The 144179-nt window shown below is 41.8% G+C and overlaps 2 non-coding genes and 1 pseudogene across 2 annotated transcripts; 2 read left to right on the forward strand and 1 right to left on the reverse strand.

The window, feature by feature from the left end:
- Positions 1-20492: 20492 nt before the first annotated feature.
- On the forward strand, positions 20493-112299 carry LOC125097306 (myomegalin-like; annotated as a pseudogene).
- Positions 112300-117700: 5401 nt separating this feature from the next.
- On the forward strand, positions 117701-117864 carry LOC125099335 (U1 spliceosomal RNA). Its single transcript, XR_007127113.1, has one exon. It is a non-coding gene; the product is annotated as a U1 spliceosomal RNA (small nuclear RNA).
- Positions 117865-142304: 24440 nt separating this feature from the next.
- On the reverse strand, positions 142305-142529 carry LOC125099383 (small nucleolar RNA U3). Its single transcript, XR_007127145.1, has one exon. It is a non-coding gene; the product is annotated as a small nucleolar RNA U3 (small nucleolar RNA).
- Positions 142530-144179: the final 1650 nt, after the last annotated feature.

The following is a 144179-nucleotide window of genomic DNA, read 5'->3' on the forward strand; positions in this document are numbered from 1 at the left end:
TGTCCATTGTGAACATGTCAGCCTCCTGGCACCATTATCCTTACGGGAGTATGAGAGAGATGAACACAACAGGGAAAAATTGAAGTGTGTCCTTTGGCGTCCCCTCACCTGTGAACTGTCAGATGGACTGTCTCATTCTGCCCACTGTCCTTCTTTGACATCAATGTAGGTGGAGGCTCAGAAAGATCATAACACATCCTGTTGTCCTTTTCTTTTCAGAGCTGGCTTTGGTTGCTTCCATCTGCATGAAGAACCCTCCCAAGCCTGAGTGTGATGCTGGTGAAGGCTCAAGGGACAGCCAGTATGTGTGTCTAATCTTCGGCCACATGAAAGCCCTTGGTGTCATGAAACAGAAGATTCCCAAAAGAAAACTGTAGTTTGACGAGTGGAGATGGGCATGTAGATTCCGTGGCCTTCAAGCTTAGGGTGCAGAGGTAATCACGTCTTTGGCTCTTGGGGCATGGATTCCTATTGCTCTCCTTCTAATTATAGCTCCACCCTTCCCCTCAAACACACACATTGTCTGTTCTCTTCCTCCTATGGTCATTCCCATAGCTGGTGCTACCTCTGTTTCACACGGGGGCTGCCACCCTGCCGGTCCTTCCATCTCCCTCACCTGGTTGCATCTGAACTCTGCTGTGTTCCTGCAGGGGCTGTCCTGAGATTCCCTCTCCCCTCTCCTCGAGGCCATGGGGAAGCAGGCCTTATGGCCTTCCTCAGAAAAGCAGCATTGTTTACACCCATCAAACACTTAGAACTTGGCCTGAAATTACACTCTTTCTTGGCTTCTTTGCCTTCCTTCCCTGCTTCTTCAATTGCAAGGCCTCATTCTCCCAGAACCATTGTCTTAATGAGTCACTTGCACAAGCATTCTCCTCCTGGGATGCTCAGGGAATCTGAACTAGGAGGACACAGAACCCTCAACTTCTCCATGTGAATAAGATGTGTTAAAAATGACAAGAAAGAGCCCCCAAGGCAAAATCTAATGAGAACCCAAGTCTCAGCTGGGAGTGCCACACAAGACCAGCTGGAGTCAAGTTTCCTCTCAACCCCTATATATATATAAAGCTAATATAATTTTTTTCTTTTTTATGGTTGTCTATAATTTTAATGTCACTGAAAATATGAAGTTATTAAGTAGTAAATATGTATGCACCATTGGCCAATAGTTCCTGTTATCTTTCTTTTTCTTTTTTGTAATTTACCACTATCTTTAAGAAAAAAAAATATTGTTTTATGTTTGAATCTGTTGCATTTCAGTATTTTTTTTATTAATTTCTTTTATTTTTTTATCAACATATAATGTATTTTTATCCCCAGGGGTACAGGTCTGTGAATCGCCAGGTCAGTATTCAGTTTTAATAAAATAAATAAAACATCTTGGAAATTATCAAACTGAATAGCTTTCCTTTTCAGTGTGTATGTTGAGGACAATGTTTTCACCAAATTTGTGGAAGTTAGAGAATTTAGTAGTAGGCAATCCTGAGCTACACTGATGCTATTGCTACTGATTGCATTGTGTCTGTGTTGAGGAGTCCCCACACCCAGGTTTGGAGGTTCCTATTGAGATATTCTCAAGTGCAGAGATTTTTTTCCTCAGCTGTGTCCAGTCTACTAACAAGCCCATCCAAGGTGTTCTTCATTTCTGTCAAAGTGTGTTCTGTGTCTAACATTTCTTTTGGGTTCTTAGGATTTCCATTTCTCTGCTCACATGGCCCATGTGTTATTGCATGCTCTCTGCTCCATGCATTATAACCCTCAGAATATTAATTACAGTTGTTTGAAATTCCTGGCCTGATAATTCCAATATCCTTACCATGTCTGTTTCCGATGCTTGCTCTGTCTCTTCAAATTGTGTTCTTTGCCCTTTTGGTATGCTTTGTTTTTTCCTGATAGCCAGACATGATGTACTGAGTAAATGGACCAGCTATAAATAGACTTTTGCAGGATGCCTGGGTGGCTCAGTTGATTAAGCGGCTGCCTTCAGCTCAGTCATGATACCATGGGTCTCCCTGCTCTATGAGGAGCCTTCTTCTCCCTGACTCTCTGCTTGCTGCTCTGCCTGCTTGTATTCTCTCCCTGTGTGTCAAATAAATACATAAAATCTTAAGAAAAAATAGACCTTTGGTGTTACAGTATGAGTATGAGGAGAAGGGTAGCATTCTATACTCCTATGATTAAGCCTCATGATATTTTAGTGAGTCTTTTTTTTTATTTGACAGACAGAGATCACAAGTAGGCAGAGAGGCAAGCAGAGAGAGAGAGAGAGAGAGACAGGAGGAAGCAGGCTCCCCGCTGAGCAGAGAGCCCGATGCGGGGCTCGATCCCAGGACCCTGGGATCATGACCTGAGCCGAAGGCAGAAGCTTTAACCCACTGAGCCACCCAGGTGTCCCGATTTTAGTGAGTCTTTAGTTAATGGATGTCTCTTGTGAACTGAACTTCAGAAGCATTTCTCAGTTTTGTTTTGTTTGCTTTTTTCCTTTCCTTTAGGTGGTACAGGATGGCTAGAATGGTCTATACTTGGCTATTTCCCTTCTTTCCCATAGAAAATTAGACTGGTTGGACTTGGCTATTTTTCTTTCAGCAGGTGACCTGGATCTCCTAACACCCCAGCAGATTAGACTGTGGTTAAATAGTTTCCCTTGAGGGCAGGCTTTCTTGAGGGAAAAGCAGGTTGCTCTGGTTAGTTCTATTTCCTCTTAATTTTTTTTAAGCTTTCTATCATTGTTTTTATTACTGTGGAAAATTTCAAACATTCACTAAAGTAGAAGAAATAGTATAAATTCCAAAATACTGAGCATTTCATCCTGAATATTTATCTACATTTACCAACTTCAAATTTTCCCTGGCCCTGCCCAAAACACAAGTGGGGGAGGTTTTTTCCATTACTTATTGAGGAAACCTGGTCAAGCTCCTGGAGGAGTATCTGGTGAGGGGCATTTTAGGTCTTTTCTCCCGAGGAGTTTTTTTTTTTTAATCATTTTTTAAATTTATTTTCAGCATAACAGTATTCATTGTTTTTGTACCACACCCAGTGCTCCATGCAGTCCATGCCCTCTCTAATACCCAACACCTGGTTCCCCCAACCTCCCACCCCCCACACCTCTTCAAACCCTTCAGATTGTTTTTCAGAGTCCATAGTCTCTCATTGTTCACCTCCCCTTCCAATTTCCCCCAACTGCCTTTTCCTAACTCCCCATGTCCTCCATGCTATTTGTTATGCTCCACAAATAAGTGAAACCATATGATTATTGACTCTATCTGCTTGACTTATTTCACTCAGCATAATCTCTTCCAGTCCCGTCCATGTTGCTACAAAAGTTGGATATTCATCCTTCCTGATGGAGGCATAATACTCCATAGTGTATATGGACCACATCTTCCTTATCCATTTGTCTGTTGAAGGGCATCTTGGTTCTTTCCACAGTTTGGTGACCGTGGCCATTGCTGTTATAAACATTGGGGTACAGATGGCCCTTCTTTTCACTACATCTGTATCTTTGGGGTAAATACCCAGTAGTGCAATTGCAGGGTCATAGGGAAGCTCTATTTTTAATTTCTTAAGGAATCTCCACACTGTTCTCCAAAGAGGCTGCACCAACTTGCATTCCCACCAACAGTGGAAGAGGGTTCCCCTTTCTCCACATCCCCTCCAACACATGTTGTTTCCTGTCTTGCTAATTTTGGCCATTCTAAGTGGTGTAAGGTGGTATCTCAATTGGTTTTAATTTGAATCTCCCTGATGGCTAGTGATGATGAACATTTTTTCATGTGTCTGATAGCCATTTGTATGTCTTCATTGGAGAAGTGTCTGTTCATATCTTCTGCCCATTTTTTGATATGATTATCTGTTTTGTGTGTGTTGAGTTTGAGGAGTTCTTTATAGATCCTAGATATCAATCTTTTGTCTGTACTGTCATTTGCAAATATCTTCTCCCGTTCCATGTGTTGCCTCTTTTTCTTCTTGACTGTTTCCTTTGCTATGCAGAAGCTTTTGATTTTGATGAAGCCCCAAAAGTTTATTTTGGCTTTTGTTTCCTTTGCCTTTGGAGACATATCTTGAAAGAAGTTGCTGTGGCTGATATCGAAGAGATTACTGCCTATGTTCTCCTCTAGGACTCTGATGGATTCCTGTCTCACGTTGAGGGTTGTGTTGAGCCTGTAGGAAGTGAGTGAGTACACTTCGGGGTTTCCTACCCTAGTTCTCCTTCAGTGGTGATTTCTGCTAGAGTCTGTACTGCAGTAAGTCATAACTCCCGTGTCTTCCTGTGTTTGTCTCTCCAGTGTAGGAGGCAGTTGATTTTTTGCTCTGTGTCCTGTCTTCTCTTAGAGAGCCCTGAAGAGTTACTGCTTTTTCAGTCTATTTAGTGTTTTCATTTGCTATAACACTTGGCAAGAAATGCCATGTGGAACTGGAACTGGAAATTAGGTTTTTTTTTAACTTAATAAGTTACATTTTAGAGTAGTTTTGGGTTATAGAAAAATGAAGCAGGAACTGCGAATTTGATATATATCATTTCCCCCCACATAGAGTTTCCTTTAGTTTCCATGTTAGTAATTTACTGCATTAGTGTGATATCTTTGTTAAAACTGAATCTTTATTGATGAATATGCTATCATTTCCTGAGGTTCATAGTTTACGTTAGAGTTCACTCTTTGTGTTGTATATTCTGGAAGTTTTGATAAATGCATGGTATCATGTATATAGTTCATTACAATGTGCTACAGAATATTTCACTGCCCTGTAATTTCCTGTGCTCTGTCTACTTATCTTTCACTCTTATCCCTAATCCCCAGCAACCACTTATCGTTTTACTATCTCCATGTATTTGTCTTTTCAGAATGTCATTTAGTTGGAAGGATACTGTATGTAGTCTTTATGGACAGTCTTCTCTATAGTAAATATTGAGGGTTTCTCCCTGTTTTTTCAAAACTTGATAGTTTGTTTCTTTTTATTGCTGAATAATTTTCTGTTCTTAGGATGTACCAATTTATCTGTTCACCTATTGTATGACATTTTCATTGTTTCCCATATTTTACAATAATGAAGGAAGTGATAGAAACTTTTTTTTAAAGATTTTTTTTTATTTATTTGACAGAGAGAGATCACAAGCAGACGGAGAGGCAGGCAGAGAGAGAGAGAGAGGGAAGCAGGCTTCTTGCTGAGCAGAGAGCCCGATGTGGGACTCGATCCCAGGACCCTGAGATCATGACCTGAGCCGAAGGCAGCGGCTTAACCCACTGAGCCACCCAGGCGCCCGGAAGTGATAGAAACTTTATGTGCAGCTTTTGTGCGAGCATAAGTTTTCAACTCATGTGAGTAAATATTTAGAAGAGTAACTGTTGGATCATGGGAGAAGACTGTGACAAAAAAAAAAAAAAATTCCAAACTATTCTACATGTAAGCGGTCAGACCATTCTCTTTCGTGCAAGCAAAGAATGAGGATTTCTGTTGGTCCACATTCTCATCAGTATTTCGGTCTTGTCAGTGTTTTGGGTTTTAATCATTCTAGATGTGCATTGATATCTTGTTGTTTTAATTTGCAATTCCCTAATGCCCTAAGACACTGAGTAGCTTCTTCTGGGCTTGCATTTGCCCTTTATTTTTTCTTCTCATCTTGTGTACCTTTTATGTACTTTTTTTTTCTTACTATGTTAAATATTTAGAAGAGTAACTGTTGGATCATGGGAGAAGACTGTGACAAAAAAAAAAAAATTCCAAACTATTCTACATGTAAGCAGTCAGACCATTCTCTTTCGTGCAAGCAAAGAATGAGGATTTCTGTTGGTCCACATTCTCATCAGTATTTCGGTCTTGTCAGTGTTTTGGGTTTTAATCATTCTAGATGTGCATTGATATCTTGTTGTTTTAATTTGCAATTCCCTAATGCCCTAAGACACTGAGTAGCTTCTTCTGGGCTTGCATTTGCCCTTTATTTTTTCTTCTCATCTTGTGTACCTTTTATGTACTTTTTTTTTTCTTACTATGTTAGTAAGGACTTCCAACACAATGCTTAGTAAGGGTAGTGAAAGGAGATAGCCTTGTCTTGTTAATTATCTTAGGGGCAAAGTATCTGGTTTCTCACCACTAAATAGGACATTAGTTTTTTTTTTTTTTTAAGATTTTATTTGTTTATTTGACAGACAGAGATCACAAGCAGGCAGAGAGGCAGGCAGAGAGAGAGGAGGAAGCAGGCTCCTTGCTGAGCAGAGAGCCCAATGCGGGGCTCGATCCCAGGACCCCGAGATCATGACCTGAGCCGAAGGCAGCGGCTTAACCCACTGAGCCACCCAGGCACCCCGGACATTAGTTTTAATTTAGATCAACTTGATTACTTTTCCCTCTATGTCTAGTTGGTAGTTTTGTTTTTTAAATCATTATTGGTATTGCATTTTTCAAGTAATTATTCTGTATCAATGCAATTTTTCATGTCTAACATATTGTGATGGATTATAATAATTAATTTTAAAATGTTAATACAGCCTTATATATCTGGAATCCATTCCACTTGTTCAAGGTGTATAGTTGTTTTCATACAGGGTTGAGTTTTATTCACTAATTACTTGTAGGTTTTATATCTGTTTTCGTGAAACATCTTGGTTTGTAACTTATTTATTTATTTATTTATTTTTTCATGTTGCCATCCAGTTTTGTTATTGGAGTAATACTGATCTTACAGAATGACTTAGGAGGAGTTTGCTTGCTATTTTGGGGATAGATTGTAGCGAACTGGTATCATTATTGAAATGTTTCTGTCAGAATTCACTAGTGAAATGACCTGCAACAGGTAATTTCATTTAGGAAGGTTGTCAGTCACTGAAGTGGTGGTTTTAATAGAGATGTATTCAGATTATATATCTTCTTGTGGTAGTTTCTTTAGATGATGACTTTGAGGGAATGTTCTATTTCAACAAGTTATCAAATTTGTGGGCATCGGGTTGTTAATAATATTTATTTACTAATTTTGCAATGTTTGTTCATGGGATCAATAGTGATGGACACTTTCAAACTTCTGATATTTGTAATCTTTGTCTTCTCTTGTAATTTTTTTTCCTTTGGTAACCTGACTAGAGGCTTATAAATTTTACTGTTAAGGAAAACGGAAAAAGTAGTGGTCCATAATTTGTTTTGGCAAAGTTAAAATGTGTAACCTTGGTTAAAGCAGGAGGTAGAAAATACACCTAGTGAAGTTGCTTTAGGAGAACAAGTTTGAGACAGAATGTTAATACTGCAAGTGAGAGGTTACTAATTTCATCTTATTAATGACTATAAAAAGTTGAATTCAAAAAGGAGTGTAACTGTTGGCAATCAGGGACTCACTGAAAGAAACAGATTTTTCTAGAATAATCAGCATGAAATTTGGGACTGATTCTTTATAAAATTGTAACAGATTAGTTTGAGCAGGGCAATGAATAACATTTTGCTCCTTACAGTGCTTTATTGGGCAAAGAGAACATAAAAGGAAGCATGTTTATAAAATTCATTCCTAATATACATGCATTAATTTTGTTCTTAGGTAGTATTGTCATATGGACATCCCATTTTGTATTTCCTATAAACCGGTCAAATTAACAGAGCCTAGAAAAACTGAACCAACTATCTGAGCTACAACCATCCAGCTAACTTCACATAAAATGAAATAAAAATACATGTTATTTTTATAATTCATGGAGAATGTGGCTGATATCTATAGCAGAAAAATGTTGTGTAGTACAGCATGAGGGACAAAGAACCATTAAAACTATTATTTGTCTCCAGAAATTCTACCCTTTCCAATATTTTTTGTATACTCTGCATTTTTTTGTCATTAAAAATACTATCACACTGGGCACAGCTGATCTTCATAATGTTGTGAGTTAGACCAAATTTCTAGACTCAAAATTTTAGAGTCTAGAAAACTTATAGAGGTAATTTTCTAGCTCCTAGGAAAGTTGAGGGAAAACCTAGGTCTTTTGATAACACAACTAAGATTTTTAATTACACTAACTTTTTAAAAATGTGTTAATGCATTAACTATGTAATTTTACCTGGTTTATACATATATTAGTCACTTAAATAGCAATACAAGAAATAAAAACGTTCTTCAAAGAAACACTGTTGTTATTAACTTCTTCATTGGTTTGAGAAGACCATAAATTATTTAGAAACCAGACTATGGTATAAAAAGCACATAGATCACCTTGATTTTTAGAAAATATCACTGCATCTGGCTTCCTGATCTGTGTCATAAATGACGTTAAGATTAAAAGGAAATACTAGTGTTTTCTTCTGCTCTGCACCACACATTCTGACACTTGATTTTATTTTCATTTGTTTCACCTCCAAGATTTACATATACTCTGATGTCCTTATCTAGATTAAGATCTTTTAGAAGACAAAAACTTTTTTTTTTCTTTTAACACATTCACCATGACTTTAAGGACAAATGGTAGATGTGTAAAATTTTTAATTCATCAGGTGGCCAAATAAATGTAACTTTCACTTTTCTTACCAAAATTTGTGTTTAATTTTTTTTAATGGGACTTGTATATGCAGAGCCTAAACTTAAATTGTATCTATTTCTATGCATGAAAATTTTGCTTCTAATTAAGGAGTCCTAAATGAATAGCCCTTCTTGTGTTCTATATTGACTTTTTTGGAGACTATCTATTACTATAATATGTATATATCTATCAGACAAAAACAGAAACACAGTTCTGAAGTCAAAATTCTTACATTATAGAATGATTTTAGTAAAAAGTGGGTATGTGGATAGTTGGTATTATTAATAAAAACTTTTAAAGGAAATTTACAAAATTCATTAATTCTCCAGAAAGGAAATATTTTCATTCTGTTTTATATTCATGAAATTTAATTTCATGGTCATCAAAAGTTCAAACCTATTGGTGAAAAAATGTCCTCAACCTAATTAATGTCAAATTTTGGAAATGTAAAGTCTATGCTTTGAATACTGATATTTCTGGTAAAGAATAGTAAAAGTAAGACTTGGTAGAATTTAAGAGGCAATGTACTGCCTTTTAGTTACAAAGAATATTGATCCATACTTGGAACTTTTATGTAAGTCTTCAGTGCTGCACCATTGCTACTTAAATCCATTTACAAGTTACTATAGCATTGCTCCATTCTAAGAGGAGGTAATTTGTCCCTGTTCCCTATAATCCAAAATGTAATAGTTCACCTGAAGATTGTTGAGAAACCCGAGGGTTGACTCCATGCAATCTCAAAATGATTTCACTTTCAACAGCAGATGGACACATCTATATAGATACGCAAGTCAATTTTTTCCCCAAATTTTTCTTCAGAATGCACAATGGATTTATGTGTATGTAAATAGTTGTCCCATGAAAGTTTAACCTTATGTTTTAACTACTTAAATATTCCATTGTGCTGAACAAATTGCTTTTGTTTTGTTTTTTGTTTTCTGTAATTGGCTACTACAGTGTTTTTCAGAGTTTTTTTTTTTTAACACTATCATGTCCAAATCCTCCTTGTGTATTGTCTTTTCTAGTTGGTCCATGTTTTTACCTTTGATCCTACGAGTCGTGTTCTGCTCTCTCTAGGATTTAGGAATGCCTGCTTTATCCTTAAAATCCAACTTAATTAAATTCAAAACTCCTGTATTGAGTTAGGAGCTGTGTTCAGCTCTGAGGCCAAGTCGGAGAACAGTACTCTATGAATCTCCCTTGGACGTGGACAACAGAATAGGAAAGGAGGCATGGAAACAAATACTTATGATAAGTTAGAGATATAAGAGTTAGGGAAATATTTGCTTTATGTGATGAAAGGATGACAGTGCTACTACTCTAGGGAAGAAAGCTTTCAAGTTAATGTGCTACCAATAACCATCTTATTGTCTTATATTAAGCCATACTCTATAAATCTATATAATATCCCTGAACTTCATTTCATTAGGAGTTAATTACAGTTATTACAGCTTGAAATATATAATTTAATTTCTTCAAGGATTCCTAAGCATACAACATACTTTAATAAATGATTCAAAAACTACTTTTATGGTCCTCTTTGAAGCCAAGACTGTAAAATCACCTCTCTGCAGTGACTCTGAAAGTTCTGAGAAAGCACTGCAGATGACTTAGAAACCCCACATATGTCCCATAGTTTCCTGATAGTAGAGATCACACTGAAAATGGATATCAGCTGCTTTACATTTTAATTTTGGAAAACCCCAGATAATATTGATACTGACAAGAGCTGGAGATACGTGTGTGTGTGTGTGTGTGTGTGTGTGTGTGTGTGTGTATTTATCTATATATATGGAAAACATGAGAGTGAGAGCCTTAAATGATTATTCCTTATGTGGTTTATTGTGGTGGATGATTTTCGGTCTTCATAATATCTTATTTTCAAAATACCATTCTGGTTCTTATTTTCTTAGCTTTAAAATATTATTCTGAGGTATAATTTGACTTTAGGACTATTGACTTACTGACCTAGCTCTATGATCTTGGATACACTGTTTTGAATTTCCCTGGTAAGACTTAAACATGTCTTGTTCCTTGTCATGTGTCAGGTGGTCTGTATGTCAGCATTAATTAGGGTATCAACCATAGCTTTTGGCTTCACTTTTGTTTGGAGATTTGATTTAGGAGGTTGAGAAAATTTACTAGTATTCTTAATTTACTGAGCAATTTTATCATGAATGTATGTTGCATTTTCTCAAGAGCATTCACCACATCTTTTGCAGTTAGCATATAATATTTCTTCAATTTTAATGGAATAAATTAAATATGTAGAAGTTTTTTTTTATGTTGACAACTTTGACTCTGGGATTTTTTTGTTCAGCTAGCTTCTTTAAGATTTTTTGTTAATTAAGTCATCTCAATACCCAATATGGGGTTTGAACTCATGTCAGGAGTCACAGGCTCCACCCACTGAGCCAACTCAGTGTCCCTCCACCAATGTGGAAGTTTATATCCTGGGATTGGACCCCTTTTTCTTTTTTCTTTATTGCATTTAATGCTATAAATCTAAGCTCTGAATAGCTTATGAGACAACTTTTAATAAGCTGTGTTTTCCTCAATTATTTTTTGAGGTTTTTTGTTATTTTCAGACCCATGATCCATTAGAAATAGATTGTATAATCTTCAAGCATGTGGAGATTTTCTATATGTATGCTACTCAGTGACTTAGAATTGGATACTACTGTAGTACAGAACAAATTCTCTACAAATTCTCTTCTAAGAAAATGTGACCTGTTTTGTGGCTCATCATATGGCTTTTATCACTGAGTATTTCCAGAACGTTTGAGAGAAATGTGTATTTTACCAATATTCAGCGTGATGTTATATAATATCAGTTTAGTCAAAATAGGACCTCTCTTCCAATCTGCTATATATTGACTGACTTCCTTTGCCTAATTAAAGACTGGAGGAAGGATATTAATGAGGCCAACTACTGAATTATGAAGAGGTTTTTTAGTTTAGTTTTGTTTTTTTTGAAATTGTTATATTTACCATATATGTATTCTTCCAGGCATTGTTATCTATTCAGAAATAGTTTTCTATATGGCATCTTTTCTCTTCAGTCTAAAGAAATTCTTTTAACTGACTTGATTTAGCAGGTCTGTCATAGATAAATTCTTCGACATTTTCTCTGAAATGTATGTATTCATTGATCTTTACCTACTATTTACAGTTCTCTTGAAAGCCCAAAAAGATAAATATGCCTAATGTGATTTTTTTATCATAACATTTCCATTCAGTGCTTTTGAAAATTTCCATCTCTTTATTGAAAAGCATTATTTATTCCCTCATGATACTTACTTCTCTAAATTATTTAACATGTTAATTGTAATTACCTTAATCCATTTCTTTTTTTTTAATTAATTTTTTATTTTTTCAGCATAACAGTATTCGTTATTTTTGCACCACACCCAGTGCTCCATGCAATCCGTGCCCTCTACAATACCCACCACCTGGTGCCCCCAACCTCCCACCCCCCACCCCTTCAAAATTCTCAGATCGTTTTTCAGAGTCCATAGTCTCTCATGGTTCACCTCCCCTTCCAATTTCCCTCAACTCCCTTCTCCTCTCCATCTCCCCTTGTCCTCCATGCTATTTGTTATGCTCCACAAATAAGTGAAACCATATGATAATTGACTCTCTCTGCTTGACTTATTTCACTCAGCATAATCTCTTCCAGTCCCGTCCATGTTGCTACAAAACTTGGGTATTCATCTTTTTTTTTCTTTCTTTTTTTTTTTTTTAGAGCTTTATAAACATATATTTTTATCCCCAGGGGTACAGGTCTGTGAATCGCCAGGTTTACACACTTCACAGCACTCACCATAGCACATACCCTCCCCAATATCCATAACCCCATCCCCCTCTCCCAACCCCCTCCCCCCATCAACCCTCACTTTGTTTTGTGAGATTAAGAGTCACTTATGGTTTGTCTCCCTCCCAATCCCATCTTGTTTCATTTACTCTTCTCCTACCCCCTCAACCCCCCATGTTGCATCTCCTCTCCCTCATATCAGGGAGATCATATGATAGTTGTCTTTCTCTGATTGACTTATTTCGCTAAGCATGATACCCTCTAGTTCCATCCACGTCGTCGCAAATGGCAAGATTTCATTTCTTTTGATGACTGCATAGTATTCCATTGTGTATATATACCACATCTTCTTTATCCATTCGTCTGTAGATGGACATCTAGGTTCTTTCCATAGTTTGGCTATTGTAGACATTGCTGCTATAAACATTCGGGTGCACGTGCCCCTTCGGATCACTACGTTTGTATCTTTTTTTTTTTTAAAGATTTTATTTATTTATTTGACAGAGAGAGATCACAAGTAGATGGAGAGGCAGGCAGAGAGAGAGAGAGGGGGAAGCAGGCTCCCTGCTGAGCAGAGAGCCCGATGCAGGCCTCGATCCCAGGACCCTGAGACCATGACCTGAGCCGAAGGCAGCGGCCCAACCCACTGAGCCACCCAGGCGCCCACTACGTTTGTATCTTTAGGGTAAATACCCAGCAGTGCAATTGCAGGGTCATAGGGTAGTTCTATTTTCAACATTTTGAGGAACCTCCATGCTGTTTTCCAGAGTGGTTGCACCAGCTTGCACTCCCACCAACAGTGTAGGAGGGTTCCCCTTTCTCCGCATCCTCGCCAGCATCTGTCATTTCCTGACTTGTTAATTTTAGCCATTCTGACTGGTGTGAGGTGATATCTCATGGTGGTTTTGATTTGTATTTCCCTGATGCCGAGTGATATGGAGCACTTTTTCATGTGTCTGTTGGCCATCTGGATGTCTTCTTTGCAGAAATGTCTGTTCATGTCCTCTGCCCATTTCTTGATTGGATTATTTGTTCTTTGGCCAGACGGCTTCCCGGGGGAATTCTACCAAACATTTAAAGAAGAACTAATTCCTATTCTCCTGAAACTGTTCCAAAAAATAGAAATAGAAGGAAAACTTCCAAACTCATTTGATGAGGCCAGCATCACCTTGATCCCAAAACCAGACAAGGATCCCAACAAAAAAGAGAACTACAGACCCATATCCTTGATGAACACAGCTGCAAAAATTCTCGCCAAAATACTAGCCAATAGGATTCAACAGTACATTAAAAGGATTATTCACCACGACCAAGTGGGATTTATTCCAGGGCTGCAAGTTTGGTTCAACATCCACAAATCAATCAATGTGATACAACACATTAATAAAAGAAAGAACAAGAACCATATGATACTCTCCATAGATGCTGAAAAAGCATTTGACAAAGTACAGCATCCCTTCCTGATCAAAACTCTTCCAAGTGTAGGGATAGACGGCACATACCTCAATATTATCAAAGCCATCTATGAAAAACCCACCGCAAATATCATTCTCAATGGAGAAAAACTGAAAGCTTTTCCGCTAAGGTCAGGAACACGGCAGGGATGTCCGTTATCACCACTGCTATTCAACATAGTACTAGAAGTCCTAGCCTCAGCAATCAGACAACAAAAGGAAATTAAAGGCATCCAAATCGGCAAAGAAGAAGTCAAACTATCACTCTTCGCAGATGATATGATACTATATGTGGAAAACCCAAAAGACTCCACTCCAAAACTGCTAGAACTTGTACAGCAATTCAGTAAAGTGTCAGGATATAAAATCAATGCACAGAAATCAGTTGCATTTCTCTACACCAACAACAAGACAGAAGAAAGAGAAATTAAGGAGTCCATCCCATTTACAATTGCACCCAAAACTATAAGATACCTAGGAATAAACCTAACCAAAGAGACTAAGAATCTATACACAGAAAACTATAAAGTACTCATGAAAGAAATTGAGGAAGACACAAAGAAATGGAAAAATGTTCCATGCTCCTGGATTGGAAGAATAAATATTGTGAAAATGTTTATGCTACCTAAAGCAATCTACACATTTAATGCAATTCCTATCAAAGTACCATCCATTTCTTTCAAAGAAATGGAACAAATAATCCTCAAATTTATATGGAACCAGAAAAGACCTCGAATAGCTAAAGGAATATTGAAAAAGAAAGCCAAAGTTGGTGGCATCACAATTCCAGACTTCAAGCTCTATTACAAAGCTGTCATCATCAAGACAGCATGGTACTGGCACAAAAACAGACACAGAGATCAATGGAACAGAATAGAGAGCCCAGAAATGGACCCTCAACTCTATGGTCAACTCATCTTCGACAAAGCAGGAAAGAATGTCCAATGGGAAAAAGACAGCCTCTTCAATAAATGGTGTTGGGAAAATTGGACAGCCACATGCAGAAAAATGAAATTGGATCATTTCCTTACACCACACACGAAAATAGATTCAAAATGGATGAAGGATCTCAATGTGAGAAAGGAATCCATCAAAATCCTCGAGGAGAACACAGGCAGCAACCTCTTCGACGTCAGCCGCAGCAACATCTTCCTAGGAACATCACCAAAGGCAAGGGAAGCAAGGGCAAAAATGAACTTTTGGGATTTTATCAAGATCAAAAGCTTTTGCACAGCAAAGGAAACAGTTAACAAAACCAAAAGACAACTGACAGAATGGGAGAAGATATTTGCAAATGACATATCAGATAAAGGGCTAGTGTCCAAAATCTCAATCCATTTCTGATAATTCCAAAATCTGGACATTTCTGGGTCCGATATCATTTTTATGATAGTATTATGTTTTTTCATTTCTTCATATTTCATTCAATGTGAGGGACTTTGTGTAAAAAAAACTGATAAAAATTGTTTCCCATAAAAATGAAACTGTTTCATCTGCCACATTACTACTCTGGGATTGAAGGATAGAGTGCCTGATGCCTTGTGTAAGGTTCAGCCACCTGTTAACTTTCTCCTGCTCCTATACATACGTCCTTACTCTACCAGGCCCCTTGCTGTCCCTTGACAACAAGTGACCCTTATTCTTATGCCTCAACTCCAGGGAGAGACAGTCATTCACCATGTTTAAATTTCAGCTGCTTTCCTCTTAACAGCATTTAGGGAGGTTTTTTCCTCCTCTCACTTCTCTGTTAAAGGTTAAATCCACCATGGATCTCATCTAGCAGGGGACTTGTTACTTTTCTGTATTCACAGGGTTCATATTCCCATGTCTATATTCTAATGTCATAAAATAACTATGACTTTGAGTATTATTTGTCTTGAAATAACTATTGGGTCTCAAGTGGCATTCTTTAGTGATCCTTTACTAGCCTGGTACTATTTTAAAAATGGCACGTGGAGATCGGGTCTTAAATTAGATGTACTTGAAACTACTGTGAAAATGTGTATCAGTACTTGTGCTTAAATATGCACTGTGGGTATTTTCCTCACCCCTAACTGTGTCCCCAAAACTTGTAGTTTGCTTGAGAAAACTGTTGGGAATAGAAAAAGGAAAAGACAATGTAACATGTATTCTGAGAAATACAGGTTTATGTTTTCTAAGGAATCAGGCCATAAGGCTTCCCAACTGAGTCTAATAGATGCTGAAAATAGTAGAGTTGATAACTTTGGGGCCACTCCATATAAACATTCATTCCGGCTATTAGAGTAAAAATGAGAATAAGCCATCTTATAGGAGGTCATTGAGTGGACAATTCTTATATCTTGCCAAATATATATTAATCAAAACACTCTGATTATATACTATGCAAATCAAAAAAAGATGATAATCACCAAAAATAACAACAAACATAAAAGACATGGGTGTATCTGCTTGACCAGTAAAAAGACCTGTCAATCTGAAAAGAGGGAACCAGGCCATACTTTAGAAAAGATAGTTGGTTAATAATCAGAAGAAAACTTATTTTGGTGAAATCCCATTGCTTTATTTTAACTTTTGTTTCCCTTGCTCAGGAGACATATCTAGAAAGAAGTTGCTATAGCCGACATCAGAGTTTACTTCCTGAGTTCTCCTATCATACTTCCATATTCTCCTACGGTTTTATGTCTCTCATTTAGGTCTTCAACCCATTTTGAATTAATTTTGGTGTATGGTATAAGAAAATGGTCCACTTTCATTCTTTTGCCTGTTGTTATCAAGTACTTTGTCAAAATAAATCCTTCTGCACAGTGAAGGAAAAAACACACTAAAGGCAAATTACAGAATAGGATAATATATTTGCAAGTGACAAATTTGATAAAGGGTTAGTATCCAAAATGTATAAAGAACTTAAACTCAAACCCACAAAATGAATAATCGAACTTAAAAATGAGCAGGAGACATGAATAACCCTTCTTCCAAAGACATACAAATGGTCAACAGGCACATGAAAAGATAATCAACATCACTGATGATTAGAGATATACAAAACTACAGTCAACTATCAAGTCAAATGTGTCAGAATGACTAACCTCAAGAACAGATGAAATAACAGGTGTTGGCAAGGATGTGGAGAAAGGGAACCAATCTTGCATTGCTGGTGGGAGTGTAAAATGGTGAAGCCATTCTGGAAAACAGTATGGAGTTTGGACAAAAAGTTAAAAATAAAACTACCATACAATTCAGCAATTTTACTACTAAGTACCTAAAGAATCCAAAAATACCAATTCAAAGGGATATATGGAGCATTATCTACAATAGCCAAATTACACCAAATTACAGAAACAGTCCAACCATCTGTCAACTGACAAATGGATGAAAGGGTGGTGCATGTGTGTGTGTGTGTGTGTGTGTGTGTGTGTGTGTGTGTGTAATTTCATTATTTTTATGGCTGAGTAATATACAGTGGATATTATTCAGCCATTAAAAAAAAACTTGCCATTTGCAGTGACATGGATGGAGCTAGAATAAATAATGCTAAATGAAATAAACCAGTCAGAATAAGACAAATAGCATATGATTTCAGTCATGTGTAGAATTTAAAAATCAAGAGAGTTCAAGAAAAGGAGAGAGAGAAGACCAAGAGACAGACTCTTAACTATAGTGAAAAATGGATGGTTACGAGTGGGGATGGGTGAAATAGGTTACGAGGATTAAGGAGGGCACTTGATGTGATGAGGACAGGGTATCTTACAGAAGTGTTGAATCACTATATTTTATACTTGCAACTAATATTACACTGTATGTTAACTAGCTAGAATTTAAATAAAAACCTAAATCCATTTCAAGTTACTTTTTTAAGTTCATAGTAGAACACAAATTCATGTAATTAAAATGTCTATACTGCCTAGAGCCATCTATACTTTTAATGCCATTCCAATCAAAATTCCACCGGTATTCTTCAAAGAGCTGGAGCAAATAATCGAAAAATTTGTATGGAACCAGAAGAGACCCTGAATCGCTAAGGAAATGTTGAAAAACAAAAATAAAACTGGGGGCATCACATTACCTTATTTCAAGCTTTACTACAAAGCTGTGATCACCAAGACAGCATGGTACTGTCATAAAAACAGACACATAGACCAGTGGAACAGAGTAGAGAGTCCAGATATGGACCCTCAACTCTATGGTCAGTTAATCTTCGACAAAACAGGAAAAAATATACAGTGGAAAAAAGACAGTCTCTTCAATAAATGGTGCTGGGGAAACTGGGCAACTATATGTAGAAGAATGAAACTCAACCATTCTCTTACACCATACACAAAGATAATCTCAAAATGGGATAAAAGACCTCACCGTGAGACAGGAATCCATCAGAATCCCAGAGGAGAACATAGGCAGTAATCTCTTCGATATCAGCCACAGCAACTTCTTTCAAGATATGGCTCCAAAGGCAAAGGAAACAAAAGCCAAAATAAACTTTTGGGACTTCATCAAAATCAAAAGCTTCTGCACAGCAAAGGAAACAGTCAAGAAAACCAAGAGGCAACCCACGGAATGGGAGAAGATATTTGCAAATGACAGTACAGACAAAAGATTGATATCCAGGATCTATAAAGAACTCCTCAAACTCAACACACACAAAAGAGATAATCATATCAAAAAATGAGCAGAAGATATGAACAGACACTTCTCCAATGAAGACATACAAATGGCTATCAGACACATGAAAAAATGTTCATCATCACTAGCCATCAGGGAGATTCAAATTAAAACCACATTGAAATATCACCTTACACTAGTTAGAATGGCCAAAATTAGCAAGACAGGAAACAACATGTGTTGGAGGGGATGTGGAGAAAGGGGAACCCTCTTCCACTGTTGGTGGGGAATGCAAGTTGGTGCAGCCACTTTGGAAAACAGTGTGGAGATTCCTCAAGAAATTAAAAATAGAACTTCCCTATGACCCTGCAATTGCACTACTGGGTATTTACCCCAAAGATACAGATGTAGTGAAAAGAAGGGCCATCTGTACCCCAATGTTTATAGCAGCAATGGCCATGGTCACCTAACTGTGGAAAGAACCAAGATGCCCTTCAACAGACAAATGGATAAGGAAGGTGTGGTCCATATACACTATGGAGTATTATGCCTCCATCAGAAAGGATGAATACCCAACTTTTGTAGCAACATGGACGGGACTGGAAGAGATTATGCTGAGTGAAATAAGTCAAGCAGAGAGAGTCAATAATCATATGGTTTCACTTATTTGTAGAGCATAACAAATAGCATGGAGGACATGGGGAGTTAGGAGAAGGCAGTTGGGGGAAATTGGAAGGGGAGGTGAACAATAAGGGACTATGGACTCTGAAAAACAATCTGAAGGGTTTGAAGAGGTGTGGGGGTGGGAGGTTGGGGGAACCAGGTGTTGGGTATTAGAGAGGGCATGGACTGCATGGAGCACTGGGTGTGGTGCAAAAACAATACTGTTATGCTGAGAATAAATAAAAAATGATTAAATAAAATAAAAAAAAATTCATAAGGGGAGAAAGGAATGTAAGAAAAAAGGAAGTGAGTGAATAATGCAGAATTCAAATTATTTAGCAATAAAATGATGTATTACATTGTTATTGTAAATGAGGCAGAAATTGGGCTTTAAAAAAATCAAAAAGACACTCACCACTGAAAATAGTGAGGAAGAAAAACATGGCTGTCAAGGTGGTCATATTTCCAGAATAAGGTTTCAATGATAGATGATAGAACAATTCAAACAGACAAATGTAAGCCATAATTCTGAGATTGATGTAATGTTTTAAGACAGTTTTTGATTTTTTGTAATAATGGTCTTACTATATTTTACAACATTTTAACAACCACGGAAAGAATAAAGTTTTTATCATGCAGAAATCATCATGGTTTTCAAGTACAAAATTTTATAAAATTGTCACCATATCAAATTTATATTTTCAAATAGAAATTACTCTAATTTTAAATCAGCATAATAAAGACTAATGTGTTCACTATTCAGAACCTAAAACAATAGCTTTGATATAGTAGTTGTTACTAAAATTTATAAACAAATAGTTTTTGTTTAAAGGACTATCATTTCTAAAAGCAAAAAAGGAAAACACATCTGTAATCACACTGCAGCTATACTGTTAACTTTTTATCTAAAGCTTCCCAGACTTTTATCATAAATGTGTATGTATATTTAGAATCCTACTATATCTACACTAAAATGCATATTTAATAGGATTTGAATATACTTCTCAATCCTTCCTAGCACAATATTTCAGAGATTCTCAAAGCCCAAGCTGGGTTGAAAGAGCGGATGTTTAGCTCCAAACTCTGCTGGAGTCCAAGTATTTGAGGAGCTAAACAAAAACCATTGACGGGGCTTCCCCATCTTCCTCTGATCTTGCGCACTCTTGAAAATGAAATCTGTTGTTTCACTAATATCAAATCTTTTTCCCCCTAAGGGCAAACATGAATATGGGTGTCCTCCAGCAACTCTGAGTTACATATAAAAATGTTTGTTTTCTAGTTCCAGCAGAGAGCGAGGTGAGAAAAGCAGCGCGCCCATGGATCCCAGAGACCTCCAGGCCCTGCAGCGTGAGGCCAGAGGGTGAAAGTCGGGGCCTGGGGACAGGTCGTGGGTTGTGACCTGCAGAGACCCAGCGCCCTCGCCATGGCCGCCCACCGGCCAGGCCCAGACTGAAGCAGCTGTGAGCTTCTCTGCACCCCGACCCCACCTTGGCACGGATGGCGGTGGCCTCTAGGGGGCCCAGACCTCGCCTGCTGCCTACGCCTCCGGCGCAACTCTGCAGGGCCTCCGCAAAGCCCCTGCCCAAGCCCCCGGGCGTGCGGTGCCTTTGGACGTCGGGTGTAGAGGAGCAAGAAGAATGGAGGCCAGGAGAATGCCGCCCACTGGGCTATCAAGAGTCTGAGAAGGTGGGTCTGTGGGGACGCTAGCTCTGCCACCTTTGGGCCTTGCAGCCCCATAAGTCCGGCCCTGGGAAGACCGCTCCGTCCCCACTGGACAAAACCTCACCTTCCATGGAGAATGGTGGACAGAGGCCCTAACGGGCCCAGAAGGATGGGTGGAATGGTTAATGGGCCACAGACAGTTGGTCTTCATTCCACCAAACATTGATGTTGGAAGATCGACATGGGAGAATTACCTACAGCGTTTGGCCAATGGGAAGACTACCCTTTGGGAAGATTTACTGGCCGTTTTTAGAAGGCCTGTGTACATAATATGAAAAAGCTGCGCTCAGCTCCCCACTGCCCAACCTTTCAAAGGAAAACTTTTGCCACATCTAGGCCTTCTAGATGTAAAGAGGTTGCGACATATGATAAAGTAGAGTTAGAAAAATCACACATCTTGTAAATGCTTATTTTTTTTTAAATCATAGAAAATAAATGTCTTTTGAAAATGACTTTGAAATGGAATTGCTAGACCACCTCTTGAAGGGACATCAGGAGCAACACACATCCACATTTGTTCAGTGGTTAAGAGGACATGAGGTAGACGACCTTGAGGAGGAAGAAAAGAAGGTTCTGTGCCAGACTGCTCATATTTAGAAGATATTTTCATATTACAATCATTGTTTTGTGTCTGCATTTTATCCCTCAACTATTGTATATATAGATGACAATGCTAAGTACATTTTTGAAATATCTACTCTTTCCAGATACTCTGAAGTGCCTGATAGGTGTTGAAAATAGAGGTAGTAAAAAGACATTCTAATAAATATCTTTTCGTTAACATTCATATGGAATGCTCTTTAATTTCGGGGGAATGGCCAAAACACCTTTTTGAATAGTACACGTTCTGTTTGTGCACTGGTTCAAAGGAGGAGGGAGGAGAGCTCTGCCAGTGTGTTTATAGTGAGGGAAGATTAACCATTGTCCTTTATGTTCCAGCATTTTGGTTTACTTAGGTGTGTATATAGTGTATATACTAGACAAATGAGTCCTAATTTTCATCATCTAGTCTTTCTAGATCTTAAAGAGGTTGGCAGTGTATGACAAATTAGTAAAATTAGCACATGCTAATTGACATGCATCATTGACATTCAAAGGAAAGCATTTCTTCTATAAATGACTTGGATATGAATTTGTTCAACCACCTTTAAACATTACAATTGCCTGTACTTGTCTACTGGATTTGTGGTGGAGAGAAGAAAGTGAGGGAGAGAATAATTTAGTCCAAAATAATGGTCGTATTTAGAAGATACCTCCGATTATATCCATTGTTAGGTGTGTACAATTTTATTTAACAGTGCTGTTGTGTACATAGTGGACAAGTACCTATATGAAATATCTAGTCTTTCTAGTTATTTAGAAATACTTGATGTATTTAAAAGTAGGGTAATGCTTCCTATAAATAGCTTTTAAGAACGGATGGGAAATATTATCTTTGGAAGTGGAATTTCTAAACCACCTCTCTGAACAGTGTACTTGTTCCTTGGTTTGAGGGAAGTGGGAGGGAAGAAATTGCAAAAGATGCTTGGCTAGTGTGTACTAGGAAATTTCAGCTTATCCATTGCCTTATATGTCATGTGCATTTAACTTGGCTGTATAATTTCTATATATACTAGACAAGTAGGTCCTAATTTTATAATATCTAGTCTCTAGATATGAAAGAGGTAGCCAATGTATGACAAAAGTAGAGTTAGTAAACTAACACATTTTGCACACTTTGTGTTAAAATTCATTGAAAGGCTGCCTTCTGAAAAGGACTTGAAGAGATGACATTGTAGTCACATCTAAGTGGCATGTGCCTATTTGCACTCACCCGCTGGGTTGGCAGTAGAGAGAAGTGAGAAATGAAGTGTTCTAGAATAGAATGTTCCCATGCAGAAGGTTTGCTTTCTATTTAGCCCATCTGGTGTCATGAGAAAACTCACTTTTGGGGCTTCTGGGTGGCTTAGTGGGTTAAGCCTCTGCCTTCGGCTCAGGTCATGATCTCAGGGTCCTGAGATTGTGCCCCGCATCAAACTCGATGCTCAGCAGAGCGTCTGCTAACATTATTAATTTCATAATTAAAATTTAAAAACAGATATGTATACGGTATATTGATTTGTTTTTTCATATTTAATATACAACAATGGGTATATACATGGCACAAAATAGTGGGGGATCATAATTGAAAGCTGGAGTCCTAGCCCAGTCCCATACTACTTCACACAAATCTGTTACCTTCTTATCACTGAGTAACATGGTCTGTGTTCTTTATTTATCTTTAGAAATTTTCTCATGACTTACAGCTAGGATGGCTAAGAGTGCAGATCCAATTCACCATCCTGTCACTACTCGTATCATTTAAAATTTTTTACTTCTGGTATATTTAAAAGATATGTTGCAACTTCTATTTTTTTTTCCTAACTGGCTAACATGCTGCCTCTTGATTTGCCTCTCAGATGAAGACAATTCCTCCATCTGCAATTCTTTCTCCTTCCCATCAATCCTCTTCGGGCAGTTATAATCTTTATTTTCATGTTGCCTAGGTTGACTAAAATTTACGCTGCTGAATATTGACATTTCCAGCCAAGATGAAAAACAATAAATGTTAAAATTCTATGACTTAGAACCATGGTACTTTCATAGGCAGCAGTGTCCCGATCTATGGGTCAGTGTCCTAGCTCTGAGCTAATCAAGAATGGAACTCATATGTTCTTGAAATGGATTCTTTCTTCTTACTCATCATCAAGGTCTCAAAGGTGTGATTTGTTACAGTTAGTTTATATTCAAATCAGGATTGTATTTTTTCCAGATTTTCTATTTCACCTTTATGCCATCCTTATGACTGAAGTAAAAGGCTTTCTTTAGTGTGGACTATTTGTTCCATACATACTTTTTGGTATCTAATTGGTTCCTTTTCTTCAAGACTATTTTTCCTTTAGATGTCACACAACTTATGTTCTTATTTTAATGTTGTATTTCAGGGTCTCCTTAGTGCACATACCAAGTTACCATTTCTATTTTGCTGGAACTCTAGTTGAACTTCACTGTCGTGGGTATAGCCTTCCTTTATTTTACCTTTCATATATTTCATATATTGTTCTTATTAATATGTTCAGACAACATCCTTAAAAAGAAACGAGTATGAGGAGTTCTTTATAGATCCTGGATATCAACCTTTTGTCTGTACCATCATTTGCAAATATCTTCTCCCATTCCGTGGGTTGCCTCTTTGTTTTCTTGACTGTTTCCTTTGCTGTGCAGAAGCTTTTGATCTTGATGAAGTCCCAAAAGTTCATTTTCGCTTTTGTTTCCTTTGCTTTTGGAGACCTATCTTAAAAGAAGTTGCTGTGGGGGCACCTGGGTGGCTCAGTGGGTTAAGCCTCTGCCTTCAGCTCAGGTCATGATCTCAGGGTCCTGAGATTGAGCCCCGCATCAGACTCTCTGCTCGGCAGGGAGCCTGCTTCCCCCTCTCTCTCTGCCTGACTCTCTGCCTACTTGTGATAAGAAAAAAATCTCTCCACCTTCTTTAAAAAAAAAAAAAGTTGCTGTGGCTGATATCGAAGAGGTTACTCCCTATATTCTTCTCTAGGATTCCGACAGATTCCTGTCTCATGTTCAGGTCTTTTATTCATTTTGAGTTTATCTTTGTGTTTGGTGTAAGAGAATGGTCGAGTTTCATTCTTCTACATATAGCTACCCAGTTTTCCCAGCACCATTTATTGAAGAGAATTTCTTTTTTCACTGTATATTTTTTCCAGTTTTGTTGAAGATTATTTGCCCATAGAGTTGAGGGCCCATATCTGGGCTCTCTACTCTGTTCCACTGGTTTATGTTTCTGTTTTTATGCCAGTACCATGCTGTCTTGGTGATCACAGCTTTGTAGTAAAGCTTGAAATCAGGCAACGTGATGCCCCAGTTTTATTTTTGTTTTTCAACATTTCCTTAACGATTCGGGTTCTCTTCTGATTCCATACAAATTTTTGTATTATTTGCTCTAGCTCTTTGAAAAATACTGGTGGAATTTTGATCGGAATGGCATTAAAAGTGTAGATTGCTCTAGGTAGTATGGACATTTTAACAATGTTTATTCTTCCAATCCAAGAGCATGGAATGGACTTCCATCTTTTTGTGTCTTCTTCAATTTCTTTCATGAGTTTTCTGTAATTACTCGAGTACAGATCCTTTACCTCTTTGGTTAGGTTGATTCCCAGGTATCTTATGGTTCTTGGTGCTATAGTAAATGGAATTGATTCTCTAATTTCCCTTTCTGTATTTTCATTGTTAGTGTATAAGAAAGCCACTGATAGTCTATGGACTCTGAAAAACAATCTGAAGTGTTTGAAGAGGTGGGGGGGTGGGAGGTTGGGGGAACCAGGCGGTGGGTATTAGAGAGGGCATGGATTGCATGGAGCACTGGGTGTGGTACAAATACAATGAATACTGTTATGCTGAAAATAAATTTAAAAAATGATATATATATATATATATATATATATGTATATATATATATATATATACATATATATATATATATATATAAGATTCAGACGCTTACCGACGGAGCCACCCAGGCTTCCCTCTTTGGTGTATTTGTTTAAAAAAATTAAATTTATTTGCTCTCCCTTGCACCCCAAAAAAGAGAGCAAGGACCAGCCAGCCCTTTAAAAAAACATTTCTGTAACTGTGGGAAGACAGCTTAACCATCAATTTATTGGATAACTTTACATAAGTCACTTGCCTTTTTTTGTATCTATTTTCCCTTTCTTTCTAGTGGAAATGATAACATATGTCTTACCCACTGCACAATGTTAATGTTAGGTAACCTTTGTTAAAAGGCTCTGATTAATATAAAGTATTATGAAAAAAAAAAGAAAGCCACTGATATCTGTACATTGACTTTGTATTCTGCCACATTGCTGAATTGTTATATGAGTTCTAGTAGTTTGGGGGTGGAGTCTTTTGGGTTTTCCATATAAAGAATCATGTCATCTGCGAAGAGAGAGAGTTTGACTTCTTCATGGCCAATTTGGATACCTTTTATTTCTCTTTGTTGTCTGATTGCTGTTGCTAGGACTTCTAATACTATGTTGAACAAGAGTGGTGAGAGTGGGCATCCTTGTCGTGTTCCTGATCTCAACGGGAAGGCTGCAAGCTTTTTCTCATTGAGGATGATATTTACTGTGGGTCTTTCATAGATAGATTTTATGAACTTCAGGAATGTTCACTCTATCCCTATACTTTGAAGTGTTTTAATCAGGAATGGATGCTGGATTTTGTCAAATGCTTTTTCTGCATCAATTGAGAGGACCATGTGGTTCTTTTTCTTTTCTTATTAATTTGTTCTATCACACTGATTGATTTGTGAATGTTGAACCATCCTTGTAGCCCAGGAATGGATCCCACCTGGTCATGTTGATAATCTTTTAAATGTGCTGTTGGATCCTGTTTGCTAGGATCTTGCCGAGAATCTTAGCATCCATGTTCATCAGGGATATTGGTCTGAAATTCTCCTTTTTGGTAGGGTCTTTGCCTGGTTTGGGGATCAGGGTAATGCTGTCTTCATAGAAAGAGTCTGGAAATTTTCCTTCCAGTTCAATTGTTTGAAACAGCTTCAGGAGAATAGGTGTTATTTGTTCTTTGAAAGTTTTGTAGAATTCCCCAGGGAATCCATCAGGTCCTGGGCTCTTGTTTATTGGGAGGTTTTTGATCACGGCTTCAATCTCATTACTAGATATTGGTCTATTCATGTTGTCAATTTCCTCTTGGTTCAATTTTGGGAGATTATGGTTTTCGAGGAATGCATCCATTCCATCTAGGTTGCTTAGCTTATTGGCATATAACTGTTGATAATAACTTCTGATGATTGTTTCTACTTCCTTAGTGTTAGTTGTGATCTCTCCCTTTTAAGTCAGAATTTTATGAATTTGGGCTTTCTCTCTTTTCTTTTGGATTAGTGTGGCCAATGGTTTATCGATCTTATTGATTCTTTCAAAAAACCAGCTTCTAGTTTCATTGATACGTCCTACTGTATATCTGGTTTCTACCTCATTGATCTCAGCTCTAATCTTGATTATTTCCCTTCTTATGTGTGGAGTTGGTTTGATTTGTTGCTGATTCTCCAGTTCTTTAAGGTATAGAGACAGCTAATGTGTTCTGGATTTTTCAATTTTTTTGAGGGAGGCTTGGATGGCTATGTATTCCCCTCTTAGGACCGCCTTTGCTTTATCCCATAGGTTTTGGACAAAAGTGTCTTCATTCTCATTGGTTTCCATGAATTGTTTCAGTTCTTCTTTGATCTCCTGGTTGATCCAAGCATTCTTAAGCAAGGTGGTCTTTAGCTTCCAGGTGTTTGAGTTCCTTTGGAACTTTTCCTTGTGATTGAGCTCCAGTTTCAAAGCATTGTGATCTGAATATATGCAGGGAATAATCTCAGTCTTTTCGTATCAGTTGAGTCCTGATTTGTGACCCAGTATGTGGTCTATTCTTGAGAAGGTTCCATGTGCACTTGAGAAGAATGAGTATTCTGTTGTTTGAAGGTGGAATGTTCTGTATCTATCTATGAGGTCCATCTGGTCCAATGTGTCATTCAATGCTCTTGTTTCTTTATTGGTTTTCTGCTTCGATGATCTGTCTATTTCTGAGAGAGGCATGTTAAGATCTCCTACTATTAATGTATTCATATCAATATGACTCTTAATCTCAATTAATAGTTTTCTTATGTAGTTGGCTGCTCCCATATTGGGGCATAGATATTTACAATTGTTAGATCATCTTGGTGGATAGTCCCTTTTAGAATGATGTAGTGTCATTCTGTATCTCTGACTACAGTCTTTAGTTTAAATTCTAATTTGTCTGATATGAGAATCACTACCCCAGCCTTCTTTTGAGGCCCATTGGCATGAAAGATGCTTCTCCATCCCTTCACTTTCAGTCTGGCTGTATCCTTAGGCTCAAAATGGGTCTCTTGTAGACAACATATGGATGGGTCCTTTCGTTTTATCCAATCTGCAACCCTCTGTCATTTTATGGGCGCATTTAGGCCATTCACATTGAGAGTGATTATTGATAGATCGTTTTTATTGACATCGTGTTAACTTTGAAGTCTTTCTTTCTGTAGATTGTCTCTATATTTCTGTTCAATGATATTCTTAGGATTTTTCCTCTTTTATAGAACTCCTCTTAATATTTCCTGCAGTGTCAGCTTGGTGGTTGCATAGTCTTTTAAGCCTTGCCAGTCTTGGGAACTCTTTATTTCTCCATCTATTTTGATTGTCAGTCTTGCTGAATAAAGTATCCTTGGCTGCATGTTCTTCTCATTTACTGCCCTGAATATATCTCGCTAGCCCTTTATGGCTTGCCAGGTCTCTGTGGACTGGTATGACGTTATTCTGATGGGCTTTCCTCTGTAAGTTAGGAGCCTCTTTGTCCTAGCATCTTTCAAGAGATTATATCTACAATTATGATTCGTCAATTTGAGTAACAGGTGCCTTGATGTTTTTATGGAATCTATAATCTTGGGTGGAGACCGTTTGGCCTCTAGTACATGAACGCTGTTTCCATTTACGAGATTGGGAAAATTTTCATGAAGAACTTCTTCCACTATATCTTCTAGACTTATTTCTTTCTCCTCCCCTTCAGGAATTCCAATAATTCTGATGTTGGAACGTTTCATGGCATCATTTGTTTCCCTGATTTTGTTTTCATGGCTTCTAAGCTGTTTTTTCCAGGCTTCCTCCTGATCCTTTCTATCTGTTTGTCCTCCACATCACTAATGCTATCTTCTGTAAATTACCCTAGGTTTTAGAGAATTTAGATTAGATTGGAACTCATTGAGAGCTTTGTGAACCTCATCCCTGGTAGCTTTCAGCTCTGCCCTAACATTGTGAACATCATCCCTGGTTGCTTTTAGTTCGGCCCTAATCAATTCCGTTTGGTCATCCATGGCTTTCTCCAACCTAGCTATTGCCTGGATAATTGTTAGCTTGAATTCTCTTTACGACATATTGTCTATGTTGATAGCTGTTAGCTCTGTTGCAGAAGGCCCATCCTCTGTATTTTTCTTCTGTTGGGCATTCCTCCTTGCCACGGCCAGTGCAACAAATCGACCAGGGAACGTGAGGGTGAGAGGATGGTGAACAGAAATTAAGAGACAAAGAGATGGTGGTAGGAGGGACACTGAGGAGGATGTCCAACAGTGCCGATTTTATTCCACATCTTACAATCATTTATAAGGCAGACCACAATAGGAGGAGTAATACATCAGTACCTAGTCAGATGACTGCAAGTTTCTATAACAACCTTACATTAACTGCAAGCAAACCTCATGATGCCAGGTAGTTTCGGCTAAATCCATTAGCAAGACAATCAACCAGGAGTGGGTTATGGGAGCTACAGAACAACAAGGACCAACTAAGAATTCATGACACTGACCATATTGTTCCCTTCTATAGGGAGAGCATGTGGGAAGTCACGTAGGCGAGTGCACAACACATAGCACAGACCCTTTCTCAGTGTTACTCAACTTTCCCATCCTTAACCTTGTCAAGGTATCCAGACTTTGAAGGAGACAAAAGTCAGGGCCTGGTTTGATCCTTGACTCCAACCATGCCATAGCCTCCAATACTCCTCCTAGTCATTTTGGAGAGAGATGGCTGATCAGATATAGCTGGATGTATTGACCGTGGTGCAGTCAAGGTGCACCCTGGAACGCTTCTGAGCAATCAGGATTACCCACCCAAAAGAGAGAAAAAAGAAAAGAAAAAGAAAAAAAAAGAGAGAGAGAGAGACAGGAAAGAAAGGGAAGATAAAAGAGAAGATTCAGCCCAAATGGGCCCCAAGGGAAGATTGATGAAGTATACAAACAAAAACAGACAAACAAAAAGACTGATAAAAGTATATGACAAGAGAAAAAAAATATATGCAAATAAAGGAAGAACCTCGTCTAAAAGATCCCCCAGTGTAAGATTTATATACTATCAGGACAAACACAAAAACACAGAAACATTGGTGGAAGAAAAAGATGGCAGAATGGTTATAAATTCTCAGTGTGGGTGAGGAAGGTTTTTTGATTCTTCCTGGATGTATCTTGATATCTTTGTTAAATGACTCAACTTTCCTAAGATAAAGGGGGATTAACCCCCCTATAGGGGTAACATTGATTGGGGAAAGGGGTTTACCTTAAAGTTTAACTCTATATGAACATTAGAAAATAAAAGTAAAAAAGGAATAAACTAGACTAAACTAAACTAAAATAAATAAAAAGAAATTTAAAAAAATAGAAATGCAAAAGAAAAACACAGGTGTATGTATCAAAAAGTTCAGGTTAGAAGGTTATTTTGGAATTTGATGTACTGGACATCTCACTGTGATGGTAAATAGGTAGAAAAATTATCTATATAGAAAGAGTCTGGGAGTTTTCCTTCTGCTTCAATTTTTTGAAACAGCTTCAGAAGAATAGGTGTTATTTGTTCTTTGAAAGTTTGGTAGAATTCCCCAGGGAATCTGTCAGGTCCTGGGCTCCTGTTTTTTGGGAGGTTTTTGATCACTGCTCCAATCTCGTTACTAGATATCGGTCTATTTAGGTTACCGATTTCATCCTGGTTCAATTTTGGGAGTTTATAGTTTTCCAGGAATGCATCCATTTCATCTAGGTTGCTTAGCTTATTGGTATATAACTGTTGATAATAACTTCTGATGATTGTTTCTACTTCCTTGGTGTTAGTTGTGATCTCTCTTTTCATTCAAAAAATTGAAGCAGAAGGAAAACTTCCAGACTCTTTCTATGAAGCCAGCATTACCCTGATCCCCAAACCAGGCAAAGTACCTACCAAAAAGGAGAATTTCAGACCAATATCACTGGTGAATATGGATGCTAAGATTCTTAACAAGATACTAGCAAACAGGACCCAACAGCACATTAAAAAGATTATCAACAGGGGCGCCTGGGTGGCTCAGTGGGTTAAAGCCTCTGCCTTCGGCTCAGGTCATGATCCCAGGACCCTGGGATCAAGCCCCACATAGGGCTCTCTGCTCAGCAGGGAGCCTGCTTCCCCCTCTCTCTTGTCTCTGCCTGCCTCTCTGCCTACTTGTGATCTCTGTCTGTGAAATAAATAAATAAAAATCTTAAAAAAAAAGATTATCAACATTACCAGGTGGGATTCATTCCTGGGCTACAATGATGGCTCAACATTCGCAAATCAATCAATGTGATAGAACAAATTAATAAGAAAAGACAGAAGAACCACATGGTCCTCTCAGTTGACGCAGAAAAAGCATTTGACAAAATCCAGCATCCGTTCCTGATTAAAACACTTCAAAGTATAGGGATAGAGGTAACATTCCTGAACTTCAACAAATCTATCTATGAAAAACCCACAGCAAATATCATCCTCAATGAGAAAAAGCTTGCAGCCTTCCCGTTGAGATCAGGAACACGACAAGGGTGCCCACTCACACCACTCTTATTCAACATAGTATTAGAAGTCCTAGCAACAGCAATCAGACAACAAAGAGAAATAAAAGGTATCCAAATTGGCCATGAAGAAGTCAAACTCTCTCTCTTCACAGATTACATGATTCTTTATATGGAACACCCAAAAGACTCCACCCCCAAACTATCAGAACTCATACAGCAATTCAGTAACGTGGCAGAATACAAAGTCAATGTACAGAAATCAGTGGCTTTCTTATACAGTAACAATGAAAATACAGAAAGGGAAATTAGAGAATCAATTCCATTTACTGTAGCACCAAGAACCATAAGATACCTGGGAATAAACCTAACCAAAGAGGTAAAGGATCTGTACTCGAGGAACTATAGAACACTCATGAAAGAAATTGAAGAAGACACAAAAAGATGGAAGACCGGGACGCCTGGGTGGTTCAGTGGGTTAAGGCCTCTGCCTTCGGCTCAGGTCATGATCCCAGGGTCTTGGGATTGAGTCCCGCATCTGGCTCCTTGCTCAGCAGGGAGCCTGCCTCTCTCTCCGCCTCTGCCTGCCTCTCTGCCTGCTTGTGTGCTTTCTGTCTCTCTCTTTCTAAAAAAAAAATATATATATATATATGGAAGACTCTTCTATGCTCTTGGATCAGAAGAATAAACCTTGTTAAAATGTCTATACTGCCTAAAGCAATCTATACTTTTAATGCCATTCTGATAAAAATTCCACCGGTATTCTTCAAAGAGCTAGAGCAAATAATCAAAAATTTGTATGGAATCAGAAGAGAACCCGAATCGCTAAGGAAATGTTGAAAAACAAAAATAAAACTGGGGCATCATGTTACCTGATTTCAAGCTTTATTACAAAGCTGTGATCACCAAGACAGCATGTTACTGGCATAAAAACAGACACATAGACCAGTGGAACAGAGTAGAGAGTCCAGATTTGGACCCCCAACCCTATGGTCAAATAATCTTCGACAAAACAGGAAAAAATATACAGTGGAAAAAAGACAGTCTCTTTAATAAATGGTGCTGGGAAAACTGGACAGCTATATGTAGAAGAATAAAACTCGACCATTCTCTTACACCATGCACAAAGATAATCTCAAAATGGATAAAAGACCTCAACGTGAGACAGGAATCCATCAGAATCCTAGAGGAGAACATAGGCAGTAATCTCTTCGATATCAGCCACAGCAACTTCTTTCAAGATATGTCTCCAAAGGCAAAGGAAACAAAAGCCAAAATAAACTTTTGGGACTTCATCAAAATCAAAAGCTTCTGCACAGCAAAGGAAACAGTCAAGAAAACCAAGAGGCAACCCATGGAATGGGAGAAGATATTTGCAAATGATGGTACAGACAAAAGGTTGATATCCAGGATCTATAAAGAACTCCTCAAACTCAACGCACACAAAACAGATAATCATATCAAAAAATGAGCAGAAGATATGAACAGACACTTCTCCAATGAAGACATACAAATGGCTATCAGACACATGAAAAAATGTTCATCATCACTAGCCATCAGGGAGATTCAAATGGAGCATAACAAATAGCATGGAGGACAAGGGGAGATGGAGAGGAGAAGGGAGTTGAGGGAAATTGGAAGGGGAGGTGAACCATGAGAGACTATGGACTCTGAAAAACGATCTGAGAATTTTGAAGGGGTGGGGGGTGGGAGGTTGGGGGCACCAGGTGGTGGGTATTGTAGAGGGCACGGATTGCATGGAGCACTGGGTGTGGTGCAAAAATAATGAATACTGTTATGCTTAAAAAAAATAAAAAAATTAAAAAAAAAAAAAAACTACATTGAGATATCACCTTACACCAGTTAGAATGGCCAAAATTAGCAAGACAGGAAACAACATGTGTTGGAGGGGATGTGGAGAAAGGGGAACCCTCTTCCACTGTTGGTGGGGAATGCAAGTTGGTGCAGCCACTTTGGAGAACAGTGTGGAGATTCCCCAAGAAATTAAAAATAGAGCTTCCTTATGACCCTGCCATTGCACTACTGGGTATTTACCCCAAAGATACAGAAGTAGTGAAAAGAAGGGCCATCTGTACCCCAATGTTTATAGCAGCAATGGCCACGGTCACCAAACTGTGGAAAGAACCAAGATGCCCTTCAACGGACGAATGGATAAGGAAGGTGTGGTCCATATACACTATGGAGTATTATGCCTCCATCAGAAAGGATGAATACCCAACTTTTGTAGCAACATGGACGGGACTGGAAGAGATTATGCTGAGTGAAATAAGTCAAGCAGAGAGAGTCAATTATCCTATGGTTTCACTTATTTGCGGAGCATAACAAATAGCATGGAGGACAAGGGGAGTGAGAGAGGAGAAGGGAGTTGAGGGAAATTGGAAGGTGAGGTGAACAATGAGAGACCATGGACTCTGAAAAACAATCTGAAGGGTTTGAAGAGGTGTGGGGATGAGAGGTTGGGGGGAACCGGGTGGTGGGTATTGGAGAGGGCATGGACTGCATGGAACACGGGGTGTGGTACAAAAACAATGAATACTGTTGTGCAGAAAATAAATAAAAAAATGATTAAAAATATAATAAAATAAATAAATAAATAAATAAAAAGAAGAAAAAAGAATAGGTTACAAATAGAATTTTCTGTTTCCCCACACATAAAGATTTTTGTTCTAGATCTGGCTTTTTCTTTAAATGGCTAGATTGTAATTATTTATGGGTTTGTCCTATATCTATTCTGTAGTTATAGTATGAAAGCAGCCGTAAATAATACACAAGATAACTATTCAGACTGTATTTCCATAAACCTTCATTTATAAAATCAGCGACTGGGTTGGATTTTTCCTATAGGTCATATTTTGCTGACCTCTGGCTAAGTGAAATTTTTATTCTGATTCTCTAAACAGAAATCAGGAATATATGGTTCTTTATAAGAACATATGAATTTACAAGAGTTTTTTTTAATGTGTACAAGTCCAAATATATGCAAATGTGTATAATAGTGTCTGTGCATGAGTATATGGATATGGGTAAGAGTGTGTTGGATGGGATTATGTACATGCGCCAGTGACTTTTTTTCTTCAGATTCTCTCTGTTCCTTTCCTTTTGCCCCTCCCCCCTTAAACTTCCCCTCCCTCTCCTTAAAACAAGTGAACCTTAAAAAATACATATTTATACACGTGTATATATGGTTATCTATGTGTATGTGTGTGTGTATATATAATCAATTAGTAAATGCAACTGACCCATGTGGACAAAGACTAAACAATCACCTGCTAATGATGACGTAGTTTTGTTTATAAAGGGAAAGAACCACTATTGACCAATATTAATCCCTCATAAATTTCTTCCATTTTAGACAGCTGTGAAACATATTGATTTTCTTTCTTTTTTTATTGTGTTATGTTAGTCACCATAAAATACATGATTAGTTTTTGATACAGTGTTCCAAGATTCATTGTTTAAGTATAACACCCAGTGCTCTATGCAGTCTGCCCTCCTTAATACCCACCACCAGGTTTTCCCTTCTCCCACCCCTCTCCCCTCTGAAACCCCTGGTTTGTTTCTCAGAGTACACAGTCTCTTGTGTTTCATCTCCCTCCCCCAATTTACCCCAACTGACTTTACCTTTCCTTCTGCTAATGTCCTCCATTTTATTTCTTATGTTCCACAAGTAAGTGAAACTATATAATAATTGAGGTTCTCTGCTTGACTTATTTCACTCAGCATAATCTCCTTCAGTTTCATCCATGTTGATGCAGAAGTTGGGTATTCATCCTTTCTGATTGCCAAGCCATTTTTTTCTTTTCTTTTTTTTCCCAAATTTTATTATTTATTTGACAGAGAGCGATCACAAGTAGGCACAGACAGAGGGGGGCAGGGGAAGCAGGCTCCCCACTGAGCAGAGAGCCCAATGTGAGGCTCCATCCCAGGACCCTGGGATCATGACCTGAGCTGAAGGCAGAGGCTTTAACCCACTGACCCACGCAGGCACCCCCATTTTTTTCTTTCTATGCACTGTCACCAAGCCAATGTTGTCTGATCACCAGCTTCAAATTTATATACCTCAAATAAGGATTCTATATTTATGTTTTCCTTTTAAAGCTGGAGGTATTTTTCTATTTACATAAATTAGAAAACCTGTCATATTAGCCGTTTAAGGGTCCAGATTAAAGCCATGCTTTAAGAAGTGCGTCTGGGAGGGAAGGCTCAAAGGAAATAAAAGTCTTGAAAAAAAAATGGAAATGTTTAACCACAATCCCCCATCCTGTTCTTCTGTTCACCTACTAATTCATCCTGATAAATGTGTATTTATTACTTATGCAATGCAAGACTCTATTCCAGAAGTAAAGATTAATAAAGGGAACAGAATAGACAAAAATTTCTACCATTTTGGAGCTTATATTCTAGTGGAAGAACTCAAACAAGGAAGTCCTACAGAACATGCACAATACAGTCCTATGGTCATGAATGCTGGGGAACAATACAAATCAGGAAGGAGGATAAGGACTTTGTGTGGGGAGGGACAGGGGAGACAGGAGAACTCTATGGGTATTAGAACAAAGGCAGTGAAGAATGTTATGGGTTTGGGTTTCTTTGTGCTAACCTACAGAAAGAGGACTAAGGAGCACAACAAAATTGGGCCTGATGGTCTCAAGGCTAATAATCATGTCCAAGATATAAGGAACCCCTTTTTGTGAACAGTAGTTTGTCTGTTTATTCTCTTATCTTTTCCAGTAACTTGTGAGAGCTCATTTTTTTTCTTCTGTTCAATCCTGCTTTAGTAGAATTTTCATTCTTGGCCAGTAGAAGCCCCGTTGCACTACTTATTGGGAGCAATACTTTCTTTTTTTGACCTTTTCTGTATGATACACTGCTGTGAAGGTTGCAGAAGGGGGTGAGATTTTACACTAGACGCTAACAACTTAGCCTGCCATAATTTTATAGATGGTGGAAGAACATACAAGACCCCTGGGCCAGAGACAAAAAACTGTATTACTCCTGGCCTAGCAGGAAATACAACATGGGTAGGATGGGAGAGTGGCAAACCTGCTTTACTTCTTCCTCAAAAGGAGACATTATCTTGAATAACCTAGCAGAGAAATGTATCTGTCTCTACCCTGGAAAGAAACACTGTCTCTTTCTCCTAAGGCTGTTTTCTATATGAAACTTGGAAAAGATAATTGAGAACAAAAGCTATCAACAGCTCTTCACAAGGTGTGTAGAATCACAAAAGTCCTGTGGAGAATTGTTCCCCCACCAGCTTCTTAACTGATTGGCAACATTCCAAGTGACAAGACTTGCATACTATGCTAGAGATCTGTCATCCTGGCTATCTTCTTCATCTCTGACCACTTCCTTGATTCTGTGGATCTTCCAAATCCAGGATTCTGTACCTGTTACTTTATAAAATGTAATTAAAATTATATTAAAATACAACCAACCTGCATCTTAGAGAAATTTGATGAAGCAGAAGTTTGGTTTAAAATGAAGCTTCTCCTATAATATTTTGGAGTAGAATATGTTTTTATCTATTTTCATGCCATAAGGAAGGGTTGTGAAAAGTAATTTATTTTTGTGTGTTAATAATCGATAATGGATTGAATTAATTACCCCTGCCAGGACATTTGTGTTTTAAAAAGTCTATAGTCATAACCAAAGGAACAGTCATTATCTGTACTAGCAATAAAGGTTAATGGAAAAGTTGTTATCTTTTCCAAAAGATAGATAAGATGGATAGATAGATAGATGGATCAGACGGATAGATAGATAGATGGATCAGAAAGAGCCTTTGGGACTCCATCTAATTTAGAAAAGGACTTTATCATGTGAGTAGAGTGCATGACCTTAACTGCCAAAAGCAAGTGAACCAGACCTGCTTTATCCAGAGAAGCTCTGCTTTCTTTGTTGTGTGGTGGATCCTCACTACAGGTTTCTTTGAATTAAGAGCTTTCCAGCTCAAGAAAGGACAACAGCAGCAGCTGCAGCAACAAAAATCATGAGAAGGTGACTGGTCTAATTTGTTAATGATTTGGAGCTGTCCATACTTGAGTTCTTGCCTCCTCTTGGGAGGAGGCAGTATTTGGAACAGATTATCTCTACCTTTGTTTCCTATTAACCACAGGACTAAGTTTTTAAATCCAAACCTATCACATTAATAACTGGAAAAAATAACTAGTTTATGGTAATGCAGTAGCTCTATATTCTAGAGAACAGATGTTTGATGGAATGTGTAAAAACACTTAAAAATATTTAGATCACCTGGGGAAAACATGTCTTTCTATTTACTTAAGGGGCATTTACTGCTAATTTCTACTATCCATGTTCATAGACGACACATTTTCTTTCTGTTATATTTGGTGGGACAGAATGCAGTGTCCATGAATACTGGAAACTTGCTATGATCTAAGAATGTAACTTTGGAGTTGTAGAATCAAGCCAAGTAGGATGTGCATAATTGGAGGAAATTTGCACTATGACTTTCCAGAAAAATTGGTTCTTCCTCCTATGATTGTATTCCCAGGATATTCAATTATTTCAGCTCAACAAAGTATACCAAAGACCTCTGTTCTGGTGACGCAATCATTAAAACTCCATTACAGAAAGATAGTTGATTATAAGATCCAGTAGAATTACTATTTCTCAGATTTTAAAAAAAAATGCCATTTTCTCCTTGGGTTTTGTTTTTCTTGTCTGGAAAAAAAAATAAAAAAGCACAGGCTTTCCTTTTATTCTCCCCTCCCCCAAGTCATCATTTTTAAAGTTTAAAGCTAATTTTAATTTCAATTTGGTTATTACCCTTTAGGATAAAGGAAGTTTTAATTCCTTAAATAGCATCCATATTTTTTTAAAGATTTTATTTATTTATTTGACAGACAGAGATCACAAGTAGGCAGAGAGGCAGGCAGAGAGAGAGGAAGGGAAGCAGGCTCTCCACTGAACAGAGAGCCCGATGCAGGGCTCGATCCCAGGACCCTGGGATCATGACCTGAGCTGAAGGCAGAGGCTTTAACCCACTGAGCCACCCAGGCGCCCCAGCATCCATATTTTTAATGTATGTAGAAACAGAAGCAAAGTATTCCTAGTCTATAGTAAATTCTTCCTGGTCAGGCTCACTCTTCTGCCTCTCACCTTTCAGGTATGTTTGCCGTTAGTCTGCATGATCATTTGCTAAACATGGAGTGATCAACTGTCTACTTTGGTTGACAGCATTGAGTCCTGTCTAGGGCTAGGCTGCCTCCCTCCAGGAGTTACATAAATAAATTCCTGTCACTTCTTCTACTGCCCATTAAACCTAGGAAATCAATATGCTTCTCTGTGCATGTGGGCTCCCAAGAAGACGTCTCCTACAAATTGTCAAATAAATACTGCTTGATAACTGAGCCAGTTCCAGTTTCAAGCATGTGAACTTGCTGTTCTGGACCACACCATAAGTGCAGAATGTTACTACAGTTTTAATGTGGATGTTAAAAAAACAAAAAAACAAAAAAACTACATACTCACAGGAATTCTTATAGATGGGCTCCATTCTCCAAAAAGTAAATAGCATTTTGCTTTTGTCTCATTGAGTTTTCTGACCATTTACTCTGCATATCTCTATGACTGCTTTTCAAACCATTGTAGTGAATTTATTTTAATTTTTTATTTCCTCTTATTGCCTATATTTTAGCCTTATATAGTATTGAAGTAATCAACTTTGCAACTCTTCAGTCAGTTTTGGCATTAGTATCTATCTAAAACTGTCTTTCAAAACATCTCTACTTTCAAATTTACTAGTTTAAAATTTATATATAAAAATATGTTCATTAAAAAATTTACTTCTCAATTTATAATGTTGTTCATTTGAGTTTCGTATTTTTTATCAGCATTTTGCCAAAGAATACTGTTTTTCTTTTTTAAAAATAGATACTATGGTTGATTGCTTTTTCCTAGTTTATATGTTTCTGGGTTTTTTTTTTTTTTTGCACTAAATAATTAATTTAAAAACTTTGAAATAATCCAGATTTGGAAAAAAAATTGTAGCTTTAAATTCATATGTTAGGATAAAAAACAAAACTGAACTAATTTAGATATGTATTTTGTAGAGAGAGAAAGCAAGCTGAAAAATTAAAATTAAAGATAAAGATGGCAGTTAATGATATTGAAAACCACCAAAAAAACACACAAGTCAATTAAAAAGTAATTTTTCAAAATGACTAACGAAATTAAGAAACGCAAAAGGAAAAATCACTATTTAAAAGATATGTTACTGTAAGGGCCTACTTAGGCAGAGGGAGCCATTTTGTTGTTTATGCAGTAAACTTAGATTGACCCTATGCAGTAGACTTAGATTGACCCTGCCCCTCCCAGAGGAACTTACTTGCAAAGCCCAGATACAAGGGCTGGTCAGGCCAGGTGGAGACATCCAATCAGTGGAGCACACATACCGTCTCCCTAGCTACCAGGGAGAGTGGGCCCCACCCTTTGGATGCCAATTCTGACCAAGGTGATAGGCTAGTTCAAATATCTACTAGGGTAAATTGTAATCTCACTGGCTCAACCACATGGCCTTAGGCTCTATAAAAGTGTAGCCAGGCTCAACCACATGGCCTTTGCTCTATAAAAGTTAGTCTGTGAGACGGAGAAGGGTCTCCTCTTTGTAAGAGATGGCCATGACCGGTCAGTTTGGTTCTCGATTCTTGGCACAAAATAAAGCTTTGCTTGATCTTTGCTTTGTATCAATCTCGTTCCTTTGACCATGGACCCAAGAGTTACTACCTATCACACATACTTAAAAAATGGGAAAATATTATAAATAACTTCCTGCTGGTAATTAAAAAAAATGGGCCATGTACTGACAATTTCTAGGAAAATAGAGCTTATCAAAACTACATGAAGAAAATTTGAAATCTAATATTCCTGTAACTATGAAAGAAACATCCATAATTTCAAATTCTCCCTCAAAGGAAACTCTGGATTAAGGCAACTATTCTGAATAAGTAAATGAGTAAGTAATACCAATGTTTCATAGACTATTTCAGAGAATAAAACTTTAAGACAAACTTTTCAGGTCAACACAAACCTGCAAACTAAATACAATTCAGTACTAGAAAGATGTAAATACTCCCCAAGTTACTCTATATATTCAATGTGACAACAGCATTCCAAACTGTATTACAGTCTTATTGTAGAACTTGACAAGTGATTTTAACTTTATGTGAAACTTTGAAGGCCAAGGATAAACATGGGGAAATAGAAGATAAGGAAGATATGCTTTACTGTGTATCCAAAGTTTTGAGAAAGTCGGATTTGCGGTTCTAAAAAAGAGAAAGAAACTAGTGGAACTCAAAAGTTTAGATGAAGTTCAGGACATGATTTAAAGGGAAAAAAATAAATGGTATTACAAAACATTGGGAAAAAATTGTTCTTTTCAGTAAAAGGTGCTAGACCAATTGCATAACCCTGTGGAAGAAAATAAAGCTTGGTGTTCACCTTACATCACATAGAAAATTCAATCACAACAGAAATCAATAGGTGAAATGCTAAATAATTAAATTCAGAAGATAATAAAGGCGGATATCTATCCAGTGTTCTGGTGATAGGCCAGATTTAATCAACAGGACATTTAAAAATAAGCACTAAACATAAAGGTAAAAACTGACAAATGGATCTATATGTCAGAGATATATTCCAAACCATTTAGAACTGCATTATTAATCAAAAAGTAGAAACAACCCAAATTCCCCTTAGCAGCAGGATGCATACATAAACTGTGTTTTATTAATAGAATGGAATTCAATGCATCATTAAAAATCAACAAACCACAACTCCCTACAACAGAAATGGATCTCACAGATAAAAAATTTGAATGCAAGAAGCCAGACCCCATGTATACATCTTATATGATATCATTTACATAAAACAAAATGAAAAACTAAACAGTGATGTTAAGGAACTTAAAGCTCTAAATAAGTGCATAGGAATAAGTGTCGAAATATAGGTAACATTACATGAGAGGTTGAGAGGGATGATGGTACATGGGCTACATTCAGCCTCTTGACCTTAGTGTCTCAGTCAACTGCTCATTTACTTTGATATATGTCATTCGGCTATAGAATTCTGTGTTCTTCATACATCTTATTACATGCAACTCGTAATGAGCTAAAAAAAGAGAGCAGGAACAATGAGGAGAGAGAGTACAGAGAGGGAAGAGGGGGAGAGTCTCCAAGTTTCCTCAAGGTATCAGATAGTATTTCTGAAAAACTTCTCTGAAATACATATGGTATATTAATTTTGGTATATTTGAATTTGGGTTTCCAGGTCCTAACTAATTCTAGTCCATCTTTACCAGTATTCAGAAAAATCTAAAATCTGGATTATTAGTGTTATCTGTTAACAACTGAAGACACAAAAAGGACACAGGTCATCAACATCAAACATGATATTTGCAGTTTTGTCTGGCTAGTAGCCTTTTTCACTTCAGAGAAGTCCACATTCCCTTGTTTGTTTCCCAAGGAACTCTTTTCAAAAGAGTCCTGGAGATATGAATTAAAATGTTACCAAGAAGCACCCTGTGTACAAGAAGCACACTGTGTCATCAAAGGAAAATTCTGTCCAATCTGTTCCTGTCTCTAGACACAAATGAAATCAATTGATGACTACTTGATAGTATTTTAAGTGTTAATGTTTGACTTCATTATAATATTACACTATAGAATCCACAATAATTACCTGAGATTTGATGCTTAATGACTATTAATATATTATTCTATTTATTTTAAAGCCCATTTTAGATGAAAATCTTTCCTCAAAGGAAGTAACACTGAAATGGAAGTCTGTTATATAAATGCATAAAAATTATGCTATTCTGGCATTCATGTTGGAGGGCAAGGGCAATAGTCAGAATCTCGAGCTTGCCCTGCAGGATATGGAACACATTCTGACAATTCTATTTGTGTGTTCCCATATGTTAGTAGAAATTCCAGTATTTAAATAAAAATTTATATAATAGGGTCAATATAGGTAATAATTCCCTTGGAAATAAAAACTTACACATTTTCATACCCAATCAGTTTTCTGGTTGTGGTAAATGACTGGTTTGGCTTCACGTTTGTCAGGTGACCCTCACGGCTTTGAAAAGCCGTGATTTTTAAGAAGGCCAAGTTAGCAGCTTCATTCAAGTAGAAAAAGTGACCTTTAAAATTGGAAAACCTGAGCTTTCTAAAAATCTAATAACAAGAGAAAAGATCTTCCCTGGAAGGGGAAGTTTAATAGTTATTTGACTAAGGTGCGTCCCAAAGTAGCAAAATATACTCATTTTTATTCAGTTCTCACGTTACCACAGTAAACAGAATCTGGCGGAGAGTTTCTAAGATCATAAAAATCTTGAATTGCATTGAAAATTATTTTTTGTCTAGATTTTTAAAAGCTGTCTTCGCTCTTATTATTTGTGTTTTCTTTTTGCACTTGAGTGGCACGAGGTGTTCTGTACTACACAAAGTTTGGTCAACATTCTGGGCAGGCTACAGATGAAGATTTCCAGAACCTTTACTATGCTACTATATCCGCTCTCCCAACCCTGCTCTCCCACTTGATTTAGAGCAATACTTTCTCTAGCACCAGTGAAAAAATGTTGAAAGGTCAAGGAGAGCACGTGAAACCTAACTGTAATTTCACACTAGCATTTTGCAACATATTTAGAGATGCTTAAAAATAGCTCACCTCTTCTTTCTATATGGTGATTACAGTCTTGTCTCTTCTGACCTAATGAAACGAATTTGGCAGAAACAAGGGAGCTGGTTGATACTTTTTGTGTTCATACTGATTGAAGAGTAAACAGAGGCTGGATTTCCCTCAGAATTTCTTCATTTTTCCAACTGTGGAGGAAGAAGAAAAGAAGACGACTGTATTATTATATGAATTTGTATTAATATCTTTAATCCAAATACACAGATCAATGACTGTGAATATGTTTGTCTTTGAGAGCACATGATCATTCTGCTAATCAGCTTGTCGATTGTTCTACTAGTTAATTATAATACTTATAATTAATTTTACTAAGTAGTAATAGACTAATAGACTTATTCTACTAATTCTCCTAACCTATTAGATTGTTCTACTAATCAGCTTGCACCATTTGTGCAACACGCATGTTCCAGTGACAGGTATGAGTTTCTATATCCCATCAGTTCCATCTTCATATACTGCCTTTCACAGTCTCATAAGAATCTTCAGGAAATTTTCAAAAAAGAAATTCAGAAAGGCCTATCATCAAGTACCTTACTTTTTCCAACTAGGTAATGTACTGAAAACAGTTGTACCATGCTCAATAACTGTGAGTACTTAGTACCATTAGTTATTTTTTGAAGCTTTATTTTTCCTGCTCTTAAAGCTCAAACAAGGGAAAGCCCACTCTGTGGCATATCAAATATATTATAAAGATATAAAGATGTATTTATTTCAAAGTAATAGTTTTCTTCTTTTTCTTATAATTCTATTTCAATATTAGTTTTTTTATTTTTATTTTTTTAATTAGTTTTCAGTATACTAGAATTCATTATTTATGCACCACACCCAGTGCTCCATGTAATACATGCCCTCCACAATACCCACCACCAGGCTGGCACAACTCCCCACCCCCTGCCCCTTCAAAACCCTCAGATTGTTTTTCAGAGTCCATAGTCTCTCATGGTTCATCTCCCTCTCCAATTTCCATCAACTCCCTTCTCCTCTCCATCTCCCCATGTCCTCCATGTTGTTTCTTATGCTCCACAAATAAGTGAAACCATATGATAAGTGATTCTCTCTGCTTGACTTACTTCACTCAGCATAATCTCTTCCAGTCCTGTCCATGTTGATACAAAGTTAGGTATTAATCCTTTCTGATGGAGGCATAATACTCTATAGCATATAAGGACCACATTTTCCTGATCCATTCGTCCATTGAAGGGCATCTTTGTTCTTTCTACAGTTTGGCGGCTGTGGCCATTGCTGCTATAAACATTGGGGTACAGATGGACCTTCTTTTCACTATACCTGTATCTTTGGGGTAAATACCCATTGGTGCAATTGCAGGGTCATTGGGAAGCTCTATTTTTAATTTCTTAAGGAATCTCCACATTGTTCTCCAAAGTGGCTGCACCAACTTGCATTCCCCACCAACAGTGGAAGAGGGTTCCCCTTTCTCCACATCCTCTCCAAAACACATTGTTTCCTGTCTTGTTGATTTTGGCCACTCTAACTGGTGTAAGGTGGTATCTCAATGTGGTTTTAATTTGAATCTCTCTGATGGCTAGTGATGATGAACATTTTTTCATGTGTCTGATAGCCATTTGTATGTCTTCTTTGGAGAAGTGTCTGTTCATGTCTTCTGCCCATTTTTTGACATGATTTTCTGTTCTGTGTGTGTTGAGTTTGAGAAGTTCTTTATAGGTCCTGGATATCAGCCCTTTGCCTGTACTGTCATTTGTAAATATCTTCTCCCATTTCGTGGGTTTTGTTTTGTTGACTGTTTCTTTTGCTGTGCCGAAGCTTGTGATCTTGATGAACTCCCAAAAGTTTATTTTCACTTTTAATTCCTTTGCCTTTGGAGACATATATTGAAAGAAGTTGCTGTGACTGATATTGAAGAGGTTGTTCTCTCTGTTCTCCTCTATGATTATGAAGGATTCCTGTCTCATGTTGAGGTCTTTTATCCATTTTGAGTTTACCTTTGTGTACGGTGTAAGAGAATGGTCAAGTTTCATTCTTCTACATATAGCTGTCCAGTTTTCCCAGCACCATTTATTGAAGAGACTGTCTTTTTTCCATTGTATATTTTTTCCTATTTTGTCGAAGATTATTTGCCCATAGAGTTGGGGGTCCATATCTGGGCTCTCCACTCTGTTCCACTGGTCTATGTGTCTATTTTGATGCCAGTACCATGATGTCTTGGTGATCATAGCTTTGTACGAAAGCTTGAAATCAGGCAATATGATGCCACCAGTTTTGTTTTACTTTTCTGTATTTCCTTAGCAATTTTGGGGTCCCTTCTGATTCCATACAAATTTTAGGATTTCTTGCTTCAGCTCTTTGAAAAATGCCTGTGGAATTTTGATTGGAATGGCATTAGAAGTATAGATTGCTCTAGGCAGTATAGACATTTTAACAATGTTTATTCTTCCGATCCATGAGCATGGAAGGGTCTTCCATCTTTTTGTGTCCTCTTCGATTTCTTTCATGAGTATTCTGTATTTCCTCGAGTATAGATCCTTTACCTCTTTGGTTAGGTTTATTCCCAGGTATCTTATGGTCCTTGGTGCTATAATAAATGGAATCGATTCTCTATTTTCCCATTCTGTATTTTCATTCTTAGCATATAAGAAAGCAACGGATTTCTGCACATTGACTTTGTATCCTGCCACGTTACTGAATTGCTGTATGAATTCTAGTAGTTTGGGGGTGAAGACTTTTGGGTTTTCCATATAAAGTATCATGTCATCTGCGAAGAGAAAGAGTTTGACTTCTTCTTGCCAATTTGAATACCTTTTATTTCTCTTTGTTGTTTGATTGCTGTTGCTAGGACCTCTAATACTATGTTGAACAAGAGTGGTGAGAGTGGGCATCCTTGTCATGTACCTGACCTCAACGTGAAGGTTGTGAGCTTTTTCTCATTGAGGATGATATTTTCTGTGGGTTTTTCATAGATAGATTTTATGAAGTTGAGGAATGGTCCCTCTATCCCTATACTTTGAAGCATTTTAATCAGAAATGGATGTTGGATTTTGTCAAATGCTTTTTTTTTTTTTTTGCATCAATTGAGAAGACCATGTCATTTTTCTCTCTTCTCTTATTGATTTGTTCTATCACACTGATTGATTTATGAATGTTGAACCATCCTTGCAACCTAGGACTGAATCCCACCTGGTTATGGTGGATAATCTTTTTAATGTGCTGTTGGATCCTATTTGCTAGGATCTTGTTGGGAATCTTGGCATCCATATTCATCAGGGATATTGGCCTGAAATTCTCCTTTTTGGTGGGGTCTTTGCTTGGTTTGGGGATCAGGGTAATGCTGGTTTCATAAAAAGAGTCTGGAAGTTTGCCTTCTGCTTCAATTTTTTGAACCAGTTTCAGGAGAATAGGTGTTATTTCTTCTTTGAAAGTTTGGGACAATTCCCCAGGGAAATCGTCAGGTCCTGGGCTCTTGTTTTTTGGGAGGTTTTTGATCACTGCTTGAATCTCATTACTAGACATTGGTCTATTCGGGTTGTCGATTTCTTCCTGGTTCAATATTGGAAGTTTACAGTTTTTCAGGAATGCATCCATTTCATCTAGGTTGCTTGAATTATTATTATTATTATTTTTAAAGATTTTATTCATTTATCTGACAGAGAGAAATCACAAGTAGGCAGAGAGGCAGGCAGAGAGAGAGGAGGAAGCAGGCTCCCCACTGAGCAGAGAGCCCGATGCGGGGCTCGATCCCAGGACTCTGAGATCATGACCTGAGCCGAAGGCAGCGGCTTAACCCACTGAGCCACCCAGGTGCCCCAGTTGCTTGAATTATTGGCATGTAACTGTGGATAATAACTTCTGGTGATTGTTTCTGCTTCCTTGGTGTTAATTGTTACCTATCCCTTTTTATTCATAATTTTATTAGTTTGTGCCTTCTCTCTTTTCTTTTGGATTAGTTTGGCCAATGGTTTATTGATCTTATTGATTCTTTAAAAAAACCAGCTTCTAATTTCATTGATGTGTTCTACTCTATCTCTAGTATTTATCTCATGGATCTCTGCTCTAATCTTGATTAATTCCCTTCTTATATGTGGAGTTGGCTTAATTTGTTGTTGATTCTCCAGTTCTTTAAGGTGTAGAGACAGCTGATTGTATTCTGGATTTTTCCTTTTTTTTTTTTTTTTTTTTTTTTTTTTTTGAGGGATGCTTGGATGGGTATGCATTTCCCCCATAGGACCACCTTTGCTGTATCCCATAGATTTTGGACTGAAGTGTCTTCATTCTCATTGGTTTCCATGAATTGTTTAAGTTCTTCTTTGCTTTCCTGGTTGTTCTGAGCATTCTTAAGCAAGGTGTTTTTTAGCTTCCAGGTGTTTGAATTCCTTCCAAACTTTTCCTTGTGCTTGAGCTTCAGTTTCAAAGCATTGCAATCTGAGAATATGCAGGGAATAATCTCAATCTTTTGGTATTGGTTGAGCCCTGATTTGTGACCCAGTTTGTGTTCTATTCTGGAGAAGGTTCCATGTGGACTCGAGAAGAATGAGTATTCTGTTGTTATAGGGTGGAATGTTCTGTATATATATACGAGGTCCATCTGGTTCAACGTGTCATTCAATGCTCTTGTTTCTTTTTTGATTTTCTGCTTGGATGATCTATTACTGAAAGTGGCATGCTAAGATCTCCTACTATTAATGTATTCATATCAATATGACTCTTTATCTCAATTAACAGTTTTCTTATGTAGTTGGCTGCTCCCATATTGGGGTCATAAATATTTACACTTGTTAGATCTTCTTGGTGGATCTTCCTTTTAAGAATGATGTAGTGTCCTTCTGTATCTTTGACTACAGTCTTTAGTTTAAAACCTAATTTATGTGATATGAGAATCACTACCCTAGCCTTCTTTTGAGGCCCATTGGCATGAAAGATGCTTGTCCATCCCTTAGCTTTCAGTCTGGCTGTATTCTTAGGTTCAAAATGGGTCTCTTGTAGACAACATATGGATGGGTCCTGTCGTTTTATCCAATCTGCAACCCTGTGTCATTTTATGGGCACATTTAGGCCATTCACATTGAGAGTGATTATTGAGAGATACGTTTTTATTGACATGGTGTTACCTGTGCAATTGTTGTTTCTATAGATTGTCTCCATATATTTCTGTTCAATGATATTCTTAGGTTTTTTCCTCTTTTAAAAAATGTCCCTTAATATTTCTTGCAGTACTGGCTTGGTGGTCACATACTCTTTTAAACCTTGCCAGTCTTGGAAGCTCTTTATCTCTCCATCCATTTTGAATGTCAGTCTTGCTGGATAAAGTATTCTTGGCTGCATGTTCTTCTCATTTAGTGCCCTGAATATGTCTTGCCAGCCCTTTCTGGCTTGCCAGGTTTCTGTGGACAGGTCTAACATTATTCTGATGGGCTTTCCTCTGTATGTAAGGAATTTCTTCACCCTAGCTGCTTTCAAGAGCTCCTGTCTACAATTATCGTTCATCATTTTCAAAATCAGGTGTCTCGAGGTCTTTCTAGATTCTGTGATCTTGGAGGCAGACCTTTCTTCCTCTAGTACACAAACACTGGTTCCATTCCCTAGATTGGGAAAACTTTCATGGAGAATTTGTTCAACTATATCTTCTAGTCTTCTTTCTTTCTCCTCACCTTCAGGGATTCCAATAATTCTGACATTGGAATGTTTCATGGCATCATTTATTTCCCTAATTCTGTTTTCGTGGCTCCTAAGCTCTTTGTTCCAGGCTTCCTCCTGATCCTTTTTCTCTGTTTGTCCTCCAGATCTCTAATTCTATATTCTGCCTCAGTTACCCTAGCTTTCAGAGAATTTAGATTAGATTGGAACTCACTGAAAACATTGTGAACATCATCCCTGGTGGCTTTCACTTCTGCCCTAATCAATTCTATTTTGTCATCAAAGGCTTTCTCCAACCTAGTTATTGCTTGGATAATTATAGCCTGAATTCCCATTCTGACATACTGTTTACGTCCTGGATAATTGTTAGACAGTATGTCAGAAAGGGAATTCAGGCTATGTCCATATCCAATAGCTCTGATGGAGATGGCCTAGTCTCTGAATTCTTGTTCTGTTGGGCATTCCTCCTCCTAGTCATTTTGGTGAGAGATGGCTGAACGAATGTGTAGCTGAATGTATCAACCATGGTGCAGGCAAGGTGCACCCTAAAAAAAAAAAAAAAAAAAAGAAGAAGAAGAAGAAAAGGAGAGAAAGAGACAGGTAAAAAAAAAAAAAAACAAAAAAACAGAGATAAAATAAAATGGAAGGCCCAGCCCAAATGTGATCCAAGGAAAGATTTATGAAGTATACAAACAAAAACAGACAAATAAAGAGACCAACCAAAGTAGATGCCAAGAGATAAATAAATAAATAAATAAAAAGAACCTCGTCAAAAAGAATTCCATGTATAAGATTTATATATTACCAGGACAAAAACAAATACACAGAAACAATGACAGAAGAAAAAGATGGGAGAGTGGTTATAAATTCTCAGTGTGGACGAGGAAGGTTTTTAATTCTTCCTGGATATATCTTGATATCTTTGTTAAAGGACTTAACTTTCCTAAGATAAAGGGGGATTAAAACTGGTTTACCTATGGGGGTAGCATTGATTGGGGAAAGGGGATTACCTTGAAGCTTATCTCTATATGAATATTAAAAAATAATAATAAATTGAATCTTCCTGATGGCTAGTGATGATGAACATTGTTGGAGGGGATGTGGAGAAAGGGGAACCCTCTTCCACTGTTGGTGGGAATGCAAGTTGGTGCAGCCACTTTGGAGAACAGTGTGCAGATTCCTCAAGAAATTAAAAATAGAGCTTCCCTATGACCCTGCAATTGCACTACTGGGTATTTACCCCAAAGATACAGATGTAGTGAAAAGAAGGGCCATCTGTACCCCAATGTTTATAGCAGCAATGGACACGGTCACCAAACTGTAGAAAGAACCAAGATGCCCTTCAACGGACGAATGGATAAGGAAGATGTGGTCCATATACACTATGGAGTATTATGCCTCCATCAGAAAGGATGAAAACCCAACTTTTGTAGCAACATGGACGGGACTGGAAGAGATTATGCTGAGTGAAATAAGTCAAGCAGAGAGAGTCAATTATCCTATGGTTTCACTTATTTGTGGAGCATAACAAATAGCATGGAGGACAAGGGGAGATGGAGAGGAGAAGGGAGTTGAGGGAAATTGGAAGGGGAGATGAACCATGAGAGTCTATGGACTCTGAAAAACAATCTGAGGGGTTTGAAGTGGCGGGGGGTGGGAGGTTGGGAGAATGAGGTGGTGGGTATTGGAGAGGGCACAGATTGCATGGAGCACTGGGTGTGGTGCAAAAACAATGAATACTATTATGCTGAAAATAAAAAAAAGGAAGGGGAGGGAAGAAAAGAAAAAAAAAGAGAAGAAAAGAAAATGAAATAAGTCAAGCAGAGAAAGTCAATTATATACTTTCACTTACTTGTGGAGGATAAGGAATAACACAGAGGACATTGGGTGAAGGAGAGGAGATGGGAGTTGGGGGAAATCAGAGGGGGATACGAACCATGAACCATGAGAGGCTGTGGACTCTGAGAAACAGTCTGAGAGGTTTTGGAGGGGAGGAGGATGGAGGGGATGATTGAGCCTGGTGGTGGGTATTAAGGAGGGCACGAGTTGCATGGAACCCTGGGTGTGGTGCATAAACAACAAATCTTGGAACCCAGAAAAAATAAAATAAAATAAAATAAAAAGAAAATCTATAAATACGAAATAAAGATTGATTCATTGGAGCAAAAAAAATAATAAAATAAAATTAAATTAAAAAATACAAAAGCAAAAGAAAATCACAGTTAAGTTAATCAAAAGTTAAGGTTAAAAGGTTATTATGGAATCTGATGTACTGAACATCTTGTGATGGTAAATAGGTTAAAAAGTTACATATAAAAAAAAAAAATGAAAAGAACCAGAATAGTGGGAATGAATTAAAAATAGAAGTTGTATCTATGAAGTGGTGGGGGTTGTCCTCTTGTCTTATTTATTTTTGGGGGGGGGGGAGGCTGGCACATGGTTTTCTGGGAGTGTTACTAGAGTTAAGTCCTCCTGCCCCCTTCAAGGGGCTGGACTCTGAGGAAACTGGTTTTTCAGGCTTTTGTTCTCTGGAGGTTTTGTTTGTTTGTTTGTTTGTTTTCTCTCACCTTGGCGGCTTTTGGCAGTTTCTGGAGGTTTAGAGGAAAGCAAACTGCATCCAGACCTCCCTCTCAGAGAGAAGTCTCAGTCTCTTCCTCTCTGGGTGCTCCAGAGCACAGAAATTCCCCCTCTGCTGCAGGCAGAGCCCATTTCCAGTCATGGCCTCTGGGGTCACAGGAACTCCATGAGAAATGCTAGCCTTGGCTGCCTGGGCAGCTCCAGACTGCCAGAGAGGTCCCAACCAGAGAGAGCGCGCTGAGATTTTCCTGCTGGCCAGGGCTCACAGTGCTCAGACTCTCTGGGACTGGCACCTGCACGCACCTCTTTCAGGGGAGGGTCTAGGGTGTGGCTCAGACTCCGGTTGTGTAGCGCGCGCACCCCTGCACACCCCTACAGAGTGCAAAAGGCTGTGGTTCTGCTGTCTGGCAAGGCTCCCTCCCCCTCACCAGTGCTGCCACCCAGACACTCTCAGGGACTCCAGTGGCTCAGGGACCAAGACCAGGTTTCATCGCTGCACTATCTATGGCTTAGCGCCAGGGGTGGCTGTTCTGAATCAATGGGCTTAAGCCCCTGTCCCTAACCACCCTGATTCCCACAATTTCCCCACAATCCTTTGCTCTTTTTGAGTGCTTTCAACCAGACTCCAAGTTAATGCTGGTCTCCAATCACAGGGCACTCTCGTATTGGGGTATTACTTTGCAATGGGTCGCTTCTGGTGGCTCCCTCAGACTTTCGTTTATCTTCTGATATCTGTCCGATGTTCCCACTCCACTTTACCTGCCCACTAGTGTCTTCTGCCCCCATAGAGATCCAGAAGTGTATAATTCTAATCTCAGGCTGATTTCATGGGTGATCAGAGTTCTTTGGTAGGTAATCAGCTCACTTAAGGGGATAGGTTGAAATGGCACCTCCTCCTACTTCTCCACCATCTTATCTCCCCCACCACTTAGGATTTATTTACTTATTTTTTTAATGAGTGTTTCATAGGTTCAAGTCTTAGGTTAAGTTCTCAACCACATTTGAGATGATTTTTGTATGCGGTATAAGAGAGTATGATTTGTTTCGTGTGTGTGTGTGTGTGTGTGTGTGTGTGTGTGTGTGTTTTGTTTTGCGGTTTTTGTTGTTTTGTTTTGTTTTGCATATTGCTGTCTAGTTTCCCAAATGTCATGTATTCAAGAGACTATCCTGTCCCCATTTTATATTCTGGTCTCCTTTAACATAAGTTCTCATACATATTTGACTGTATTTCTCTTTATTCTGTTCCATTGATCTATGTGTTGGTTTTCTTGCTAACACTACTATTTTTATTTATTTTCAGCGTAACAGTATTCATTGTTTTTTCACCACACCAAGTGCTCCATGCATTCTGTGCCCTCTACAATACCCACCACTTGGTTCCCCCAACCTCCCACTCCCCGCCCCTTCAAAACACTCAGATTGTTTTTCAGAGTCCATAGTCTCTCATGGTTCACCTCCCCTTCCAATTTCCTTCAACTCCCTTCTCCTCTCCATCTCCCCTTGTCCTCCATGCCATTTGTTATGCTCCACAAATAAGTGAAACCATATGATAATTGACTCTCTCTGCTTGACTTATTTTACTCAGCATAATCTCTTCCAGTGCCGTCCATGTTGATACAAAAGTTGGGTATTCATCCTTTCTGATGGAGGCATAATACTCCATAGTGTATATGGACCACATCTTCCTTATCCATTCGTCCGTTGAAGGGCATCTTGGTTCTTTCTACAGTTTGGTGACCGTGTCCATTGCTGCTATAAACATTGGGGTACAGATGGCCCTTCTTTTCACTACATCTGTATCTTTGGGGTAAATACCCAGTAGTGCAATTGCAGGGTCATAGGGAAGCTCTATTTTTAATTTCTTGAGGAATCTGCACACTGTTCTCCAAAGTGGCTGCACCAACTTGCATTCCCACCAACAGTGGAAGAGGGTTCCCCTTTCTCCACATCCCCTTCAACACATGTTTCCTGTCTTGCTAAAACCCTGCATCCCCAGGGACTGCGACTTGGAACACTACTATTTTGATTACTGTAGGTTGGTAATATGGTTTGAAATCAGGCAGTATGATGCCTCCAGCTTTGTTCCTTCTTAAGATTGCTTTGGCTATTTAGGATCTTTGTTGTTTCAGAACAATTTTAACATTGTTTGTTCTATTTTGGTTTAAAAATGCTACTTGCTACTTGATAGGGATTTTACCTAATCTATAGATGGCTTAAGGTAATATAGACCTTTAAAAAATCTTAATTATTTCAATCTATGAACACAGAGTATCTTTCAATTTATTTCTAATTTCTTTTTTTTAATTTTTATTTACTTTTTAACTTTATTTTCAGTGTCCCAGAATTCATTTTTTATGCACCACACCCAGTGCTCCATATTTCTAATTTTTTTAATCAACTGTATACACATTTTAGGAGACAGATCTTTCACTTCCTTGGCTAAATTTAGTCCTAGATATTTTATTCCTTTGATGCAATTGTAAAAGGAATTATTTTCTAATTCCTTTGGTAGTTTGCATATAATGGAGAGAAACAAAACAGATTTTTGTGTATTGATTTTGTACTCCGATATTTTACTGAATTTGTTTATAAGTTCTCACTTTTTTGGTAAAGTCTTTAGGTTTTTCCAAATATTGAATCACAGGTTATGTTCCAAAAAGATCACTCTGCTGGTTACTAGAGAAGAATGGGCTCTGTACAGTGGAAGACAGGGAGAGCCTAACCCTAAGCCCTAACCCTAACCCCACCCTAAATCTAATCAAACATCATGCCCAATTTTGAGGACTGACAGCTGTACTCTGAAAACAGAAACAAGTCCATCATTTTGCCTTTCACTCCTTGCTCAGTATTGTACTGAAAGTTCTACCCAGAACAATGAGGCAAGAAATAAGGAATCCACATGTGAAAGGAAACAGTAGACCTAGATCTATTTAGAGACCAGAGATGGCATCATCTCATATAAAGAGCTTCCTAAAGAATCAACAAAAAATTATTACAGTCAGTTTCCTAATTCTGCAAACTGACAGGACAAAATATCAATACACACAAATCTCTCTTATTTGTATACATTAGCAATGAATCATCCAAAAAGGAATTTAAGAAAACAATTCCATTTTAGGGAATATCAACATTGACAAAAATATTTGGGAATAGAAGTAATCAAGATATATGTCTTGTACACCAAAAATTACAAAACACTGCTGAAAGAAAGTAAGGGAAACCTAAATAAATCTGAGGATACCCCATGGTGATGAAAAGACATACTACTGATAAGATGGCAACAGTACAGAAACAATGTGAAAATTCAGTGTCTTCCAAAGAAATTGCACAAAGGCCTTTGGGAAGAAATGCACATATGGAATTTTAAGGGACCACAAGATAACCAAAACCATTTTGAAATAGAAAATCAATGGTGAAAGGTCATATTTCCAACGTTCAAACCTTAATACAAAGCAACAGTAAATAAAACATTGTGATACTGTCGTAAAGGTATGCATACACCCTGAAACAAATAATACATTGTATGTTAATTAGTTGAATTTAAATAAAAAAATAAGTAAAATAGTTTTTTTAAAGTATGCATACAGATCAGTGGGATTTAACTGAGAGCCCAGAAATAAACCCCTTCATATATGGTCCACTGATTTTTGACAAGGGTGGACAACATTACACTAGGGGGACAAAATGGTCTTTTCAACAAAGGGTGCTAGATAATCGGTTATCCATGTACAGAGGAATGGAACTGGGACCTTACCTCACACCACATATAAACATTAACTCAAATTAAGTTAAAGGGTTAAATGTAAGATGGAAAATTATAAGCTTTAGAAGAAAAAATGGGGATAAATCTTCATAACTTTGGATTTAGCAATGTTTTTAGATCTGACACCAAAACATAAGAAGGGAAAGAAAATAATACATAAAATAATATCCTTAAAATTAAAAATCTGTCCCAGGCACCTGGGTGGCTCCGTTGGTTAACCATCTGACTCTTATTATTGGCTTACATCATGATCTCAGAGTCATGATAGAGCCCCATGTCATGCTCCACACTGAATGTGGGGCCTGCTTAAGATTCTCTTTCCTTCTCCCTCTGCCCCTGTCCATTTGTACACTCTCTCTCACTCACTCTTTAAAAAAAAATGTAAAAAAAATTAAAATATTTGTACATAAGAAGATACTATCCAGAAAGTGAAAAGACAGCCTCCAGAATGGAAGGAAATAGTTGTACATTATTTATCTAATAAGAGTCTTTTTCCCAGAATATGTAAAGAGCTTTTGCAACTCAACAAAAAGACAACACCAGAGAAATCATACAAATGGCGAAGAGCACATGAATAGATGTTAAACATTATTAGTCTTTATGGAAATGAAGATTTAAACCAGTTAGATGTCCTTTTACACAAGTAGAATCACTATGATTGAGAAAACTAAAAATAACAAAAGGATATTGAGAAACTGAAACCCTTATACCTTGCTTGTAAAAAATAGCACAGTCTATGTATAAAATAGTTTGACATTTACTCAAATAGACCAAAGCAGAATTAACATATGGTTCAACAATTGCATTCCTAGATATATATCCCCCAAATTGAAAACACTGGTTCAAAGAAACAACAAAAATGTGCAGGAATATTCATAGGAGCAGTGCTCACAAAAGGCAAAAGCCAGACACTGTGCAAATATCCATCCATGGGGAAAAGGATCAACAAAATGAGGTCGATCTATAAATGGCTATTTTGTTCTGCCCTAGGAAGGAATGAAGTAAAATGGCTCATCTGTGTGGGAAAAAATATGGTGGTTCCTTAAAAGATTAAACACACAATTCCACTGCAGCCTATATGCCCCACAAAACTGAAAGCAGAAGCACCCTTATTCAGAACAGCATTTCTCACAACAGCCAACAGGCGGAAGCCACCCAAGTGTCCACTGACAGATGAATGGATAAACAAGATGTGGTTTATACACCATGGAACATGACTCAGCCTTAAAAACGAAGGGAGTTCTGACACAGGCTATAACACAGATTGACCCTGGAAGTCATTATGCTGAGTGAAATCAGCCAGGCATGGAAGGAGAGATACTGTATGATTCCACTTGGATGAGGTGTCTGGGACACAAAGCTGGATGTGGTTGCAGGTGGCTGAAGGGAAAGGACAATGGGGAGTTGGTGTTTCATGCATACAGATTCCCTCGGGAGAATGTGAAAGTTCTGGAAAATGATGTCCAACTGTGGGAACTCAGCTAAAGTCAGAGAACTGTGTACTTGAAATGTTTTAAGGGGTCGATTCTCTTATGTTTAGTCACTGTGAAAAAGTGAACGAAGGATTGATGCATGTCACAACGTGGATGGACACTGAAAAGAGCCCCAGTGACATAAGCCATATAGAAATCCCATTCACTTGGGAGCTGTCTGTGCTCCTTACGCTTGTCAAGGTTATCCAAATAAGGGAAAGTCCTGAAGAAGTTCCAGAAGAAGAAAACTGTATCTGAATGGAGAGGACATTTCACACCGTTGGGCAGGTGGTGACAGCTGGAGTGGGCCTGTGGTCTGGGTTCAAATGTGGGAACCATCATGGTTTCATCACTTGGGGTTATGTGGTGGTTCTGCAGGACAGTGTCCCTGTTTGTGGTAAAATGCACTGAAGTAGTCCATGTGAAGTGGCAGACATGGTAGAGAAACAACAGCTGGGGAGTCTGAGTGTGGAGATAAAGCTCATTTGTGCTGCTGTGACACATAACTGCAGATGTGACATCACTGCAGAGGAAATGACTCTTCTGAACACCCACGTCAGCACCACATCACAGAAGCAGAGAGGACATCAGACTTTGGGGTGGAGGCCAAGACTCCACCAAGATACAGGTCACCCACAGTGGAGAGGCCACTCGCCCTTGCAGGAGGCCACATGTTTGCAAGAGACTCATGGGTGCATTGAATCAGGCGCTGCCATGTCTTGGGTGCAGTAGAAGCAGTGAGGTTTGAAATTCCAATTCTCCATAACGCTCCCCCACAACCTGCTTAGAACTGTGAAAAGGCAGGAAGGAAGCCTCAGTAGAGTGGACTGGGGACACTAGAAGGGGAGGCTGGAAGGGGGCGCCTGGTGCTGCATTACAATGGATCGCATTACAGACCCCACAGTAGTAGCCCCCACAGGATAGGCTCCTCTGTTCCAGGCCCACAGGGGAATCTGGAGGGTTCATCTTCTACAGGAAATCAGCATCCCTGCAGCTGAGCCAGTGAGAACCCTCTTCACACACATCCCCCTCCCCAAACCCCTGCCTTTCTCTAGGGGACTTTCCTTCCAAGCAGCCCTCCCAACTGCTTCCTTGCTCTCCATGAAATACTGTTCCTCTCCTTTGTTTCTTGCACTTGCCTGTGATGGGACTGGAGCTTGCTCAGTCCAGATCTCCATTCTCTGCTCTTCCCAAATAAACCCATGTTGCTGGTCAAATAAATGGCCATTTGAGTTTAAGGTGAAGGGAACTAATATACTTAAGAAATTCGCAAGGAGCAAAATCAATATACACAAATCAATTGCATTTCTATGTGCTCAGAAGGAACCATCGGAAAAAGTCCACAGAGAACAATATCATTTACTACTGCGTTCAAAAGAACAAGATACCTAGGAGTCTCCTGAACCCAGGAGGGGACAGACCTGTCCTCTGACAGTCATGCAACACTGAGGACAGACAGGGAGGGAGATACATGGATGTGGGGAGAAACTCTGTGCTCAGGGAGGAACTGAGACCAGGAAAACACCTGCTCTCCCCAAAGCCTTCTACGGATTCCATGCTGTCACTCCCAAACTTCCAAACTCAGGACCAGCCCTGGAGTCAGTGTGGATGCAGGAAGGACCCTGCAGGGCTGTGGTGGGGGGAGCATGAGTCCCAAGCGGGGCGGCTGCTCCCTGATGCAGACCATCTGAGGAGTCCCAGAAACTGAATCCACGTGTGTATGAACACAGCTGTGTTCGCCCAGAAAGGGAGACCCCACAGCCCCACGCACAGCATGGTGAGAGGCCACATCACGACACACGAAACCATGGAAGCCAAGTGTCTACAGAGTGTGCCCTTCCACTGTGGGTTCCTGACACCATGCAACCCCTCGGCAGTCCCCACTCAGGTGGCTTCTTCTCACATTCTCCTCCAGCAGCCAGTCATGAGGAGGCTGGACTGCTATCAGTGTGGACACAGCCCACATCCTCCACAATGGGCCCTGTCAGTTTGGACATGGTCCCACGTCCTCCACAGCTAGTTCTACTTGTACTACTCCTGCTTCTATCATCCTCCAAGAGTAGGAATTTCCCTTGGTATCTTGAATTGTTACTAAGTGTTAGAAATATTAAGGTGGCTGGATGAATATTGAGGAACCCATCTATTGAAAAGTGACAAAATAGATTAGTGGGAAAAAGTAAGTGAATTCTGATCCTGATTTGGATCCTGAAGAGACAGACTAACTTGTACTACAGTTACTCACCCTTAATATTGGTCCTTGGGAAACATCTTAGATAATTAAGTGATTTTTGTGGCAAAGGATAAACTATGAGGTTGATCCTGATACTGTAGATGTGACTAAAATCTACTGCTAACATCCTAGAATGAGGCTTGCCAAGAGTGCTTACCTGGAGAGAGTTTGCTAGTCTAAAAGTTTTTTTTTTTTAAAGATTTTATTTATTTATTTGACAGAGAGAGATCACAAGTAGACAGAGAGGCAGGCAGAGAGAGAGAGAGAGAGAGGGAAGCAGACTCCCTGCCGAGCAGAGAGCCCAATGCGGGACTCGATTCCAGGACCCTGAGATCATGACCTGAGCTGAAGGCAGTGGCTTAACCCACTGAGCCACCCAGGCGCCCCTAAAAGTTTTGTGTGATGATTTGGCATCTTGTTAGAGAACTCCACTCTGATGAATTTTCTTCTGTAACCCACATATAGATAATGCTGTCATTGGCCACATCATTCATGGAATTCTACTTAGCATGATACAGTATGATTCTGTTCTCTCTCCAGGAGCACAGACCCTCTCTCTTACTGGATTATTCTACCTCCAGCAGGCATTTTTCAGCCTTACAGTAATTTTAGATAAAGCATCATGGGCTTGTAGAACCTTGTGCTTGAATTAAAAAAAGAAAATCATCTTGAAATGAATGAATTCAACCCAGGTCATGATTAATTAGAAGCACAGAACTTAAATTGAGAAAAATCCATATTGATAGATTTGTTTTTACTTATATTTCCTTTTTGAATCATGGCAAATATCCAAAGCAATGGTTGTAAGAGTCAGGGGAGATGAAGTCTATAGTTCTTAGAGCTGTAGAGTTGAAAAGGACCTCCAGGAGGATTTATTTAAAGAGTGAAATGGAAGTCCTTTTGATCAACATTTCCCTTAAATGCTTTTCTGTTGCAGAAGTCTGACAATTAGTAAAAGTCAACGTTTTTCTGTTGTTTTCTTATAAGCTATTTAGCCAAGTTATTATTTTGGAAAGGAACTACTGGGCTATTTTAATACTGTCAGGCTTTTGCTTTGGTAGGTGTGCTCTTGTCCTGAATCTCACCCACCCCTGCTTCTCCATTCACTGTGGACAGCAGCATATTTTTCCTTTCTCATATTTTAAAAAGCTTGTCAGTATCATTTTATATACAGTAAGAGAGGTATAAAGATTAAGAAAATTGTGACCTATACAGGATATTAGATTCTAGCCACAAAAAGTTTCCTGGAGGGCTCTTTAGTATATTCTCCTTGCACAGTTTATATCTATATTCTCCTTGCGCCGTTTATACCTAAGTGACCTCTGCGACAGATATACCTAAAAGACCTTTCACTTTGTTGCTTATTTATGCTAATTTGGTGTGTGGGTCTGGGAAGTTTGGTTCACAGATTCAAAACAGTTCAAGAAAATTGATGTTAGTTCTGTCTCTTTTCCAGTTTTATCTAGGATTCTCTGATCAGGGGAAGGAGAAACAGATTAGACTACACCAAAAATTGCTCTTTTCATTGAGAAATTAAAGTTGCATTACCTATGGTCACCTCTCTTTAGACTATAAACCTTAAAGGGACAATACTTCAGTTCCTTTGCTTTCCTTGGGCAGCTGGTATTAGCAAACTCTAGTTCCTGTTTGTTAGGATAAGGTGTTGTTTTCTGGTTTCATGGTCTTTTATTTATTTTTTTAAATATTTTTATTTTTATTTATTTGAGAGAGAGGACAAGTCAGGGGGATGGGGGAGGGAGAAGCAGATTCCCCACTGATCAGGGAGCCTGACTCGACTTGGGGTTTGATTTCAGGACTCTGGGATCATGACCTGAACTGAAGGCAGACACCCAACTGACTGAGCTGTCCAGGCGCCCCTCATGGTCTTTTAATATAAAAAATATAAATTTGATGTCCCTGAAAAACTCAAGTGGCCTCTTCAACTAGGTCCTCAGTAATAATCCTACAGGTCTTCAGCCAATGCCCTGCAGGGAAATGTGGCAATTGGTCCCATGAAGCTAAGAAGACATGGTAGGAACCATGCCCTGACAGTCCCCTTTCCATCTTGCTTGTAGAAATGGTACTAGAAGTAGATTAAACAAAATTGGCTTTCGTTTTCAGAAACTAACATCATGTGAGACCTGAACATATAGAATATTTTCTCTCTTTTAAGGTTAAAATTTAGAGAGCTTTTCTTCTCCCTTTGGTCATGAAGAACCATTGGTACTATAAGAAAAGTAGCTAGGAATACAGAGCTTATATGAACCAACCTGGTAATAAAACTTAGAAGGAATGAGTGAATGGGACAATATATCAGAGTGATTTATGTAGGTTAATTGTTTTTATGTCTTACAACATTTTGGAATATGGATTTAAGACATCTTCTCATTAGATATTTAGAGTAATAACTTTGTTAAACCACTTTATTATAATTAGAAGACAGGCGTGTTGCTTTTAAGTAGTTTGAGTATTGACAAAAGGTAAGTCCTCAACTTCCTTATATGTAATCCCATGAGCCAGGCCAAGTTTCCCAAATAAAAAAAATTGCACTATAAGTTGCTTCCAGTAGAGGATGATAAGTGGAAGGGAAACAACATGTAAAGCTGACAATATAAATTTTACCAGATTTCAAAAAAGACTGATTAAACTTAAAAAAGGATGTACTGATTCTTTTTGCATTACTTTCCCTTTATGTTGTTTAATGTCAAATTCCAGAAATAAACGTTTTTTATTTATCATACTGTTTCCTTTTGCCAAAGCTCAAGGGTATAACTGGAAGTTTGGCAAGAAAATCTTAGATAAGGGGCGCCTGGGTGGCTCAGTGGGTTAAGCCGCTGCCTTCGGCTCAGGTCATGATCCCAGGTCCTGGGTTCGAGCCCCACATCGGGCTTTCTGCTCAGCAGGAAGCCTGCTTCCTCCTCTCTCTCTGCCTGCCTCTCTGTTTACTTGTGATTTCTCTCTGTCAAATAGATAAATAAAATCTTTAAAAAAAAAAAAAAAAAAAAAAAAAAAAAAAAAAAAAGAAAATCTTAGATAGAAAATTATACGAAGAACAGAGGTGTTAAGTAGATGAGCTAAATCAGCTTCTTTGTTCCCTTTAAAAACTCATAATTGTCTAGTGCATGCATGTAGCTTTGCTTTTAGTATATATCATACGTCTGTAGTGCTTCCTTTTGCAATTATCAAAATCGTTACTCTAAAACACCAGCCTCTCAGTCTGTAAACTCTAGAGGCATGTGTGTGTACAAGGATGTCCTAAAAGTCATGAATTTCTGTTTCCATGAAGTATTCAGTTTGATAATAAAAGGAGTTTTACTTCTATCACTTAAAATTTTGATCGTAGGGCTGTAGAGAAAAAGTGAAGTGATTTCATAACAATTTAAAATAAGAAGGAAGTGACATGTTAAATCTCCAATAACTTGGCATTAGATTTTTTATAGGACTATTTTCCCACCCAGATAAGCTATATATTTTCTTCTGGAAATTCATTTCTCTCAATGCTAAACTGTGTTAACATTTGTGCTGAAGTGGAGAGTGTTCTTTTAAACACATTAGTGTTAGAATTTCAGCTACATCAGTTGAGACACAGAAAATTGTTACTGATCCGACAAACGTATCAAAGGCCAAAGAGTAGCCATTTGGTTTCATTCTTGAAAAGATGGATGAGAAGAGAAGTAGAGAAAACTCATGTCTTTTTTGTTTGTTTCCTTATAGAAGAATCAGTACTAAAAATCCAAGTCAAATTTAAGGCTCTGGAATGAGTGGATGCTTTTGTGATTTATTTAACTAGAGGAGGGAAATGGAAGAAACCTGGATTGTTCTTATCTCAAGGAAGTGAGACTAAAGAAACAGCATTACTCTTTCCCCCCAAAATGTGAAATGAACTCCCTTACCTTAAAAACTCTTTCTTGTTCTCCTTGCTGAAGTAAGCAGGATGGAGGTGTGAGGAGTCAACTTTTAATGGTGGGTGGTGCTCTCCCCTAAATGTTCTTGGAAAGGCCTGCTGCTTGTGTTCTTTGAGGAAAAAAAAAAGAGGCCATGAGCAGGAAGAACTCCTTGACATTACAGAATTATAAGTCCCCTGGAAAACTGCTTTCTGAATAAAGTACAAGCTAGAAAGCTGCTTGAGAGGTGTTGCCATCTATAGACCAAGCTACACCATAAAGGGGCTCAGCAGACAGCAGGGGCTTGGCTGCAGACACCAGTTTTCTTTCCTAGCTACTTCTGTCCCAAGAGTAGAATCTGTCTAGTGGAAGACTTCTACTTCTCAGCAGAAGCTTATGGAGGACTATATGAAACCTTAAAGTTCTTTTTTGGTCCTGAAGAGAATGGATGCTGAGTTTGACAGGAGACCTTTTCTGTTCGATTCTGTCATACAACATCATCATACTTAAGTCAGGGACAATTAGTTGGTCCATGACATGAACATGCAAGAGTTCTCTCTCTCTCTCTTTCTCTCTCTCTCTCTTTTTTATTTCTTTTCAGCGTAACAGTATTCATTGTTTTTGCACCACACCCAGTGCTCCATGCAATCCATGCCCTCTAATACCCACCACCTGGTTCCCCCAACCTCCCACCCCCCACCCTTTCAAAACCCTCAGATTGTTTTTCAGAGTCCATAGGCTCTCAGGGTTCACCTCTCCTTCCAATTTCCCTCAAAAACAATGAGCACAGGGCAGGTGCCTAAGAGTGAAGGTGAGATGGCCCAGAGCATCTGGTATGAGAGCTTAGTTCTCAGGGCAAGACCAGCCAGGGGTTTGGCACCGCATGCTTACTCATGCTGTACAATTTTTGTTCTTTTAATCCCCTTTCAAAATTAATCAAATAGGATTTCTGCCACGTTCTGAGTAACTATGTGGGAAATACCACTTCTTTCCTGTTGGTTGAATAAAAATAGCTTAAAGGGGAAACAATAATGACTGTAGAGTAGAATTTAGAGAAAATGGTCTTGTCAAAACCTAATTTGGGCACATTACTGAAGAATTAACAGTCTATGATTTTTCCTCTAAGGCTTATTCACACATGATGGAGTTTTAAGATAGTTATAATGTAATAATGATGAATCCTATTTGTAAAACACGCGTCCAAAAGAATTCATCCTACTTTACTGACAACTCTATTTTTTCAACTGTTCTGTGAAGCAGAGAGACCAAAAAGTGTTACTTCAAGCCTCCCGTTGGGGGAAACGGAAATTCATAAGTAAGGAAGTGCAGATAAGTGCAATCAAGATCATCCAGTTATAACATTAAGTATAAAATTTATCTCTGCAGATTACACTTAGGTTCTGTGGCCACCTTTTTTCAGCCCACAGACCATGTCAGTTTACTAATGATAATAATGCTGAAAGGTAATATTTAATGCATATACACTGTATGCCAAACACTGCTCTAAGCACTTCAAACACAACAAATCCTTTGAAGTTCACTAGTGAACAACTCTATGGAGTGGATATCACTGTTTCCCCTACATAGTAAGTAATGAAACTGAGTTACAGAAAGGTTGTGGCTTGCCTAAAGTCACAGAACTAATGACAGAAGCAGAAACCAAACCCAGACAGTTGGGCTCCAGGGTCCATATTCTTAATAATTAATGCCATCCTCAATTTTAAAATCTCCACAAAACTATCCATTTCTGTTTCAATGATTAAAAGAATACATGTGTATGACACTTACATTTTCACAGAAGGATTTACAGTATTTTATTTCTGTGTACTTTATCAAGTAAGGTCGTGAAGGATAATTTTCTAAATCTAAAAGGGAGTTTGGATCTGAATGTAGAAATTTTCAAGAACCACAATTTGGGAACCACCATCAAAGCCTTAAAAAAAAAAAGTTAAATTTGAAGTGACAGACTCTTACTTCTCAGAGTATCTAAAATAATAAGCAGTAGGTACACCAATATAAAGTATAGTAGATTTAAATCAGAAATTTAGAACATCACCAGTTAGTTTGGAAGAGAGCATTTTGTTGCCTTGTAAAAACTTAGAAAAGGGTATTCCCTCAAAAAAGAGAAATTACTGTCATTGATTTAAAAAAATGGTAACAAAGGTGTCTAGTGCAAACCTACAGGGCTTTATGTGGAATAACTTACTCATTTCAATTTTTTCTATAAAACTTTTTCAACTTTATTTTAGCTCCCTACCCCCACAGCCATAAGCATTCTAATTCAAATTGGTAAAAGGCTGAGCAACTGTTGAAGTTTCCCTAAAGGAACTACACCAGACTAAACTAGCTAAAAACAAATGAGGAAAGCAAAACTCCTATGTAGTAGAACGTTGGGATGAAATGGGCATGCTTACTTTGTCTCCATTTAACTCCAGATGAAGTTAAAACCATGGTTTGGGGCTCTGAGTCAACTGCAGAGAGAACATTTTCTAAAAATGTATGCATGGCATCAGAAAGGCCAAAAGGTAAGTAGAGGGCAGAACATGTGAGATGAAAGCCTTCAAGACCAGTGACAGTCACTTTTTCCAATCGTCCCTTAACCTTACTCCTGGAACCTAGCCCAGGAATCCCCCTGGGAGGTAGGGCAGCATGGCCACACAAGCCCTCAAGATTAATAATGGAGATGAGTTCAACTCATCCAGCTGAGCTTTCTTCAACCACAGGAACATTCTCTAGTCTGAAGCTCAGAGGAGAAACAATGTGAGAACCATGTTTTCTTAATCTGTCATTGAGTGGGACATTCATTTCCTTTACAAGGAAAAAATAAAAGATTCTGATCTCTACTGTTGTACAGGGAATGATTTTCCAAAATAAGCATAGTAAGATATGGATGTCCACAAATGAATTAGCATCCTGGATTTCAGTGAGTTGCCAAAGCTTAGGGAGTCTGTTCATCCATCTCTCTGAAGCTACTATTGTGAATGAGATGGTTCTGGGGCTGGTTTGAAAGAGAAAGTATTGGAAATCCCTCTTGTACAATGTCTGCCAAGGAATCCCTAATGATGTGAGTGGTGGAGTTACCTCTTGTAGGTAGGACATTATTGAACAGGGCACAGGAACTTGGTCCAACGTTAATACAACAATCATGGGATGAGTCATAAGATTAGGTTGTTAGGGCAACATACTTACTACCTTTTAGTATTTTAATAAGATTGGCCTGGGTCATTGCAAATACTGTGGCATGAACTTGCAGATGACAAGAGATGGAATGCAGGTGTGAGATGGATCTGTTCACCTTATCTGTAGAGAGGATAGTGGATGCTCACTATTTATCCATGGATGTCTGAGCTCAGGAGCAGGTTCTTTGGTCTTGGAGGAAGAAACAAAGATAAAGATCTGATTTGTCACCAGAAGGAGCAGTGAGTTGCTCTGTCTGAAAGTCCAGAGACCTGACTTCTTGGCACAGCTCTTGTCAGGACTATCTGTGTAACCATGGACAAACCATTTAATCTCTTTCAGGCACAGGTTACTCAGTGGCCAGAAGAGGAGTTTTAATAGGTTGGTTGCTGAGGCCAGAATCCGAATGAGATCTCAGGTTTCTCTAACTTAAGCAGTTACTTTAAGACCTGTTCTGTAGACACGGGGATTGTCATGGTAGATTTTTTTGGTGTTAAAATGAATTAACCATCATAAATTCCCCCAACTTCAGAAGAAATCAGTAATGTGGGCCACAGGTCTTAATCTAAAATTGGGTGGACAGTCTTTTATTATAACGATATGGAGAGGAAGAAATGCCCCATCTCTGTTCTGTCCAATATAGTGGCCATGAGCCCTGTGTGCCTAGCTGAATTTAAATTAGAATTAAATTTAAAAAAAAATTAGTTCCTCAATCACCTTAGTCCATTTTGAGTGCTCAGTAACCACGTGTGTCTACTGTATTGGGCAGCATATGCATAGAATTACAAAAAGTTCTATTAGTCAACAGTGTCTCAGATCTTTGCCCAGACTGCAAACTGCAGCTATTGTTCCTCCCTTAGTGCAAGATGCAGACGTTTGTGTCCTCAGATGACTGTGTCCATCTTTAAGAAACAAAAGAATGTATAAAAACTCACTTGGAAGTATAGGAACTATAAGAAACCCTTCAGGCAAAAGATGCTGGGGGCATTGAACAAGAGTTTGAGAGAGAAGGGGAGGATAAAAGAAGGAATTAGGAAACACCAAAACCATTCTGTGCCTTGAGTTTTGACTAGTCCTGAGCTTCTGTAGAATACACAGCCCCTAGAGGAGTGTTCCTCAAAGATATGGCCACCCCATGACCTCAGAGATGGAAAATGATGAGAAAAGCAGGTCTCTCTTAATCAGGGACCCTCTCAGTACTCAATGGTGGAGAAAAGGTTTGTCATGTTGGGCCCATGTTTCAAAAGACAAAATTGTTATGTAGCCAGGCTGGCAGGACAGGAAATAGTTCAGGCTTTCTGGAAATAGGGGGTAACCACTCTATCCAACAGTCAGCTCCTTAAGTACAGGTCTGTGCAGTCAAAGCCAGTGAATGTTTTAAGGCTTAAGCTTAAATATTAGAAAGCATCAGTGATATAAGTCTTTTCTGCAGATTTGGTACAGTGGTTCCACCTTCAGCCCTGCTGGCTAGGGGGCCATGCATATGGGGAAAGGAAGAAATCAGAGGCAGATGGCAAAAAGTGTAATTTTAGCTGCTGTCTGAAAGCCACCTCTGATGGGAATCACCTTTCTCTTCTGGACTCACTTCCAGGTGCAGCTTCAGGGGACAATACTGAAGACGCTAACACTGAGTTCACAGACAGCATTGAGGAGGAAGCTGCACACAGTAGCCAGCAAGTAAGTCCAAGTCAGGTTCTGGGTTCCCAGGGTGGCAGGCTCATAGCCCTTTGGGGTCTGGTAGTCTTCTGCAGCCTTTGTAAGCCTAGAGTAAGAAGCTATCTTTTTATAGAAACCACTTCCCAGTCTTCTTTCTGCCCTCTCTGAGCTTCCCAGCCACGTTGCCAGCCAACCCCTATCCTCACTCCACTTTTCTTTCTGATCCACCTTTTCTCCCCTTCTCCTTCTATCTCTTGCTCCTCCTTCCCACCTTTGCCCCTATGTACCACCTATAGCTCTAGCTTCAGAAGAATGTTTACTTACAACAAGACCATGGACATTTCCCCTCTTGGGTTTTTGTATCCAAAACACACCACAGAAGACAGGAATTCATCGGAGGGCTGCTGGGGGAGGTGGGAGGCCTAAGATCCACTTCAGGAAAGTGCTGAGAATCTCCAAGGGGATCGGAAATGCTTCCAAAGCAGGGATCTCTCTTGGTGAAATCTCGTTACACAAAAGAGAAGTCTGTTGGACAACCTGACAGACCACCCAGGTTGGGACACATCAGTGACCAGCAGGTGACACTTCAAGAGCAAGTTCCTATCAAACCTCAGAACTTGGTACTCAGGGCTGAAATACTGTTCATACCAGCTGTCACTGAAGGTACAACCAGCAGTTCGCAAGCTCAAGAGTTGAATGCCTTGGACCTCAGAGATTAAGTCACTGACAGTGATCCCAGTGCACTCACTGGCACTCCTGTGTGTCTCCACCTTGCCCAGTGACATTTAGCAATCACACATCCTACATGGACTGTGCCTGTGAGTCTCTGAGTTATTAAGGAGAAAACAGATCATCTGTATCTGTCCTTCTGCAGAAGTAGCTGGGCTTTTCCAGTTTTAGCTTCCTTGGAGCTATTAGAGAAACTGCTGGAAAATGAGGTGCTCTGGGTCTGCCTCTATACCTCCTTTATAAGAAAAAGAGGAGACCAACAAAAAGAATGTACATGAGCATTCTTCAAATCTCATTGGACATGGCATAGTCTTTGGCTCTTGAGGACATGAGTAGTTGGCTGTCTGGGATACCTCACGTCCTTAACACCATTTCTTCCCGTTCTCCCAAGATCCCCTTTTTGTTGCTCTAGCCGTACCTGACCCATACTTCTCCCTTAAATTCTTGCATGAATTCCACTTCTCCTTTTGCTTGAACAGCTTCTTCTAAGTTCTCCTAACCAATGCTTGTGACTTTAATTATGTATAGTATTGCCTCTCCGGACAGATCCCTCTGCCTCCCACTCCTTAAAGTCACTGGGGGGCTCTGGGGAGAAGAGAGGGATCTGCAAGATAAGCAAATGTCCATTCTAAGATTTAGATTGGGGTATCAGCCGGTCATGTGGTTATTGCTGCTGTGGACAGGATTAGCTCAGAAAAAGTGAACAAGAGACACAGATGTGAAGACAGCCAGATTCTGATTGACATGATCTTAACTATGAGTAGTCGTGTGAGCCCTTCGCTCTAGTTCTCAGTTGTAGGCAAACTGGTTTGTAAAGTTATTCCTTCCTCAACCTTCCTTCCTATAGCCTAGCATGGGGCAAATAACCAGATCACATTTTGAAAAGGTCAGTTCAACCCTGGACTAAACACTTTGCATTAGGGCAAGTGTATTTCCCTTGCAATGGCTGCCCTATTACTTGGCAGAGATACTTAATAAATTATTTGTTAGCCTTTGGATAGGGCTCATGATAGACAAATTTATATACCTGCTGGATGGAGAATATCTTTGGTAAGTGTAATTTTCTTTCCATCACCTTTCCTTGAAAATCAATGTCTAGTTTTGGGTAGGAGGAACCTTGTGTATGAAATCATTGTAAATTCACTTCAGCTTTCCTGGAGTTTGAGGGCATGACTGTCTGGCTGCCAAATAAATAAAGCTTGTTTTGCCGTAACTGTTGTGTCCAGATTCTCAAAACTGTGTTTGCTGGTTTCTGGTGAAATAGTCTCTTACAGTTAGGCTCTGAGTTCCTCTTTGCCACATCCTTGGAAGGTAAACTTTATTCAACACCAAGCTACCTTCCTACCTCAGGTATACACAGATTTCCCCTAACAAACACATCCCGCATTGTGTTCCTTCCAAGGCAAGAGCTATCTTTTGGCCAAAACAAGTTGCTTCATCATTATTTTTAGACTCTCTCACATCTGGAAGTCTCAGGTCTGGCTATGTTGGTAATTTTCCCCAGGTATCTCCCACAAAATCCCATTCTCAAGCAAATGGAAGTTCTCTAATAAATAACTAGGACATGCCTGTGAAATGAATCAAGCATTGACTTTCTTCATTTTAATGTGTGCAACAGAAAAAAGTTATCAAGTATCAAATGCAATGAAGGAGAAAAAAAGTCAGTAGACGTCATGTGAAGAACTTGAAAAAAATCATTAATGCCTTTCACATGTGTGAGAACTGATTTACATTGTGAAACATATGTCATAGGGTAAAAACAAAACAATGAAATTCAAACAGGAGATCGGACTTCCATATGAATTTCTGTAGGGTAAAAGGAAACCCAGCACACACAAAAGAGGTTTAATTATACCATGGAAGTAATAGAACAAATGAATTAGGAACTGGCCAGTGGGGAGGATCCTGTACGAGATATAATTAACAATAGACCTAAAGGGAAAAAAAAAAAACAAAAAAACAAAACAAAACAATAGACCTAAAGGATTCATACTAACACCTCAGATACTGAAAGCCCTGGGGTTTTATTTGGGAAAACGTATAGAAATGTCAACTTTCCATAGATGAGCAAGAAAAACTGATTAAAAAGCTAGATTCTGAGTCATTTTTCATGCATTTACATTTCAATTTTAAAGATAAGTTAGCCTAAAGTAAGCTTCCTCTGACACAGAACCCAAATTAGCTGGGAAACAAATCATAGCTCTATTTTCTAATTTTAAAGTGGGAAATTAGACTAAGTGTACCTTCAGGTCCTTTCAGGTATTGACATTCCTTGGTTCTTTATTTTTTATTTTTAAAGAAAGTAGGTGTATTTAAATCAGTGAAAGATAACATGCATTCGGAAGGCAGTTTAAAAATACATAGGTATAGATGGGGCACCTGGGTGGCTCAGCTCAGTTAGTTGGACATCCAGGTCTTGATCTCAGCTGAGGTCTTATTCTCCAGGTCATGAGTTCAGGCCCCATATTGTGCTCCTCCCTGGGTATGGAGCCCACTTAAAAAAAAAAGATATCATTAAAATGAGATTTTTTAAAAAGATTTATTTATTTGAGAGAGAGAACATGAGCAGGGGGTAGGGGTAGAGGGACAATCAGACTCCCTGCTGAGCAGGAAGCCCAACGAGGAGCTCGATCCCAGGACTCTGGGATCATGAACTGAGCCAAAGGCAGACACTTGATTGACTGAAACACCCAGAAGCCCCAAAGTGAGTTGTTATTTTTAAAGAGAAACAACACTTAAGTTTTGGTGAAGAATAAAGTGCCCATATTCAAAGCTGATGGTAATGTTTATTTATTTATTTTTTAAAGGTTTTATTTATTTATTTGAGAGAGAGAGAGCACAAGCAGGGACGGGGCTGAGGGGGATGCAGACTCCCCACTGAGCAGGAAGCCCAATGTGGGACTCAGTCCCAGGACACTGAGATCAAGACCTGAGGCTGAAGGCAGATGATTAACTGACAGCCACCCAGGTGCCCTGCCAATGTTTATTTTAGTTAAGTTCGTTGAAAAGGGTTTATATAGAAAGGTAATATCTCATAGTTTAAATGAGGGGTTGAGGTCCTAAATTTTCAAAAGTGGTTTTATCCAGTCCCCCTTTATTTTGTCCCAAGTGCTTGGTGGCACATGTGGAGATAGGCCAACCTAACTGAGCCTGGTAGGAGAATGAGAGAGGCAAAAGTCAGGCTCAGAACCCGAGGAAGGCCTGGGAAATGAGCAGCTGTGTCTATGCATCTTTCTTCATTCTTTTCTTTGCAACCTCAATGGCTGTGCTACTGGAAAATTCATGCTGTGAATCAACTCCACCCATGCAGCCTAGGTCTTACTGAGCTCCATTACGAGCAGAAATCAGTGGCTTTGTGCCAGGCCAAGCAGCTCTGTCAGTCATTGTTCCATTTAAGTGGCTCTAGGCCCTGTTCTGTTCTATATATTTGTGACCTGAATGAAGGTATAAAGCATGTAATTAATTCTACAAATCATGCCCAATCGAGTGGCTACTACTTGATTTATGAAGATGCAAATAAAATATTTTGAAGACTTTGATCATTGAGAAATGATTCTGGGTAGCCAGAATGAATTTACCAGTGACAAGCACAAGCCACACTGTTAATACAGAGAAAATATACAGCATGAGCCCAAAATAGCTCTAGAACAGAGGTGGGAAATTTGGAGGTCAACATAGACCCGAAGCTAATTAGAACCCCAAAGTGCAGTCGCCGAGAAGAGAAAGAAGCAACATAGCATTGGGATGTATTAAGATTAATATTGGATGGATGGACAAGAAACCCTTGCACAAAAATACTTAGTCATACAAGGAGTGGTTTCTCATACTCAGGTTTTGGTTTCTATACTTTTAAAAGACCTCAACGTGAGACAGGAATCCATCAGAATCCTAGAGGAGAACATAGGCAGTAATCTCTTCGATATCAGCCACAGCAACTTCTTTCAAGCTATGTCTCCAAAGGCAAAAGAAGCAAAAGCCAAAATAAACTTTTAGGACTTCATCAAAATCAAAAGCTTCTGCACAGCAAAGGAAACAGTCAAGAAAACCAAGAGGCAACCCACGGAATGGGAGAAGATATTTGCAAATGACAGTACAGACAAAAGATTGATATCCAGGATCTATAAAGAACTCCTCAAACTCAACACACACAAAACAGATAATCATATCAAAAAATGGGCAGAAGATATGAACAGACACTTCTCCAATGAAGACATACAAATGGCTATCAGACACATGAAAAAATGTTCATCATCACTAGTTCATCATCACTAGAATCAGGGAGATTCAAATTAAAATCACATTGAGATATTACCTTACACCAGTTAGAATGGCCAAAATTAGCAAGACAGGAAACAATATGTGTTGGAGGGGATGTGGAGAAAGGGGAACCCTCTTCCACTGTTGGTGAGAATGCAAGTTGGTGCAGCCTCTTTGGAGAACAGTGTGGAGATTCCTCAAGAAATTAAAAATAGAACTTCCCTATGACTCTGCCATTGCACTACTGGGTATTTACCCCAAAGATACAGATGTAGTGAAAAGAAGAGCCATCTGTACCCCAATGTTTATAGCAGCAATGGCCACGGTCACCAAACTGTGGAAAGAACCAAGATGCCCTTCAACGGACGAATGGATAAGGAAGATGTGGTCCATATACACTATGGAGTATTATGCCTCCATCAGAAAGGATGAATACCCAACTTTTGTATCAACATGGATGGGACTGGAAGAGATTATGCTGAGTGAAATAAGTCAAGCAGAGAGAGTTAATTATCATATGGTTTCACTTATTTGTGGAGCATAACAAAAAGCATGGAGGACATGGGGAGTTAGGAAAAGGGAGTTGGGGGAAATAGGAAGGGGAGGTGAACCATGAGAGACTATGGACTCTGAAAAACAATCTGAAGGATTTGAAGAGGTGTGGGGATGAGAGGTTGGGGGAACCAGGTGGTGGGTATTAGAGAGGGCACAGATTGCATGGAGCACTGGGTGTGGTACAAAAAACAATGAATACTGTAATGCTGAAAATAAATTAAAAAATGATTTAAAAAAAAAGAGTGTGGGGAAACTGGAGAGGAACCCAAAATGAACAATAAGAAAGTCTTTAAAAAATTCTCGTTACAGGAAAAGCTACATGATCTGCTTGAGTTGACACACTGAAGAGTAACTTTAGGAGTATCTAGGGAACATAGAAAGGTGTTGGGAAGTTGTTTCCACCTTGTTTTCTCCTAAGGTGCTTAGATTTGTAGACAGAGTTTGCCTGTCAGCATCAGCGCAAGAGTGATAAGCAATACGTGGGCAGGTGACCTCACTTTAACTTCTCCGTAGTTATGGGGTGTGATTCTCCTGCTGCCAGTGAAATTAAGCTGCTGTTTTACCTGTGGCTGAGTGCCTCCTGTCTCGGTCTTCCTTTTTAGGGCATGAGATGCAGGCTTGGCTTTAGGCTTTGAGAGCTGGTGTCTCAAGCTGAGATCTTTATAGTCAAGGACTTGGATATTGTGGTGTCAAGGAAGTTTCCTGTCTTGTAAGAAGCCTCTCAGGAGATTCGGTTCCCCAGGGAGAGAAGAAATCAGCATCCACACTCTGGTCCTGTGTAAACCTCAATTGTTTGCATTGGGTTTTTATTTATGATGGGCTTGTGTTTTTTTCTCACCCACATCTGGATGCGGCTCTTCCTGCCCATGGCGGCAGTTCCAAACACTGGCTCTCTCATGTCCTCCCCATCCAGACCAGTCTTGAGGGCCCTTATGGCTAAGGAAGTCCTTAGGGCGAGCTCATTTTAGGGCTTTTTTGTTCCCATAATGGCTGCCTTTGCAATCTGATGTTCCTCTTGGATCGTCCCTCATGACCTAACTTCTTTAAATTATGATTTTCTTTCAGCTCATCAATGTGGCCTTGGAGAAAAGCCTGGCAGCTGTGGAGACCTAGAATGTATGTTTTCCCCCTCCTTCCTCAGCAGGAGGGGCCAATAACAGAGGTCTTCAGGAGGAAATGCTCCACCTGAGGGCTGAGATCCACCAACACTTAGAGGAGAAGAGGTGAGCTGAGGGGGAACTGAAAGAGCTAAAGGCTCAAACTGAGGAAGCAGGATTCTCCTCTGTGGCCCACAACAGGTAGGACACTGCCCAGAGCAGGAGGTCCTGCCCATCGGGAGGTCACCATAGGCAAGGGAGTTCGCCTTGCTGCAAGGAAGACACTTGTGTTGCTTTAGGGATTCCTGGTCCACATCCCAAGCTCTGTGCATTAATGGTTCAAATTCTTAAGAGAAAACTCAATAATATTGGATAATGATGATCATTCAAATTATTTAAATCTGGTCTTAATTCCATGTAATAATGCCCATTATTAGCCATAGAGTCACAAGTGAAAATCTCCTGGTGTATGACAGGTATTGCTCTTTTGCATTGACTGGAACATTTTGAAGAATGTCCTACTACCCATGATGTTTCACTGCTGCGTGTGGAACCAGAAGAGTCCCTGAGGGAAGATGATGTATACTGGGGCCCCTTTGCTTCCACTCAGCTCTCTCTTAGCGGCCTGAATCCCTACATCATGGAATAGCACTTTTAACAATCTCTGCTGTTTTGTTAACTTTACAGAAGTGGTATATAGCTGATTCATTGGTTAGACTGACCACCGTGGTTTTTTTTTTTAATATTTTATTTATTTATTTGAGAGAGACAGAGATAGTGAGAGAGAGCACGGGGGTGGGGGAGGAGAGGGAGAAGCAGACTCCCCGCTGAGCAGGGAGCCTGACAAGGGGCTTGATCCTAGCATCCTGGGATCATGACCTTAGCCTAAGGCAGACACTTTGCTGACTGAGCCACCCAGGTGCCCCTGGCCACTCTGTTTTTCATGGCATTTTTCAAAAGATGCTTGGGGAGCAGACTGATAAGGTAGGACTAATCCATTCATTCGTTCATCCCTGAGGGTCATATTCATCATGGGGCCTGTTCTTTAGAACACAGCAGTGTGACTGTACAATTTCTAGTTCATGTCCTACAGTTTCCCTGCCCATTATGTGCCACTTAAACATCCCCAAGTCATAGAATAATATTAGTGCTGAAGAGGACCTTGGCATCTAGCCTAATCCTTATTTCATAGTCAAGGAAACTCTAGTCTAAAATGATCTAGCAGCTTGCTCAAAGTTGCATATTAGTTGCAGGCTAGACCCCTGCCTCTGAATTTTTAATATCTAAGCCTTTTATTCTATGCTATACACTTTTTAGTGCAGTCTTGGAAATATTCTTGTGATCATCCTTCATGCTGGCTCTTTTACTCTGAATTGTGATATTCCTTTCTTTTTTTTAAGATTTTTATTTATTTATTTGATAGAGATATACAGAGAAAGCACAAGTAGATTGAGCAGCAGGCAGAGGGGGAGGGAGAGCAGGCTCTCTGTTGAGCAGGGAGCCCAATGCAGGGCTTGATCTGAGGACCCTGGGATCATGACCTCAGCCGAAAGGCAGACACTTAAGGGACTGAGCCACCCATGCACCCCTTTCTCTTTCTTTCTTTCTTTCTTTCTTTCTTTCTTTCTTCCTTTTGAGAGAAAGAGAGAGTGTGAGATTGTTTGCACAAGGAGGTGGAGGGTTGGAAGGAGAAGAGAGAGACAATCTTGAACAGCCTCCATGCCTGGTGCAGAGCCTAATGTGGGGCTCAGTCTCGCATCCCTGAGATCATGACCTGAGCTGAAATCAAGAGTTGGATGTTTAACCGACTGAGTCACCCAGGTTCCCCCATGATATTTCTTTCTACTGAAGTGAAATTCTACTTAAGTGAAAACATAAGTTGTTGTTTAAGTAATCTCTCTGCTCACTGTGGGGCTTGAACTCACAACCTCGAGATCAAGAGTCACATGCTCTTTTTTTTTTAAGATTTTTTATTTATTTGTCAGAGAGAGAGGGAGAGAGAGCAAGCACAGGCAGACAGAATGGCAGGCAGAGGCAGAGGGAGAAGCAGGCTCCCCGCCAAGCAAGGAGCCCGATGTGGGACTCGATCCCAGGATGCTGGGATCATGACCTGAGCCAAAGGTAGCTGCTTAGCCAACTGAGCCACCCAGGTGTCCCGTCACATGCTCTTCTGACTGAGCCAGCCAGTTCAGGATTCTAAGAAACTCAATCTAGGGGAGAGCCAACTGCTAATTCTTCAGGTGTTAATTACTAGTTTCCTGTGCCTTTTCTAGCCAGCAGTTCTCAATATAGTGTGCTTATGGATCACCTGCAGGACTTAGGTAAAATGTAGATCCACAGGCCTTAGCTCTAAAGTTGTGGGTTTTTGTTTTTGTTGTTGTTGTTGTTGTTGTTTTTTACAAGTACCTCATAGAATTCTGATGTTAGTACTTTTCAAGTCTGCAGCTGGTATAGCAGAATAAAATGACTCCTCTGTTGTAGATCCTGAACTGACTAGACCATATATGCAATTCCCCTTAAGAAACCAGTAGCTCTACTAGGTATGTTATCCTTATTTTATATAAAAGGAGACTGAGGCTCAAAGAGGTTAAGCAAACTGCCTATTTAAATGAATTGCCTTGTTAAAGCAATGTTGTTGTTGTTGTTGTTTTTAACACTTCCATCCAACCCTGGCAAAGGGTTCGGTGTGAAGAAAGGATAGAGTCTAGAACATCTTGGTGAAAATTAGTTGTTTATCCATTTTATGTCTTCTACAAGTTTGCATGTTTTATGTGGCAGGCACTGTGGAGGCTCTGGGGATACAGGGTGAACAGGATAGGAAGAGTCCCTGACCTCATGAAGACCATCTATCGAAAGAGCCAGACGTAAAGCAAATAATTACAGAAGTACATTTGATGGTAGTTCTGATTGGTATTATTTATTTCTTGTTTTCCTAGGTCCCAATTTCTTATCCAGTGGTTGAAAACTGACCAATGATAATTAATAGAATTATATAACCCATAATAAATTTGTCCCAGGAAAAGGTCTTTCTTATTCTTTTTTTTTTTCTTAACACTGTAAGTACCTTTGTTTATTCCAGAGACCAGTGAAAAGTAGAACCTGAGGCTGAGCGGGCGCCTGGGTAGCTCAGTCAGCTCAGCATTTGCTTTTGACTTGGGCCATGATCCCAAGTTGTGGGATCAAGTCCTGCATCCAGCTCCCTGCTCAGTGGGGAGCCTGTTTCTCCCTCTTCCTCTCCTTCTGCCTCTGCCTCTACTTACTACTTATGCTCTCATTCTCTATCTCAAATAAATAAAATCTTAAAAAAAATGAACATGAGGCTTGATGACCAGAGTAAACACAACTAGACCATGTGTGTTGAGTCCAAGATTTTTAGGGACTGTGTTGCCACCAAGTAGCTGTGGTAATGCGGGAGTCTCTCCTCCTGAGTCTATCCAATAAGGGAGCCCTTGTCCATCTCTGAGGTGGCTTCCTGCTTTGGGGTGTCTCTGAGTCTCTGCTGGGCTGAGATGGGGGCTACGGGAACTGAGGCTGAGAGAGGAGCCACCCCCTCATGGTGTGTGTGTGTTTCCTGCAGGAACACCATGCTGAGCCTTGAGAATGCAGAGCTGAAAGAGCAGATGGGAGAAGCAATGTCTGACGGATGGGAGATTGAGGAAGACAAGGAGAAGGGCGAGGTGGCATTGGAAACTGTGGTAGCCAGAGGGGGTCTGAATGAGAATAGCCTTCAGGTTGAATTCAGAAAGCTCCAGGGAAAACTGAAGAATGCCCACAACATCATCAGACTCCTCAAAGAACAGCTCGTGCTGAGCAGCAAGGACGGGAATAGTAATCTTAGCCCAGAGCTCCTTGCACGCCTGGCCCGGGAGATTGACAGAATGAACACAGAGCTGGTCTGTTCTCCTGAGAAGCCCCAATGCCAGGAGGAGGAGCACGTGACCATAAGGCCCTGCCCCAGACCCCAGAGTCTTGACCTTGGGGCTGCCTCGCCATGGATGGCCGCCAAGTAAGTATGGGTTTAGATGGAAATAGAGACCTGTGGAGAAGGCCTGGAGGTACAGTTTTTACCTAAAACAGTTCTGCTCTATGGGTCAGAAGGACTGAGCAAAGGGCTTCTTTGCCCCACAAGCAGCAGTAATAATATTCCTCACACATTCAGCCTTTGGAAAAGCTTTTATAACATTGTCTCACAGACATTACTTGGGTAATTAATTTTTCATAAATAGTGTTTCATTTTTCAGATGGCACACTAGGAATTGGGCAGCAGGCAGAAAGACCTGGTCTCTGCCCGTAAGTCTGCAGTGTGGTGGGGAAAGATGGCATAAAACAGCTGATTTCAATAGGATGCCATATAGGGATGCTTGGGACTTAAGGAAGCCCTGACAAGTGGTGTGTAATGACATCTCTGTATCACTGCCATTTTCATCACAGCCTATCCTAGGTGTCTATTCATGAGCCACAGGATTGGGCTGTTGGGATCCTCCTAAGGGGAGGGGCTTTGCTGACTATTGAGTAAATGGAGACTAGAGAGGATTCGAGGTGGGGGAGTGGAGGACAAGGCTGCGACAGGAGCATGAGGATAGATGAGGAGAGGTTTCTACCTCTCCTCTCTTTGACCGCTGAACCAATCTTTACTGAGAGCCCCTCAGTGGATTCTAGTGGCACTGTACTGTGTGCTGAAAATACAGAGATGAATAAAACATTATCCTAGCTCTGCAGGAGCTTGGAGCTGGAAAGCAAGCCACTACCAAAGGGCTTGAGGAATGCTGGAACATGAATATAGTCCACAAACCCATGAATATAGTCCACAGGGGGTCAGAAAGGGATGGGGCCGGGACTGCCCAGGACTGTTACTGCCTGGTCCCTATGCTGGCTCTTTTCACAGGTGGATAACCAGCCCCAGGCCCGAGACCCTGGGATTCCATCAGAATTTAGCCTTCCTGGATCCACCAAGCACCTGTGCTCCCAGCTGGCCCAGTGCAGACAGTGCTACCAGGACCTCCAGGAGAAGCTGCTGATATCAGAAGCCACAGTCTTTGCCAGGCCAACCAGCTGGAGAAATACAGAGTCATGCTTAGTAAGTCTTAGGTTCACCATCACTAAGACATCTGTCTATGTGCTTCTTGTAGACTTCCCTTTTCTTCCCCAGCCTCAAAACAAATTTAATCCCGACCAGGGTCCTAGAATTGTGGAAATGGTTATTTAACTTCAGTTTTTGCACCTGGCAGAGAAGAATAAAAAACAAAGCAAGTTTGCTGTGAGCATATAGGAAAGAAATGGGCTAACATCTAGGTTTGCTGATTTCTGCTATAGTCATCAAAGTGCTTTACATCTCTCAACATATACTGATAGTTTCTCTCCTCCTCTTGGTACCAAATCACATTCTTCGAAAATATACCATCACCGTTGGTTTAGAATCCATGCTTTCTCCTAGAACTTCCTACAGTGATTGAAATGCTTATGGAGCACATGAGATGTGTCTAGTTCAGCTTTGGAATTTTGTTTACTTTTAATTAATTTTTTAAATTTGTTTTCAGTGTAACAGAATTCATTGTTTTTGCACCGCACCCAGTGCTCCATGCAATCCGTGCCCTCCCCAATACCCCCCACCTGGTTCCCTTAACCTCCCACCCCAACCCCTTAAAAACCCTCAGGTTGTTTTTTAGGGTCCATAGTCTCTCATGGTTCACCTCCCCTTCCAATTTCCCTCAGCTTCCTTCTCCTCTCCATCTCCCCATGTCCTCCATGTTATTTGTTATGCTCCACAAATAAGTGAAACCATATGATAATTGACTCTCTCTGCTTGACTTATTTCACTCAGCATAATCTATTCCAGTCCCATCCATGTTGCTACAAAAGTTAGGCATTCTTCCTTTCTGATGGAGGCATAATACTCCATAGTGTATATGGACCACATCTTCCTTATCCATTCGTCTGTTGAAGGGCATCTTGGTTCTTTCCACAGTTTGGCAACCGTGGCCATTGCTGCTATAAACATTGGGGTACAGATGGCTCTTCTTTTCACTATATCTGTATCTTTGGGGTAAATACCCAGTAGTGCAATGGCAGGGTCATAGGGAAGCTCTATTTTTAATTTCTTAAGGAATCTCCTCAAACTCAACACACACAAAACAGATAATCATATCAAAAAATGGGCAGAAGACATGAACAGACACTTTTCCAATGAAGACATACAAATGGCTAAGAGACACATGAAAAAATGTTCATCATCACTAGCCATCAGGGAGATTCAAATTAAAACCACATTGAGATACCACCTTACGCCAGTTAGAATGGCCAAAATTTGCAAGACAGGAAACAATGTGTGTTGGAGAGGATGTGGAGAAAGGGGAACCCTCTTCCACTGTTGGTGGGAATGCAAATTGGTGCAGCCTCTTTGGAGAACAGTGTGGAGACTCCTTAAGAAATTAAAAGTAGAGCTTCCCTATGACACTGCCCACTTTTAATTAATTTAATATGAAGTAGTCATGTGTGGCTAGTAGCAATCTCTTTTTAATTTTTATTTATTTTTATTTATTTTTATTTTTTTATTTTTTAAATTTCTTTTCAGTGTACCAGAATTCATTGTTTATGTACCACACCCAGTGTTCCAGGCAACACATGCCCTCCATAAGACCTACCACCAGGCTCACCCAACTTCCCATCGCCCGCCCCTTCAAAACCCTCAGATTGTTTTTCAGAGTCCATAGTCTCTCATGGTTTGTTTTCCCCTCCAATTTCCCCCACCTCCCTTCTCCTCTCCATCTCCCCATGTCCTCCATGTTTTTCTTATGCTCCACAAATAAGTGAAACCATATGATAATTGACTCCCTCTGCTTACACTTTTTTCACTCAGCATAATCTCTTCCAGTCCCATCCATGTTGATACAAAAGTTAGGCATTCTTTCTTTCTGATGGAGGCATAATACTCCATAGTGTATATTGAGCACATCTTCCTTATCCATATTTCTGTTGAAGGACATGATGGTTCTTTCCACAGTTTGGTGACCATGGCCATTGCTGCTATGAACATTGGGGTACAGATGGCCCTTCTTTTCACTACATCTGTATCTTTGGGGTAAATACCCAGTAGTGCAATTGCAGGGTCATAGGGAAGCTCTATTTTTAATTTCCTAAGGAATCTCCACACTGTTCTCCAAAGAGGCTGCACCAACTTGCATTCCCACCAACAGTGGAAGAGGGTTCCCCTTTCTCCACATCCTCTCCAACACACATTATTTACTGTCTTGTTAATTTTGGCCATTCTGACTGGTGTAAGGTGGTATCTCAATGTGATTTTTTATTTCAATCTCCCTGATGGCTAGTGATGATGAACATTTTTTCATGTGTCTCTTAGCCATTTGTATGTCTTCATTGGAGAACTGTCTGTTCATGTCTTCTGCCCATTTTTTTTTATATGATTGTATGTTTTGTGTGTATTGAGTTTGGGAAGTTCTTTATAGATCCCGGATATCAGCCTTTTAAGTCTGTACTGTCATTTGTGAGTATCTTCTCCCATTCCATGGGTTCCCTCTTTGTTTTGTTGACTTTTTTCTTTGCTGTGAAGAAGCTTTTGATGTTAATGATGTCCCAAAAATTCATTTTCGCTTTTATTTCCTTTGCTTTGGAGACATATATTGAAAGAAGTTGCTGTGGCTGATAGAGAAGAGGTTACTGCCTAGGTTCTCCTCTATGATTATGATGGATTCCTGCCTCACATTGAGGTCTTTTATCCATCTTGAGTTTATCTTTGTGTACAGTGTAAGAGAATGGTCGAGTTTCATTCTTCTACATATAGCTGTCCAGTTTTTCCAGCACCATTTATTGAAGAGACTGTCTTTTTTCCGCTGTATATTTTTTCCTGCTTTGTCGAAGATTATTTGTCCATAGAGTTGAGGGTCCATATCTGGGCTCTCTACTCTGTTCCACTGGTCTATGTGTCTGTTTTTATGCCAGCACCATGCTGTCCTGGTGATCACAGCTTTGTAGTAAAGCTTGAAATCAGGCAATGTGATGCCCCGGTTTTGTTTTTCTTTTTCAACATTTCCTTAGCGATTCGTGGTCTCTTCTGATTCCATACAAATTTTAGGATTGTTTGCTCTAGCTCTTTGAAAAATGCTGGTGGAATTTTAATTGGAATGGCATTGAAAGTATAGATTGCTCTGGGCAGTATAGACATTTTTGCAATGTTTATTTTTCTGATCCATGAGCATGGAATAGTCTTCCATCTTTTTGTGTCTTCTTCGATTTCTTTCATGAGTGTTCTGTAGTTCCTTGAGTACACATCCTTTACCTCTTTGGTTAGGTTTATTCCCAGATATCTTATGGTTCTTGGTGCTATCATAGATGGAATCGATTCTCTAATATCCTTTTCTGTATTTTCATTGTTAGCATATAAGAAAGCAACTGATTTCTGCACATTGACTTTGTATCCTGTCACATGACTGAACTGCTATATTAGTTCTAGTAGTTTGAGGATGGAGTCTTTTGGGTTTTCCATATAAAGAATCATGTCATCTGCGAGGAGAGAGAGTTTGACTTCTTCCTTGCCAATTTGAATACCTTTTATTTCTCTTTGTTGTCTGATTGCTGTTGCTAGGACTTCTAATATTATGTTGAACAAGAGTGGTGAGAGTGGGCATCCTTGTCATGTTCCTGATCTCAACAGTAAGGCTGTGAGCCCCATTGAGGATGATACTTGCTGTGGGCTAGTAGCTATCTTATAGAACTGTATAGATCTCGATGTTTTAGGACTCTAAATTAGTTCAGCCCCATTCACATATTTACTGAGCCTCTGTGAATAAAGCACTTGCTAGTTTCATGGGGGCTTCTAGAGATGTTAATATATATAATACCTAACATAAAGATATCTGGTCCCCACAAAGCCTCAGTTGTTGTTGGTGAGATCACCAGTGGCACACAGAGCTCATCCTGGTGGAAGGAATTCCTGCCTGGAGTGAGTGGTCTCTTCTCCCACTTTGGTCCAAAGAAGCATCCATTCCACTTTGGCTGTAAACTCCCTGCCCCTTGAGGGCTAAGGCACATGTCCCTGAGGTTGAGGGGATATGTGGGACATTCCAAGAACCTCTGTGACACCCTCTGTCTCTTCCTGAGCAGGTGAATCCTTGGTAAAGCAGGACAGCAGCAGGTGCAGGTGGACCTACAGGATCTGGGCTATGAGACCTGTGGCCGAAGTGAGAATGAATCTGAGCAGGAAGAGAGCACCAGTCCCAGTAGGAACACAAGGGCAGGGCTCACCTGACCTCCCTGGAGTCGGCCTTCCCATCTGGGAGCTACTGGCCAGTCCCACACCTAATGAGGAGTAGGGCCCAGGGGTATGGTAGATGGAAGGGGACCAAGGACCAGTGAGGCACAGGAAGTTTGGCAGAGAGCTCTTGTCCAACACGAGGCTGAGTGTGAGTGGGAATGTCTCTAATTAGTTTCCAACATATTGCTATTGATTAAAAGAAGGAAAGTTCTGTCCAACTGGTGATCATCTAAGGCTTACTTTTTAATGAAGAGACCAGATGAGCTTGTGGAGACATGTAAACTCTAGCTAAAAAAATCTGTTTTTCCATCCTAGAAGAACTTTGACTGTAGGTACACCCACCAAACTGAAATTGAGAATAGAAAAAACACTCAGGGCAGTGGAAGGTGACTGTGCCTGGTTCCTGACCTGCAGGGCTATTGAATGGGTGGAAGTACCATGTCTGGATGCTGATAAAGCATGGGGCTGAATAAAGTACTGCCTCAACTTTCACTCTAGCGATTCCTAACCCCGGCACCAGAGCTGCCTCCAAGCCTCAGCAGTATGTGTAGCTTTATTCAGGAAGATGTCTTTGTCTTATCTCAGAGTGTGAGGAACATGACAGCCTCAGGGAAACAGCCCTGACGGAGCGGTTTCTGGGTTTCTTAGCAGCTAGCCCCCCAGGGAAAAAGACCTTGGAGAGCTCTCGAGGGAAACAGGAGGAATTCCGTGCATACGGAAAGTCGGAAAACATCTCTCTCCTGTAGAAGGACATCAGAGAACTGAAGGCCCAGTTGCAGAATGCCAACAAGATCATCCAGAACCTCTAGAATCAGGTCCGGTCTCTCTCAGTTACAAGTGATTATTCATCTAGTCTGGAAAGACCATGAAAGCTGAAGGCCGTTGACACCCTTGAGGGATCTTCGCCTCACAGTGTCACTGATGAGGATGATGGGTGGCTGTCTGATGGCACTGGGGCTTTCTACTCCCCGGGGCTTCAGGCTAAAAAGGATCTGGAGAGCCTGATCCAGAGAGTGTCCCAGCTAGAGGCCCAGCTCCCAAAAACTGGAGTAGAAGGGAAGCTGGCAGAGGAACTGAGATCAGCCTCCTGGCCTGTGTAAGGGGGACAATATTTGGACCCTGATAGGATTGAAAATGTCTAAGTTTGTGTTGGAGGTGGGCTAGCCCAGGCAGGTAGAAGAGAGAACCCAATAAGGTGATCAGAAGAGTGCCTACTTCAATGCTAGGCCTAGATCCAAAGAAAGGTCAGTAGGCCCTGCTTGGGAGACACCAGGTCTCTGGGATTTCCTCTCAGGAATCTATTAGTAAAGCGACTGGATATGTGGTATAGTAGGAAGGCTGGAGTCAGATCGCCTGGGTCTGAATCCTAGCTCTGGCACTTTCTAGCTGTTCAACTTACTTAGACTTTCTTGGCTCTTTCCTTACCTATTAAATGAGGAGAGTAAGAGAACCTATCTCAACAGGTGGTTACTGGGTTTAAATGAATTAGTACAAGTGATCAAAATTGCCTTACATATATTAAGCTCTCAGTATGACTTTGTGTTGGAATACAATACTCTGTGTTGGAAGACACTGGGTATCTGTCCTTGTTATCTGCACTGAGTATCAAACCATGCAAAAGCTTAGTGGCCTCAAACAATAATTTATGTGGATTTACAGGGCTCAGCAAGGTGGCTATTGCTTGGGGGTCTCTCCTAGGGCAGCCATGCAATGGCTTCACGTGTCTGGTGATATGATGCTCCTTGCCTTCTCTCTTTCCCCCCTTGGCTCCTTGTCTTCCAGGGTCTTTCTCCTTGGGGTGGGCCTCTCAAGTGGTCTTAGGTTGTTCCACTTCTGCATGGTGGCTGGCTTCCAACAGAGTGGAAGTAGAAGCTGCCAGGACATTTCAGAGCTACTCCTGGACTTATTACCTCAGTCGCAGTGCTCACAGAGCTTGCCCAGATTTAAGGAGGTGGAGAACAGCCTCTACCTGCCAATGAGAGAAGGAGCAAAGGCACATTGGCAAAATAACATGTGGAACAGGAATGTAATGGCCATCTTGGCAAAACAGTCTGCCGTAATAGATATGATCTTCCATGATCATCATGAAGGCATGAAAGATCTTATCTAGACTTAGAATTAAGTGATTCCTTCCCCCCCCCCAAGTTTATGTATTTATTTATTTATTTTACGTAATGTCTCCGCTCAACATGGGGCTTGAACTCCTGACCCCGTCATCAAGAGTCATGAGCTCTTCTTACTGAGCCAGCCAGCCAGGTATCCCAGAATTAAGTGATTCTAGTCACTGAACTTATTTTTATTTATTGTGTCTATTGAATATCTACTCAAAAAACACATTTAGTGTTTCTTGAGTATCAGCTGTGAATCTACACTCTACTAGTCCCATGAGAAATGTAAAATTGGGCACCATATTTACCTCCACAGGACCTACGATTCTCCTGGACATAAGGCTAACGTGCACAAAACATTGTAAGAACCACTAAATTGCTAAACTGACATCATGTATCATAGTGGGATTTACTCTTATATACTTCGGTTTTTGTGCCAGAATTCGGCCTGGGGAGCTCCTTTGAAATGTTCTCACAGAAATCTCTACTGAAGGCCCATAATTTCACATTCACTCCTTTTCATTCTTACTTTTTCCTCTTCTCTCCTGTATTAGGAAATGTGATTCCCTGATTCAGAATCAGGCCCAAGAGCTGTCGTACCTACGCCAGAAAATACGAGAAGGGAGAGACATCTTTTACCTTCTTACCCAGCATGCGAAAGATACAGTAAAATCTTTTGAGGACCTTCTTAGGAGCAATGACATTGACTACTACCTGGGGCAGAGCTTCCGAGAGCAACTTGCCCAGGGAAGCCAGCTGACAGAGAGGCTTACCAGCAAACTCAGCACCAGTAAGTTGGCCACAGGGCTTTGGCACACACTCGGTCACTCCCATAGCACCAGGCCCAGGTGGCCACCACTCCTCCACCACTATCTTTTTTTTTTTTAAGATTTTATTTATTTGTCAGAGAGAGAGAGGGAAAGAGAGAGCAAGCACAGGCAGACAGAATGGCAGGCAGAGGCAGAAGGAGAAGCAGGCTCCCTGCCAAGTGAGGAGCCCAATGTGGGACTCGATCCCAGGATGCTGGGATCATGACCTGAGCTGAAGGCAGCTGCTTAACCAACTGAGCCACCCAGGTGTCCCCTCCACCACAATCTTTTAACACAGGTCCTGTTCCATTTCATTTCCTGGGGCCATTACAGGATCAAGACTGGCTGGTGGGGAACACTGAGGAGAAACACAGGATTCGGAGGTCATGATTGCAATGGCAGAAACTGGAGCACTCATGCAAGTGACCTTTAGGGAAGCAGGCTGTGTCCATCCACTGCTAAGGGGGAGAAAGGGAGAAGAGATTGGAGGATGTCATCATAGTGAAAAGAGCCTGACCTGAGAATTGCAAGACCCCAGTGGTGGCCTGGATGCTGCCATTAATTTGCTTTGGGCAATGGTTTAGCCTTTCAATGTCTCTTTGTTTATCACATGGTGTCATACATGAATATAATTCCAGTATATTTAAAGTACACTTCCCTTTGGACGTGGTTTGGGCACTGAATGTCATAGTGCAAGAGTTAGGAATATGGGTTATTATTGGAGTTCTTTACTTAGAAGACCTTTCCTGAGAGTACCAAGAGATAGCGGGATCAGTCTTGGGGGCCAACCATCCCACACACTGGTGGCAGGTGCAGAGGTGGGACAGGATAGAGCAAGAGTGGGCTCTCCACGAATGCTGTGATGAGACACAGAGCGTGTATCTGGGAGTGAGTCTGTGGCAGGCTTAGAAGGTGGAATATTCCAGAGAGAAGCTGAGCAAGTGTGCTTCAAACTTCTTTGCATTGATTTAGGGTAGAGGAAGTCCTGAGGCTGATCACGAGGTCAGGGGAGGTCTGTCTGTTGAGTTCAAGAGAGCCCACAGGTCTCCCCTCTGAGGATACAATCTGCAACCTTCCCAAGTAATTCTCCTACATGACTTGGACATACATAGAGGAATCACCATTCTGTACCCAAAGATGCTCTTGAATTTATAATGTAGGAAGTGGGATCTATTTAATTTCTTACCATGTCTTTCTGAGTTTGGCTTTCAGAGGATCATAAAAGTGAGAAAGATCAAGCTGGACTTGAACCGCTGGCCCTCAGGTAACTTGAAATAGGATCTGGTAAAGGAATCAGGAACAAAGCCCAAGGGGTCCAGGGTGACTGTAACTTTACAAATTGGGGCAGGGAAATGCTGATTATAACATGATCATTTATTCATGAGACACGTTAGCCTCTCTTTTGCTATAATTCTGTTGATTTCTATTGGGTAATTATGCTCCAGGCTTGGTAACCTAGACTCAGTCTGACCCAACAGTAAACTAACCAGGTTCCAGGGGTCCTTGGCACCCCCAAGGCTCTCCTCTGCTTTCTTCCTGGGTGTTTAAAGATGAGGCTGCACTGCTGAGTTGACTTATGCTAAGCCACATTGGCAGCTCATTTGGTAGTAGTCCATTTCCTCTGGGGGGAAAAAAGAATTGAAGAACCATAATGTAGTTCCTTGGGGAGGTGGGGGAAAGGCCTGAGTGTTGCAGACTCCTGGGAGGCTACGGTCTCTCAGGAACCAGTTTTCAATGAGTCACTGCAGAGAATCTTACCATGTACAGTAAAATATGGGCTCAAAATCCATAGCTGTAGCCTCTAGTCCAAGCCCCTCTCTGTCAGAAGCCTGCTTTAGACCATGTGGTGCTGCTCTAAGTCCCTGGGGTGAAGAGCAAAGCATTTTGGTTTTGTTTTCATTGCTAATCCATCCCGGACACATAGCTGTGCTGTACCTCAATCATCCACATGATTCCACGCATCCTGTTCTCGGTTGTCAAGGGCAATGCCAGACTGCTATGTGTTTGTCACCGCTTACCTTCAGTTCCTTGGAGACTGGTAACCAGCAGTTCTTGGGGCCGCACTTGGAGCAGCTGTGCCTTACGGGGATGGCTGAGTCTCTGCTAGTTTGCTGAGTCTCTGCTAGTTTCCGGCGTCTCATGTGGCCAGTGCCCTGAGTGGTGATTGCCCCTCTTCCTCCCACTGCACCCGACCTACTCTCCACCCCCTAATCAGTGATAGGTTATTTTGATGGTTCTTCACAGGAATGGTTCCCTTGACTTAGGTGTTTTTTCCCATGTGCCTGGGTCAGGACAAGTTGGGCCGGTGCCCTTAGCTTCACCTATTGTCTCCTTCCGCCCCACTAGGCTCAGCAGAGAACTGCAGGAGAAGGAAAAAGTGATCGATGTACTGCAGGCCAAGCTGGATGCCGGGTCCCTCACTCCCTCCAGCAGCCACGCCTTGTCGGACTCCCAGTGCTCTCCCAGCAGCTCCTCCTTCCTGTCTGATGAGCTGGAAGCCTGCTCTGACATGGATGTAGCCAGTGAGTACACACATTATGAAGAGAAGAAGGCACTGCCTGGTCACTCAGGTAACCTGTTTCTCGAGCCAGGCCTTGTAGATCCTCCCTGGTGTGTGTCAGGCTAAACGTGGCCCTGGGACCAAGCACCAAGTACAGGCCCCAGTGCCTCAGGATCTTTGCTCTGCTCCTGCCTCCGGGGGGTGTTGTGGGGTCTCCACTGGATTTGCAAGCTGGTATACCCAAGGGAAAGCACAGTGGGAAGAGCGAGAACATCCAGGCAGGCTCTTCCCCATTGTCTCATGAGCACAGACTGTCTGTCTGACTTCCTTCTTCAAATGGGACATCATCTCCCTCCTGCAGAGGTCTTGCTCACTGCATGTCCTGAGCTAGTGTCCCCTGGGTATCTGCCAGCAATCATGGATGCTGTTGCTCCCATCTGGTACTTTTGGAAATGCCATTTTCACAGTATCTTGGTCTGGGCCCCACTCTCACCTCTCAGGTCGTTTGCCTCCCTCAAGAAGGGAGGCAAACAAGGAAATGAACATGACTCACAGTGTTTGTGCTTGGTGCTTTCCCAGAAAGCCAGGCCCTGCCCTGGTACCCCTGTCTCAATAGATGGCCAGATTCCAGTTCTTTGTCAACCACCGAACATTTTCTTTCATTCATGGGTTTTGTAGATTCCACCATCATTCAAGTCATTCTGCTGTACTGTCTTCTAAGCCATCAGCAACCAGTGAGCCTCGGGGGCTTAAAGCAGAACCCAGCAGCAACCCCATCAGCTTGCCAGCTCCCCAGACCCTCCCCCACCCAGGAGGCTAGCCAGACCCATCCAGGTATGCGACAGCCAACACAGCGGGAGCGCTGTTTCCTTTCCTTCAGCAGCCTGTTTGACTTTTCTTCAGGGACGAATGTTTCCACTGTCAGAGGCTTCTAGGTATCAGATCCTAGATGAAATCAAGAGGCCTTCCTTGTCCACCAATTGTGTCTGCATTTTCTTGGTTCTAAATATTTTAGGCAAATCAGAGATCTGCAGTAGACTTTGATCAGAATACCAATTTTGACCAGTAGTCAGCAAATCGTTTTAAAGTAAACATTTTCATTTCTTTCTTTCATTTCACTCTGGGGAGCAAAGAGGCAAAATGTCTCTCCCATGATTATAGTCACCACAGAACAAAAAGAAAGTCACTTCATGGCTAGCCTGGAAGCATTACCCATTTTCTCTTCAGGGCGAGCCTCTGCAACAACTAGGGATGCTTCAGGATCCTGCAAGATTCTGTTCACATTATATGGTCATTCATTCATGGATTTACGAGCAGCTGGGCAGCCCTTGATATGTACATTGTGCCTGTCCTGCAGCCAGTTGGAGGGGTACATTTCATTTAGCTACCCCAACTTAATTGCCAGGAGTGTGCTGTTCAGTTAGAGCCCCACACCAGTGATGGCAAGAAGGCAAGCCTTGTCCCTGCCTCTTACCTCTTGCCACAACCGGCTGGCTGCCCTCGGTGTGATTTGTCGTAAGGTGCCCGCAGAAGGCACATGCTGTCCTTCTGTAGCTCCCATTTCTCCTGAGAGCCCATCAGCCAAAATCTTAAGAAGGGGATGTGTCTGACCCTTTCTGAGCTGGGGCTCGAAGTTTCTGGGCCAGAGTAGGCAGCAGCTGGCCCAGGAAGTCATGGGAAATCTGTTTGCCTAGTGCTGTAGACATCCGTGCAAATGCTCTGGGGTCAAATGGAGCAGAAGGCCAGGGGTTTTAAAATTGGAACGCCTGCCTGAAGGATGCCTAACCTGTGTCACTGGGCAACGTGGGTATCCTCACAGTGTTTCTCTGACAGTGTATCAGCATCCCGGGGGGAGGGATGTGATTAGAGTGTACTCATTGTTTTCCATGGAGGCATTCTCCACAGATCATTCTTTGTTTCTGCTCCCTCTGCGGGCTTCCTGCCATATAGTTGTTTTTAGGAAAGAGGAGATAGATTCAGACATCAGAATGTCCCAGACTTGTCCATAGATGGGCTACATCATGGTCATCTGTGGAGATCTATTTTAAATGCAAATTTGCAAGCCCTCTTCCCAAAGTTTATGACTTAGTAGTGCAGAGCCTGAAGCAACTGCACGCATTAAGAATTTTTCCTAAGTGATTTGAATGCCTGGACTGGCATGCAAGCTATTGTGTCTGAGTCATTTTACCAAGACCTTGGTTTTTCTTTTGGTGAATGAGTGCATTGGTTTGAGATTTTCAGGTTTGTCTGCATAAGACTCGAATGACACGCATGAGGAATGCACATTTCCCCACAGTCCTAGCCCGCTTCTGCCCTCCTCAGGGTGAGCCCTTATATTCTCAGAGGAGTTCCAGGTGTAGGGAGCCTTGTCACAGGGGCAAGGACTGACTCACGCCCAGGGGTGACTGGGAGCATTAACGTGCAGACGTCCTGACCCCTCTGTGCCTGGGACAGCTGGGAGAGGCTCTCATAGCTGCCTGGGATACAGCTACGCTACCTTGCCTACTTTAGCTGGTTGTTTCCAAGATGAGCATAGAATATGTATGCCGGATGTCCCCAGCGAGGGAGAAGGAGGAGGGGTCCACTAAGCCTGGTTTTTGGGTGACAACCCTGGCCCTTCACCTTGTCAGCCCACACCATGCTGAATGATACCCTCCCCTCAAGGAGACATCAGGACAAGAAATAGTTTCATCTTCTTCATCTTTTCCCCATTCCTTTCTTTCTAATGACATGTCTCCTTTCTTCCCAACTCTATGTTTCTAGGCCTTCACTTTCCCCCCATACCCACACTGATTAGCCTTCCCAAGTCACCGCTGCCCTCATTAGCACCCAGCTTCCTGCCTTTCAGCCCCACTGGCCCTCCCCTCCTTGGCTGCTGTGAGACGCCTGTGGTCTCCTTGGCAGAGGCTCAGCAGGAGCTTCAGATGCTGCAGAAACAACTGGGAGAAAGTGAGCACTTCCTGTGGCCTTCATGTGCTTGGGCCAGGCTGCCCTGCCCATGTGGCCCTGCATGGCTTTAGCTTGGTGGTGGAGTTTTGAAAAATGACCTAGGGTGTGCACGTCACCAGCAGGAGACTAGCGGGTGGCCCTGCTTGCTTTTTTTGGGAAATACCTTTACTGTTGTCTTTCTGGTATGTGTATGTGTGTGTGTGTGTGTGTGTGTGTGTGTGTGTGTGTGTGTGTGTGATTGTTTTGTCAGGCCCTAGACCTGCTCCTGTCCTGCTGCTGCCAGTGTGGGGTACCACCAAGTCTGCTGAAAGCCTGACACACTGGTGACGTGCCTGCAGGCAGGGCATGGGTGAGAGCTTTTGTGCCTTGCCTATGCGAGACAAAGTGGCCATTTCTGGGGAGTCCTTTCCATGCCTCCTACAGTCTCCTGCTGTGAAACATGCTCTTCATCAATTTTGGCTCCTAACATCATTAGGTTGAGGGTGTGAAGGGTAGTAGCAGAAGAAGGATTCAGAAGAGGTGACAAAGCCCCCCTTCCTAGGGCACATGGTTCATTTCTACCCTGGGACAGGTTACAGATTGGTGGCTCGGACCGGAAGCACAGGCTGTGATACCTGATTGTAAATTCTGTCCTCTGACTCCCAGAGATCATTGATTATATTGATCATAACCGTTATAGGCTATGTATGGTCATCTTTTTGGAAAGGCTTTGATATATGTCTGGGCTGGATGACTCATTGTCAAAATTGTTGGTGTGGGGTTATTTATAGCTTAGAAAAAAAGAAGAAAAACCCTCAAATGAGGAATTTGCTCTCTAATAATGCTTTAAAAAAAACCCACTTAGAAATCAGTTTGATGTTACCTTAAAACCACATTCTGTGCCTTAAAAAAATAAAATAAAATAAAATAAAGGCTCAGATGATCCAGAGATTGATGGTAAGGGAAACCAGGCACAGTGTCCAGTAACCTAGGACCACAGCTGAGAATTCATATACCTGAAGCCCCCATCGTCATTTAGCCCAGCTTGTTTCTTATGTCAATCCTGAAAGTGAATACACTCTCTAGTCTACTCTGTCCCAGTTTGATTCTCAGAACCAATTAGATAAGACCCTTTATAGGAGAGTTTGTACAGCTCCCCTTTTTGCAGGCAGAAACATCTAGAAGACTGCCTCCTGCTTATCACAGCTTTACCCAGGTGTAGCAATCTAGGCTAACCCAGCAACACAAACCTGGTCTTCCTAAGCCTCACACCACTTGCATGATAGGTAGAGCCTGGGCAGGGAACTAAGGCTCGGGGAGTAGAGCTACTTGTTTAAGGTTACTAGTAAGTGGGAGAGATGGGCTTGAGTCCAGGTCTTCTGCTCCCAGTCCTGTGTTTCCATGATACCTTTTCTGTCTAGGATGGTTTTGTTACCATCCTGCTCAGAGCTAAGCTCAACAAATTCTGGAAGCCCCTTGAAACAATCTTTTCTCTATCTCTTTAGAGATCAGTAGACAGTTCATCAGAACCTCTGATCTAGAATTTGATATTTGACGGATAACAAATTTGTCCCATATCAAAATGGCAAGAGTGATCTCTAGCTGACTTTTCTTTTCCTTTACCTTTCCACATTTGTCAGTTTGTCTTTGTCCAAAAGGAGAGATAGGAGACATCTGTGCATGAAAAAGGGTCTGTTGATATGGGATCAAGTCATACTTAGTCTGAGCCATTGACCAGAGTTTGGATGGTCCCAGCTTTGGTGAGCAAGATTACAGCCCTGTCTTTTCTATCCTCAAGCACAGGCCTCTCTGAGGGATGGCAGCTTACTAGTGTTCTTTGTGTGCTTTGAAGCAAGCTTCCATGTGGACAGTGGTGCATGGCAGCTTCTTGGGGCAGCGTGGGGCAATGATCTCCTTGTGTTAGAGTCTGTCTGGCATCTTTGCATGGTTTAGGGCATGTGCTCTCTGTTGTGTGGCCTGGGCAACCAGGAATGTGAGAATGCTGATCGCTGTTACTGATAGACTTGGAACAGAACCTTCTACAGCCTTGGTTAAAATGTAAGCTGTCAACAACCCCTGATTTCCTCCTTTGCCTTGTGTTGGGCTGGGGAGGAAGGGGGTGTGAAAGAGGTAAGAAATCACATCTTTACAAATCCCAACTAAAATCTAGATGTTGAGGGTCACGTGGGTAGCTCAGTGACTCTCAGTGAGTTAGGCATCTGACTCTAGACCTCAGCTCAGGTCTGATCTCAGGGTGATGAGTTCAAGCCCCACATTGGCCTCCATGCTGGGCATGGAGCCTACTTTAAAAAAAAAAAAAAGATTCAGATACTGACATTTTTCATCCCCCAGTGATGCAAATGAACATCTATTATTTTGCATATTGAGGAAGGAGAGACCCATGATGGGTACTTCTCAAACTTTGCTGCCAATGAGAATCACCTGGGATGGTTTTAAAACATCCAGTGCCCAAGCTGTATTCCCAGTTAAGGCAAAATCTCTGGGAGGTCCAGGCATCAGTATGTGTTTGATTACATTTTGCAAGGTGACTGTAGTATGTGGATAAGTTTGAGAAACAGTTACAAATGGAGATGAAATTTGACAAGTAGCCAATTGCATTATCCCCTCAGAGGAGTTTGGCTTGGTTGGAGGGAATGAGGACCTCTTCCTCTTTGCTTAGGTCAAGCTATCTGCTTACTATGCTGCCCATGCTGATAATCCCTGAAGGAAAGCAGTCTTCTGAATAGGAATATCCTAAACTACAGCCATGCCCATCTCTGTCTGTCTTTCCCACAGCCTGGACTTCTTTTCACAAAGAAGCAGAGATGATTTGGCTCAGGGGAAGGCCCATGATTTCCTAAGATCTATGAAAGCATCAGCCTATGTTAAATGAAAGTTCTCACATCCCTCCATAGATGCTAGCATTGAGCACATACATCTATGAATAGGAATGTGCTATATCCTCCAACGTTGGGACTGAGTTCTCCTTCCAGAACATTCCTGGACTGTATCGTGAGGAATTTTAGTAGAAGCCAGGAGTGCAGCCTCTGGACTTTTCCTTTGTGTTCACTGGTGACTTCCAAATACTTTGTCCATCCTCCGCCTCTTGGTGTCTCATGCCAGCAAACACATGAGGTGAAAGTTATAGCTTTTAGGTTATGGTCTTCATCTAACTGGTATTCCGCAATGGACTGGGATTTCTGACACCGCACATGTGCCCTTTGCTGTCCACTCTTAGCAATCCCACACTTCCTTGCTGGAAGGACCAGCAATTCCAATCCTCTCTTCCTCACTCTGGTTTCTTTCTGCCCATCACCATCCATCCTGCTTCCCCAGCGGCACTGCCAAGCAACTGTTTAGAAGCCAGTTCTTCTCACTCTATCAACCCCGCCCAGCCCCACTCTCCTCTGAGAGGCAGCCCAGAACTGGGAAGAATCCTGGAGCCTGGCTACCTGGGCAGAGGCAGCCAGTGGGATGTGATGAGGCCTCAGAAAGGGAGTGTATCAGGCGACCTGTCCTCAGGATCCTCTGTGTGTCAGCTTAACTCCAAACCCACAGGTAAAACATAAAGCCAAACAAGTTGGTCTGCAAAATGAAATCTCATTTAGAGTCTCCTAGCTGGGCAGGGACATTTTTCACTTCTCTAGTCCCTGGCTTACAGAGTGGGGGTAAAATGACAGGGTCCTATCTGTGCTGGACCTTTCAAAGTGCCACGCTTCAGCCTCCCTGCCCAGGGCCTCAGTGCTGTTTGGGAAATTGGGAAAGTCAGAGACACACCTTGTGCTCTCACGTTCATGTCATTAACCACATAGGAGAAGTTTATATCCACGGACTTCTACCTTATGCCTCCTCTCTGAGGCTGGAGGAAGAGCTTAATGCCTCATTAAAGAATATTCCGTCAAGTATCCATAAGAATAATGATATCAGGATAGAGTGAAGTCTTCCCTAACACACTCAGGAGAAAGTCACACTCAGCTCACCATACATATCCCGATACTTCAGTTATTTTTCTAAACCATGTGGAACTCCCTCACCCTCACCAGTTACACTAGTCACTGTACACTTACATTTAAAACTCCATCATACTTTGGGGTGCCTGGGTGGTGCAGCTGGTTAAATGTCTGCCTTCAGCTCAGGTCATGATCTTAGGGTCCTGGGAATGAGTCCCACACTGAGGGCTCCCTGCTCAGTGGAAAGTCTGCTTCTCCCTCTCCTTGCCCCCCCCCCCCACCTGCTCATGCGCACTCTCTCTCTGTGTCTCTCTCTCTTGCAAATAAATAAATAGTCTTGAAACTCCCTCAACGTAACTGTGTGTAGGAGGCAGCCCCTGGGGCATGCTTCATGTAGTCTGTCCTGGGTTTGACAGCCCGTTTCCTCTTTAAGCAAAGTCGCTGTGTTCCTGAGTGCCCATGTGAGAGAATGCAGTTGGTGGAAGTGTGGGGGTGTTTAGGGATCCTGCTGAGGAGCCACTGGCCATGCCCCACTTCCACTGGGCCCCCCCTGGTGACCCGGATTCCTCATCTCCCACCTCTCCTCCGTCCTGATGGGATGGCTGCAAGGGCTGACCTGCTGGGGGAACATCTCAGAGAGATCCGGAACCTGCACCAGTGCCTGGAGGAGTCCATCTGTATCAATGACTGGCTGCAGGAGCAGCTTGAACACCAGCTCAGCTGTGCAGCCCGTGGGAGTGGTAGGAGAGGCCCAGAGCCGCCCACGCTGCCACGACTGGGGAGCCTCTGGAGGTTGGGCTTCACGCTTTCCAAAGCATGTGCTGGGCTTTCCTCTACTTGCTCCTTCCAAACAGTCCGGCAAGGCAGGGGTCAGGTGCTCTTATCCTCACTTAGAGCTAAAAGAGTACTTTCCTCCTGGCAGAGCTAACGAGGCATGTCTGCAGGACATCTGACTTCCCAGCCCGTCCTTAGTCTGCTCGTATATGTGCCTGGTGACCTCTCTGCCTTGTCATGGGATTGGCACATGGTGGAGCCCGCTCAGCGGGTGCCTTCCCACAGCCACTTACCAAGGTGGCCGTTCCTCCAACACTCTCCTCTCGGGCTGGGGTCCCTTGGAGGCCATTCCTTCTACATGCCTTGTCCTTCCCCCAGCCCCAAGGGGGCTCCTGTGGGGACAAGAGCCTCTGGAACAGCTGCAGCTAGGGCACATGGTGGGGCCTGCAGAGAAACCAGACATTTGGCTCACCAGGCTTGGGATCCAGGCCTTTGGGGATCCAGGCACTCCTGCTGGGTTGGGACAGTATTTCTGGAAGGACAGAATGGGTAGTTTCTGGAAAGCATCTGTTACCCTAATGTGTAACATGTCTGCTTACAATTTCTGGGGCAGGATCTACCTCCAATTTCTACAGCCCCAGCCTGGAACCCACACCTCAGCTCTACAATGAGAACAGAGTCCTTAAGGAAAAAAACCAGAGCCTTCAGGCTCAGCTGAGCCATGTTTCTAGAGGTGGGTGGTAAAAGCCACACACTGCGCTCCTTCCTGGTCCCTTTCCTCCTGGCCACTCCAAACACCTTTTGAAGCCAAGAGAAGAAGGTGGAGATAACAGCTAACCAGGTCCACCAATCCAAAGTCCCATGCGGTTCTCAGTCTAGAAGGGGCTATTTCCTGAGAGGTCCCAACCGTGGGCCCTCATGCTCTGAGGTTCTAGGGACAAAGATAGCCCTAGAAAACCCACCACCTCTGTGCAACCCACAGATACTCAGATACTCAGCCATTAGTTATGAACTGAATACCAGTTAGGTGTCAGTTCTCCCTGTCCAGACTTTACTGTAGCCTCATGTATCTCTCCTGGTACTGAGCTGCCATCCCTGTCTCCTCACTGCTTCCCCTCCCTCACCCACTCTGGGCTCCTCTCTGCTCAGTAATCCTCAGGACTCTCCCTGGAAGCACCAGCCAGATGTCCTCCAGAGCATTCCCAACACTATTCGATGGGCATCCAAGGGAGGGGGGCATCATTTCCTCTGTGACCTAGGGGCAGCTGACCTTAGTGTCAATTGACTTGATCAGATCAGTATATGGTCAATAAAAATTATATTTATCTGCAAATATTTATTGAATAGCCATGAAAGACTAATACTTTCCTAAAGGATTAAGCCCAGAATGAAAGAATGTTGTGGAACGGGAAGAGACAACAAGTGATGTTTCTAAATCTGCCTCTTTGGAGCAGGAATGTGTGAGGGAGAGACGGAGGAGTCACAGAGAAGAGAGAAGACACAACTGTTAAACCGCCATTGCATGCTGGGACAGGCTAGCACAGACCTCAGTGTGGAGAAGTCACTAAGATGTGGACAAGCATGGTGGGCCATGCCCAGGGACCTCCCCCTGGTAGACTGACAGCTCCTGCAGCCTGGTTCTCAGAGCCCCTGTCCTTAGTCTCTGGGAAATCATGCAGATTATTGAGATTCCACAAGCCCAGAAAAGGACAGATGTCCCCATTTTCAGATTGATGAATATAATGTATTCAAAAAACTGTAGACAAGAAGTCTTGATGTTGCTCTTCGGCAAAATTAAAGAAGGGATTATCACATAGAGGGTGTGTGAACTTAGAAAATAGTGACCATTAGAAACCACAGCGTTTGGGGCACCTGGGTGGCTCAGTGGGTTAAGACCTCTGCCTTTGGCTCAGGTCATGATCCCCTGCTTTCTGCTCAGCGGGGAGCCTGCTTCCCCCTTTCTCTCTGCCTGCCTCTCTGCCTCCTTGTGATCTCTATCTGTCAAATAAATAAATAGAATCTTTGGGGGGAAAAAGAAAGAAAGAAAACACAGATTTTGGGGCACCTGGGTGGCTCAGTTGGTTAAACACCTGTCTTTGGCTTACATCATGATCCCAGGGTCCTGGGATTGGAGCCCCCTGCTCAGCAGGGAGAGGAGTCTGCTTCTCCCTCTCCCTCTGCTTCCTCCTTGCTGCTCCTGCTCTCTCTCTCTCTCTCTCAGATAAATAAATAAATTCTCAAAGAAAAGGGAGGAAGGAAGGAAGGAAGGGAAGAAGGAATGAAGGAAAGAAGGAAGGAAAGAAAGAAGGAAAAAAAGAAACCACAGCGTTTTCTCTAATAGCAGGGTAGACCTTATGAAAGCAGATGATCAGGGGCATTGCAAAGATGGAGGCTCCACATTCCCCAGGGCATGTGGATGTAGTGAGTTGACACCCTCTGCTTTTCTGAGCAGCTGCAGCATCAGCTTGCATTCCCGTTGCCTTAGTTCTTCGTGTCAGGATGGAGGAGCTTGGGCTCCTTGTCCAGCCAGCGTCTGCCCCCCCAGTGTAAGCTGTCCTGTATTCTGCTCCCCAGAGCGCTCCCAGGAGATGGAATGTCTGAGGGAGGCCCTGCTGTCCTCGAGATCCTGGCTTCAAGAGCTGGAGATGGAGCGCCAAAAGGGGGAACGGCAGCAGCTTCTGGAAGACTTGGAGAAGCAACAGGAGATCTTGCATTTACAGGAGGAATGCGTGTCCCTCCAGGAGAAAGACTCCAGGTAAGGGGGAGCCCAATAAGAAGGAAGGGGGCCCTGTTTTTAGATTTAATGGGGGTATTGACAAGATAGGTATTGGAGCCTTTTGGGGCCCTCAATTTCCCCTCTGCTATTCCTGATTTATGGATGAATTCGAGCAGAAGGAAGGACTTCTCTGAGAATGCCTTTTCACTCCAAAGTTGGGAGAGTAAAACCCTATTTTACAAGGTTCAGCATATCAGGGGCACCTGGGTGGCTCAGTCGGTTAAGTGTCCGGCTGTTGATTTTGGCTCAGGTCATGATCTCTGGGTCATGAGAATGAACCCTGCGCTGGGTTTGGCACTCAACTTGGAATCTGCTTGGGGTTCTTTCCCTCCTCTTCTGCTCCTCCTACCGCTTGCAGGCAAGTGATCTCTGTCTCAGATCAACATTTAAAAAAAGGGGGGGCGGTCAGCGTATCAGATCCTGGAGAAAAAAATGTTCTCACCCTTCCCATTAGTTTAAGGATATTGGTCTCACTGTAATGTAGGAGGCATCCCCACCAGCCATCATGCACATCCCCGACACAAACCCTATGACTGCCTATCACCAGGAATAGAGCACCATAGGGGCAGGAAGAATACAGAGCTTGCGTTTCTGCTCCCAACTAACGTAGCTAATGGCATGACATTAAGCAAAGTTACTTCACCTCTCATAGTTTCTGTTTCCACATCTGTAAAGTAAAAGTAATGGTCCTCACAACCCCTGGTTGACATCTAAGGCTAAAGCCCTGTGATGTGAAGGTTGGCTGACAGCAGGTGGCCTGGAGGGGTCGAGGGGCACCAGGCACTCAGCGGGCCCTTGCCTCCCCCATGTAGGCTGCAGCACACGCTTGCCCTCCTCGGCAGCAGTGTGAGGAGAAACAGCAGCTCTTCCAGTCCCTCCAGTCAGAGCTACAGATCTATGAGGCACTTTATGGCAATTCCAAGAAAGGGCTGAAAGGTATGTGTTCTCCCTCTCCCCTCCCCAGTGAGCTCCCTGCTCTTGCTTAGGATTCTGGTTTCCTTACCTTGGGAGTTGTAGAGCTCTGGAAAACTAGAGTTCTGCCTCAGCCAGGTTTGGGGGTCCCAGTAAGAACAAAGTGGTTCTCTCATGTGCAAAGCCCAGAGGTTGGTGACATGCGCAAGATCCAGCCGAGACATCCTTAAAAGTAGTCGGACAAGAGTCCAGCTCTGCCTGCCTAGGTGGCCAAAGAAAAGTTGAGCAAAATATAGGTTATACAGTGATTAAAAAAAAATTCAAAGAATTGTCCTGATGGCACCACAATGTGAGAAGCTCTTGAATATTGTGGGTAATACATATTGCCCCCATGCAGCCAGTATGGTGGGTGCCCTGCTCCTACCCTGACTCATTCCCCAGGGAGAAAGTTAAAAGATGCACATTTACAGAAATACCTCTGTTAGGATCTAAATTCCAAGCCTGAATTTAAATTTTAAACTGTTTTATTGAGGACATTTTGCCACCTGCTAAAATACTGATCTAATGTTGGAGAATCTTCTTCTATTTCCCCTTTGTTGTTCAAATGGGAGAGGGTATTATAAACATTAAGTTAATAAGTCCAACCAGGCTGGAACAGAGTACTGATGTCAATATGATGAAATTTAGAAAAGATTGGGGCACCTGGGTGGCTCAGGGGGTGAAGCCTCTGCCTTCAGCTCAAGTCATGATGTCAGGGTCCTGGCATCAAGCCCACATCAGGTTCTCTGCTCAGCGGAGAGCCTGCTTCTGTCTCTCTCTCTGTCTACCTCTCTGCCTGCTTGTGATCTCTGTCAAATAAATCAATAAAATCTTTAAAAAAATAAAATAAATTTAGAAAAGATAAAAAAGAAACCCTGGGCTTGATTAAAAATATCAGTGATAGAGGTACAGGATCAGGAGGCCTGGCTCTCTAGCCATTCATGGACTTGAGAATAGGGAGTTACTTAGAAACCGGCTGAGACAAGGAACTTGTAGGCAAAGGTTGCTACAAAAACCAATTCAACCTGAGACCACAGTAGGGTGAGAGACCTTATCAGAAATATTGTTAGATTGTGGGACAGCATCTTGTAAAAGGGACTATGGCAAACCAGGGAGCAAAGTGAAGACAGGAGCTACCATGCCAGGTGACCAGAAATCTTGAACTGTTGGAGAAACGAAACAATTTTCGGCCTGGACAAGATCACAAGGAGATGAGAACTGGTTTTAAATATTTGAAGAACTATCAGGTGAAAAAGAGCTATTGTGTTTGGCATCCCTTTAGAGGTCTGAACAAGGGTCATCAAAGGATAAAGGGCAGTAGAATTTGGACTTAGATCATTCTTATGCCTTCCTGACCACTAGAGATTTCGAGTGATGGAATTGCTAGTTTGTGAAGGAATAAGCCTCCCATCCAAGCCCCTTTAAATAGAAAGGGATGACTTGTCAAGGATCCCATAGAAATAGCTCTTGCTTTGGATGGGATGTCTAAGCCTTTTAATTCTACTTTTTTTTATTATCTGTTTTAAAATTCCTTAAGCAATACAGAATTTTCAATATTCAGTCAAATTTGAATTTTCATAAAACCTGATTGGATTTCCTAACTTGCTGATGAGAAGGTGAACCAGAACTTGAAGAAGTATCAGGGGCACTGCAGGCTGAGAGAATGGCTTCTGTGCACTCCTGGAAGCATCAGGTCCAGCCTTCCCCATGGGAGAGCTTTGTATCAGGGAGTGTGATAAGTCCGGTCAGTTGAGAAGGCTGCTGGTATACAGAGGAGCTATGAAGTACCATGAAAGTTTACATTCTACAGAGTGGGCCATGGAAAATGAGTACGTTTTTCCAAACAAAACAGATACTTGATGGGAACAGAACTCTCAGACTAGTGGGACACACTGGTGTCGGGAGACAATCAGGGAAACCCACTGAATGGGTGTGGTTATGGGGTATTTACATGAAAAGTGTCTGATCTAAGGTGCTGTTGGGAAGATGAAGAGGAATGGATAGAAGACAACATTTTTAGAAAGAAGCAAAACTTCGTGAGAATTTGGATATAGGGAAAGAAAGATAGGAAGGAGCTTCATGGAGCTTTGGTGTTGGTAGATACGAACCATAGACAGCAGGTGCCCTGTGAGGACTTCTCAGGGGGAGTTGCCTCCCACCTCATGACCTCCAGCCTCCTTATAAGATGCTATAGCAGTATTTGGATACTACGGTGATTATAAAAACATAATGCAAATGAGTAAAAATAGAAAATATGGGATGTATCCAGAAAATATCTCATAGTAAACTCTTATCCTTTATAACTTGTAGTAACAACTTGGAGAAGCTTTTCTCTACTAACTTCTTGGGAGCAGTTTTCATTTGTAAATTCAGTTTTGTTTTTTTTTTTTTTTTCATTTCAATTTTGTTTTTATATGACAGAGGAAAAATATCCCTTCATCCTGACTTCACTCTATTTCATGCCTCTCCTTTCTTATAGTTGTTTTAGGAGTCATTGCAAAGCTCCTACCTCTGAAGCCCCATAGTTTCTTATCCTTAATTCTGCAATCCCATGAGAACCATGAATTCTTGTGATAGCTCTTTCATATACTCATTTGGTCACAAAACCTGTCTGAACTGACCAAAATGGTATTCACAGACTTGACTTAACCCCACTCAGTGGTAATCTTCACCCGGCTCGTCACAGAAATTTGAATGTATTTGCCTAAAGGCCTGTGGCCCAGAGGCAACCTGGTGTATGGGCTACATGAGAGATGGCATACAGATCCTATGGCCTTCCTAAACACCAAAACAAATTCTACTTTTTGAAATATATTTGGCTTCAAGCTTTCAGATAAGATATGTGGTTTTGTAGAATATTTATTAGCTGTTTTCATCCATAGTACAAAGAAACAGACTGTGCTAGCAAATAGAGATTAAAAAAAAAATGGCGAAGTAGAATAGTTCGGTGAGTTGTAACCCCTGGCTTCTAGCAGAGACTCCCATTCCTCCATGCTGCCAAAGGCCTGGTGCCTCCTCTCCTCTCCCTGGTGACCTCCTCCTCCTTTCTGCTGTGACTCTTGAGCATGGAAGCATCAGCTTTCCTCCTCCTGAATCCCCAGGACTTCTCTAGCCCAGTGCTGAACCGCCCAATCTCTGAAGACCCTGCTCTCTGGCCTGTAGGACTAGGGTGACTGTGGAAGACAAATAATAATAGGCTTTGACCCCACCTGCTCATGGAAGGCTCTCCAGATGCAGGTGGGTCACGTGAGCCTTGAGGCAGTTCTGGTGTTTGGTATCTCGCTCAGTGAGTGTGGAGACCCATTCAGGAAAAAGGAGGTGTTGGGTCCGTTATCAAAGGAATGAGCCTGAGACAAAGTGGAAGTTATACTATGGAGTATTATGCCTCCATCAGAAAAGATGAATACCTAACTTTTGTAGCAACATGGGCAGGACTGGAAGAGATTATGCTGAGTGAAATAAGTCAAGCAGAGAGAGTCAATTATCATATGGTTTCACTTATTTGTGGAGCATAACTAATAGCATGGAGGACAAGGGGAGTTCGAGAGGAGAAGGGAGTTGAGGGAAATTGGAAGGGGAGGTGAACCATGAGAGACTATGGACTTTGAAAAACAATCTGAGGGGTCTGAAGGGGCGGGGGGTGGGAGGTTGGGGGAACCAGGTGGTGGGTATTGGAGAGGGCATGTATTGCATGGAGCACTGGGTGTGGTGCAAAAACAATGAATACTGTTACTCTGAAAATAAATAAAAATAATTTAAAAAAGTGAAAGTTATGCAAAGCCTAATGCCAAGTATTAGAAGTTAGACTAACCGGCCAGGGGAATGAGGCTCAGACAAAGTGAATGTTATGTAAAGCTTTATTCTACGCCAAGCATTAGAAGTCAGACTTACTGGCCAGGGCTGCCTCCGAAGAGAGCAACTCCCCTTGGTCTTACAGGCTAGTTTTTATAGGGTACAACTGCAGACCTCTAAGTATGTGGATTTGGCTGATTGGATGTCTCCTACCTGTGTGTTTTAGTAACGGTTACTGGAACCAATACTAGTAACTGCTGAGGTGTTTATTAAACAACAAAATGGCCTTGTTTTAGGTACGTGTTTTAGCAACGGTTACCCGGAACTGGTATCAGTAACTGCTGAGGCATTTATTAAACAACAAAATGGCTACCTGGGCAACATGGAGTCACTATGGCTAAGTAGGCCCAGGAAGGCCCTATGGGTTTAACAGGTTTTAACGTGGAATCGGCCCCAACAGAGGCAGCTCAATCCCAAATGCATTGCCTGGGGCCCTGAGAGGACAGTGGGGTCCCGAGCAGAAAGGAATGCCCCGGAGGAGTGTTCTGACAAATGCTTGGAAAAGCTTGGATCTGAACCACCAGACCCCTTCTCTCTCTCTTCTTTCAGCTGCCACCTGGGATGCCTGTCTCCAGGTCCCTTTGAGCAGTGAGCTGAGCCACCTGGTGGCAGAGATCTGAGCTTTGCGAGGGCAGCTGGAGCAAAGCATCCAGGTGAACAGCTGTCTGAGATTGCAGCTGGAGCAGCAGTTGGATGGCAGGGGGAGCAAAACCAGCCTTAGCATCTCCTCGCCCACCAGGAGGACCCTGGAAACAAGCAACCACTCTTCCAAGGTAGGAAGCAGAGGGACCATGAAGCCCGTGAGCAGTGGGGCAGTGGCCAGGATGTCTGTGGTAGAAGGGATCCTCCCTCTTCTACACTCCTTAATGTCCAGGTGAAATCAGAGGCATTTCAATCTCCAACCTTGGGTGAGAGGGTGGAATTGAGGGTCCTAGCTGGCTTGGGCACCAGATTCTGAGTTTGCGGGTACAGGTTGCTTGCCTTGGGCAAGGTGTTTGAAGTCCCCAGGTACTGAAGCCTTACTTTCCTCATTTTCAGGGTGAGGATAATAATTATATGTATCTTATGGACAATCATATGCATGTTATATGGTAATATGGTAATTAAGCCTTAAGTGCAATAATTTACAAGTGCCTGACATGGTAAGCATCACTCAACAGTTAATAGCTTGTGAGTTAATATCTATTCCTTGTATTTGTGGAGTGCTTTAAAATTTACTATGAGTTTTCAAACAATTTTCCAAACTGTTTCATCTGAGGTAAGGGAGGTTTTACCTTCGTATTTCAACCTGGGAAAACTTCGGGATTGAGACATTAACCAGCTAAGACCCGACCCAGGATTCGAACTGGATGTTTTTATTTCCAGCTGCTGGCCTTTCTCCTCACGTCCTTCCTCCTCACCAGCCTCTGTCTCGGTATCACTTGCCTTCCAGATTCACATTCCCTGATTTGAGGGGAGCTCAGCTGAGTGGAAACCATTCCTGTTCCAAAGGCAATGCTGGTTGTGGAAAGCAGGGGGATGATAGCTCCCTTTATTCCCAGTGGCTGTCATCCCCTCCCCCTCCCCTCCTCATCTGCCCTTCCAGATACTGCCTTGCCTGCTCTCTCCCTCTCTTCTCAATGTCCTTCATCCAGCCCCCTTCGCCTAGCTTCAGTCTGAATGTTAGTATTGTCTCCCCTCCATCTTGACACACTCATTTAAACTTATTCTTTTCTTTTTTTAATTAACCATCTTCTCTCACCTCCAGGACCCTATTTTCAATTTTATTTCAGTAGGAGCCATTTCTGCTCAGGATTCTCTAAAGATGAGCTTTCAGACATGTTCCTGCCTGCTCTTCCTGGGGCATGTTAAACCTTAGCTTTTCCCCCCAGTCCTGCTAGATTTTCACTAATTAGGCACTGACTTGTCAAATGAAGGTGACACTTCCAAGATCCTGTGTTGTGGCCATTAGATGAGAAAGTGTCACGTGAACGGTGTCCCATAGTAACTGCTCAGCCACAATAGGGTGGATGGCTGGCTCTCCCTGGGGAGAGTGTTCAATTGTAACTCCCCACTCTGCCCTCGTGGCCAGCTTTCCTCCATCACTGCGTCCCCATGACCCCAGCCAGGATTCAGCCCCAGTGACTCCGACACTATGACTGCTCCTTACCCACCACAATGGCTTGAGCTGGAGAGCTGGTTCTAGGCCACCTCCTGAGCAGGACTACCTGCCTTCTCTGATATTTTCCAATTCTTCCACTGTAGGATTGCTGCCTGGTCTCCAGGAGGGTGTCTCTAACCTGACTTGCCTTCTGTCTCTACCCTTCTCATCCTGCTACATTTTTCCCATCACTAACTCATCAGGATGGTGATTGGAATGCTAATTTAATTGCCCACAAGTCCATTCATACTTTGATTCAGTATTTTTGACACATATACTACACATATTTGATGTGGAAATATTGGGGTTCAGAGCTCAAGAAAGAATTCTTGAGACATTTTCTGTGCAAAAAGTTGTTTTTATGATAGCACAGGGACAGGACCAGTGGGCAGAAAGAGTGGCACTGGGGTTGTGAGGAGCCATTGACTATATACTTTGGAACTGGGGGAGCTACAGGCAAAGGGAAGTTTCCAAAAGGACTTTAATATGCTAAAGAAGACCCATGAGATCCTGGAGGCCAGGCTTTTGTCAAGCTAAGACTCTTTTTCCCTCTAGTAGGTCATTAAGTTTGAGACAGTTGGGGTTCCTGTAATGTCTTATTCTGCCTGCCTCAAGTGTTTGTCAATGGACTACAGGTTATAAGGAAATTTAACTTTATGTACATTTCCTTTTGCCTTTTTTCTCCACATCATAGGTTTAGTTACAAGGCAGTGTATTAAAAATTGCACACATAATTATATTCAAAACGCAGGCTAGAAAAATGCACGTAATAATCTTTCAAACCAGAAGTTGCTTCTCATGGAGTTCGCTTCCATTAAAGGGACATGTTCTTGTTCCAAACTAAGGGATTTGTTTGCTGTTGCTTACCGTCATGGTTGGGGGGTAATGAGGACAATCCACGTTGCCTTAGGTCTCTGCTGGTGATGACTAGGCTGTGCGTGGGTTTGGTTAGTGGTGGTTCCAGGGTTCCCGAAAATTGTTGTTGTCTTTACACCCTAGACTCCATTGCTTCCCCTCCAGTCCGAGATGTTGGCATGAATTCTCCAGCGCTCACATTCCCTAGCCTTTCTGCTGCTGCTCCTGGCTCAGCACCACCATTTTCAAGAGGACAAATGGTAAATATGGCAACGGAAGGATTCCGGGATTGATGATGGAGAATTACCAATACAAGTAGCCTTTGGTTACTAATGGGCACATTACCTGAATGTAGAGATTTTTCTTCTTGGGTCCCAAAGTCTTTAGCCCTACTCATTGCAACTTCTGTGGCCCCCTGTTTTGCCATTATTCTTCCTCCTGTAGTTTTCCTATTGCTCTGTTGTGCTTCACTGCATTGTGATCTCTCCGTCCTTGAAAGTGCTCTCTGTGTCTGGCTTAATTTCTTTATCTGTGTCTTCTTTTTAAAAATGGGTTTATTTTTTATTTATTTTATCTTATTATTTTATTTTTTCAGTGCTCCAAGATTCATTGTTTATGCACCACACCCAGTGCTCCATGCAATACGTGCTTTCCTTAATACCCACCTCCAGGCCCTTCCCAACCCCTCACCCCCCTCCCTTCCAGAACCCTTAGTTTGTCTGTGTCTTCTTAACTGGAAATTTAAAAATTTTTATTAAAATAATATTTGTCCTGGATATTTCATTTGTCATTAAGGATAAAATTTTGCCTCCTGGCAATTTGATCATTATGAGATGATGTAAGAAAGATCACAAAAACATAGAACCTGGATTGGAAGAGATTATGCTGAGTGAGATAAGTCAAGCAGAGAGAGTCAATTATCATATGGTTTCACTTATTTGTGGAGCATAACAAATAGCATGGAGGACAAGGGGAGATGGAGAGGAGAAGGGAGTTGAGGGAATTTGGAAGGGGAGGTGAACCATGAGAGACTATGGATTCTGAAAAACAATCTGAGGGTTTTGAAGTGGCAGGGGGTGGGAGGTTGGGGGAACCAGGTGGTGGGTATTTTAGAGGGCACGGATTGCATGCAGCACTGGGTGAGGGTCAAAAACAATGAATACTGTTATGCTGAAAAGAAATAAAAAATTAAAAACAAACAAACAAACAACAAAAAATAGAACCCAGAAATCTATGGACTTCACACCTGGCTTGAACTTTTCCCAGAGTTCCTTTCCTATTCCTGGCCTCTTTCACTTCTTGATGTCTATTTTAGAATGAAGTGGACTGAGGATATGCTTATCACTGTGGATTCTATGTTGTTCTGGTCTTGTTTTTCAGAGCTGGATTTGGATGCTTCTCCAGTGATGAAGAATCCTCCCAAGCTGGAGGGCGAAGCTACTGATGGCTCCTTTGCCAATAAGCATGGCCGCCATGTCATTGGCCACATTGATGACTACAGCGCCCTAAGACAGCAGATAGGGGAGAGCAAACTGCTGGTCAAAAAGATAGTAGATCTTGTGAGATCAGCCTGCACCTTCCCTGGCCTTGAAACTGAGGGCACAAAGGTAATCACACTGTAGGTCTTAAGTGCTCCTTTTCCTTGTGTGCTTTTTCTTTCTGATCCTAGCTCCTTCTCCCACTGCATATCTCCCATAGCTGAGTCTACATCTTCTGCTTACACCCAGCTGGGCTTTTCTTCTCCATCTCCTGTTTTCACTATACACTCTGCCCTGACTGATGTTTCCTCTCAGAAACACAGAAGAGTCAGAAGAGAATTGTCATCCTCATCTGTAGGGTATTTACTGAGTATTGGCTTATGTGTCGTGCTCTACTGAGCACCCTTTGCTTGCTTATTATCTGGTGCAGTCACCCTGGCACATGGTGATCCATCGGCAGAGTAAAAGCACTTAATCAGGTGGCTGGAAATTCAGGATTTGCATCTGCATGGGCCACATGTTGTGGAAGGGGTGAAGCCTGGCAGCCATGGGATTTCTCTGGGCAGACTGAGCAGGGCAGGGAAGTGGGCAGTGCACCTTCTCAGAGTGCTTCCCTGTTCAGAGACCAGGTACCAGCTGCTGTGCTGTTTGAGGCACTGGAGGTGCATGGATGTGCAGGGACAGCCCTGTCTGCAAGAGCCTCCACCCCAGAGAGAAGGCCACATATCCAAGTAAATAAGGACAACAGGGGGTCTGGGCTCAGTGTCGGAAGCCATCCTCTGAGTAGGGAGGGTGCAAACACAGAAGGGGTCCTTGGGCCAGGCAAGGAAAGTCACAGGCTCCTAGAGGAACCACTGGTGAGATACACAGCTTCTCTGGGTGGTGGAGGATAGCATTCCAGGTAAAGGGAATGGCATCATAGTCCTTGGAGCTACAATTGGTTCAGCCCAGTTGAAGCAGAAGGTATGACTTAGAGATACGCATGGGGGTGCCAAAGCAAAAATCAGGGACCTTAGACCCGAGAGCACGGATCAGGACTAAGAGCTTACAGAGAGTATGAGAGAAGTCAGAATCTAGTGATTCTTACAAGTTGGAGGTCACTGTTGAAGTGGAGATCTAGGGCTTCCAGGTTTAAAAATGGTTTCACAGGTTCAAGCAGGCCCATGCCTGTGCCTCACTCATGAGGGAAACCTGAGCCCTGTGCTGGGGGAGCTGGAGCAGGGAGAAGAGAATGATCTCTCATTCTGGTGCCCAGGGCAATCTCCCCCTTCTCCCAGATGCCAGGCAGAAAAGGCATCCATGAACTTGGGAGCAGCGCCCCGGCCCTGCTGCACATGCTGGACGAGTTGGCCTCCCTCCTCACCATGTCCTGGCAAGCGGCCCTGCCCAGCTCCCGCAGCCCTGCCCCATCTGACAGCACAGTGAGTGGCAGCCTCCTTCATTGCTTTTGCCCCAAATGCCATTCTTTCTCCTCAGTTCCCAAGTCCTAAAGGTCAGGAGATAGACAGTTGAGTTGGGACAGGGGGATCTTAGGAGAGCGTCCCCAGGGGAAGACCTGTCATCCATGGTGGCGGTTGGCAGGGCAGGTCCTACGACATCCCTTCTCCTCCCACCTGTTTGGGGTTCTTTCACTTTCTGAACTTAGCCACAAAATGTAGGGACCTGTGAAAATGTCGACACCTCCTTTCCCTGTGTCATCCCCACAGAATGTCAACATGAGATGAGCAACTTCCTGGAGCCACCCACTGCATCCCACACACAGCCTTCCTCCACATCTCTGGGCCAGCCCTGGAAGAGCCCCACCACCAGGTGCTCTCAGATATGAGGCCTGGACTCTGGTCGGGGGGAGTGTGGACAGGAAATTTTCTCCATCTCCCTCCTCCAGCCCCGCCTAGGAGCATGAGGGCAGATTAAAGCACTAACACCTTATGGGCCCCAACTATGCTGGTTATAAGGCAGAGGGTGTTCTGCCATCTTGAAGTTGTTCCAAAGATTTACAGAATCACACAATCTCCCCCGGCAAAACACGCCCAGCTAGCGAGTCTTATCTGTGAGGCCCTGGCACTAGAACTAATGTCAGTGCTGAATGTGTGCTCTTGGTCCACCGCTGGGAGTCCTGGCACAGCCCAGGGATCAGGGCCTCTACAGCCACAGGAGTGGAGGCCCGTATCCATGTGTGTGGGGGCTCCCAGTGTCTCAGTGTGCTGACCTAATGGCCTTGGTCTAAGCTGGCCTCAGCTGGAGCGTTCTAGTGTCTCTCTTGGAGGGACTCCAGTCCAGAAATCATTGAGAGGATTGTAGAATCCTGCTTTTGATTTTCAAGAGCCACAAAGCGTCGGGTGCTTGAGGCCTTCTGACCTGTGACAGAGAGACTGTTTCCCTTCCCCAGGGACAGTCCCTGCAAAGGGAACTTCTGGAACTGAGAACCAGATTGTCCAAACAGGAGAGTGTCCTGCAGAACACAGCAGAGCGTCTGAAGCCTGCCAACCAACAGAAGGAGAGCATGTAGCAGTTCATCTTTAATCAGTGTGGGTGCCCCTGAGGCAGGGCATGAGAGAGGAAAGTAGGGGTGCTCCCCACTTGTGCTGCTGATGGACCTGACCAGACAGACTGGGTGGGGTGGGGAGGAGGGCTGCAGACCAGTGTGATGTCCCCAAACCTCCTGTGCCATGAGTAATTGGGGATGCAGAGGGAGGGGTGCATGGGGGCAGCAAGAGACCCTGATCTGAGTGAACCAGGGAGTGGACTGGCCCGTGAAGAGGGAGTGTGAGATCTGAGCATCTCATGTGCAGTGGCTCTGAGCACGGTAGTCTCCTGCCCAAGGTGGTGGGATGAGGGGCTCACCTGGTGGCGTGAGGGGCTCCTCAAGTCCACACCCCCTCCCCTGGGCTCATCCTTCTGACAGGCTCTTGCTGAGCTCCTGGCTCCGCCCCCGCTCCCAGTGATCCCTGCAGCTCAGGGAGCCACCAGTAGAACCTGATACTAGGTTCTCACCTTGTTGTATTTCTGTCTCCAGGTGAAGTCCCTAAGGGCACTGCCATGCACCCCCGTCTTGTGACCCTTGCCTTCCAGGATCCACAGAAGAAAAGGAGCCACTGGAGGTCCTTCAAACAGCAGGAAGACTGGGCCTGCCCCCCTTTGGTGCAGATTCCAATCTGCTGAGGAGACCTGGAGCTCAGTCCTCCACACCTGACAGAGGGTCCCATCCTCTTCCCGGTGGAGGAGGGTGAAGGGCAGACAGCCTCTCCTGTGGCTGAGGAACACTACCCTCCAGGGGCTGCTCATCCCAGCACTGGTCTGTAGAGGAGCTCCTGACAATGCTTCTGCTCAACTCACTGGCCTGGGAACCAGCCACAGGCAGTCCTCGCTCCAACGCCTGCCATCAGACGGTCAGCTCAGGGAACACAAGACCCTGCTTCCTACAGATGGGACCTCTGATCCCCACACAGGAGCTCCTCAGCCTGTTCCAAAGCCCACGAGTGACAGCAGTGCCCTGAGGGCCAGTGGGGCTCAGCCAGCACAACTCCCAGATCCATGCTTCCCTGGGGCTGGCTTGCCCAGCCGCCATTTGGCTGGACGACCATCTACACCTCGGCTCCTGAGTGCTTCGAATGTTCCTGGTGAAAGCAGTGCTTCCCATGTGCCATCTCCTGCTTAGCCTAGCACCTCCTAGTTCCCTTCTTTTATGATCTCCAAAGTGTGGCCACCTCAGTCTGAATACGCCGTTCCCTTTCATCACCCTAACTCCTCTCTGGGGAACTCGGGCTCAGGGTCAGCCAAAGCCCATTGAAAGTCCTGTAAGACAAACCAGTGATCATTTTTAAGTGGCACCTGAGAAGCCCCAGTTGTGGGAGAGCCTAGTCTGTGTCCTGACAGTGCTTTAGAAGGCGTGTATGTGTGTATAAATGTACGACAGATATTTATATATGTTGCTATAGTAGTTTGTCGAGGGCAACATAAGTGGCGGATAGGGTCTGTTAGAGGAAATGAAACACAGTCCTTTTGGTGGCTGTGAAAGTAAAATGTGTACAAAGAAATAAAAGGTTTTTCCTCACCTGCTCTGTTTCTGATTTCAGCACCAGTCTCTAGGCTGAGCATGTAAGAGTAGGAAAGACACATTTTCCCTAAGAAGGTCATAGACTACTGTTGAAGTCTAAGTTTAAAAGGAGTTTTGCCTTCTCTGTCACTTTTTAAGAATCCCCAATCTAAAAATATTAGAGAGTGGTTCTTAGGTTTGGAGAGCCTTAGAATCAGCAGCGGAGATCATAGGAGCCACTTCCTGGGCTCCAATCCCAAATATTCCATTGGTGTGTGGACCCAGAATCTGCATTTCTTACACAAATATCCCCAGGTGATTTTTTTTTTTCTTTTGGGTTTCAGAGTCTTTGTGTGTGTGTGTGTGTGTGTGTGTGTGTGTGTGTGTGTGTGTTTTAGCCTTTTTAAAAAATATTTCTTTCCAGTGTTCCAAATTCTTTGTTTATGCACCACACCCAGTGCTCCATGAAATGCGTGCCCTCCATAATAGCCACCACCAGGCTAACCCAGCCTTCCACCCCCCTCCCCTCCAAAACCCTCAGATTGTTTCTCAGAGTGACAGTCTCTCATGGTTCATCTCCCCCTCCAATTTCCCCCAACTCCCGTCTCCTCTCCAGCTCCCCATGCCCTCCATGTTATTCCTTATGCTCCACAAATAAGTGAAACCATATGAAAATTGACTCTGCTTGACTTATTTCACTCAGCATAATCTCCTCCAGTCCCATCCCAAGTCATCCTTCCTGATGGAGGCATAATACTCCATAGAGTATATGTACCACATCTTTCTTATCCATTCATCCATTGAAGGGCATCTTGGTTCTTTCCAGTTTGGTGACTGTGGCCATTGCTGCTATGAACATTGGGGTACAGATGGCCCCTCTTTTCACTACATCTGTATCTTACCCTAGGTGATTCTGATGCAGACCACAGTTTAAAACTGTTGTTCTCCAACATTGACCCAAAATTATAGAGTTGTTTCACTTCGATTGATAACCTTTAACTGAAAAGCGTATAAGTCCTCCATAAATGTTGGCACAAAGATCTGCAAATATTCCTTGGGAAGAGTCCTTAGTTATGTTCTTTTACTTTCCAAGAATTACTATCACTCCACAATTATTTCCTAGAGAGTCACAACCACGGAAAACAACAAACAAAACCCTCATATAGAATCTCATAACCATCACCACCACTGCGACCAGTAACAGAAAGACCCAAGAAAAGACTCCCACCTGAGGTAGGGATGGCCCATATTTTATTAGTCGATGGAGTGACTCCACATCTGCTCTCCCACTCTGTTGTTCAAGTATTTCCACGGAGGTCTTTAGCTGTCAATACAGAGGAACTTGCTGGCCCAATCGGCTGAATGTCGGTAAGCTATTAAGGCAAAGAAACCAAGCGTGAGACCATGTTGCCCTGTACTTATTCCAGCATCCCAGCGATTCCTCCTCCATCCCTGTGCTACCAGGGCTGCTGCACTCTGATGGGATAGTCAGTAATCAGTGAGGAACTCAGATACTACTTCTACAAAATTCATTTTAAGTACATAACATTTAGGAAAGCAACAGCGTATGATATCATATTAACCTCACTCCACTCAGGATCCAATCACAGATCAGTTGCTTTTCACCCTTTGTGAAAGGCTGAAAAGTAGCTTCGTGCCTTAAGAGAACTCATTGCAACAAAAATGTACCTTTGATGGGAACATTGTCCAATATTCACCTCTTTGTAAGTTATGTCCTAACCCTTCCCGCGAGAGTAACAGAGCCCACTCTTGAAATATCTTTCTGTGTGGCCGCCAATGGCTTCCACTTGGCATAATTCCCATAAGAACCTGGCTGAGCCCATGCAGGGAACGGACTGTGAATCCCACAGAAAAGAATGGAAGGAAAAAAGATGGCAGGTGATGAGGAGAGCAAATGTCAGTGAAATGTAAATAAAAGTAAAATGCCTTTGGAAACATCTTTATCTCAACCCTCCACCCCCAACATACATTATAAGATCAATCACTCCTCAAAATCCCAGGGCACCTCTTCGTTTCCAGGAGTCCTGTCCCTGAACTTTATTAAAAACATGTTTTTTGCCTGAAGACGCCTCAAAAATTCTTTCTTGACCATTTGCTCCTGGCCCACATTATATCAGCAGGTACCTAAAAATAAGACAAAAACCCAAATAAAACTAGCTCTTGACCTGTGGACCTAAGACAGAAAACCTGCAGAGTTTGTACAGAATTTATCGCATTCCCCAAAACTCATTACCACTGAGGTGAATGAGCTAGATGCTTCTTACTGTGTTACCAAGTCACCATAAATGGAACGCATTAAAAGAACTCATATATTTTTTCTTTTATCTTACAGTTCTTAGGGTGAAGAGTCCCAACAAGGATTTCACTGGACTAAGATCGAGATGTCCACAGGGTACCTTCCCTTCTGGACGCTCTAGGAGAGGATGGAAATTAGTCAAGGGAAACCACAATAAAATGCAGTGTGGAGGTTTTAGCAAAGGAGCTCTTCTGCCCTCCTTACCTCCTTGGGCATTGCGGCCCCAAGGGAGGGACTGATCTGACCTTACTGGAACTTTACATTGCACAGGCTAGGCCTCTACTAACCAGGCTACAGTCAGGAACGCTAGCTTTTTTCCCCCAGGGAGACACCAGCACTCTTCCAACTCACAGTTCACCACGATGGACTTTTAGAACAATCTTCCCAACTGACCCCTTTCCTGCAAAAAGAAGAGTGGAAACAATCTGAGGGTTTTGAAGGGGCAGGGGGTGGGAGGTTGGGGGAACCAGGTGGTGCGTATTGGAGAGGGCATGGATTGCATGGAGCACTGGGTGTGGTGCAAAAACAAGGAATACTGTTATGCTGAAAAAAAAATAAGTCAAAAAAATAAGAGTTGCAAATAAAATAAAATAAAATAACCATTAAAAAAGCAAAAACAAAAAACAAAACAAACAAACAAACCAACAAAAACAAAAAGAAGAGTGGCCCTCCCATTTGTTCTCTGGACTCTTCTATGGATTTGCCAATGCTGCTTTATCCCAGATCGCCTTTCCCTTTTATTCCCGACAAATCCCATTTTTGCTGGTAAAATATCTGGCAGTTTCTATTTTTTTTAGGTGAAGCAGATAGTACGTCTCTTTGCCTGTTCCAGCTTTTAGAGGCCCCTCCTCCATGCTCAGTCCCAGCCCCAGCAGGCAGAGTCCTCCTCACGCAGCATCCTTCTAACCTCCTTCTCTGCCTCTTCCAGTTTTAAGACCCTCTTGTCATTCAGGGGCTTGCCTGGAGAATCCAGGATCATTTCACCGTCTCAAGGTCCTTAACATAAGCACCTCTGTAGGGTCCCTTTTGCTGCTGATGGAACACGTGCACAGGTTCCTGGTGATGGGTTTTTGGAATACAGGTGAGGTTTGGTGGAGTGAGGTTGGGAGCCAACGATGAAGAAAGAATTCTTGCAACGTCTCTGGTGCAAAATGTTGGTTTTACTAAAGCATGGGGACAGGACCCTTGGGCAGAGGGAGCTGCTGCGTGGGGTTGGGAGCCAAGGTTCATTATACACTTGGGCATTAGGGGTTGGGAGAAAGGGAGGTTTTCAAAAGAATATGCTAAAGAGCAGCAATGGCCACGATTGCCAAACTGTGGAAAGAACCAAGATGCCCTTCAACGGACGAATGGATAAGGAAGATGTGGTCCATATACACTATGGAGTATTATGCCTCCATCAGAAAGGATGAATACCCAACTTTTGTAGCAACATGGACGGGACTGGAAGAGATTATGCTGAGTGAAATAAGTCAAGCAGAGAGAGTCAATTATCATATGGTTTCACTTATTTGTGGAGCATAACAAATAGCATGGAGGACATGGGGAGTTAGGGGAAGGGAGTTGGGGGAAATTGGAAGGGAGGTGAACAATGAGAGACTATGGACCCTGAAAAACAATCTGAAGGGTTTGAAGAGGTGGGGGTTGGGAGGTTGGGGGAACCAGGTGGTGGGTATTGGAGAGGGCACGGATTTCATGGAGCACTGTGTGTGGTACAAAAACAATGAATACTGTTATGCTGAAAACAAATAATAAAAAAAAAGAGAGGAAAAAAAAAGAATATTTTAAAGAGGACCTTCAAGATCCTGGAGGCCTTTGCCATTGTCAAGTTAAGGTTGTTTTTCCCTATAGTTCGGCATTACCAATAAGATAGTTGGCAGCTTCCTGGAACTGTCCCAGAGATCTCACTGAGGAGTGGGAGGTCAGGGATTCAGGGAGTCAGCCTGTGCTTTCTCCTTTAGCTAGTCTTCTGCTTCCTCCTCACTGGCATTAGCATGGACACCTCCTAGGGACGGGGCATTATTCTGTCCCCCACCACACTATGAACTAGGTGACAACCAAAGTTGGACACCCTCTGTCCCCCAAACTTTTCAAATTTCAACAATCCGATAAAAGAAAAGCATTCCCTCAAGGCGCAATCAAGATGAAGGCAAATCAGGACCCTAGGACGCTCCATCCAGGGCCATACAATTGCCCAAGTACTGGTCTCTTGGGAGTATTTGTTTTGCTTTGTCTCCCAGACCGGGCTTTTTCCCACCGACTTTGATGCAGAAATCTCATCCAAGGGGAAGAGCACCGTGGTGGAGGGAGGAGGGAAGGTGGTGGCAGAGCAGGACACCTGGAACCCTGCTAACCCCCTGCTGTGAACTCTGAGCCCAGTCTAAGGGAGCAGAAGGGATAGTTTCCTTTGGCCCTGTCCTCAATAGTGGGATCCTTGGTCGTTTTCTCCAAGGCAGCCACGAGGGAACTCTGCGTCCCTGCCCTAGGAGCCCACCTGGTGAAGAAGCCATCCCCTGCGGTGTTCTCCGGGCCTGGGATGTTGCCAGCAGGTGTCAGCCAGAGGGCCAGCCCAGAGGTTGCTGACTTTTGTTTCCTTGCCCCATCCCCCAGGGTGTCCAGGCCTGGGGGAGTACATGGGGGACTGACCAGGAGGCTGAGCTCCACAGGTGTAGCCAATGCCCTCTGCCTCCCCAAAGCAGATTTTAAGGAGAGGGAGAGAGGGAGAGATGGCTCTGCGTTTCTGTGTCTGCTGAAAAGACCTCCCTCCTGTTCCCCTCAGGCTGGGGCAACCTTCCCTGTGCTGAGTGCTCTGTGTGTCTGCCTGTGTGTGGTGGCGAGGAGACCCCTGACGTCATGGATGGGGCATGTCTGATGTAAATTGGTTACCATTAGGCCACGGTTCTGGGCCAGAGAATTCTTGGGGCAGAGGATGTAGCAGTGCTGTAGCTTCCATTGCATTAGGAAGGCTCTTGTGGAGGGTGAGGATGCTTGGGGCAGGAATGGCTGCTGAGGGTTTTGAGGTGTTGGTTGGCAAGTGAGCATGTGTGCAGGGTGGACGGCGGGTGAGGCTAGTGTGGGGCAGAGGCGGAGGGGGAGAGGGTCATACTTACCCGGCAGGGGAGATACCATGATCAAGCAGGTCATTTTCTCAGGATGAGGCTTGTCAATTGCACTGCAGATGTGCTGACCCCTGTGATTTCCCCAAATGTGGGAAACTCGACTCCATAATTTATGGTAGTGGGGGACTGCGTTTGCTCTTTCCCCGGGTAATATGTGTTCAATAACAGAATGCTCTGATTTTTAATTTTTTCTTACAGCTTTATCTTTTAAGAGAACGTTTGCAGGTGTTGCTGTTTTAGCAGTACCACTTACTCAGTAAATGCGTGGTTTATAACCCACTCAACTACATTGCTCGTTGATGGTCTTTCTCACCGGAGACACGCGGGAGTCCTCTATGCACAATTTTCAGGAAAAGATTGGACCTCTTGTTTTTATTGAGGTCTCTCCTGGAGCTGCGTGCCCGGTGTTCTTCAATATTTTGTGTGATTCTGCTTACGTTTTGGTGTCTTGCAGTCCCAGGATCTAGGCGAAGAAGGTGCTTTCTTTCAATCCCCAGGGAACACAAGCCAGAGTCTGTCCCCTCCGCTGCCCTCTGGCTTCCTTTTCCCACCAGCACCCTACAAAGCCTCATGCAGACCCCAGACTCCCTATCCTTAATCAGGCCACTTCTTTCCCTTGGCAGCCTTCCTCCAGAGGGCCCTTCAGAGAATATAGGTCTTGGAACTTGACATGCTTTTGTTTATTTATTTAAGTTTATTTAAGCAATCTCTATACCCAGCGGAGGTGAGGGGATCCTGAGCTCAGGACCCCTAGATCCAGACTCTGGTGTTCTCTGGACTGAGCCAGCCCAATGACCCTTGATAGGCTTCTAAAGAGGCATGTCTGCCTACTTGCAAAGGACCCATTCAGTTGGCACAATAGACCTTTCCCAGACAGCAGGTTAGCTCTTGGCCAAGGGACGGTGAGCCTTCTGCTTGCTCTCAGGCTCAAGGGAAAACTGTCCTCACAGCTGTGTTGCTTTGTAAATCCAAGCTTCAAAGGGTTTCTGGCTTCGTGCTTTCACTGGAGCTGGGGCTTTTTCCTGTGTAAAAGCCCCTATTCAGAGTCTACATTGATGCTTTCCAACTTTGATTTTTACTTGGGGGGGGGCACACCAATAGGGTCTCACAGGAAGTGGTTTACTCTTCTGGACCATTTAATAAATCATTAAAGACGTTTCCAAGTAATTTAAATGCATCACTAAACACTTTATATTACAGAAAACAAACAAAAAAATATGCAGCAACCAACATGATAGCATTCACATTGTGTGGCATCCTATGCGATGGTTTGAGGTCTTCAGACAAGCAGGGGAAATGAACCCTCATGAGGAGATGGGTCACTCATCTGAAAATGACCCAGAGCTGACACCAAGGTGAGAATCACCAAAGGACAAGAAAGCGTTTGTTATAACTTCATCCCAACAGTTCAAAACACTCAGCAGATACATGGAAAATGTAAAACAAAACAAAACAACCCCCCAATCTCACATTAAGAGATGAAAACCACAATGTCTAGGGTGCCTGGGTGGCTCACTGGGTTAAAGCCTCTGCCTTCGGCTTAAGTCATGATCCCAGCGTCCAGCATCCTGGGATCGAGTTCCGCATTGGGCTCTCTGCTCAGCAGAGAGCCTGCTTTCTCTCCCTGCCTCTCTTCCTACTTGTAATTTCTGTCTGTCAAATAAATAAATAAAATATTGAAAAGAAAAGAAAGAAACCACAATGTCTGAGAGGAAATGTATTGCAAAGTGCTATAGAGAAGGCAGAAGAAAAAAGTTTGATAGGACTCCCACGGAATCTGCAGATCATGGTGTTGCCTTCTTAGCCACATGGTGTTGCCTTCCTAGCCTCTTCAGTCCTTCCAATCGGCGAACATGGGATGTCTTTACACTTGTTTAGGTTTTCTTTAATCTCTTGCAGCAATGTTTTGTAGTTTTCAGTGTACAGGTTTTGTGACTCCTTGAATCAATTATTCCTAGATACTATTCTGGTGGGTGCTGTTATAAATGGAATTGTTTTCTTAATTTCCTTTTCCAATTGTTCATTGCTAGGGTTTAGAAACACTTGATTTTGTCTGTCTTATATTCTACAACTCTGCCGATTTAAGTTAGAGACTCTAGTAGCTGGGGTGTTTGTGGGTGTACTTAGTGTAACAGCCTTACAGTTAACAAAAATAGTTGACTAACACATATTTTATGTTGTTTGTATTACATACCTTATTCTTTCAATTCAGTGAGTTAGTGTAAAGAAAATGTCATTGAGAAAATCATGAGGAAGAGTATATATATTGACAGTACCATACTATATTTGTAAGAAAAGAAATCACCCCTTAAGTGGACCTACATTGTTCAGTACAATTCAAACCCTTTTTGTTCCCCAGTCAACTGTAGTTTTATTGCTTCCTTTTCAAATGTTTCCCCTCACCTTCAGGTTATTTTAAAACTTGATTTATAGTTGATACACCATGTGACATCAGTTTCACATGACAAGATAGTGATTGGACAACTCTATAAATTATGTTATACTCACTACAAGTGTAAGCTACCTTCTGTCACCACGCAGAGCTGTTATTGTATCACCAAGTATATAATCTGACATATATCCTCTTAATTTTTTAAAAATCTTCACTGTGGATGACGTTTTGACAGAGTGTAGAATTCTATCCCTGCCTCTCCCTCCACCAGTACCATGGGCCTCCTTTGACTCCGCCAGAGAGAAGCAGTGACACACAGTAAGTTCCCCACTTTAGGTCACTGCAGCACCTGATCTTGGATGAGGATGCTCAGCCCAGGCCAGGGAAATACAGATGAACAGGAAACCTTCTTCACAATCCCAGCTCCAATTTGAAGGACAAGGGTACCCCTTCTAAGTCCCTGCAGAGATGGCTCAGCACCCAGAAGCTGGCCATATATAGATGAGCAGAAATGGGCAGATTCCCCTAAACCAGTCCAAACTGTTCCATTTAGACTTAGAAGAATTTTAATAGCAACACGGGTTCTTTTCCCTATTCTGATGGGGGGAGGGGAGCCTCAGTGCCAGTGCAGGAAGAGCATCAATTATGTCATTATGTCTTTGGCTGTTAGTCTAAAAGTTGATGGGTAGAGCTTAAACAACAGACCAAACCTACTTCAGATCTATCCAGGGGCATCGGGGAGACTCAGTAGGTTAAACATCTGCCTTCAGCTCAGGTCATGATCCCGGAGTCCTGGGATGGAGCCCCCACAAGTCTCCCCAAACCTGCTTCTCCCTCTCCTTCTGCAGCATCCCCTGCTTGTTCTCTCTCTTTCTCTCTCTCTGTCAAATAAATATATAAATAAATGTGCAAATAAATCTTTACAAAAATCTTTCCAGATCTTGCCAGCTGCTTTCATGTGCTCTACAGCTCTCACTTCCTCTCCAAATCTCCAGGGAGCTGCTTCCCCCCTTCTTTGCCTCCTGCCCCTTGATCTACTTGTGCTACCTGGAGGTCTTCCCCCTTAAGTCACCTGACCCCTTGTGGAGTCCAGGGGAACTGAGGGGGCCAGAGGCTGAAGACACAGGCCCTGAATCCCTGACTCTGGCTGTGACCTCAGACACCAGGCTCTAAACCACCAACTGCTGGACCCAGGATGTGGCAACTCACCAGCCAGTGTTTGCATGGGGACCCCAGGACACACTGAGGTGGGACTGTCACCTTTCTTTTTTTTTTTAGGTGAAATTTACATACATTGTAGGGTGTCCCTACAATGACAGTGTTGTTCAGCTAGGACAGTAGTTTGTTTTAGAGGCTTCCTTCTCCTCCCCACACTTCCTCCAGACCCTCTGCAGACAATTTTCCCTCCCTCCTCCAGCCCCAAGCAATGCTGATCTGCTTTCTGTCTCTATACATGGCTCCTTTCTGGATATTGTACATAAATCAAATGAGACAGTATGTAGTCCTTGGCGACTGGCTTCTTTCACTTAGCATGATTTTCAGGGTCCTCCATGCTGTAGCTTCAATCAGATTTCTCTCCTGTTGTTGCTGAGTAGAATTCCATGGTACAGATGGGCCACCTTTTGTTCATTCACCAGTCAGTGGCCCTTTGTGTTGCTGTCAGGTTTTTCCTGTTGTGAGTAATGCTGCCCCAAAGGTTTCTGAACCAGGCTTGAGTGAACAAATGTTCTTATTTCTCTCAGATAGAAGTCTGGTTGTGGAATTGCTGGGTCTATGGGAAGCTTGTGCTGAACTCTTAAGAACTCTCAAAGAGGCTTCCAATGTGTCTCTTTCATCTTCGTTCCCCCTAGCAATCTACGAGGGTCCACTTTCTCCACGATCTCAGCAACACTTGGTATTGTCTTTTGATCAGAATCGCACTTGTTAGTGTAAACTGGTCCCTGGTTTTACATGCACTGCTCTGTGGAAAGTAACACTGATGACTCTTGTCTGTGCTTATGAACCATTCACGTGTCTTCTTTGGTAACATGTGTATCCGAGTCTTATACTGGCTTTTTATTAACAGTGTGTTCCTTCTGCCCATTCAGTGAGTTCAAATTACTCTTATGTCTTGTGAATGGGAGTTTTCATTTGGGTATTTAATCCACATTGAGAGTGATTATTGATAGATATGTTTTTATTGACATCGTGTTACCTTTGCAGTCTTTCTTTCTGTAGATTGTCTCTATATTTATGTTCAATGCTATTCTTAGGATTTTTCCTCTTTTATAGTACCCCCCTTAATATTTCCTGCAGCGTTGGCTTGATGGTTGCATAGTCTTTTAAGCCTTGCCAGTCTTGGAAACTCTTTATCTCTCCATCCATTTTGAATGTCAGTCTTGCTGGATAAAGTATTCTTGGCATGTTCTTCTCATTTAGTGCCCTGAATATATCTTGCCAGCCCTTTCTGGCTTTCCAGGTCTCTGTGGACAGATCTGACGTTACTCTGATGGGCTTTCCTCTGTAAGTAAGGAGCCTCTTTGTCCTAGCGTCTTTCAAGAGATTATATCTACAATTATGATTCCTCAATTTTACTACCAGGTGCTTTGATGTTTTTCTGGAATCTATAATCTTGGGTGGAGACCGTTCAGCCTCTAGTACAGGAATGCTGGTTCCATTCACGAGATTGGGAAAATTTTCATGAAGAACTTGTTCCACCATGTCTTCTAGACTTCTTTCCTTCTCCTCCCCTTCAGGGATTCCAATAATTCTGACGTTGGAACGTTTCATGGCATCATTTATTTCCCTGATGCTGTTTTCATGGCTTCTAAGCTGTTTGTTCCAGGCTTTCTCCTGATCTTTTCTCTCTATTTGTTTGTCCTCCAGATCACTAATTCTATCTTCTGTCTCAGTTACCCTAGCTTTGAGAGAATTTAGATTAGATTGGAACTCATTGAGAGCTTTGTGAACCTCTTTCCTGGTAGCTTTCAGCTCAGCCCTAACATTGTGAACATCTTCCCTGGTCAGTTCAGCCCTAATCAATTCCATTTGGTCATCCATGGCTTTCTCCAACCTAGCTATTGCCTGGATAATTGTTAGCCTGAATCTCTTGCCGACATATTGTCTATGTTGATAGCCGTTAGCTCTGTTGCATAAGGTCCATCCTCTGTATTTTTCTTCTGTTGGGCATTCCTCCTCCTAGTCATTTTGGTGAGAGATGACTGAACAGATGTAGCTGGATGTATCAATTGTGGTGCAGTCAAGGCGCACCCTGGAACACTTCTGAGCAATCAGGATTCCCCACCCAAACGAGAGAAAAAAGAAAAGAAAAAGAAAAAAAGAGAGAGAGAGAGAGACAGGAAAGAAAGGGAAGATAAAAGAGAAGGTTCAGCCCAAATGGCCCCAAGGTAAGATTGATGAAGTATACAAACAAAAACAGACAAAAAGACTGATAAAAGCATATGACAAGAGGAAAAAAAGTTATATATATATACATATATATATGTAAGCAAATAAAGGAAGAACCTTATCAAAAAGAACCCCAAGTGTAAGATTTATATACTATCAGGACAAACACAGAAACACTGGTGGAAGAAAAAGATGGGAGAGTGATTATAAATTCTCAGTGTGGGCGAGGAAGGTATTTAATCCACAAATATTGCCTCCTTATCAGTGGCTTCTCTGTTCTTTTTCTCAGTGGTAATGTTTGATGCAAAAAAAAAAAAATGGTCATCTTACGTTTTTCTCTTTCGTTTTTCAATTTTTTTTTCATGCTGTAGCGAGAGAACTCTTTACTTAATACAAAGTCCTGAATATTTCCTCCTGTGTATCTTCTTGAATGGTTGTTTTGGCTCTTCCACTTAGGTCTGTGACCATTTTGAGTTCATGGCTGTGAAAGGGGTGATTTTCAGCAAGAACCGTGTGGGAGGTAACTTGTGTCTCTGAGTTAGTTTACCCCAGGCCAAGAAAGGGGATTTCACCCTCCTGTACCTATTAGTGAAGGGCTGAGTGCCTTTGGGGAGGGAGTTCAATGGGGCTGGTGGTCATATATGGCACTTACTCCTCATTCTCTGGGACTGTGTACAAAGTAGCTCCAGGAGTCCTGGGCAGTCCTAGTCAGAGGTGTCTTTAGGAGCACAAGCACACTGAGAGCCTGAGAGGATTATACAGAAACGATAAAAGAGAGCCCATGCAATTTGGTGTGGTTTCCTACAGGGTCTTCCATCAGTGCGTGGGAAACAGGACTCGCACCCAGCGGGAACTCAGGAAATATGCCCAGAGGGAGGAGAGTAGATCGAAGGCAGTTCCCAGAGTTTGAACTCTTTTTGCCAACATGGAAATCATGATATGTGTCTAGATATCAAAGGTGCCTGAAGGGACACATGGCTGGCTCAGTCGGTAGAGTGTGCAACTCTTCATGTAAGGGGCCCCATGTAGGTGATGGAGACTAGCTAAAAAACAAAAACCAACAAACAAACAGAAAGCAATAAATAAAACATAAACAGGTGCATGAGTCAGGAATCTGGAATTACTCCCCCTAAGGAAAGGATGGGGCAAGGGTGATGGGTGGCTCAGTTGGTTAAGTGGCTGCCTTCAGCTCAGGTCATGATTTCAGGGTCCTGGGATCAAGCCCCACAATGGGACCCTGCTTGGCAGAGAGCCTGCTTCTCTCTCTCTCCCTCTGCCTGCCACTCTGCTTACTTGTGCTCTCTATCTCTCTGTCAAATAAGTAAATAAAATCTTTTAAAAAATAAAAGAAAGAAAGTATGGGGCAGCTTGGCCCTTGCAGATCAGGAGCCATTCTTAGCCCTAGAGAATCCTAATTGTTGCTATACATTTCCCAAGAATAACCAGAGACCCTACTTTTTTAGTAGTTGCTGGGTCTCCCATGTGTGGTCAGATGTCCACTGGCCGACTAAAGTTGGCACACTAAGAACAGAAGAAGACCAAGAAAAAGAATGTTCCCTGGATGTACCACATTATTGTCTCCCCTCACTGCAGTCTCACTGGAAATGGGAATGGGCAGTTGAAATACCTGGTAGTCAACACAGATGAGGAAAAAATGGAAAGTTTGGATTAACAGGTCAAACTAAGTTGTTCTCAGATTAAATTTGAAGGCAAGTGGAGACTCTGTTGAACATTTTCTAGCTTCTGTGGTGGAAATGAGGGCTAACGGACAAAACAGTTCTACAAGTCAGAGTGACTTTGGTAACTTGGTATCTTCCCACTTGACACAGTTTCCTTTCAATATTCTGATCCCATGGTCTCATGCTTGAGTCTAAACATACTTGCACAAGGAAGTTGATGTCATTACCATACCTCAAATCCGTACCACTGAATGTCACAGTGCTCATTCCTAATGGTACATTGGGCTTATTTCTAACTGCCTGTAGCTACCTTATGGTTGACTCTGAAGGCAGACCATTGTACTATGTGTGCTCTTCTCTCTGGTCGCACCTCCAGGTTAAGCAGTGCATCAGAGCTGTCTCCATCACTGGGGAAGGATGGAGGTCAGACGGGTAGTAAAGAGACATGGGTGTGGACAAGGGGGCAGCAAAAGAAAAATGGGGTTATAAGTGGGTTGATTCCAGAGAGGACCATCGCATTGTTTTTTTGTTTTGTTTTGTTTTGTGTTTAATTTTTATTTATTTTTAAAATTTCTTTTTTTAACTGATTTTTAATTTTTTTTAATTCTTTTTTTATTTTTTATTTTTAATAAACATATAATGTATTTTATCCCCAGGGGTACAGGTCTGTGAATCCCCAGGTTTACACACTTCAGAGCACTCACCATAGCACATACCCTCCCCAATGTCCATAACCCGAACCCCCCTTCTCCCAACCCCCCTCCCCCCAGCAACCCTCAAGTTTGTTTTGTGAGATTAAGAGGCACTTACGGTTTGTCTCCCTCCCGATCCCATCTTGTTTAATTTATTCTTCTTCTACCCCCTAAATCCCCCATGTTGCATCTCCACTTTCTCATATCAGGGAGATCATGTGATAGTTGTCTTTCTCTGATTGACTAATTTCCCTAAGCATGATACCCTCTAGTTCCATTCACATCGTTGCAAATGGTAAGATTTCATTTCTTTTGATGGCTGCATAGTATTCCATTGCCACACCATTAAATTTGATGGTACTATTTCCTAATGGTGCTCTAGGCTGGCTTATGACCACATGGAGCCACATCATGGCTGACTCTGAATGCAGCCCCTTTCTAGGCATGTGTATACTTGTCCTTAGCCCCATCTGCAGGTTAAGCATCGCTCTGAGCTGGGTGTATCACTGGTGGAAGGATGTTGGTCAAATAGGTAATAAAGGAAAATGGGTGTATGGGGAGCCAACAAAAACAAAGCATGCTCATAAGTGGGTGGGGTCCAGAGATGATCATCCTATTTCTTCTAACAATATGCATAGCATTCTGTCAGAAATCCGAAACTGACAAAAGAGCAATGCTGGGAGAAACCAGTGTACCCTTTGTCAGGAAATGAACTTGAATTCCTGCTGATTTATAAGCTGTGCCTAAAAACTCCCCCTAGAGAATTTGGGAAAGAGAGAAGAAACTGTGTTCCTTTTAGGTGTTATGATTTCCCTTCACTGGGGCTGGCCAGGGAAACAAATGTGTTCTGGCAGAGTATCTGGGAGAAGATATTTGTAAATGACATATCAGATAAAGAGCTAGTATACAAAATCTATAAAGAACTTGTCAAACTCAGCACCAAAAGAACAAATGATCCCATCAAGAAATTGTCAGAGGAGGAGGAGTCAAGATGGCGGAGAAGTAGCAGGCTGAGACTACTTCGGGTAGCAGGAGATCAGCTAAATAGCTTATCTAAAGATTGCAAACACCTACAAATCCAACGGGAGATTGAAGAGAAGAAGAACAGCAATTCTAGAAACAGAAAATCAACCACTATCTGAAAGGTAGGACTGGCGGAGAAGTGAATCCAAAGCAATGGGAAGATAGACCCCGGGGGGAGGGGCCGGCTCCCGGCGAGCGGCGGAGCAACGGAGCAAAATCAGGACTTTTAAAAGTCTGTTCCGCTGAGGGACATCACTCCAGAGGCTTAACTGGGGTGAAGCCCAGTTGGGGTCAGCGCGGCCTCAGGTCCTGCAGGGTCGCAGAAGGATCAGGGGTGTCTGAGTGTCGCAGAGCTTACCGGTATTAGAACGGGGAAGCCGGCTACAGAGACAGAGACGAGGAGTGACTCTCAGCTCAGGGTTACCTTGAACCGGTCGCAGGCTCAGTCAGCTCGGAGCACGGCCGGAGGCCAGGGTGATGGGAGTCGTTGGGCGCTGTTTTCTGAGGGCACACTGGGGAGTGGGGCCCCGGGTCCTCGGCTCCTCGGGGCCAGAGACCGGGAGGCCGCCATCTTCACTCCTGTCCTCCGGAACTCTAAGGAAAGCGCTCAGGGAACAAAAGCTCCCGAAAGCAAACCCGAGCGGATTACTCAGCACGGCCCCGGGTAAGGGCGGTGCAACTCTGCCTGGGGCAAAGACGCTTGAGAATCACTACAACAGGCCCCTCCCCCAGAAGATCAACGGGAAACCCAGCCAGGACCAAGTTCACCTACTGAGGAGTACAGTTTCAATACCAAGGAGAGCGGCGGAATTCCAGAGGAGAAGAAAGCAAAGCACGGAACTCATGGTATTCTCCCCATGAATTTTTAGCCTTGCAGTTAATTTAATTTTTTTTTCTTTTTCAATTTTTTTTCTTCTTTTTCTCTTCTTCTGCTAAATGTTTTTTAACTTTAACCGTTTTCTATTTTAACGTTTTTTAAATAGTTTATCTAATATGTATATATTTTTTTCCTCTTTTTATATTTTTTCTTTATCGGCTTTCTTCTTTTTAATAGTTTCTTTTTTTTCCTTTTCTTTTTTTTCTTTCTGAATACCTTTTTATCCCCTTCCCCCCCCCCCTCATGATAACGGGATCTCTTCTGATTTGGCTAAAGCATATTTTCCTGGGGTGGTTGCCACCCTTTTAGTATTTTACTTGCTCCTTCAAAAACTCTTATCTGGACAAAATGACAAGGCGGAAAAATTCACAACAAAAAAAAGAACAAGAGGCAGTACCAAAGGCTAGGGACCTAATCAATACAGACATTGGTAATATGTCAGATATAGAGTTCAGAATGACAATTCTCAAGGTTCTAGCCGGGCTTGAAAAAGGCATGGAAAATATTAAAGCAACCCTCTCGGGAGATATAAAAGCCCTTTCTGGAGAAATAAGAGAACTAAAATCAAACCAAGTTGAAATCAAAAAAGCTATTAATGAGGTGCAATAAAAAATGGAGGCTCTCACTGCTAGGATAAATGAGGCAGAAGAAAGAATTAGCGATATAGAAGACCAAATGACAGAGAATAAAGAAGCTGAGCAAAAGAGGGACAAACAGCTACTGGACCACGAGGGGAGAATTCGAGAGATAAGTGACACCATAAGACGAAACAACATTAGAATAATTGGGATTCCAGAAGAAGAGGAAACAGAGAGGGGAGCAGAAGGTATATTGGAGAGAATTATTGGAGAGAATTTCCCCAATATGGCAAAGGGAACAAGCATCAAAATCCAGGAGGTTCAGAGAACACCCCTCAAAATCAATAAGAATAGGTCCACACTCCGTCACCTAATAGTAAAATTGACAAGTCTTAGTGACAAAGAAAAGATCCTGAAAGCAGCCCGGGAAAAGAAGTCTGTAACGTACAATGGTAAAAATATTAGATTGGCAGCAGACTTATCCACAGAGACCTGGCAGGCCAGAAAGAGCTGGCATGATGTATTCAGAGTACTAAATGAGAAAAACATGCAGCCAAGAATACTATATCCAGCTAGGCTATCATTGAAAATAGACGGAGAGATTAAAAGCTTCCAGGACAAACAAAAACTGAAAGAATTTGCAAATACCAAACCAGCTCTACAGGAAATATTGAAAGGGGTCCTCTGAGCAAAGAGAGACCCTCAAAGTAGTAGATCAGAAAGAAACAGAGACAATATACAATAACAGTCACCTTACAGGCAATACAATGGCACTAAATTCATATCTCTCAATACTTACCCTGAATGTTAATGGGCTAAATGCCCCAATCAAAAGACACAGGGTATCAGAATGGATAAAAAAACAAAACCCATCTATATGTTGCCTACAAGAAACTCATCTTAAACCCGAAGACACCTCCAGGTTTAAAGTGAGGGGGTGGAAAAGAATTTACCATGCTAATGGACATCAGGAGAAAGCAGGAGTGGCAATCCTTCTATCAGATCAATTAGATTTTAAGCCAAAGATTATAATAAGAGATGAGGAAGGACACTATATCATACTCAAAGGAACTGTCCAACAAGAAGATCTAACAATTTTAAATATCTATGCCCCTAACGTGGGAGCAGCCAACTATATAAACCAATTAATAACAAAATCAAAGAAACACATCGACAAGAATACAATAATAGTAGGGGATTGTAACACTCCCCTCACTGAAATGGACAGATCATCCAAGCAAAAGAGCAACAAGGAAATCAAGGCCTTAAATGACACACTGGACCAGATGGACATCACAGATATATTCAGAACATTTCATCCCAAAGCAACAGAATACACATTCTTCTCTAGTGCACATGGAACATTCTCGAGAAAAGATCACATTCTTGGTCCTAAATCAAGTCTCAACCGGTATCAAAAGATTGGGATCATTCCCTGCATATTTTCAGACCACAATGCTCTAAAGCTAGAACTCAATCACAAGAGGAAATTTGGAAAGAACCCAAATACATGGAGACTAAACAGCATCCTTCTAAAGAATGAATGGGTCAACCAGGAAATTCAAGAAGAATTGAAAAAATTTATGGAAACAAATGATAATGAAAACACAACGGTTCAGAATCTGTGGGACACAACAAAGGCAGTCCTGAGAGGAAAATGTATAGCGGTACAAGCCTTTCTCAAGAAACAAGAAAGGTCTCAGGTACACAACCTAACCCTACACCTAAAGGAGCTGGAGAAAGAACAAGAAAGAAACCCTAAACCCAGCAGGAGAAGAGAAATCATAAAGATCAGAGCAGAAATCAATGAAATAGAAACCAAAAAAAAAAAAAAAAAAAAAAACAATAGAACAAATCAACGAAACTAGGAGCTGGTTCTTTGAAAGAATTAATAAGATTGATAAACCCCTGGCCAGACTTATCAAAAAGAAAAGAGAAAGGACCCAAATAAATAAAATCATGAATGAAAGAGGAGAGATCACAACGAACACCAAAGAAATACAGACAATTATAAGAACATACTATGAGCCACTCTACGCCAACAAATTTGACAATCTGGAAGAAATGGATGCATTCCTAGAGACATGTAAACTACCACAACTAAACCAGGAAGAAATAGAAAGCCTGAACAGACCCATAACCAGTAAGGAGATTGAAACAGTCATCAAAAATCACCAAAAAAAACAAAAGCCCGGCTTCCCGGGGGAATTCTACCAAACATTTAAAGAAGAACTAATTCCTATTCTCCTGAAACTGTTCCAAAAAATAGAAATAGAAGGAAAACTTCCAAACTCATTTGATGAGGCCAGCATCACCTTGATCCCAAAACCAGACAAGGATCCCAACAAAAAAGAGAACTACAGACCCATATCCTTGATGAACACAGATGCAAAAATTCTCGCCAAAATACTAGCCAATAGGATTCAACAGTACATTAAAAGGATTATTCACCACGACCAAGTGGGATTTATTCCAGGGCTGCAAGGCTGGTTCAACATCCGCAAATCAATCAATGTGATACAACACATTAATAAAAGAAAGAACAAGAACCATATGATACTCTCCATAGGTGCTGAAAAAGCATTTGACAAAGTACAGCATCCCTTCCTGATCAAAACTCTTCCAAGTGTAGGGATAGACGGCACATACCTCAATATTATCAAAGCCATCTATGAAAAACCCACCGCAAATATCATTCTCAATGGAGAAAAACTGAAAGCTTTTCCGCTAAGGTCAGGAACACGGCAGGGATGTCCGTTATCACCACTGCTATTTAACATAGTACTAGAAGTCCTAGCCTCAGCAATCAGACAACAAAAGGAAATTAAAGGCATCCAAATCGGCAAAGAAGAAGTCAAACTATTACTCTTCGCAGATGATATGATACTATATGTGGAAAACCCAAAAGACTTCAGTACAAATCTGCTAGAACTTGTACAGCAATTCAGTAAAGTGTCAGGATATAAAATCAATGCACAGAAATCAGTTGCATTTCTCTACACCAACAACAAGACAGAAGAAAGAGAAATTAAGGAGTCCATCCCATTTACAATTGCACCCAAAACTATAAGATACCTAGGAATAAACCTAACCAAAGAGACTAAGAATCTATACACAGAAAACTATAAAGTACTCATGAAAGAAATTGAGGAAGACACAAAGAAATGGAAAAATGTTCCATGCTCCTGGATTGGAAGAATAAATATTGTGAAAATGTCTATGCTACCTAAAGCAATCTACACATTTAATGCAATTCCTATCAAAGTACCATCCATTTTTTTCAAAGAAATGGAATAAATAATCCTAAAATTTATATGGAACCAGAAAAGACCTCGAATAGCCAAAGGAATATTGAAAAAGAAAGCCAAAGTAGGTGGCATCACAATTCCGGACTTCAAGCTCTATTACAAAGCTGTCATCATCAAGACAGCATGGTACTGGCACAAAAACAGACACATAGATCAATGGAACAGAATAGAGAGCCCAGAAATGGACCCTCAACTCTATGGTCAACTCATCTTCGACAAAGCAGGAAAGAATGTCCAATGGAAAAAAGACAGCCTCTTCAATAAATGGTGTTGGGAAAATTGGACAGCCACATGCAGAAAAATGAAATTGGATCATTTCCTTACACCACACACGAAAATAGACTCAAAATGGATGAAGGATCTCAATGTGAGAAAGGAATCCATCAAAATCCTTGAGGAGAACACAGGCAGCAACCCCTTCGACGTCAGCCGCAGCAACATCTTCCTAGGAACATCACCAAAGGCAAGGGAAGCAAGGGCAAAAATGAACTTTTGAGATTTCATCAAGATCAAAAGCTTTTGCACAGCAAAGGAAACAGTTAACAAAACCAAAAGACAACTGACAGAATGGGAGAAGATATTTGCAAATGACATATCAGATAAAGGGCTAGTGTCCAAAATCTATAAAGTACTTAGCAAACTCAACACCCAAAGAACAAATAATCCAATCAAGAAATGGGCAGAGGACATGAACAGACATTTCTGCAAAGAAGACATCCACATAGCCAACAGACATATGAAAAAGTGCTCCATATCAGTCGGCATCAGGGAAATACAAATCAAAACCACCATGAAATATCACCTCACGGGCGCCTGGGTGGCTCAGTGGGTTAAGCCGCTGCCTTCGGCTCAGGTCATGATCTCAGGGTCCTGGGATCGAGTCTCACATCGGGCTCTCTGCTCAGCAAGAAGCCTACTTCCCTCTCTCTCTCTCTCTGCCTTCTTCTCCGTCTACTTGTGATCTCTCTCTGTCATATAAATAAATAAAATCTTAAAAAAAAAAAAGAAATATCACCTCACACCAGTCAGAATGGCTAAAATTAACAAGTCAGGAAATGACAGATGCTGGCGAGGATGCGGAGAAAGGGGAACCCTCCTACACTGTTGGTGGGAATGCAAGCTGGTGCAACCACTCTGGAAAACAGCATGGAGGTTCCTCAAAATGTTGAAAATAGAACTACCCTATGACCCTGCAATTGCACTGCTGGGTATTTACCCTGAAGATACAAACGTAGTGATCAGAAGGGGCACGTGCACCCGAATGTTTATAGCAGCAATGTCTACAATAGCCAAACTATGGAAAGAACCTAGATGTCCATCTACAGACGAATGGATAAAGAAGATGTGGTATATATACACAATGGAATACTATGCAGCCATCAAAAGAAATGAAATCTTGCCATTTGCAACGACATGGATGGAACTAGAGGGTATCATGCTTAGCGAAATAAGTCAATCGGAGAAAGACAACTATCATATGATCTCCCTGATATGAGGGAGAGGAGATACAACATGGGGGGTTGAGGGGGTAGGAGAAGAGTAAATGAAACAAGATGGGATTGGGAGGGAGACAAACCATAAGTGACTCTTAATCTCACAAAACAAACTGAGGGTTGATGGGGGGAGGGGGTTGGGAGAGGGGGGTGGGGTTATGGATATTGGGGAGGGCATGTGCTATGGTGAGTGCTGTGAAGTGTGTAAACCTGGTGATTCACAGACCTGTACCCCTGGGGATAAAAATATATGTTTATAAAGCTGTAAAAAAAAAAAAAAAAAAAAAAAAGAAAGGATGAATACCCAAGTTTTGTAGCAACATGGACGGGACTGGAAGAGATTATATTGAGTGAAATAAGTCAAGCAGAGAGAGTCAATTATCATATGCTTTCACTTATTTGTGGAGCATAACAAATAGCATGGAGGACAAGGGGAGATGGAAAGGAGAAGGGAGTTGAGGGAAATTGGAAGGGGAGGTGAACCATGAGAGACTATGGACTCTGAAAAACGATCTGAGAATTTTGAAGGGGTGGGGGGTGGGAGGTTGGGGGCACCAGGTGGTGGGTATTGTAGAGGGCACGGATTGCATGGAGCACTGGGTGTGGTGCAAAAATAATGAATACTGTTATGCTGAAAAAATAAAAAATAACTAAAAAAAAAAAAAGAAATTGTCAGAGGACATGAATATACATTTCTGCAAAGAAGACACCAAGATGACCAACAGACACATGAAAAAGTTCTCCACATCCTTCGGCATCAGAGAAATACAAATCAAAACTGGACTGAGATATCACCTCATGCCAGTCAGAATGGCTAAAATTAACAAGTCAGGAAATGACAGATGCTGGCGAGGATGTGGAGAAAGGGGAACCGTCCTACACTGTTGGCAGGAATGCAAGCTGGTGCAGCCACGCTGAAAAACAGCATGGAGGTTCCTCAAAAAGTTGAAAATAGAGCTACCCTATGACCCAGCAATTGCACTACTGGGTATTTACCCTAAAGATAAAAATGTAGTGATGCGAAGGGGCATGTGCACCAGAATATTTATAACAGAAATGTCCACAATAGCAAAACTATAGGAAGAACCTCAATGTCCATCAACAGATGAATGGACAAAGAAGAGATGGTGTGTGTGTGTGTGTGTGTGTGTGTGTGTGTGTGTGTGTGTGTATATATATATATATATATATATATATATATATATATATATATACACATACATACACAATGGAATACTATGCAGCCATGAAAAGAAATGAAATCTTGCCATTTGCAATGACGTGGATGGAACTAGAGGGTATTATGCTAATCGAAATAAGTCAATCAGAGAAAGAAAATTATCCTTTGATCTCCCTGATATGAGGAATTTGAGGCAATTCGAGGTGTTAGGGGGTAAGGAAGGAAAAAATGAAAGAAGATGGGATCAGGAGGGAGACAAACCATAAGAGACTCTTAATCTCACAAAACAAACTGAGGGTTGCCAGGGGAAGGGGGGTAGGGAGAGGGTGGTTGGGTTAATGGCATTGGGTAGGGTGTGTGCTATGGTGAGTGCTGTGAAGTGTGTAAACATGGCACATCGCAGACCTGTACCCCTGGGGCTAATAATACATTATATGCTAATAAAAAATAAAAAATTTAAAAAATTTAAAAATGGATAAAGGACTTGAATAGATATCTTTCCAAAGGATCATGGAAATGCGAATCAAAACCACAATGAAGTATTCTTATGTCACAGTTAGAATTGCTAATATAAAAAAGAAAAAAGTAACAAGTGTTGGCAAGGTTGTGGGGAAAATGGAACCCTTATACGTGGTGGAAACATAAATTGACACAGCCATTTTTTTTTTTTTTCAAAATGAATGAAAGTAAAACTGCCATGTGATGCCGCAATCCCACTTTGGGGCATATATCCAAAGGAAATGAAAACAGGATCTCCAAGAGATATCTGCACCCCATGCTCATTTCAGCATTGTTCACAGTAGCCAAGACATTGAAACAACCTAAGTGTTGCATGGGTGAAGAAAATGTGGGTCGTGGACATGAAAAGTCTAGCATAAAGAATATAGTCGGGGCGCCTGGGTAGCTCAGTGGGTTAAGCCTCTGCCTTCGGCTCAGGTCATGATCTCAGGGTCCTGGGATGGAGCCCCACGTGGGGGGGGGGGGTCTCTGCTCAGCAGGGAGCCTGCTTCCCCCTCTCTCTCTGCCTGCCTCTCTGCCTACTTGTGATCTCTGTCTGTCAAATAAATAAATAAAATCTTTAAAAAAAGGAAACTGGTTTAAGAATATAGTCAATGAATTGTAGAGGGCACGGATTGCATGGAGCACTGGGTGTGGTACAAAAATAATGAATACTGTTATGCTGAAAAAATAAAAAATATAAAAAAAAAGAATATAGTCAATGATATTGCAATAACAGGGTATAGTGACAGATGGTGATTACACTTATTGTCTAATACTGACTAGTGTATGTAATTGTCAAATTACTGTGTTGTACACCTGAAACTAATATAATATTGTGTATCCATTATATTTTAATGATAAAGAAAACATGAATATTATTTGGTCATGAAAAAGAAGGAATTTCTGCTGTTTGTGTCAACATGGATGAAACTGGAGGACATTATATTAAGTGAAAAAAACCAGAAGGAGAAAGACAAATACTGTGTGCTATCATCTATATATGGACTTTTAAAAAATAAAGAAATAAACTCACAGAAACAAATAGTAGGATGTTGGTTACCAGTGGCTGAGAGGTGGGGCATATGGGGAGATATTGGTCAAAGGGTAAGAATATTTATTCAGTAATAAGATGAATAAGTTATGAGGAACTAATGTACAGCATCTTGACTGTATTTGTAATACTGTATAATGCCCTTGAAACTTGCTAAGGTAATAGATCTTAAGCTTGCTTACCAAAAAAATTTCAGGTGATTATGAGGTGATGTGTTTATTAATTTGATTGCAGTAATCATATTATAATGAATATGTACATTAAGTCATCAGGTTGTACACTTTAAATATATGTAATTTTATGTACTCATTATACCTTAAAAAATCTGGGGAAAATGGTTGCAATGGTAAATATGTTACATGAATTTTACCACAATTAAAAGTAAATATTAATAAAAGTAATACTTATAGTTTAAAAAAAAAACAAAAACAAACCCATACATGCCCATTAGTTGGGGTCATTGATTGTTAACCTCTCCCTTCTGCACGCCCTCCAGGCCCACAGCTTGCCCCATCCATCCCACCCTCCTGGCCAATGGCCAGCCTGCAACCAGGCAGGAAATGACGTTGACACCCCTGGGGCTTTAGGCCTCCTGTGGCTTCTGAGGCCTCCCTGGGATCACCCCCAAGAAAACTAGCTCTTGAAAATGAATCCTGTAGTAGTAGGCATAAAAGCAACACCCAAAAGACTCATTGAATAATGCAAACGGTATATGTGGGAAATCAGAGCCAAAATTGTAGGAGAACAAACAGAGAAGACAGACCCAGAAGGTGTGCGTGGTAAGTCCAGGTGTGAGGAAGGGGTTTTGTAGGGGGACAAGAGATGTGATGCAAGTGTCCCGCTCAGCAGGGGGGAAGGCGTGGGGACCAGCTTCCCACAGAGTCATGGGAAGAGGGAGGTAGGGAGAGGCCTGAATGGAGACCCCACAGAACCGGCCAAGTCCTGGATGACTTGGTAGCCACAGGAGGCATGAACACTGGGAGCTCAGTCTTTGGCCCAGATTCCAGAGGAATGCAATGGGAGCAGCATACAGTTCAGTAGGGTGGGGTGGTGACTTCTTGATACTGACTGATCCCTGAGACAAAAGTAGCATTTCCTTCTAAAGCCTGTCATCTTGTCACCCATGCAAGATTCCCATTCTATGATGTCACATCGCTGTCGTTTCCCTGACATGATTTTTGAGCTTAGTGTCTGCTGAGCTGACGCACTTAGACAAGGAGGAAGAGTCCAGAGTGGCAGCTTCTGGCTAGAGACCACAGAGAGGAGGAGCGCCTGCCTCTGGTTGCATCATCAGAGAGCTCACTCCTCTGTTAACGGAAGGGTTGAAGCTTCCAGCCCAGCTGGGAATACCAGGTGGTAACTGATCTGAGGCCTTATTAAGCTACACTGTGCTGCACATTCTCTCTTAGCTAGCTTATTTCCTAACTTATCCTCAGGGCTATTTTGTTTTTATTCTTTTTTTAATTTTTAAAAGACTTTATTTATTTACTTGAGACAGAGAGCGAGACTGAGGCCCAATGCAAGCCTGCAAGTGGTGGGAATAGGCCAAGGGTGAGGGAAAGGGAGGGAATCTGAAAAGGTTCCTTCAGTGGGCCCTATGGGGACCCTGAGATCATGACCTAAGTGAAACCAAGAGTTGGAGACTTAACTAGCTCAGCCGCCAAGCTGCTCCATATTTTTAAATATTTTGTTAAGATTTTGTTTTTTAAGTAATCACTGTACCCAATGTGTGGCTCAAACTCTCAACCCTGAGATCGAGAGCAGTCTCTGTTTAAACCAGAGGTGGGAAAATCTGCCTGAACACCAAGGGTCATGTTAGTTACTAAAGGGATTTTGTAGAGAGAGTCCTTTTTTTTCTTTTTTTTTCTTTTTAAGAATTAAATCAAGTTCTGGAGTTCCAGAGCCTGGGCATCACATAGACAATATCAGCTTTATTTCTGGTGCTGGTTTTTGACTTCTATTAATTGCTGGAAAGTTGGTATTCATTCCTCTATGTTGAATTTTCAGGAACACATTTCTCATAAACCATGCTGGCATTTTTACTCCTTGCAGACAGAAAGAACACACTCCAAGGTCTCAGTAAGGACCTTTTCTAGGATTTGGACTTTGGTAGGTGATGTGGGGGAGCATGGAAAGAGGCGGATTTGTTCTCTACTGAACACTATTAGCACTGCCAATTCTATGATTATAGTAAAGAAGTAATAGTCATTTCCTTATGAAGAGAGAATGATGTTTGGGTTGTAGTTTGTGCTGTAACCTTGTTTTCATCTGTCCTGAACAAATATTGTCAGGAGGCCTTGTTTTGTCTCATTTTATCAAGGTCTCAAAGCAGTATTGTCTGAGGTTGATATTCTCCTTGCATGATTATTTATTTCAAACATGAGGATATACAATCAGGCTGGGAGTGTCAGTTGAGGGCATCAGAGGCTGGTATTGTTCATTCTCACTAGAAATCTCTAACACAGAAGAAGAAAATAGAGAGCTCTGATCTTACAGCTGTAGCTGGAAACCTGACTGGGAAAGTGTGACTTTGACTAATTGTCTTGAAATTCCTGTGTCTCAATTTCTCATTTCAAAATGGCTTAAAAGGACTTTTCCCTGCATGGGTTGTCCTAGGTGTGAAATTGATAGAGGAGGAAGGTTGATATGAGCTGGAGACCCATAGGAGGCACACAGTGCTTTCGTTGTTTCCCAACTCCTGGGCTATCAGATCAAGAACAGCAGGTGCAGAGCATACGCTCTCCTTTCCAGCCTGGGTCCTACAATAACCTATGGCTTTATGATATTTACATGGTGGTTTCAGTGCCCCAGTGGGGACAGATGGGAATGACAGTTCCAGGAAGAACTTTGTTAGGGCCCGAACTGCTCCTGCTGACCTGTAGGTTGAGTTCCTTAGATGATTAGAAACAATCTCGGTTGGAGACCACCTTAGCTATAACCCATAATCTGTGAGACAGGAAAGAAGAGACACTCCTAACCCCCCAGCTGTTGCCAACTTGAGGTCTTCCTGCTCACCCATCTTGAGGGTGTATTTACTGTAGTTCACCCAGGATTGTAAACCAACTGAGTATAAACTGTAGGAGTGTAGAATTGTGACAAAAGCATATTCCAGAGAAAAGTCCTTCTTGACATTTTTGTTTTAACAGTGGGAATGTTGATTGACCAGTGTCCCCTGATATTCAGAAGTGGGCTTCTTGAGGGTGTGTGAGGAGCCTGGACAGGGAAGTGTGTAGCCAAGGCCTGTGTGGGGGCTCTGCTGCTATCAGCTGGTGGGGGAAATTCACCTAATCCCTGTGGGCCTCAGATTCCTCATGTGTAAGATACAGTTGATATTCAAATTCTCCAAAGTCCCTTCCTGCTCAGTTTCTGCGAGTGCATGAGGGACTAAGGTGCCTGTTACACAGCCCTATAACAGGGACTGCAGCCGAGACCTGACTTGGTCCCTTCTCTGTGTGTCTCCCACAGGAGACTGAGCTGAGTCCACACTGAAAGCAGAGAATGGAGAGAGGAGATGGAAGACAGGATATCAGCAAGTTTGGAAGATGAGAATAACACAAAGAAGAACAAGGCAGGGGTGGAGCAGGTGGTTGCCAGAGGAGGGAAGAATAAACACAACTTGAGTCCAGAAAAATTAGGGTAAACCAAGGAATGCATACAGAAGCATTGAATTCTGCAGGGAGCAGCCTGAGCTGAGCAGGGAGGACTAGGAGAGTAACGTAGACCTCAGTGAACCTGGGCCTCTGCCATGGAGACTCAGAGGAGGGATCGGGATTCATTTGTACTGCCGGGAAGCACCAGTTCCCGGCGGAGGAGAATGTGACCATGAGGCTGTGCCCCAGATCCCTAGATTCAACCTTGGAGCTGCCCTTATGGTGGATGTCTTCCAAGTAAGTGTGGGCTTAGGGGGGCCAATGATGTTTGGATAAGAGTCAGAGAGGTCCATTCTTACTGCAGAGTATTGTTGTAAGGTCAGAAACGACCACAGTAGGGGACTCTTGCCTCTGAGGCAGTGACACCAATAATATTCTTCTGAATTTACGGTTGTAAAGGGCTTTATGCACAATGTAACTTTTCTATATGTTCAGTGTTTCATTTTCCTTAGTCCGTGTTAAGAACTTGGAATTCTGACATCAATAAGATTTCACTGAGGTCAAGCAGTGAGTGGGAGAATGCAAACAAAATCTTGTAGCATGTGGGTATCTCAGTCCCTTGAGAGTCTGCCTTCAGCTCCCATCATAATCCCAGGTCCCAGGGATCAAGTCCCATGGTGAAAGGGAGGGGTAGGGGCGCTCCCTGCTCGGTAAAAGGGTGTGGGGGCTAGGCCAAGTACATCGAATCCTAATGACAGGGTGAGCCATTGAGAAGAATCCAAGAGGACAGTCCCTTCTTCATTAGAACTCGCCAAAAGGGCATGTCATGGGACATCGAGAGTGTCATGAGGCTCCTCTTTAAGGAAGGGGATTTGTTGCCTCCTGGGAGAAAGCAGAGAGCATTCCTGCAGGACATTCGGCCCAGGACTGCAGTTGTGAGTGGAGATTTTTGACCACTTCTATTGGACCAGGGAAGGAATGTCTCTGAGAGCTTCCTCAGTGCTTGGCTTGGTCCTTGGAGCCATGAATACAGAGGTAAATACAGCATTCTCCCCAGTCTCACAGGGCTTTCAGTCTAGTAACCAGAAGTCATGAGAAGTGTGGGTGTGGTGAGTTCCTGGGAGGAAGTGAACAGTGCTGCTGGGGATGACATCAGTGGTTGTCCTGGTCTCATGGTGTTTTTGACCAACTTGGCCCTGGGACCCTAGACTGCAACCAGATTTCAGCTTCTCGGGACACTGTGAACACCTGGGTTCCACATTGGCCCAAAGCAGTCAATACTTCCAAGGTCTCCCGAGGAAACTGCTGGTATCTGTAGCTTCCCTCTCTGACTTGGCCAGCTGGAGAAATTGAGGCAAGTTCACAAAGTCTAATGGGGCATCCATGCCATAATGATCAGTGATGTTCTGCCTTTCTCTTTGAGAACTCTTTGAGAACAGACTTTAGTATTCTCTCTCCATATAAAAATAATGTAAATAGGGGTGTCAGGGTGGCTCAGTCTTTGAGCCTCTGCCTTTGGTTCAGGTCTTGATCCCAGCATCCTGGGATGGAGCCCCACATTGGGCTCCCTGCTCAGTGGGGATCCTCCTTCTCCCTGGCCCACTCCCCCTGCTGGTGTTCCCTCTTTCACTGTCTCTCTCTCTGACAAATAATAATCTTAAAAAAATGTGAATAGTGGCCAGATTTTAGATCAAGTTACTGAAGTAAAAATGGAGGAAGGCAACTGCCATGCTGCACTGACAATGTGCAGAAACTCTTACAACTGAAGATTAATAGAACAAATCACTTTTAATTTGCATAACATATTTCTATAGTAATTCTGGAATAGGCAATGTAAGTCTGCCATTTCATCTTTTCAACATTGTTTTCATACTTCATGATCATTTGCATTTCCATATACATATTTGGATTAGCTTATAAATGCTTAGTAAAATATCTGCTGGAATGTTGATTGGCATTGTGTGAGATCTGTTGATCATTGCGGGAAGAATTGACATCTAAATCATAATGAGTCTTCCGATCCACAACAGATTTTATCTTTCCGTGTATTGAGTTCTTTAATTTCTCAAAGTAATGCTCTATAGTTTTCAGTGTAATGTTCTCACACGTTTTGTGTCTGATAAGACAATGCAATAGGAGAATTGTTGAAAAGACTGAAGAAGAAATACTTCACAAAAGATGATATCTAAATGGCCAGAAGCACTTGTAAGATGCTCCACCTGAAACCACTGAAAGAATAGAGTTGAACAAAAATCAAATTGGCTTCACTAATGTCTCCAGGAGGCTCAATTTAAAACCAAGTGATCTTCTCTTCTCTTCTGCAAATCTTCCCTCCTTCCTTCTTAGCCTTCTGTTTCAGGAACTTGGTCCACCCTAAGACATGATGGGGGAGGCCAGAAACAGACACACAATTTCTGTGGAAGCTGGCTAGATCCTGTATTTCCACATAAGCACCCTCCCTACCCCTTCCTCTGGGGGAAGGGCTTCCAGGTTTTGAGGACCTTACCCTGCTATAGCTTCCTTTGCCCTGGAAAGCTATCATTCCACATTATTGCAAACTCTGTCTTCATCTTATATTTTGGCTCTGAAGCACAGAGGTCAGTTTTGGACAGCACGCTCAGGCATCCAGAAGATCAATTAATACTGCAGTGGGTTACTGTTACACCTCCATCCCTGTGACTAAAATTACAAAGACTGAAAACACATGTGGTGAGGATGTAAAGGAACTGAACATTTCTTACACTTTTCGGAATGAAAAATGGCCCAACTCCTGAGAAAAGCTGAGACACAGGTAAACATTTACCAGTCATGTGAACAGGCATTCCTCTCCTATGTGTTCAGACAGTATGTCCACACAACACCCTGCACATGAATTTTCATGTCCAAAGGAGGAGAAGAACAGTCACTGATGGCAGTTGGCAGTTGTGGAAACTATGCCTAAAGCCAGTTTCACACTCTGGAGAGAACACTGGGCCTCCTCCTCATGGTTTTGGGTACTGTACACTTTCAGAGGAACTTCTCTGGTAAGTAGCATAGAAATGATTCCTGAAAGTTTAGTCTTAATTGTACACTTTAAAGTGATGTTGTCTACTGTAGCTAAATTATACCTCCATAACACTCATGGAATAATCTACTCTATTTCTCCACACTACCAATGAGCATTAAGAAAATGACATTTTAAAAAAGGAAATGAAATTCAATAAAGAGAACAGAGATTCATGTCCACCATCTTTAAATGCATAAGAACACATATAACAAAGACCTCTGGAAACTATTGCTGGGATAAATTAAAGGCAATCTAAATAAATAGAACAAAATCTATCCCATTCATAGATTAGAAGACTCCACATTGCTGGAATGCCAAATCAGTTTTATTCTGACTCACATGGGAGAAGACACTTTGGGGGCAAATTTACAAGCTAATTTTAAAATCTATATGGAATTCAAGGTACTTAGAATAACAAGATGACTTTGAAGACTTAAATTGGAGAAATGTACTAATTCAAAGCTCACCATAAATCTACTACAATTAAAGCACTACATTATGGTGTAAGTAAACACAATGTAATTATATGAATATGAGAGATTATTGAGTAAAAAATTTCCCCATACACATATACAATTTTTTAACTTTTTTTCCAATGATTTTTTAAAATTTCTTTTCAGCATAACAGAATTCATTGTTTATGCATCACACCCAATGCTCCATACAATATGTGCCCTCCAAAGTAATCTCTACATCCAACATGGAGCTCAAACCCACAACTCTGATATCAAATGTTGCCTACTCCACCTATTGAGCCACCCAGGCACCCATCAATTATTTGATTTTTAAAATACAGTTACAGGTACACTTCACCCGAATAGTGAAAGACTTTCCCTGAAAGTAAATGGAATGAATGAACATCTACTTAAAAATAATTTAATACTAAAACCCACTTTGCAATATATATCGATACTAATTGGAGATGTGAAAGCAAATATTTTTTTAAGATTTTATTTATTTATTTATTTATTTATCAGAGAAAGAGAAAGAGAGAGAGAGAGAGCAAGCACAGGCAGGGAGAGAGGCAGGCAGAGGGAGAAGCAGGCTTCCTGCTGAGCAGGGATCCCGATATGTGACTCGATCCCAGGATCCTGGGTTCATGACCCCAGCCGAAGGCAGATGCCCAATGAGCTGCACCACCCAGATGCCCAAATGTATTTTTATTAAGCATGGTGTCTCACATGAACAGCCAGCGTTTATAACGTGATGCTCTTAGCGTGTTATGAAGAAATTTTTCAAATGAAAAAATTTAATCCCGCAGGTTTGGGGCAGAAATGAGGTCTAGGTAAAGGAAGCACCTGCACGGAAAGCTCTAAGAGTGAATTTGAAAATGTGGGCATGGTGTTTGGTGTAGAAGGGGACTCTCCCTGAGACCTGGCTCCAGCCCACGTAGCAAGGCATCCTTGGGCCAGTCACAGGGGAACTGGGTCCTCTCTGTGCCTTAGTTTCTTCATCTGCAAACCAGGAAAAAGGGAAGCTTCCATTAACAAGTCAATTGTGAAGATGAAAAGTCTTAATATATATGAAATCATTAGTCTCAAGAACTGTAAGGGACATCCCTGATCTCAGGGAGTTTCCAAACTGACTAAACCCCTGACTTTCATAAGTGGATTCCAGAGCCCACATAAGCCAGCTGAATCAGAACTGCTAGAAACCAGATCTAAG

Source organism: Lutra lutra, chromosome 4 (genome assembly GCF_902655055.1).
Source record: "Lutra lutra chromosome 4, mLutLut1.2, whole genome shotgun sequence".
In the NCBI taxonomy this organism is placed as follows: domain Eukaryota; kingdom Metazoa; phylum Chordata; class Mammalia; order Carnivora; family Mustelidae; genus Lutra; species Lutra lutra.